The 133,292-nt window shown below is 41.6% G+C and overlaps 13 protein-coding genes across 17 annotated transcripts; 6 read left to right on the top strand and 7 right to left on the bottom strand.

Moving 5' to 3' along the window:
• Nucleotides 1-2,922: 2,922 nt before the first annotated feature.
• phox2a (paired like homeobox 2A) lies at nucleotides 2,923-5,365 on the top strand. Its single transcript, XM_062386258.1, is given in 3 exon segments — nucleotides 2,923-3,145; nucleotides 4,516-4,757; nucleotides 4,760-5,365. Coding segments are annotated over 3 exon segments (1,014 nt in total). The 3' UTR covers nucleotides 5,309-5,365.
• Nucleotides 5,366-7,328: 1,963 nt separating this feature from the next.
• Nucleotides 7,329-33,599, bottom strand: inppl1a (inositol polyphosphate phosphatase-like 1a). The gene is made up of 27 exons (XM_062386393.1): nucleotides 33,140-33,599; nucleotides 26,191-26,254; nucleotides 25,196-25,343; nucleotides 25,032-25,113; nucleotides 22,910-23,056; nucleotides 22,318-22,408; nucleotides 21,420-21,509; nucleotides 20,720-20,818; nucleotides 19,013-19,163; nucleotides 18,556-18,662; nucleotides 17,945-18,047; nucleotides 17,582-17,778; nucleotides 17,311-17,428; nucleotides 16,759-16,855; nucleotides 15,919-16,057; nucleotides 15,721-15,820; nucleotides 15,169-15,257; nucleotides 14,979-15,060; nucleotides 14,731-14,820; nucleotides 13,468-13,581; nucleotides 12,881-13,057; nucleotides 12,621-12,776; nucleotides 12,362-12,446; nucleotides 11,503-11,589; nucleotides 10,617-11,400; nucleotides 10,146-10,279; nucleotides 7,329-9,738 (listed from the first exon to the last, which is right to left on the bottom strand). Exons 1-27 carry the CDS (start codon nucleotides 33,322-33,324, stop codon nucleotides 9,642-9,644), a joined length of 3,813 nt encoding a protein of 1,270 aa, XP_062242377.1. The 5' UTR covers nucleotides 33,325-33,599; the 3' UTR covers nucleotides 7,329-9,641.
• Nucleotides 33,600-37,304: 3,705 nt separating this feature from the next.
• folr (folate receptor) lies at nucleotides 37,305-40,563 on the bottom strand. The gene is made up of 5 exons (XM_062386394.1): nucleotides 40,412-40,563; nucleotides 38,944-39,076; nucleotides 38,673-38,861; nucleotides 38,027-38,162; nucleotides 37,305-37,862 (listed from the first exon to the last, which is right to left on the bottom strand). Exons 2-5 carry the CDS (start codon nucleotides 39,070-39,072, stop codon nucleotides 37,588-37,590), a joined length of 729 nt encoding a protein of 242 aa, XP_062242378.1. The 5' UTR covers nucleotides 39,073-39,076; nucleotides 40,412-40,563; the 3' UTR covers nucleotides 37,305-37,587.
• A 1,145-nt stretch (nucleotides 40,564-41,708) lies between these two features.
• Nucleotides 41,709-46,231, top strand: anapc15 (anaphase promoting complex subunit 15). 2 transcript variants are annotated; one of them, XM_062386396.1, is made up of 5 exons: nucleotides 41,709-41,792; nucleotides 42,116-42,237; nucleotides 43,020-43,079; nucleotides 43,355-43,495; nucleotides 43,659-46,231. In XM_062386396.1, the coding sequence occupies exons 2-5, from the start codon at nucleotides 42,118-42,120 to the stop codon at nucleotides 43,704-43,706; spliced, it is 369 nt and encodes a 122-aa protein (XP_062242380.1). In that variant the 5' UTR covers nucleotides 41,709-41,792; nucleotides 42,116-42,117; the 3' UTR covers nucleotides 43,707-46,231. The 2 variants fall into 2 exon arrangements, with proteins under 2 accessions (XP_062242380.1, XP_062242379.1); XM_062386395.1 differs by lacking the exon at nucleotides 41,709-41,792 and having other exon boundaries at nucleotides 41,824-42,237.
• A 1,907-nt stretch (nucleotides 46,232-48,138) lies between these two features.
• On the bottom strand, nucleotides 48,139-49,757 carry tomt (transmembrane O-methyltransferase). Its single transcript, XM_062386802.1, has 4 exons — nucleotides 49,496-49,757; nucleotides 49,211-49,407; nucleotides 48,899-49,021; nucleotides 48,139-48,603 (listed from the first exon to the last, which is right to left on the bottom strand). The coding sequence occupies exons 1-4, from the start codon at nucleotides 49,755-49,757 to the stop codon at nucleotides 48,406-48,408; spliced, it is 780 nt and encodes a 259-aa protein (XP_062242786.1). The 3' UTR covers nucleotides 48,139-48,405.
• Nucleotides 49,758-51,091: 1,334 nt separating this feature from the next.
• sfrp2l (secreted frizzled-related protein 2 like) lies at nucleotides 51,092-56,753 on the bottom strand. Of its 2 annotated transcripts, XM_062385704.1 has the most exons (4): nucleotides 56,709-56,753; nucleotides 53,809-54,395; nucleotides 52,415-52,495; nucleotides 51,092-52,272 (listed from the first exon to the last, which is right to left on the bottom strand). In XM_062385704.1, the coding sequence occupies exons 2-4, from the start codon at nucleotides 54,323-54,325 to the stop codon at nucleotides 51,857-51,859; spliced, it is 1,014 nt and encodes a 337-aa protein (XP_062241688.1). In that variant the 5' UTR covers nucleotides 54,326-54,395; nucleotides 56,709-56,753; the 3' UTR covers nucleotides 51,092-51,856. The 2 variants fall into 2 exon arrangements, with proteins under 2 accessions (XP_062241688.1, XP_062241687.1); XM_062385703.1 differs by lacking the exon at nucleotides 56,709-56,753 and having other exon boundaries at nucleotides 53,809-54,460.
• Nucleotides 56,754-56,830: 77 nt separating this feature from the next.
• lamtor1 (late endosomal/lysosomal adaptor, MAPK and MTOR activator 1) lies at nucleotides 56,831-61,522 on the top strand. The gene is made up of 5 exons (XM_062385706.1): nucleotides 56,831-57,024; nucleotides 58,142-58,284; nucleotides 58,401-58,478; nucleotides 59,143-59,266; nucleotides 59,603-61,522. Exons 1-5 carry the CDS (start codon nucleotides 56,983-56,985, stop codon nucleotides 59,693-59,695), a joined length of 480 nt encoding a protein of 159 aa, XP_062241690.1. The 5' UTR covers nucleotides 56,831-56,982; the 3' UTR covers nucleotides 59,696-61,522.
• Nucleotides 61,523-61,643: 121 nt separating this feature from the next.
• On the bottom strand, nucleotides 61,644-64,449 carry lrrc51 (leucine rich repeat containing 51). Its single transcript, XM_062385705.1, has 5 exons — nucleotides 64,374-64,449; nucleotides 64,056-64,134; nucleotides 63,147-63,352; nucleotides 62,872-63,020; nucleotides 61,644-61,968 (listed from the first exon to the last, which is right to left on the bottom strand). Exons 2-5 carry the CDS (start codon nucleotides 64,105-64,107, stop codon nucleotides 61,836-61,838), a joined length of 540 nt encoding a protein of 179 aa, XP_062241689.1. The 5' UTR covers nucleotides 64,108-64,134; nucleotides 64,374-64,449; the 3' UTR covers nucleotides 61,644-61,835.
• A 2,338-nt stretch (nucleotides 64,450-66,787) lies between these two features.
• Nucleotides 66,788-80,436, top strand: numa1 (nuclear mitotic apparatus protein 1). 3 transcript variants are annotated; one of them, XM_062385854.1, is made up of 25 exons: nucleotides 66,788-66,896; nucleotides 67,003-67,075; nucleotides 67,186-67,271; nucleotides 67,422-67,495; nucleotides 67,832-67,920; nucleotides 68,007-68,081; nucleotides 68,174-68,267; nucleotides 68,384-68,543; nucleotides 68,972-69,111; nucleotides 69,227-69,338; nucleotides 69,704-69,821; nucleotides 70,267-70,407; nucleotides 70,518-70,631; nucleotides 70,748-74,827; nucleotides 75,018-75,227; nucleotides 75,480-75,664; nucleotides 75,792-75,929; nucleotides 76,284-76,365; nucleotides 76,733-76,931; nucleotides 77,239-77,375; nucleotides 77,610-77,903; nucleotides 78,279-78,380; nucleotides 78,518-78,763; nucleotides 79,956-80,002; nucleotides 80,240-80,436. In XM_062385854.1, the coding sequence occupies exons 2-25, from the start codon at nucleotides 67,037-67,039 to the stop codon at nucleotides 80,241-80,243; spliced, it is 6,966 nt and encodes a 2,321-aa protein (XP_062241838.1). In that variant the 5' UTR covers nucleotides 66,788-66,896; nucleotides 67,003-67,036; the 3' UTR covers nucleotides 80,244-80,436. The 3 variants fall into 3 exon arrangements, with proteins under 3 accessions (XP_062241838.1, XP_062241837.1, XP_062241839.1); XM_062385853.1 differs by having other exon boundaries at nucleotides 76,284-76,389; XM_062385855.1 differs by lacking the exon at nucleotides 79,956-80,002 and having other exon boundaries at nucleotides 76,284-76,389.
• A 1,288-nt stretch (nucleotides 80,437-81,724) lies between these two features.
• On the top strand, nucleotides 81,725-90,261 carry nlrc3l (NLR family, CARD domain containing 3-like). The gene is made up of 12 exons (XM_062385856.1): nucleotides 81,725-82,019; nucleotides 82,608-82,766; nucleotides 83,309-83,398; nucleotides 83,644-83,818; nucleotides 84,125-84,272; nucleotides 84,493-84,585; nucleotides 85,292-85,644; nucleotides 86,565-86,774; nucleotides 87,209-87,384; nucleotides 87,482-87,755; nucleotides 88,373-88,588; nucleotides 88,727-90,261. The coding sequence occupies exons 1-12, from the start codon at nucleotides 81,994-81,996 to the stop codon at nucleotides 89,111-89,113; spliced, it is 2,307 nt and encodes a 768-aa protein (XP_062241840.1). The 5' UTR covers nucleotides 81,725-81,993; the 3' UTR covers nucleotides 89,114-90,261.
• A 747-nt stretch (nucleotides 90,262-91,008) lies between these two features.
• On the bottom strand, nucleotides 91,009-100,459 carry naalad2 (N-acetylated alpha-linked acidic dipeptidase 2). The gene is made up of 20 exons (XM_062385852.1): nucleotides 100,272-100,459; nucleotides 99,663-99,774; nucleotides 98,338-98,524; nucleotides 97,128-97,229; nucleotides 96,842-96,967; nucleotides 96,428-96,508; nucleotides 95,810-95,915; nucleotides 95,617-95,710; nucleotides 95,375-95,470; nucleotides 94,851-94,936; nucleotides 94,383-94,502; nucleotides 94,157-94,239; nucleotides 93,969-94,032; nucleotides 93,811-93,878; nucleotides 93,619-93,710; nucleotides 93,219-93,309; nucleotides 92,191-92,449; nucleotides 92,014-92,095; nucleotides 91,822-91,914; nucleotides 91,009-91,445 (listed from the first exon to the last, which is right to left on the bottom strand). The coding sequence occupies exons 1-20, from the start codon at nucleotides 100,351-100,353 to the stop codon at nucleotides 91,256-91,258; spliced, it is 2,214 nt and encodes a 737-aa protein (XP_062241836.1). The 5' UTR covers nucleotides 100,354-100,459; the 3' UTR covers nucleotides 91,009-91,255.
• Nucleotides 100,460-103,499: 3,040 nt separating this feature from the next.
• LOC133952345 (NADPH oxidase 4) lies at nucleotides 103,500-126,485 on the top strand. The gene is made up of 18 exons (XM_062386756.1): nucleotides 103,500-103,769; nucleotides 104,118-104,213; nucleotides 108,194-108,304; nucleotides 108,653-108,737; nucleotides 110,494-110,591; nucleotides 110,912-110,939; nucleotides 111,153-111,225; nucleotides 113,778-113,858; nucleotides 114,541-114,700; nucleotides 115,941-116,105; nucleotides 116,258-116,320; nucleotides 117,001-117,061; nucleotides 118,190-118,271; nucleotides 119,840-119,959; nucleotides 120,059-120,167; nucleotides 120,630-120,698; nucleotides 123,342-123,442; nucleotides 123,535-126,485. The coding sequence occupies exons 1-18, from the start codon at nucleotides 103,713-103,715 to the stop codon at nucleotides 123,653-123,655; spliced, it is 1,680 nt and encodes a 559-aa protein (XP_062242740.1). The 5' UTR covers nucleotides 103,500-103,712; the 3' UTR covers nucleotides 123,656-126,485.
• A 294-nt stretch (nucleotides 126,486-126,779) lies between these two features.
• Nucleotides 126,780-130,321, bottom strand: tyr (tyrosinase). The gene is made up of 5 exons (XM_062386757.1): nucleotides 129,494-130,321; nucleotides 128,772-128,988; nucleotides 127,846-127,993; nucleotides 127,153-127,334; nucleotides 126,780-127,066 (listed from the first exon to the last, which is right to left on the bottom strand). Exons 1-5 carry the CDS (start codon nucleotides 130,319-130,321, stop codon nucleotides 126,819-126,821), a joined length of 1,623 nt encoding a protein of 540 aa, XP_062242741.1. The 3' UTR covers nucleotides 126,780-126,818.
• Nucleotides 130,322-133,292: the final 2,971 nt, after the last annotated feature.

Genomic DNA, 133,292 nt, shown 5'->3' with positions numbered 1-133,292 from the left:
GGGAGAGCTAGGGTCGCTCCTGGCCGATGCTCTTTTTTTCTCCCCGGACGGAGGCAGAGCCGCGGAGTTTAACTGTGAAACTCATTAAGTTTCTTGGTAAACTCACCTCTGAACCCTCCAGACGGGAGCAGGACGCACAACAGCCGGCACGGCCTGGGAGCCACGACCCACTGCAGGGTTTAAACCAAATGTGTGTGTTTAGTTTTAAAGAACAGGCTGCGGTCATGATCACACAGAACTTAATGGTTTATTCAAATATTGAGTCCGTCGAGAAAAATGTTGCGTTCTCGTCTAACAAACGTTTCACTGCTACAACTGCACAGTGTTTATTCTCTCGTGGGCTGAGCACCATGTACATGACACAATACAAACAGTGAGATAAACCTGATGTGGCACTACAGTGTTTTATGTCATGATGAAGAATCCATAAAGGTAAAATGGTCTCAACTGTGAAATAACCACTGTATAGCCTTCATAATAACGTGTCAGTAAAAGGAGCTGGGACTTGTCGTTGTCTCTTCAGAGACAGGTGCTGCAGAATCACTCAATCTTATGCAGAATAAGGATCTTACTTACTGTTAACTCTGGATATATTTGTGTTTTACCTAAATAATGAGTCACTATTAGCGATACAGGCCTAAATGTGAAACAGGGCTGGAGCCAGAGTCACAATGACGCCCCGTGTAGACATGTTGTGTTCTAACGCATGTTGTGTTCAGCAGCATCTGCACCAGACTGAAAAACTGGAGCACCGCCCCAAACCTCTGACCACACAATAAACACTTCACATGAGCCCTATCAATATTACGCATTTATACTGCACTGTGTGTGTGTGTGTGTGTGTGTGTGTGTGTCGGTGTGTGTATGTGTGTGTGTGTATGTGTGTGTGTGTGTATGTGTGTGTTATAATGTCATTAAGCACCATCATCATGCAGCCTCTGGTCAAAGCAGCGATAAGAGCGCGCACACATTGGTCTCCGTTATTATGCGTTTTACAAGCGCGCACACGAGCCTAAGTCGATTAATTCCTCGCGTGCTTCGCGTCACAACGTAATTTTGTTTGTTTCATTGTGGATGATATTATTTGGTGAAATCTATCCGCTAATAAAAAGCCTGTTAATTTCTGCGAACAGAGGCTGAGACGCATGCCGCGTTCTAAATGGCACCACGGTTTGGATGGAGCGCGCGCCTGCCTGTCGGTGTTAAACCCTCTGTGTGTGCGTGTGTGCGCGCGAGTGTGTGTGCCGTGTGGGATATGACTTATCACATTGTATGACACCGAACAATAAACTTAAACCAATTTATGGAGCGTCAATGCGTTTACGGTTATCCTGTCGCGGTCGTCTCCGCAGCCAATTCCCTCTCTCGTCCTATACATCAAACTGACGCGCGCTCTGGTGACATCTTCCGTAAAAGTGATCGGAATCAAATCAAAGCTTTTAATCTCGACAATCACCGTCACATCTGGACTTTTCTCGACACATAAATACTTCTGCGGCTCTGCTTTACTTGTCTCCGACGCAGCAAGTGTTTGGAACCTAGCACACACCTGCGCGTAAGGCGCATTTTACGCACGAGTTAATAGATGAAGTATACAGTTTAGGCTGTACATGTGGGCCCGTATATCTTAAGGTGAAGTGGTAGAAGATCAATGCAAACCGACGACACTTTAGATTTCTCCAGAAGCACCGAATTGGGGGAAATATCCTGAGTGTTAGTTTTTTTACGCATGCATCCAACTCCGGACAAAGCCGGCACGGTAACTCCATATAGATGTTTGCTCATTTAATCTCAGTGGATTATAGGACTGCTTTAAAATATTTATTCCTCTTACTCCAAACCAATATTCTAATTTAAATACCCCAAAGTCAAATTGCGACCAGGTCCTCCCTGAATAAAAGGGGGATGAAAAGGAGGACGTGGCTCGGGTGGATTTATACCGATGTCAGGTCCTGTTTGTTTCTCAGCTCCTGGGTTTGAATCGCCGTTCTACATTTCTTTAAGACAGTGGAACACAGATAATTTGTATGGTTTATTAGAGAGAGACACATATTCTACATAAACAGAAATCATCTTCTACACCTGAAGAGTTTATGGGCTGATTCCACTCATTCATTCCCACCCATGTCTATTATTTTCTTATTCTTTCCTCGAGTCGCAGGTTCAGGGCAGAGCAAGTCAAACCTTGTTAAGGCAAATTGTGATTTGTGAATATTGACTAGTGCCAGAAAATGTGATTGATTGATTAATAATAAACGCACTTTGATGGATTTATGTAAATACAATCTGATCATTTAAACCGCGACTTTTGTTTTCAGTCACATTTGAGCAGAGCGACCTCAGCAGAATAACACAAATACAGATATAAGAGAATAGTTTTTAGATCATTTTACTCTGCTGACACCTGCGAGCGCGTGGGCGGTGCAGTGGGTGAGTGGGGGGGAGGAGAGAAGAGAGGGGTGGGGCTGGGGGGGGGGGCTGTCCGTGTGCACGCTCGCTCACTGGTGCCATTGTCATGGAAACGACAGACCACCGCCTCGCTATTGTCTCGCGCTCAGCCAAGTTTATTATAAACAGTGCGCGAGCCGCAGCAGAGCTGTCACACGGAGCGCGAGCGCAGAGCGAATAACTGGAGAGACGAGGAGAAGAAGAAGAACAAGAAGAAGAGACAACCAGGAGAAAGTGAGGGAGGAAAAGAAAAGAACACGTCTGGATTATTTACAGTGAAACTAAAAAAGAGAGCATCTTTGTGACACAGCTGACAGACGACCTGCAGAGAGCCAGCTTCAGTCCGGGGACACGCCGGAGACACACACCGACTCTGAGCTCCGTCTCCTGGGGTAAAAAGTCCCCTGCAGCCGCTCGGACTCCCACCTCCTCCCGTCGTGTCTGCAGACCCGGTGCACGCACCGGCTGACCTCCATGTATAAGATGGATTACTCCTACCTGAACTCCTATGACTCCTGCATGGCGGCCATGGAAGCGTCGGCCTACGCGGACTTCAGTTCCTGCAGCCAGGCGAGCTCCTTCCAGTACAACCCGATCCGGAGCGGACCCTTCTCCAACCCGGGCTGCACCCCGCTCAGCACGGCCAGCTGCACACTGGGAGCCCTGCGGGAGCACCAGCCCACCCCCTACTCCTCAGGTAGAGAACACATGATCTATAATGCCATATAAAGGTCTATATTAATAAACGGGACATTATATGTTCATTCGGTGAATCATTCTTTTAAAAAGCTAAAGGAAAAAAGATGCTCCAACACTTCCTCTCTCTTCAGCTGCGGAAAACACCATTTCAATTCATATTAAAGTTAAACATTTAATTGTCAATTAAATGTTCCGTTAATGATTGACCTGTACAGTATAAGGACTAAATGGTTCTTACACGGATTTTATTTGAATTAATCTTAAAAGTTTAAGAATCAAATCAATGCAAAAAAACATTTATAAGATGCTTCATTTTTTTTAATGTTATTAGAATTTTTAAATGATGCGATGTTTTAAGGTGAAACCTGAACTGTCTTTGGATATGTGCATTCATCTGCAAATAAATTAGCATGCTCTCTAATTAGATCTCTAATAGTATAACTAATATAACTAATTATAAAATAAGATATTGCTAAAAAAAATTGCATAATGGAGAGCTCACAGAAATCAATCTTGACGAACACACACACACCTGTTGGCCACAGGCCCTCCTCTCAGGCTGTAGAAAGTATTCTAAATGTTTATTTAACATTTTAAATAAAATCTCTAAAGAAAATTATAGTTATATATTATAATAACATTTTAGCAGTGAAATACAGTTTCTTGCTAATCGAGTCTGGTTTGTGTCGTATGACTCTACTGCTCCTCTAAATTCATTTTAATACATTCAAATACATTTTAATTACAAAACTATTTAAATTCTGTTGATCAAAGCACACTTGAATCCTTTATTACAAAACATGTATAGCCTACATTAATACATTTTCTAAGGTTCTATTTATATTTTAAGACTCAAATTAATTTGGGTAAATGTGCTAAATTGTTTTTCATCTTAAAGGCCATAAATCCTGCCAACACAGAAAACTAAAATAATCTCTTTAGGTCATGAATCAATAAATATATAGTATTAATCAGATAATTTTCCTGATTACAGAGGTCCGGTGTTACCGTTAAATCATCCCGTCATAAACGTGGCCTGCAGGCCTCCAGTTCGGGTTGGACACTTTCTTTTTATCGATCGTCCTTTCTATTAAAGGATCCGAACACGATGTCATTGTTTTATCAATAAATAAATCCATCTCATATCAACTGGAAATAACTGAGCAAGATCAGCCGCTTGCTGGTTGAAGAAAACAGCTGATGATCGTTTGAGAATCAGACCGTGTGGCGGGTCCTGCGCCATTTACGCACGGCCTCTGCGCGCCATTGTGATCCACGGCCTCGTCAGTGAAAAAACGTCAGTCCGTGTTTCGCTGAATAAATGTTTCTGCTTTCCAACGACTTAACAGATTTCAATTTCTCTCTCAGTTCCGTACAAGTTCTTCTCGGACCCCTCCGGCCTGAACGAGAAGCGGAAGCAGCGGCGCATCAGGACCACATTCACCAGCTCCCAGCTGAAGGAGCTGGAGCGGGTCTTTGCGGAGACGCACTACCCGGACATCTACACCCGAGAGGAGCTGGCCCTTAAGATAGACCTGACCGAGGCCCGGGTACAGGTGAGACCTGAATAACTGCATATCTGAATGAGATTGGACCATTTTTCTTCATGTTTCTGTTTTTCCATCTTCACTGGAAAGCTTATTGTCCCTTGGTCTGTGTTCTCCAGGTTTGGTTTCAGAACAGGCGTGCCAAGTTTCGTAAACAGGAGCGTGCAGCCAACTCCAAAGCCAACAACTCTGGTGGCACCACGGGCAGCACAGGCAGCAGCAGCTCTGGAGGGAAGAAGGGCGGGGAGACCAGATCTTCTTCAGATGATGATGAGTCCAAAGAATCCACCTGCAGCCCCACGCCTGACAGCACGGCCTCCCTGACGGGCTCGGCCAACGGAAACCTGGGCAGCCCTGCCAGCCTGAGTCCCAGCCCGGCTCCCATCAACACCGGCTACATCAACACCTCCAGCTCCCCGGTCCTCCAGGGGCTGAAGCCGCCCAGCTGGTCCAGCCTGGGGCCTTCCAACCCGGCCGTGGCCCAGCCGGCTCTCCAGACTCAGGAGATTCTGAAGGCCTGGCAGCCGGCGGACAGTATGACCGGGCCCTTTGCCGGAGTCCTGTCGTCCTTCCACAGAAAACCCAACCCCACCATCAAGACAAACCTGTTCTGAAGCACAGAGGGAGAGAAAAGAGAAACAGACATTGTGTGATCTTCTGGAACAGCGAGGAGCTCCCAGCTCCCAATGAGAGTCAGGACTTACACATTATAACCACGAATTCCCTGGTGGACTCGGCTGTAGCTCAGCGAGGTCTCCATCCTCCTCTGAAAACTGATTCAAAACTCAGATAACAAAATCACAAGTCTGCCACCGTCTCTCTCTCCCCAGAATATGCAACAGTGCACATTAAACCTGCAAATCTCCAACTGGACATGGACCAGACATCACCCGTCCTCAGACTAAAAGACACAGAGATGTCAGCTCTATTTAATGATGTAAAACCCCTCATGTACTTTAACTGTTCCCCGACTAAAACCTTCAGGGTGTCAAAAGGATATTTGTGTGTCCGGCCAAAAAACCACACATCACTTGTTTGACTCATACACACATCTGGTTACTCACAAACACACTCTGTGCTCTCCTCTCACTCACATTCCCACACTCACTGTGTTGCAATGCACTTGGACGACCACAGCCGCTGTTCTGATGAGCATGGAGGTCAGGTATACAGACTTAGAGCAGAAATCAAAACATCGCCCTCAGAGACAAAGCTAACTTTTACCCACACAAGCACAACTTCCTCGACACACAGACGCCCACCAGTAAGAGCGGGGTCCCCCATTTAAATCTGTTTGTCCAGCAAAAACAGAGGCCACCGAATAAATCCAATTAGAGGAGCCGGGTCCAGACCCGAAACCTCCCCAGTGCAATTCAACCCCTCCTCTTTCTTTACTGTATCAAATCCTGACACCCCCCCCTTCCCTTTCCTACACTCTCATTCTCAATGTGACCCCCTCCTCCCCCTGGTTTTATGATCCCATCAGGCCTTTTTGTGTCAAACAGTGGGAACCTTGTTCGACTTCAGCACAGGAAGGAGACAGAACCCGAGGCGTTTTCAGCTCACGGTTAAATCCCTGTTGCTCGGGTGGAGGAAGGTTCCGAGCAGAGTGTAGCCTTAAAAAAAATCTGTCTAATTATATCTGAATTATATCGTTGGTATCATCGTACAACTGGTTTCTCACTTCTCATCTGACTGAAGGGGTGTTTTGATTCACCTGCTGGATCGATGGGAGTGAATGAGTGTGCTCTGCAGGCTGCAGTGCTTCAGTGTCTGTGGTTATGAACTCTTACTGGACTCACTAAATCCTCGTTATCAGCCCAGTGTCATTACGTCTCCTGCAACTGACAAATATGTAACGATCAACAGAATTTTTTCTACTGTGTCCATTAACACTCCGAGTTTGTTCCCCTCCACCCTCGTCTTATTTTGTTAAAAGGCAAAAAGAGGCGGCGGCCATTTCTACTTTCTTTCACCTTGTAAAGTTGCTCTCGAAACATCTGGATTTCAGAGATGATTCTTTTCTGGGTACGGTTTTACTCGAGAAATCTATTCCAAACAAAAATAAGGGAAACAAATGTATTTATTAATATTTTTTATTATATCTGTGAGAAGATGTTTCTTTGAACTGCTCCATACATTTCTGTAAGTGTAAATCCTGTAATTAGTAATATAAATATTAGGTAGCTTTTTCTTTGATTTCTCTCACATTGCTTTGCAGAGTTATTTCACTGCGGAGCATCTGTCTCGCAGACCAACACGTCTATGAACACTAAGATTCGACAGATGCTCTGGTGAGGTTATAGCACTACTCTGAATATTCTAATAAAGCTACATTATGGAATCACAGCCTCCCGTGTCCAATGATCTTGTTTCTTGTGTGACACAAAATGATGAGAATGTTGTGTATCATGCAAAGTCAATATTTAAGGAACTCAAAAAAGCAGATTTTCCTGGACACATGTACGACTTTCATTATATATTAATTTCACCGTACTCTCTCTCTCTCTGTCTCTGTCTTTCCCTGACTGAGGCTGCTCTACTTCTCTCAGACCACAACTGTTTCTCCCTCACAGCTTTCCCTGCAGATGACAACAAAAGAAAAAAGGAAATGAGTATATTTATAAAATAAGGAAAGATATTAGATTTTAATTGAAAAAAAAAAAAAATTACATGGGTGAAGAACTTGCATTTAAGTTAACACAACCAACAGAGGAGACTACATATAAACTAATGAACAATGTGTGACATAGAAAACAAGAGCATTATTTTTTTCCACTCATGCACACAAATACAAACACACTCTCTCTCTCACTCACACACCACTGAGAACACTGAAAGGCCCAAGAGGCTTAAAAAAAACAAAACACATTAGATTGAAGACGTCTGAACAGAAGATCCACGTTTTCCGTATTATGGCTGTTAAACAATTAGACGACACATAAGTAGCTGAGTCTAACAACGCAAGTTAGAAACATAATTCATGGGCGTGTGAGTAAAGCTGCAGTTTCATCCTATTCTAGTCCCAATGACGAAACAGCAATTTCACTTACAGTTTAGAGTTCTGCTTTTCCCAAGTCTTCTCGTGGCAAATGTGTTTACATTGTTCTAAAGGTTCGAAAGCAAGTGGTGTGCTAAACTGCAGGAGAACATTTTCATGTGATCCACCTCGATGAAGGAGAAGGGACAGGCATCAGCAGAAAGTCTGTTTAAATGGCAATAAACTGGCTTTTGGGTTTGACGTCTGGTCTGACAGGCAGAAGAGGAGGCAGGATTTAAATTGCGGGCAAATAAAGGCAGTGGTAATATTAACAGGCTAATATTTTAACTGTGTAAAAAAAAACTTATATTAATTTAAAAAAAAGAAAGAGTAGAAACTTCTTGGTTGAGTCTTTTGTCCCCTCCAAGGTTTCCAGTTAGTATCTACTGAGGAGGTTTAGTAGCACCACCTGCTGGGCGATCAGTGAACAAGCTATCTGTGTCCTGCAGAAATCAGACAGTTCTGTCCTGTTTATAATGATTTATGAGAGGTGACGTCTTTTTCCAAGTGTACAAATATCCAATGATCCAATAACTAATTCAATATTTAGTAATTTATGAACCAAATCAAATCTGCAAAGTAGGAAAAATCTTGACACTATTATAAGACGGTTTGTGTCAATGATAACGTGATAGTTTAGGAAAACTTCAGAAACATAACCATGCATTGATCTGCTTGGTCATGTCAATCAATTCTTCTCACACTGCTCCATTCACTCTATCTCAAATGAAATGAGTAAGAAATGGGACAAATGCCAAACCTGTTCACACAAGATTTGTTTGCTTCTGTAAATTGAGATTAAAAATCGTCACAATTAAACCGCGAACATTAATCATTTTGTAATGATTATTAATTTTGGTGCAGCGTTTCTTATCTCTACAACAAGTCCGATGCTATTGCTTTTACTACTTGAATGTTTTGGACCAGACCAAGAAACATCATGCTCCGTGTGCCATTTTCCATTTAAGTTAAAGTATCTGCAAACAAATGAAAATCTTTGAGCGCTGGAAAACAAAACTGGAACGTTAGTGTTGAATGGGCAACTCACACAGCAGGGGGCGGGCGGTGTCGAAACCTGACGGCTAACACTGTCACTTAAACTGTGTGCCCGAGTGCACTTTGTGCTCTAACATGGCAGGTTTGGTAGATTTGCTCTATTTTCCCTTTATCGTAAAATAAACAACATAAAAACCTTAAATACACGCAGAGACACTTAGACAATAGATGCCACTGTTTCACTAACAGTGGCCCAGATGTCATCACAAGAGTAGAATATTTGAAAATTCTCGTCTCCTGTCACAGCTTCCTGTCCGCCGCCATCACAGAAGTGAGGGGGTTCCTCGGCCATGGGTCTAAAGGACTCCTGAGAGTTTCCAAAATGTGAGTGTGGCCGGGGACAAACCTGAGACTTGGAGAAAAACAGTGTCGCTATAAAGAGTCTGAACTGAGGGGACAAAACATTTTTTAAACATAAAAGTTAGAAATTTACCATTGGTGAGAAAACGTTTGCTCCTCTCGGGAGAAAGAAAGAAAGACAAGCTTTAAATGTAGCTCGAAAAGGCAGGATAGAGGTGATGAGGCAACTCGGACACATCAGCGGCTCCACATGTGAGTCGTGTCTCATCTCATCCTACATGTTCTCGCTAAGCTTCAAAGCCAAGGGTTAGGAAGCGAAATGATCATTAAATAAGGCCACGAGCTCGGCGACAACACACATACAGTACATGATGTGAAAAGGGACGTTGGTTTTTGAAAGAACAAACAGAGTGCAAGTTCTCTCAGAAGGCACAGTCTGGCATCAATTGGCACATTCCAGCACAGTTCAGTTCAGCGGCGATTCTTGGCCTCTCTGGGCCTGGTGCAGTGCTGGGCCGGTTTGGACCAGTCACAGACCAGTGGGCTGCGGTTTATGGCTGTTGCTGCTCTCTGAGGCTCTCCAGCAGGATCCGTTTGTGAGCGAGGTCCTGCACCCCCGCCTCCTCCAGGTCCTCCTCTGTGATGTCACTGGAGTCGTAATAGACAAAACATAGGTTTGACACATGACACTGAGTAGAATAACTGCTACAAGAAATTCAATAACATGTATTAAGTGTTTCCTTCAAGCTGCTTTCAGACATGCACTGGATATTTTCCTGACATTTTCCAGAGGGGCTGGAACACAAATGTCCGAGAACACAAATATCCGTTGCTCGGGACAATTTCATCAACTTTTGTTGCCCTCTAGTAAAATATCCAGAAAGTCTGTGTGAGAGTACAGCAGGAAAATGTCAGGAAAAATAAGGTTTCTAACATGTGACGGACGCAACGTTGGAAGAGTACAACTATCCCAGGATGAAAAAGAGGAGTCATACATGTAGAAGACTTGGGGAGACAAGGTTCGGGGAGTTTTACGAGTGTGTGAGTGTATGTACCTGAGGAATTCCAGGTCGTCCCAGCCGTTGTGTAGAAGGCCCTGCTCATACCTTTCCAGTCCCAGTCTTTGCAGCCACTCTCCTACTGAAGAGTCCACGACAGACAAAGATGAACTACTGCTGGCCCAAAGTCCCTGGACGGAAGAGACGGAACGTTAGTTGCAGAAACTGCTGTAGTTTCCTAACAATCACTGGTTAGATGTGGGCCTGGGTTGGGCTGTCTTACTTCATCCCCAAGAAGGAAACACTAAAACTGTGATTAAAATATAACAGGAAATTAACAAGTAAGTCTGGTAATATAAAAACAAAAAAAGCACGACCAGTTGACACAATATCCGAGTCATGTCCAAGTAGAAGAGAGGTGCTATGTTTGTGAGAAAATAAAATATTAACCAATCAACAATCCAAAAGTGTACAGTTTTAACCTCCTCTCTGACTGACCAATGAGAACGAGCTAAACGAGCCGCCCACCTCCTCAGGCATGTCCTCTGCGATGCTCTCTGGGATGGGATGTCTGGGCGGGAAGGTGCGACAGGCCTCCAGACCCATACCAATCGGTTGCCCTCGGAGAGGCGGCGCTGACGGAGCCCGTGGAGGAGGTCCAGGAAACTCACTTTCACTCAGAGTCTTTGCCATCTGGAGCACAGAACAGGATTGGTCATCCAACGCCCCTGCTCCCCCTCCGCCGCCCCCGCCACCTCCTCCTCCGCTTCCTCCTCCGCCTCCTCCTCCTCTCCTGAAACCCTCCCCCAGACCCAGCGGTGCACCGGAACTTGCTGCCGGGATCCTGACCTCAGCCAGGTCCGGGTAAATAAGCCGCGGTTTCGGGAAGGCCGCCTCTGCAACCATCTCCAGGGCTCCCTTAGGGAGAGGTGGAGGGGGGAAGTCAGGCGGGGGTCGATTCAGCGTGGTTCCAACTGTTCCCCCGATGCCTCCAGCCTGCGCCCCAGCCACACAAGCGCCTCCATCGTCCTCTGAGGAGCCTTCCTCGCTAATAGCACGGACCGGGTGTCCCGACAGCTGTCTGCGCGGTTGAGGGGGACCTGAAGACGGACACGGGGGTTTGGTACGAGCTCCGGCTGAGGGAAGAGGGCCTTTAGCTGCCAGGGGGTTTGCAGACGTAGGAGAGGGGAGAATTTCGGGTGAGAGAGCAGCTGCAGACTGGTTGGGAACACCTTCCAGGCAGTAGTAGGCAGGATTGTTGTAGCTGTTCTTGCTGACGGATGAATCACCCTCTGATGCATCTTGTTTAGGTCTTAAAAAAGCAGCAGAACAGAGAGTTGATTTCATTCCTTTTCATTTGTAGTCCTTTGGAAGACTCAGTGTGTGAGTGTGAAATACATGAATGTGTCTGTACCTTGCAGCAGTTTCTTCCTTGCTGGTCCTCTCTCCCTCCTCACTGACCTTGCTCAGCTCTCCTAACGGTTTACGAACCATAGACGGCCTGCGCAGTGGACACAACAGATTAAGTCAAAGGAAATACACAATACCAAGGAAACTAAGGTTTACTATAAAAGGATGAATTTGGTATATTAAGTATAAAGTGATGGTCCAGAATTATTCATCAGATAATTCAGCACACAGCAATACTGGCGAAATTACCTGGGAGTGTGTTTGCTGTTAATTAACTTATTTTTTGTCTTTTATTATGATACCATATCATGATTTTGTTAGTATAAAAAAGGACAGAACTGAAAAGAAATTTAAGAGGAAAGAGAAGAAGTAACATATACAAAATATTTTAACACAGACTGTGTTGTCTGTATGTTCTGCTGTCCTTGTCTCTCCTCTAGCTCCACCTTGATTCAGTCATCAATGAGGTGCACCAGGGCAGCAAACTGAGGTTCTTTAAGACCTTGTGTGTCAGGACCAGAAGAGGCTTACAGTGTGGGGACAAACTGGTTTTGCTGGGATTCAGCCTGGGATTTTAACATTGTGTTAAATGTTAATAAATCCCATGGTTTGAAAGGGTTTCTGTTGTTGATCTGTGTCAATGGTGGTTAGTGATTTTATGAGTTGTCCACCCCATAGAGCCACTAAATCATGGGGCATAACATAAACACTAACCTCCTTCCTTTGATTATGGTTATTGCAAATTAGATGTACAAACTGAAGTTAATGCAGAATAATCTCCTCTGATAATAACAAGACCAGGTTTTTTGCATTTTACTATAAATCTACACATAGTTGAAATTAAAAGAGCATCATGTACTGACTTGACATATTCGTGTCCCACTCTGGATACCAGTGAGCCTTTCCCTTTAGGTCCGCCTGTCTCATCCTTGTCCACACTGATCCACTCTGAAATAGAACAAGAATAGTTATTAAATGAGTTCACCAAACTGTTAATAATTGATCTTTAAAAGTCCATTGTTATTTCAACTGCTCCCTGCTTCAAAATACTGTCTACCATTTAACTCTTCTCCTCAGGTCTACACAGTGCACTAGCAGACATCTAGATATAAAGTAAATCACCGTAAAGTCTCTCCCTGGTTCCCATTCTTTCAGCAGGGACCCTGACTCTCATGGACCCCCTGATATTTCCCGTTTCCTCGCCACGGTGGGACAGGTAGGTGTGGAACTGCTGAGATGTGCTGCCAATCATTGACTTCAGAGCCAACACACACTCTCCTAGCAGGGGGGGGGGGGGGGGGGGGCACACACAAACTGTTGTAAAAGAAACCAGATATAATTTCAAAGAATTGCGTAGCCACACGACAAACACCAATTTCTACCGTAGGACTCGTATCCATCGAGCGACTTCACCGTCAGCAGCAGATGTTGGTCCTGAAGGTACTCGATCTCTGAGAGGAGAGGCTTGAGCGTCGTCAGCTGCTTGTTGGACCAGCCCACCCGCAGGAAGTTGACATTGTCGCTGCTCTGACTGTCGTTCTCGTAGCTCTTCTTAAACTCTACAGAGGAGAAAGAGAGAGAGAGAGAGAGAGAGAGAGAGAAGCAGGACGGGAGCAGGGGGCATATGGGACGAGGTGGGTAGGAGAGAAGGAAGAAGAGGAGGGTGATGTTTCTGTTGCATTTAATTCAAAAGTACATGCTGGACAGGAAGGTGGGGAAACAGCACAGGTCAAAATGGATTTCTAGTTTAAAAGGTATACTGACTGCCTGAGATGAGTGAGGGAGGGTGGGAGATATGGAAAGAAGAAACACACAGTTTTATTACACCCACTTACACCCACAGGGTTTCTGTAACATCCATATGGTGTCCCAGAAACCCCATCTGTGCTGTCAGTCCTGCTGGATACACACTGTCACACTGTGGAAGAAGATGTGTTCACTGCAGAAGGTGCAGACACGTTCATCTCACCTTCCAGACAAGTGGAGTAGAACTCGATGAAGAACTTGGTTCGACTCGCTGTCTTCACTATGGCCTCGATGCTCTCGAACTCGATGTAAGCCTGCTCTGAAGACTTTGGCAGACCTACACAGGAAACAGGTAGAGAGTGAGAGTGTGGAGGAAACTTAAAACACAGTAATGAAAAAATAAAGCACTTAATGTGTGACACTTTTTGCTCTTCAAAACAAGTAAAAACAGGCATTCACTTTTAAAAATCTTGGGGAATAGGTAAGCTCTGATGCTACTGAAGCACAGAACCAAACAGAGTAACAGGCTGCAGTTTATTATTCCCTCTGTTCATCTTCACTCATAGTTTACTTCTGGTCTGTGTGTAATCACCAGATTACAGCAGCACATTAAGAACTGTACAGATTTCAGCTGGAACAGAAACATCATCACCTGCTTAGAAAATCTGACATTGTAGCCAAATTATCTGTTTGCCTGAGAAAGAGCGATTGTCAGGAGGAGATATACAAAGACATCCAAGAAAATGAGAAAGGCACTCAGTCCCTCCTAATTCAATCAATGTGCAACAAATTTCACACACTAATAGATATAAGTTCCCTACATATCTTTTTATCAAGAACCACGAATATTTCCCTGGGGAAATCTGAGGAGAGTTCGAATTAAGATATGTTTATTTATACCAAACACATGCACAGATTAAGATATGTTTATTTATACCAAACACATGCACAGACATGCACAACACACTCATGCAATGGTAGGTAAATTTAACCTATGCATTTAACCCATCTGGTGCAGGACACACAGAGCAGTGAGCGACCATGTACGGCACTCGGGGAGCAGATGTTGGGGGAGTAAGGTGCCTTGCTCAGGGGCACTAGACAGGGTAGGGAGACTCTTGGATTTTTGGACAGATCAATCCAGGTTTGTCTTTTGTTGTCTCTCCGTGGAGTCGAACCTGGAACTAACCAGAGACCTTCTCTGCCCATAGTCCAAGTTTCTGCCACTAGACCACTGCCTCTCCCGGTATATATAACAATGTTTAGGAAAGAATTAAAAAAAAATCCCAGCTCTACACCAAAATTGAATGGATTCTTCCCTGACCCATCCCACATCCCTCTGCCAAGTTTCTACAGAGTCTGTCCAGTAGTTTTTGCATCATCTTAATTAAAACCAAACAAACCAACCAATAAAGAAACAGAGAGAGGTGAAAAGATAATGACACAAAAAGTATATTCCAGAGAATTTCATTTGAACCACTTGTACCTTTCTTGGAGACAAACTGGGAGGTCACGCCCACTTCAAACGTGGCAAAGACAGGGGAATGATCACTGGTCACGATATCATCTGTACAGCCTGACAAACAAAAGAGTGTGTACTTTAATCTTGCTCATAATACTATTAAATGCAGCATGCATCTTATACAGGGGTTACAGTGCTAGCCACTATACCATTTGACCTCTGTGAGAGGGAACTTTAAGTATTGAGTATTTTTCTTCTGCTAATGGTCTCACCATAGGAGTTACAGACAATGTGTGTTTCTGGGTACGACTTCCACAGGGTCCTGTCACACCAGGATGGAACATTAGTCCTCATCTATGACAGGCAGAAAAGTAGAGGAGGACACAGCAGGACAATCAGGACCACTCCCAGAAAGAGGAAACAAAGCGTGTGTGTGTTGTTGTTTGAGTAACAAACACATACCCCTGTGGCCTTCTGCTTCTGCCAAACATACGTGTCCCGTGAGCCTCGTTCATAACGGTAGGTGGGCGGGAAAGATATCTCTTCCTCCGCTGCCAGCAAGAAGACACACATGTTAGAACTTTATGTGTATGAGATATTGGTATAATTACTATGGTTACTTTGAGAAATGATGACCATAAGTATAGGTAATAGGTGTACAAACGACTGTACAAAAAGTGTTGTATTGAACGGGTTGTATTGGGGAAAGCAATGGCTGACAGGCATCTTTCCTAAAATTTTCCTAGGGTCTTTTTTGGCCCCTTACAGAGAAATAAGAAAACAAAACAAATGGTCCTGGTGAATTATCACAGGGACACAACAACATGGAGAGCAGGTGCTTTCGGGAAGTTTGAGTCATTAATTCTGTAGTTGCATTTATGGGATCACTAAAGCTCTGCAGAAACCATCTGTTAATCGTTTTTTTCTGAATTATTAATCCTGGTCTGACAGAAATATTGTCCTGTTCACAATGAAAGGCGGTACCCTTATTGGCCTATTAAAAAGGTCACTTACCAAAGCGCAGAAACACTTTGTTTTTCTCCCTCTCCAGGTTGAGCTGGTCCACCTTCAGCAGGGGGTCAAACTCCTTCCTGTTGATGTAGTTTAGGATCTCCTGCGCGCACAGACACAAAAGAGACAGATTCATCAATTATTACATAAGGTTTCATTTAAAATCTGCTGCAATTCATTTGTGTGTGCGTTGTCCTCCACCTGTATATCCATATCCAGCCTGTAGTTGAGGTCTCCCAGCCAGAAGAGGTGTGTGAAGCGCAGTGAGATGTCGAAGGAGCTCAGTTGTTTGTCTCCTAATGACAGCAGCCTCAGGATATCAAGGTAGTTCTGGTTCCTCCTGCAGGGGTCAAAGGTCACATATGTCACAAGTTTTCTGGCACACTGTAAAATGATTTCATCACAAACAGAATAAAATAACATTTTAAGCCCAATTCATGCTTCTGCATCAAATCTACGTATACCCTACGCAGAACCCTGAGCCGTACCCTGACCTGCACCTCCCCGACAATTTAACTACGTGTTGAGGCGACGCAGACAGCTACTGTCATTGGTCCACTTCGTAGCATTGCATTTTATGATGACAGTATTTCCGGAAACTCCTAAGTCGCCTCAATTGGTTTAATGATCGCACAGATTATCTCCTCAAGCGTCTTTCGTTTCATCGTTGCAGTACTTTAAGAAAACGTGAATTGCTCCTCAACATCTATCAGCTCCAACTCCAACACGATAACACTCGCTATTTTAATGAAGCAAGCAGAGATGCCAGAGAATTTCTCAGTGAACCAGAAACCAGCAGCAGAGAAACTTGTTGGGCCACTAGCATTGCGGCAGTGTAATTGCAGAGCTACGCGCACACAACTACGCACAACTTTGAATGCTCACAACAATGTGGCCCGAGCAGAGGCTACAACTTGGAGTGATGGGGTTTAAAAGCATAAGACTCTGAAATAAAATAAGCATAAGATGTGAAAATTAACTAAAAAACACTGGATGTCCTCATAGGTATATATATAATGTGTGTAGGACTTTAGTAGTTACCTGGCAATCTTCTCATTCCCTGATGTCAAGTGACAGTTCACAAAACCAAAAGACGTCCCATTGAACATGAAGGAAACACCTACAGCTCCTTTGTTTCCTGTAAAACAATCAAAACAAACAAACCCATAACTTAACAATATATTCAAATATACTATCAACAATTTTACAGTTATACTTAAAAACTAAAATATATTTCAGTGACTGGCTGGCATTATGGGTCTGAAAACACGGAACATAGAAAAATATGGTTTGTGTTGTAAAGATAAAGCATATTGAAATGATAAATTAAAGCAAAATCTAAGTTAAATATCTCGAAAGGAGAAGTTATAATAATATAATTAAGAGTGTCATGGCATATTGATTAACAAAAGGTTTTGACAAAGATCCAACTGTGGATTGAGACATTGTTTTATTAACTTTTCTGTGGCTCGGAGCATAAGTGTGCAGGCTCTTCTTTGTTTATGTTCTCAATTCAAGTCAAATTTTAACATTTCCCACTGTTTTTTCAACAAAGAAAAATAATAAAGCCTGTACAATGAGCAGTGTAACTACCCAGTGTGTTGGCGATGCCCGTCTTGACACTTGACATTCCCACGTGGCTGATTCGATTTTCATGTTCAGGTTTCACCAACACGGCGATCTTAATGTTCCACAGAGTCTGCACTGCGATCTGCAAACAAGAACCACAGACAGTGAGGAACCATCATCTTCAGTTTGACCATCTCAAGCATATTACATTCACTTTTTCTTCATTTCTCACTGCATGACATGGATTTTGTAAGTGTTCTATTCAAACATTTATCTTTACACCTGCTTTCCTCACCGGTTTATAATCCAGCTCGGTCTGTTCTTTCAACATGGCCCGCAGTGACTCCACCCACTCCCGATCACACACTGAGTTTTCTTGAGTTCCAAACACGTAGAGGTCGTGAGGGATGGTGACCGTCATCTCATCCAGGGTCTTCCCGAGGCCGCGGCACAACACCCAGGAGGCCACAGACTTAGGTGAAGGCACTGAGCCTGAACAAAAAAGACCAAAGTGCTACATTCTCACCTAAAGTATTGATGTGCCTTTCTGGATGATCTTATTCTCTTTTCAATTCAACACATCTGAATGTTTAAGATAAGTCTATATGCAGTGCTATTGACATAGGTACATTAATTAATGTTAGCGTGTGTGTCTAACCCATATTCCAGGTGCCTATGAAGACAGAAATCATGTCTGGTTCGTCCTGGTTGGAATGTTTGTTCTTCATCAGCTGCAGCAGCTGGCAAAATGCCTCCCGCTTCTGAAACAAATACACACACGCACACACACAAACAAATCAGTGAGTGGAAGCTGCCACAAAGAAGTACCTTGTTGTTGAGCAGAAGCACAAACAATCAGTGTGTGTATAGGTGCTTTTTTAACCTTTAATAACTCTTGTGCATAAACAACACTCTTGGTAATTTCAATCATGTTTTCTTGATTTAAATCAAAAAATCTAAAGCGAAATGGCAACATAGAGAGAAGTCTGTGATATAAGTAGGAACAAACTCATAGGAAACGGTTTTCATAAAGGCTTGTATGTGGGTCTGTGATATTAAGCTCAGACCTACAAACATAGAGTAGGTGAGAGGTTTTTTTCCTTGTCCATTTGAACATAAATGTATTTGCAATTGCATTGTTGGCTGTTTGTTATTTGTATGTTTGAAAGACTGAGTAACTTTGAAAGATTTGTGTTATTTTGAGTCTCCCAATAGTGTGTGTCTGTGTGTCTGTGCGTGCGTGCGTATGTGTGTAATCTGTGTGCAGACCTTGGCACTAGCAAAGATGAAGTCTTTCCTCTGGCTCTTGTCCTTCTCCTTCTCAAAAACAATGCCCAGCTTATTCTGCACTCGCTGAGACTTGATCAGCTGACGGACTGAGAGAAACAGAGACAGACAAACAGAAGACAGACGGGAGACAGTGTGTTAGAGATGGGAAGTTACAGATAAGGACAATGAAGAAAAGCTAATGGCAGTCCACGGAATATAAATAAATTGTGACTGAAAAACTATTTCAAACAGAAAATGCCATTGATCTGATGAATGTGGCCATTGTTTCAGCTGTCATCTACTAAATTAAGTGATCATAAGATGAGATGCGTCACCATCTGGTTTGTAAAGCACTTTTTTCATACAAAACCTCAGCTCAACAAGTTCCTGGGGGAGAGATTTCAGCAAATACTGGGCGTATTGTGTTAGGACACGTGCGTGAGTGTGCGTTTCTCACTCTTGTCATGTGTGAAGGTTGTCCAGTCCTCTTGGCTGTCCTTCACCTTCTTCATCACCACCAGTCGTCCTCCCTCCACGTCCACGGACAGAGTGTACTTCTGACTCTTTCCAATCTTTGTCAGTTCTGCCAGATAAACGTCCAGCTTCACCTGCAGTGAACCACACAAAACAGGGAGTGCTTAGTGCAATTATGAAAGTTTATGAGGCTACATATCACATTACTTTCAGATTACATCTTTACACCACCAGGGGTCTCTACAGTGAACATCATGGACTTCTCAGCCCACTATCCCTCTATTATTATCACATACACAATAAGGTTGTTGCTTCTGTTGCATTAACAAAGTTAAATCTAACTATGCAGTCAGCAAAACAAGGAATTTTGATTATCGCATACACACACACACTGCAGCAGTTTAATATGGTAGTACACAATTTTATATTCAGGGCTATTTTTCTATAATCACAAAATTATTCTGACTGCAACAAAGTGGAGGTTGTTTCTTAAGACTCATAATTTCCCCAGAAACAGTGTTTAACCCGAGTACCAAAGTTTTCTCTCACTTTGACTCATCTTGATGGGGTCTGTATGTGTGTCAGCGTGTGATTCAGATACCACATTTAAAACCCAACTCTGCACCGTGACACGATCCTGTTCCTGTGCAACAGGAAGCTGTTGTGAGGTTATTACCACAGAGTGCAGACATGGCTGATAACTTATATTTCAAATCATTCACCTTTTCTTCTTGCTCCATCTCACCCGGTACCCACTGTGCTCCCCCGACACTTATCCTTTTACTGTTTATTTATTTTTCCTCTCCATTTCAATTCACATCATTCTAGAGTTTTCTCATTTTCTCTTTCAAAGCCTCCTTATGTGCATGAGCCATGCGTTTTATACAATTTAAATAAAACCACAAACTATAATAACTATAGTTAAATCTAAGATATAATCACGTAAAATTGTATTTGGAATGTGATGACACCAAAATTGTTTAATAGCATTCAGAAGTGTCAACGCCACTGGAAGTATATGACAAACGTTCCTGTGATCTCACATCAGCTCTGCTGAGAAACTTCACAGCCTGTTTTCTAGAGTAACTCAGGTTCAGTCTTTCCTGTTTCTGTTCATGTGAAACAAAACTAGTTTTCCTTGATAGTAACATTAGGGAACATATAATCCAAAAATGTGTTTCAGTATTTTACATTCGATTCTAGGTCTGAGCTCAGACTATAAAGAACCTCATACAAAAATATCCCTTACAGAAATGAATTGCTCTGTGAGAAAAAAAGGAAAGATAACTGATGATTGAAGAATAGCCGATAAAAGAATTATCCTCGAAACACCATGTTCATAACAAACTACTGACAGCAAGATTGTACCGAGATAAACATTTTTTTAAAGCGTGTTCTTTATTTATCAGCAGAAGTAGAATATGGATATAATGAATACCTCCCTAAACATATTTAAGACTCTGGTACAACATATTTTAGCATCTTTAAAGACTTTTTAAGGCCTAAAGGTCTTTATTACTGAATTGTAGACTTTTCATGACCCCACAGTAACCCTGTAACTGCTGATGAACAAAAGCGTTAAGAATTCTTGCAGTATCATCACAACTGTCCTGATACTGACCTCCACCACCCCCCAGAGAAACTAACACTAGTGGGTTGTGTACTTTTATGTTCATGTGTGCAACCATACCTCGAAGGCCTGCACAGGGATTGCTTTGCTGTGACGCATGGACAGAGGAGCGGGGGAGGTTGGAGAAGACAAACTCATGTCCTGGAGAGCTTTCAGAGCCTGAAGGGGAGATATAATGGAACAAATGGAAGAAGGAAGAGAGACATGACCAAAAGAATAGACACAGAGATAAACTGCATTGTTTCCAACTGCAGAGTTGGTGTCAACAAGGAAACAGTTTCCCATTTCCTGTGTGTGATCTAACAGGAGCAGAGAAAACCAGTGACGTTGCAGCAGTCAAGACATACACAGCAGCTTGATTGCACCGAGGCCATTTCCTGTCCAGGCAGCTGAAGACCTCTCTCAATGTCCAACAAGAAACAGTTCCATCTATTAACATGTCAGAGGTGGTCAAGCTGTACAAAAATCTAATTGGTGAAGTTTTCTGTTTTCGAAATAAAATAGTTTAAAATCTGTTCCACCCCACGTGTCAACTTGAGGTTTTTGAGGATAAAACTAACACTTTCACACACACACTTTCAACCTCACACTCTCACACTTTCACACTTCTTTGACCACCTCCAACAAACAGCTCAGTGTCTATCTACGTCTGTGTGAGACAGACAAAGTAGAAAAAGAGATAAACCAAACAAAATGCATATAAAGAGAAAGAGAGATTGTGTGTGAGGGTGCAGGCGTACACATGACTGGATGTGTGTACCTTCTTCTCTATAGAGGACAGCAGGTCTTTGAGAATGGCCAGCTTGGTCACAAGGTTCTCCAACTCCTGGTCTCCACCCTGATTCACTGACTGATTGGGAAACAACTAAGCATTAGAACCCATGTCGGCTGTATAGTTTGAAATTAACAAAATGATTTAAGTAAACTGATTTTAGAGAAAATGTAGTTATTATGGTAGAGAATCACCACAGACACAGACAGCTCACAATTACACAGCGTCTTACAGGCTGTGTTTAAAACTCTCTATCCGTGTGTAAATAAATCCTTTTCTAATCAAACATATAATTTCCAAAGTATCCGTGTGGTGTGACTATTAAATAACAGATGATCCTAGAAGACCCTGGACAAAAATGACATTTAGTTTGAAACTCTATTTAATATAGCTCCCTGTTCTGTAAACGAGGAGTGTTACTATTAACCAAGACATATACAAAAGTGTTTACTTCTTACCTAAGGACATAATTTCGCATATCCAACTATAATCTGAAAAATGGACTTAGTGACAAACATAACATCAAAAGAGAGCAATACTGGCTGTGATAAGAGGTCAAATTGTACAACTTAAACGGCATATAGTTTAGATGTTGATCATATTTTTTATTCGTCAGTATGGGCAATGCTCTCAGATTGGTGGTGGGAGGTCTGTGTACAGCAGGAATGCAGAAAAGGGCTTAAAGACTAGCACAGACATGTTCAGTGACTGTAACAACAGGCAGGTTCTACATCTTTGGCAACTACTTAAACTCAAATTATACGACACAATAGATTTGTATGTTTAATGGATCATATTAAAGACACTGTTCAGACATAGTTAAACTAGTGGTGTTAGCAGAATGATGGAAACACAAGGGTGCATCCAAAGAGGCAAAGAGTTGTACCTGCTGGATCATCTTGGAGACCATGAAGGCGCTCTGCTGATCGAAGACTTTAGACAGAATCTCCAGACCAGACAAAACCTTGTCCACCTCCCTAGTGAAGAAACAGAAAGAGATTCACAGTTTAGTCATCTCAAAATGCCTCTCAAAGTCAAGTCTTCCTCTTCCTTTAGATCTATGTGCAGGGAAACTGATATTTATTATATCTAGTTACATTTATACATTCATATATTATTACATCCCGTGAGGAGGTTATGTTTTCATCTTTGTTTATTTTCTAGTTATCAAGATTTCGTGAAAACTTCTCGACTGATTTCCATGAAATTTTGTTAAACGGTTGAGCCTGACCCCAGGAAGGACCCATTACATTCTTGGTTTGGATCCAGCAACTTTATATCACTATCTTTAACAATGGAATATAGGTCGTTTTTCAACATTTTCATTGATTTCTCAAAGAATAATTTGTCGTTTGTGAATGTATACATGTTCGAATCCTATACGTGAATGTATACGAAGGTGTGCACTCTACTGAGAGCCACTGTAGTTGTCAACGTTATGATGAGCAAAGGACATGTGTGCTGTTGTGTCTGTTTACCCATTAAGGCGTTTGCAGGAGGCCACTAGTGTCTTGTTGAGGTGAGGCAGGGAGGAGGCTCCCTGTTTGACAGCTTCAAGGTCCAGAGCATAGCTGCCCTTCAGGTACTCATGGGAGATGGTGCTCAGGCCATTAGCAGCTGGAGGGCTATAACAAAATGAGCGAAAGAGCACTTTTGACCATTGTAAAACGCACATGATTACACAACGCACAGAGTGAACAGAATACTGTGCAAGCAAAGGAAAACCGCATTGTTCATACAGCCATGTCCAGTGGTGTCAGTGACCTAGGAACTGTAATAATCTTTATTTTCTGTGCCATCTAAAGCTTTCTATGGCTCATTCGGTGTGTTATGAGGGTTTCTTTTCTTGTTTGGTGGTTTCTTGTCAGTTCTTTCTTACAGTTGTGATATCACTGCTAAGTCACACATTGGCCTTCAACGTTTCAGTTAGTATATAAAAAGTACACCCTCCATAATAGAAAATTGTTGAGAGACAGAGATAGGGTCTGTGTGTCTGTGAGCATTAAATCTGTGCAGTCAGGATTTGTACAAACACACACTTTCTCTAAACCAGTGAGTCTGACTTGTCTGCCCTGCCACATACAGACACGGACACACAGTAACATTTCGACTGGTTTCCTGTGGACAGGTGTTGTAAACTAGCATTTATGCTAATACACTGTAAACAATGCATCTGGTTCGTCCAATGACATTGTCATGTCCATGTCCAAATAAAATCAAATCAAATCAACACCTACACACACACACACACTATATAAATCATGAGAGCCAGTAAAGGAGAATAAGGTAACCTCTTCAAACTAAATCTTCAGCTGTTGCATCTACAAATCTTTGAATCTATGATCCTTAAATATGGACAACACATTGGCTTCATGCAATTAAAAAGTGTAAAAGAAAAGTCAATATCTTTTTCCCTCACTGACTCTGGTAGATTTTGTAGCAAATAAATCTTATATCGTAAGAATAAGATAAGATGATAAGAAAAATTTCAGATTTTACGCCTCTCTCCATGACACCTTATCGAAATTATTAATGCAATGAACTTCTTATCTTCAAATACAGCTCACAGAGCAGTGTGACACTGATTGATCTTATCTACAAAAAAACACATGTACATGCACACAAACAACAGTAACCACTTCAATAAGCCTAGCATCATCTGTGAGCAATTTCAACAGGATGTGGCTTTCCTTCTACATTATATGTAGACAAAAGGGGGCACACAGAGACTACACAGGATATTAAGGTGTGTGGGTGTGTGTGTGTGTGTGTGCTGCTAATAAATGTCAGTGTATATTTGGTTTGATATTTATCTGTAACAATGTATGCATGTTATGACAAATACAGAGAAAGCGTCTGACACTCAAAGTGTGTGTTAAGTGTTTATGTCATCAATGAAACCTCTGGTTCTTTGGGGATATGATCATATTCTTTTTGTTTGTGAGTGGGTGTGTGTGTCTGTGTGTGTTTCAAATATGGTAAACATGATGGTTAAGAAGCTCAGTGGGTGATTTGACTTCAAGCACTTGTATATGATTGGTGTCAATTAATTCAAATTCCTTAAAATGTCTGGGAAAATGGGTCTGGAGTTTGCCTGTCCAATATTAAGAATGCACACTGCACAGTGTTACACATGCTCAAAACAACAGGAAAAGAATTAAGAGTGGGAATGGTGCTTAGGTAGAGCATGCTGAAGGCAGGATATGACGTTTGAATTCCGCAGTGGAAATCACATGTCTTTGTTTACAGGACATCAACACAGTCTGTATTAGTATCTTGAATATCACTTCTACTTCCAAGTTGACATCTTCGTCGCCACCTCTTTGTTCATCCTGAGATATTTGTATACTTTTAGGTTTTTCTTACAGTTTAATGTCCATTGTTTGCAGTGAATGTTCTGAACATTTTACAGCTGTAATCTCACATTGGTTTACTCAGACGTATTCCGAACATTGTACTAGGGGTGTGGCAGGAAAAGTTCCAGAAAATGTGTGGGGCAATGGATTTCAGAGATTTGTGTTCTCACATAAAGGCCCTTAAAAAAATGTTGGGGACAATTTCAGGAGTTCAGTGCCTCTCTGAAAGCTGGAAACTTTGTACCTGTCTGTAGGCGTGTCTGGTCCAGGAGGAGTGGAGGTGGAGGCAGAGCGAGGGGGAAGGGGTGGCTTCTCATCCTCCCCATCTGCCAATGACAGAAAACCGAGCGTTAACATGGGAGGAAAAGGAGGCCACTGAGACCATGTGAGAGGGGGCTTTAAAGATACCTGAATAGTCTCTCTCGTCACTGACAGCTGTTTCCTCTCTGTCCACAGTGTAAAGCAGGGTGGTGACCAGACCCTGACTTGGCTGCAGGTACAACAACACCAACTCTGGTAATGTCTTAAATCGCTTAGGCTGCACGCCCTGAGACGTCTGAGAGAGAGAGAGAGAGAGAGAGAGAGAGAGATAAACAGGGAGATAAACAGGGAGGGTTACAACAAGTGATAGAGGAAGAGAATAGTTGCAAGTTATTTTTTCTACATAACAATTACATCCAAGCTGCTCGACTACGAGTAGTCACTTATTAAAATCTCTGGTGGCCCAGATTGTTCTACATTGTTGTGTTGTGTAAGCAAACACGACCCAACTGTCGAACCATTATTCCAACCAGGAAGCACAGTGTCAGTGAACAGGGCCTGCAAACAAATTCGCACCAGGAAGCAAAATTAGATATTTAAACTGTCACAGGATTCTGTAATGGCCACACAGACAGTCTGGAGCAGCATGATGTTGTGTCGTATGTTGAGTGAGTCTTTGTGTGTACATGTGAGTCTGTGTGTTTGTGTGTGTGTGTGTGCATGTGTGTGTGTGTGTGTGTGTGTGTGTGTGTGTGTGTGTGTGTGTGTGTGTGTGTGTGTGTGTGTGTGTGTGTGAGAGAGTGTGGCTGGAGGTGGTGAGGACTTCACAGCTGTTGAGCACAAGGCACAAAGAGGCTGCTGTTGGTGTGTGTGTGTGTTAGTGAGTGAGTGAGTGTGTGCGTGTGTGCGTTAGCGACCGAGTGAGTTAGAGAGCTCAGCGCCAACGAAAGCATCTCTGCCTGCCAGCTGCTACTGAAGCAAATACAGGTTCTGCTGCACACATGTACACACACTTTACCTCAGTCGTCTGTGTGTGTATAACTGAGTTTGTTTGTGTGTGTGTCTTTGTGTGTGTGTGTGTGTGTGTGTGTGTGTGTGTGTGTATTTTACTGAGTTTGTGAGTGTTTATGTCTTCTTTGTACCTGTACAGCCAGAAACCCCTCTTCGTCTGGGAGGATTCTGTACGTGTGGACGTGCTTCTGAAATCTGCAGAGGAAGAAACAAGGCAAGGGTGGAAATCAGGGATGATGGATGGATGAAAAGTAGGAGGAAGTGTAGTGAAAAAGAGGGAGGGAGAAGTGAGAGAGGAAGAAAACACAACATTCAGATTATTGCTCAATTTAAAAAAGCACACACACACTGTTGTGCTTGACCTCAGTGGATTTGCGTGGGAGTGTGTGTATGAGCATGAGGGGGTTTAGACGCTGCAGGCAGCTTCAACCTGTTGCTGTCCGTCACAGTTGTGAGCGGGCTTTATACAGAGCTGAAACTAGTGTTAAACATTGTTAAGTTACCTTGATTTATCTTATTTACCCATCAAACCCTTTCTTGAATCTCTTCCAGAATTTGTAATGTTTCTTTCAGTCAAGAGCTGCCCTTCAAACTTCAGTGTGAATTGACTGCTGGTTGATCCACAAGCTTTTTTTTAATAGCCAATCACAGATCAATGCTCTGACATTGTGATTTGAGATCGCACAGCCATGACTACATGCCTGCAGCCAACAGCTGGAGAGTAATGATTTCTGTGTCTGCACTTCGTGCCTGCTCAGTGGACCAGACACAAAATATCCAATTTGCCAAGCAAACGTTGTGGTTGATGTCTGTTGGTGAATGTGTGTGTGTGTGTGTGTGTGTGTGTGTGTGTGTGTGTGTGTGTGTGTGTGTGTGTGTGTGTGTGTGTGTGTGTGTGTGTGTGTGTGTGTGTGTGTGTGTGTGTGTGTGTGTGTGTGTGTGTGTGTGTCGGCTGTGCGTCTATTTAGATGTGTTGGAGTTAGGATGGCAGACTATGCAAAACTCCTCGGTAATGCTTACATCTCTGCTTATTTACACGTATGTGTGTGTATGTGTGTGTACACAATATAAATAGGTGGAAGGGTAAATCCATATCAGCCCTTCATCCTGCCTCGTCCACTCAGCTGTTTTTCCAGGTCAGTATCCTAAAGGAACTAAACCATGAACTGGAATAAAATATGAAAGTTATATTCCTCAAGAACAAATACTGGTACTGTTGCATTACAGTCACCTTTGACAATTGGACTGAATCAACTTCACGAGAATCTACATTAGTTTGTCTTGAGCACATTTAAATGAGTTGTTGGAGAAGTCACTCACTCCTCTGGGACTGGCACAGTGAATAAACTTAAAACATTTCTGTTTAAAAAACTCTTTTATTGTTTAAGTGTTTATGAATGTTTGACATATTATATTGTGTTCTATTCATGGGTGTAACTTCACTCTGTAACTTTAAGAAAGGTGCCAAACAGCTAAAGTGTTCATTAGCATTAATATTATTATAAACCAGCACCACATCCAATATAATGGGTGGATCAACATTAAATAATGCATCAACAACAACAAAATGTAACAATGTAAAATTGTTTCCAGGAAAGTGTAAAAATTGTATCGCACTGCATTTAACCTTTGTTCCACTTTCTCACTGAGGGCAATTATGTTGTTATGCTTCTTAATAATTCCAGCTGTAGCGGAGCCGGTGCCAAAACCTGTTGGATGTCCAGTTTTCAGGTGTTTTCTTAATTTGGCTTCACCGCTTTGACCTGATCGCACACAGACGACGGAGTTAAGCGGTACTTGGCTAAACCACCAGGACACACTGAATATAGATTTCCAGCATGATTTCCATACATAATGTATATTGCAGTTGGCCACACTGACAGTATAAACCTGATACATATTTGTGCCTGGCGTTCATGTCCGTCTATAAACAGCTTCAGTGAGATGAACTGTTCCTTTGTCTATCTGGCCTGTGAAACTATATCCATATTTAATCCTGTCACATTTTAAAAACAGTGCACTGTGGGTGCAGTGGCACAGGATCCATACAAAGTGGAGAGCAGTGTGTTTGTGTATATGTTTATGTGTATTGGTGTGTGTGTGTGTGTGTGGGGGGGGGGGGGGGTGGTCTTCCTGTTGGCAGTTGATGAGATTCTCTGTGGATCTGGGAAATAAATACTATTGTTTCAGTATCAGCAAAGTTATAACAGAGGAGGCAGCTGGAGAGAGAAAGAGGGGTTTATTATGGGATAGACAGAGACCCAAGGCATACAGAGTGTGCGTGTGTCTGTAATGTCAACAATGGCCTGTGTTGAGGGTAATGACTGCCCCACTGCCTGCCTCTGTCCAGTTAAAATGCTACCTTCTCGCATTCGGTCTCATCCAATAATACACACATACTCAATACTAATTTTCCAATCACCAGGTATATTTCCTGCCTCATAGGCCACCCTGTTGTCAACTTTGTGTAGCAGGTCTGTTCAGTCCTACCACTGACAGGAGACAGCCAACATAAATGGTTTAGGTAACAATAATATCTCATTGATCCTTTTTACAAAAGAAGATGCTGTGGTTCAAGAGAAGCTGTTGTCATTTTCAGAGGGATTTCTCTCTTCATGATAATTAGCACAAGCGTAGTGTAAATGCTGTACATCTGAATCCCAACAACGTCTCACAACTCGCACAAAAGCTAAATAAATAAATGTATCGCTCTACGGTGACATTTGCGGCGTCACACATTCCTAAAGTGCTTCTATAAGTAACAATTTGTTTTGCTATAGCAGTGATTTTCAGTGGTTTCAAATGCAAATAATTATTGAGGATGTAATATCTGCAACTATTTGAGTTTTATAAATATTAAGCACCCCTCACACACAACTAAACAAGCTGATGAGCTACAATTATCGCACTTTTCATTGCAAAGCAGTCCCAGTCACTTACTAAAAAAGGTCAGAGAATTACCATAGAATTCTGAACTCCAAACTTCCATTGACTAACATTTACAGCTAGAGGAAGTGAAAGGCAAAGGCCTACAAACAAAGTGCCCGGGAGTCTGTCCCACTGCTGTCACAGCGTCTTCTATTCTCAGACAGCAGCAAAGTGGAAACACTTCCTAAACACACTGGTCCCTCCAAAGCCTTCAAAACAGAAGCACATATGTCTGTATGTGAGTCTCGAGGACACGCTCAACAAGAAAGAAGCCATGTCTAGTGGCCGTGTTTAGGATAAACCTGATCATACTGGTGAGTAGTGGGCAAGGTCCTAAAACAAGTCACCTGGTAGAGCAGTATAACTTGACTCTAGAGTCCATGCTAAATCGTCACGTTGACAAGTGTGTGATGAGCTTCCATAGTGCATTCTTATAAACAGCATTTCAAGGGAGTTGGGGGTCCCAGGAAAAACTGACGTCGGACGTCCCTACATCTAACCAAACTGACTTCATTGTGCTTCGGTGACGAGCTATTTTTCAAAGAGGTAATGCCCACGGCAAGCAATGAGATGTCTGATGCTTCAGTATCACACTTCAATTCAACCAAACAGCTAACAGTGCACATGTTAAAAAAACCAAGGGGGCATTAAAACTTCTTGGTCATATCCAACTGCAGCTGTTACTAAGCGACAGTAATAACAGCAGGACAAGCTAGTGACACGATCACGTAAATGCTCTGTGGACCAGATCGTCACATTCATTTCGGTCTTCGTGGTCTACACGGACCACAGAGTCTGCCTCTATTGTAACCATGTAGACAGCGTCCTCCGAGAGAAGCAGCCCCTGAATTGGCACACAGTGAGTGTAGTCTTCAACCAAACCACTAAAATTTAGGGCATGAGGCCTCGATGGAGTCATAGCTGTCTCCTGAGCACAGTGAATCACAGAAAATTGTCGTTGCTTTAAATCTGATGTTCTTGGGGTTCTTGAGGTTCCTCGAGGCAACAGGAAATTGCCCGCTTTGCCTACTCTGTTGCAACGCACCTGCTTGCAAAGATCATCTGACTGCACTCAACAGAATACATCGTGAAGTTAAATCTGAATTTGTTACATAGTTTGACAATTTGTCTACAACAGGTACAGTGAGATTTCAGATTGAATTATTTACTTTGTTTTGTTAGACAGTGGAGTGAGGTAGCTAAATGGCTCAGGAGATAAAGGAGATGTCATTCAACAGGGCTGATGTTTCACACATCAGCCCTTAGCACCAAGGATGCAGGACAGAGGCTCTGACTAAAGACAGTCTGCCATCCAGCCGTCTGGACCCTTTTCAAGCCTCTGGTGATTCACATTTGACTTCATGGAAATTTTTTCGGTTTTGTTTTTAGCCACGCAATATTAGAAAAGCTAACAATGGTGACTAATGAATGTGTTGTCTGACCATATCATCTTGTCCTCTATAGCTCCAGGGGTTGTTAGGAGATATAGGGCTCTGGTTCTCCAATACATACAACAGACAGACAGCATGTTTCTCTTCAAACTGATCAGACGACAGTGGTCCACATGACTAGAGGCAAAGCAGGTTAACACTGTGAACTGTGATAATTTGACAATGTATGAAGTGAAAACATTACTTTGTGGAGTGACAACTGAAGACATCAGTTAAGGTTTGACTATTTTACAACCTGACGCGACCTCAAGTCCATCTCATTCTGTGAGAACGTAACTGCAAAGGGTTTTATCAAGCCTTGCAATTTCCCATACGAGGCATCAGGATCATCAGTAGTGTTGAATGACATGAGGACATAATTAATATCCAAATAGACTTCTGCATAGACTTTAACTGTGTCATGAGCAGGTCAGTCTTTAACAACAGCCTCATAAATTTCTGTAAGTTCACTCAAACAGACTCATTTATAATCTGCATGTATACAACTTTATATATATTTATACACACTTCTATTTAGGATATTATCTCAATCAAAATTTTCCATTTTAATATTAAAATCCAAAACATTTATTTGTTTCTTTCTTTGAGTATCTCTTTACATCTGCGATATCTTTTTAAATACCACCGATAACAACTCTTAATTCTACCATAATGAGAACTACAGGGGATTCAATGACAGGGATTACAGGAAATGATGAGTGTTACAGAGGAATAATAAATGTTCAGTTTCCCTATTAGAACCATGATCCTGCTCCATGACTTCCACAAACTATCCAGGAATCCAGACATTAAGATTAATAAGAGCACAGTATTCAAGCAGTATTAGTTATTTTTGGAATGAGAGTAAACAGTAAAGATGCCAATTCTGTTTTATTTGTGACATGCTATGTCACAGTGAGGATAAACTTACAAAAAACACCAACTATGATCATGAAGCACCATTTCCCAAACATCTGTCCAAGAAAAGTTTCATTCATTGTGAAGAAAAAACCTTCTGAGATCAAGTCAATGTCAGTGAGGTGAAAGGTGAGAGGGGTGAGAGGGTAAAAGGAAGGGAGAGGTGGAGGCGGGAGCAAATCCGGAAAAGGGATGATGCATGGGCGTGTGGAATGTTTGCTGGTCAGAGAGCACGGTACTGAGTTAGCAAAGCATCCAGCTGTGACTGAAAAGTAATATTTTGTCACTGGTGTTAATCTCTTTGACTGTGTAACTTTAATAGACCAGTAGATTAATGTATTGCAGACCTATTGTACTTCGGGGTAAACAATAATGTTACACGACAATCATTTTAAGTGCAAAATGTCAAAAGAGGTGAGCGTGTGAGCTGAGAATATCTCCCTTTGTCGAACCTATAAAGTAAACCTAATGAAGCGCAACATATCAACACAATGGAAGAGTATATATTAACCATTTTATGCTTACTGAACTTATAATTACTAATTTTGGCCTTTTCTTATATATTTTGCATATTCACACACGGTAAATAAAGCATGTAACGCTGACCTGCACAGATACACTGGGCTCAGCATGGGGTGAGCTGTCAGATAGGGGGATGTAGGTCGAGTCAATGTCAGAGCCCTGTGTCACATGGCCGCATCGGCCTTTTTATTTGGTGCATCTGTTTAACTGTGTGTGGGAGTCGAATCATCGCAAGCATTTGCTTGAGTTTGTACATTCAATATGTGACACTTGGCCCGATACTCTCTTTCTATTCTATTCTATCCATCTCTATATACCAGCACTACACCGTACATTGAAGAGCATATGACAGAGACTTTAAAACAGTATGGGTTGTCTTCTCACAGACTGTGAGTCTAAATGGTCACATAATGTTACAAACTTGTCTTGCAACATTCGATGGCAGTAAGCTGGAATAACTCTATTGATGACTGCATTACCTTTGAATATCTCTTCGTTGTTTTCTTTTAACAAGTGGGTTAGTTTTGGTTTATGCATGCCTTTTGTATTGTGTTTTATGTGTTTGTTGCTAAACTGTCCTGGAGATGATTGGCGGCAAAGCGTTTCCTCTCTTCTGTTTAGCAGAGAGGATGCACCCTGTTAACTTCACTGGCCTCACATTCACATTGTTATTTCGAGATGCATGTTGTGTCTGGGAGGAGAATACTAAGTCAGCTGCCTCACCCTGTGCACTTTGTTGAAGGAGCCCTTAAATTAAAACCATCAGATGCTTTCTATTTACCTCCACCACCAGTCACTGTAATGCCACTGCTCGCTACCCGCAGGCTGACTGTAGCAGAGAGCCCTGTAAATAAATAAAAATACAGCCCTGCAGGCGACCACATCAGACTGAGCAGACAGACAGGGACCGGCCCTGGAGCTCCGAGCCCGGGCAGGAGCTTCTGATCTGGGGCAGACACACCACCCCCCACCCCCACCCTCTATCTGACTTCCAGGGGAAGGTAAACAAATGAGTTGGGCTTGTTTACTCCGGGTTCAACTGGTACATGTTGATCTGATCCTGTGAGGAACGCTTGGACAGAATCATGCCCATGCGAGTGGGTGGTGACTTTGGATTCTAGGAACGCGTGTGTGCTCACTGTTAAAACCTAGAAATGCCGTTTTAAGCAACATGTTGGCAGGGGTAGAACTTCTCCTGGTACACAAAGCAAAATGGGGCCACACACACTCCCTCACGTCGGAGACCATACAAGTGTGTGTTTTCTGCGTTGGAGTTACTTACAGTACGCACAAAGCGTAAGCCCCGTTGACGCTCTCGCTGTCCCGCACCAGGAAGCTGCCGTCCCTCCCGGCCCGGGCGAGCAGCTCCTCGGCCGCGGCTCGACTCAGGTCCCGGTGATACCACATCGGCGGTGCGGGCCCCAACGGAGACACAACCCCACCTCCGCCACCGCCTCCCCCGGCCATGGCCACAGCCCTTCAACCCGGGCTCAACTCAAGCTGTTTCCCGACTTATCCGGGGGGGGAAACAGGGCTCCCACTCCCAGCTCCAGAGTCGGCGGACAGAGGCGAAAAACAGCCCAAGAAAAGTCGCCCGTCCGACGGCGGTCAGCTGGTAGCGTAGGCCGGTTGTTAAGTTATAAAGTTGCGCTGTTGGCGCCTGGTTCCTCGGCTCCTGAATTGTTCCGCCACCCTCCTCTCCAAACTTCCCACTCCCACGGAAATCAGAGCATGTAAATCCACAGTGGAGACCGGGGAGCTGCAGCGGGGGGCGTCCCGCGTCAGCACCCAAACACTGTCTGCACCAACATTTCCTGGTAGCAGCTTCAAAATAAAACGGGCTAACGCGGAACTCATATTCAGGCACCTTATTTTGGTGAAACCGTCAGCCGATGTTGGTTTCTTGTTGTGTTCTTCCACAGCTAGCTTGTAATAGGGAGGGAGAGCTGAAGCTACTCAGAGGTTGAAGGAGGGATGGAGCGAAAGATAAGGAAAGGAAAGAAGAGAAGAGGAGCAATGGAAAGAAACTACATTTATTCATCTTCTCTACAGTCATGAGGTACTTAACACTTAAAAAAAATCCCTGGTTTATTATTATTATTCTATTTTTAACTACACTTTTTAGGGCCCAAGCACCAACCTTCTTGTTTGGGAACGACCGCTCTAACCCCTAGGCCACACCAACCTTATATTAACATGAAGGATTGGATTACCTGCTCATTCCCATGAGAAACTAACCACAGGAAGAAGATGGATAAATTATTGTGTGTGTGTGTCTGTGTCATTCGATGCTGCTTTTGACACACTTCAGAGAAGACCATTGTATTTTCTACTTTACTACATATATTTGACAGCCTTACTTAAAAGTTACTTTCCTATTTTTGGATTTTAGATACCGGATGATTTAACATGCTTTAAAAACCTATTGTTAGAGAATAACCCAGTAGTTTCCAGCATTGGCTTCTGCACCTTGCAAGAAGCACTATGTTGGAGACATTTAATTTAATATAATTCTGAAAATTCATGCAAAACCCTCTAGTTTATATTCGGTGATCAAATAAATGACATATTGTTCCCATCAACTAGCACAAGGAGTAACTCATTACTCATTAATCAAATCATACCTCCGGCCTCCTGAGCTTTTACTTTGAGGGTGAGCTGTTTCTCTGTCCCCTCTGGATGTCCTCGTTCAAGTTTAGCTTCTCAGGTTCACTTCCACTTCATGCACAGACCAGGTGGGGACTCACTTCTACAACAATTCCCTGGTTTATTATTATTATTCTATTTTTACTTTTATTTTAGATTTTTTAGATTTTTAATCGATTACTTCCACTCTTAACTACACTTATTAGGGCCCAAGCACGTTCCCTATTGAAATTGAAAGGATTATTCTTGTTCTTATTCTTATTATTACGACCCCAATTAATTGGCCTTTTGAGAGCTTCAACATGCTCAGTATATCTTTTAATTTTTACTTATTTTTTTTATCCCTGAGCATTCTTGGAGTACCTCATATTTCCTTCCAATTTCTATATATATGTGGGTATTGGCCCTTGAGAGATTTTCAAGAAAATGTTCAACTATAAAAAGCTAAACTACTCAATAACATTGTAGCTCCTGGTATACTTTATATACTTGATGGAATTGATTAGCTATAGTTTGCCTGTTTTATTTCCTCCCAACCCTCATACTATCATGGCGCTAGTGGCAGCCGCTGACAAGGCCACGCAAATTTCTCAACAGCTTCACAATCCAATCCAATTATGCAATTCTTTTCTTTTCGACACACACACACTCCCCCCCCCTCACCCACCAACACACACACACACAAACACACACACAAACACACACAAACACACACATACACACAGACAAACACACACACACACACACACACACACACACAAAGAGTAACTGTTCACCTAGAGGCAGGAAAGGGAAACCACAGGAAACAACCATCCCAATTTGGAGATAATTGCCCTGTATTAGGACTTCAGCCATTTTGGTGTTTATTTTTGTACACCTCTGGTTTCCCACAAAAAGTCTGAATCGTAAAATTTGGTATGACCCCCACACTCACGTACACAAAGCAAAAAAGAGGTAGAGTTAAAGTGAGAATGAGAGAGAGTTGGGCAGGGTGGTGTGTGTGCAGCCAATGACCTCAGAAAAGCTAAGTATTAATAGCCACAGGACAGCAGCCATCCCAAAGCTATTTCTGGCTATTGCATCACACTGTTTGTCTCTGTGTGTGTCAATTCACTGCAAAAGCTGTAAAAAAGTTCCTACTTAACAATATATCTACATGCAGAGATTGTAACAGTATTTGTTTGCAGGATGTCATATAATATTGGAACTATTTTGTCTGCAAAAAATGTCTTACAAATAACTTTTAAAAACACTTTCTTCACATATATCTCACCACAGTTGTCTGTGAATACTGTTACATTATTAGTTTACTAAATTTACTTAAATTATTACATGTTGCAAGACAATACACGTTGCAATCACTTATTCAAACAACACAATGTGGGCTTCAGTGTCTCAAGAACTTCATTCAGACCGGAGGAGCCAAGCATCGAACCACAGAGCTTCTGTCTAGAGGACAACCCGCTCTATTTCTTAAGCCACCACTTCACTTTTTTTAGCCATACCAAAGCGAGCACCACGAGGCTGTAAAGCCCGTAACCCATCCCAAAACTTTAGGCTTTGGTAGTTTGAGCCTGAGGCTGAGACCAGATGCCTCAGCCTCAGGCTAGAACAAGGCTAGCCTTTTTAGGATCAGCTTGACATCAAGTCAAGGACAAGTGCTTTGTTCAAGTTGATGTGGCTATGACAAACTGATGGTGATGGCTGAAACAAACTCTAACCCACATTAAGCCCTCTTTTAATGGTTCTGGTTACAGAAAGTATTGGTGCATTGCTATTTTGACACTTGACCCAAATCTTTTGGTCAGTATTAAACTTCTGCAGTAGTTCTATACCAGGCCATAGAAAAGGGAAAGGGATGAACATGCAACGCTGAATTATACAAAGTTGAATCAGGAAGGTTGTTGATTATCAGCCTCAGAAATGGAGCAGCACTTTGACACGTCTAATGTGTCAGAGGATAAAACATTTTCAGAAATATAAAGACTCTGTCGACTGCATCTTTTACTGCTTTTTGAACGATCAATCATCCAAGGGCCTTGATTATGAAACTAAACAGTGCAAACATATTGATAATATATTGTATATCTGACACTTATCTTGGATCCGCCAAGGTCCTGTCATGAAGTCTTGTAGATACACACCCCAGCTGACCAATCACAAGGCTTAGTCAAAGGCCTGTGAGAACACAATGACACGTGGCAGTGGCACAAACACCATCCCTGACACACACACACTCACACACAAACACACACAGACCCACACGCACACACACACAACCTAACCACAAATCATATCTGACCGCTTATCATGACCAGGAGCTCAGAGTTGATGGTTTATTTCATTACCAGCGTTTGGTCCCTGTGAGCTCTACTTGTCCAGTGTTTCTGCTGAAAGGGTTCTAAAGAGGTACCAAAATAACTACACACACACACACACACACATACACGGTACTGACTGGAACCCCATAATTACCAGGCAGTGGAGCCCAGTGCTCAGTCACAGTATAGAGACATTTTCCCTCATAGCAGATCCTAGGTCAGTTTGACAGTTTCCTCACTGGCGGTTGAGGTTATAAAGGGGTTATTAAGCTGATTCATAGTCTGCACTTATATGAGTGAGGCCCTCCCAGAGCTGTAATAAAATATGTGGCCTTGTCCAGATGTATGAGTTTATTTTTGTTTTATTTTCTTTATCCACAGATTTTCAAAGGTATTTTAAACTGCTGTGCTGACTTGTGTTTTGGCTATGTTCACATTTTGGTGGTGAATGTCAGTGCATGTGAACACATGTACAACATATGAGTACAACAGCTTTTACTTGTTGTGTACAAGCAAGAAGGAAATTATCAGAGCGACATGGACTCTGGCAATTGTTGGCTGGGCACAAAATAAGGAATTGAAAAGCAGGACAAGGGAACTAAACATCACAAAGAAAATAAAGCAGATGCAGATTACGGATTAGGGAAAGTTTAACTGTGAACTAGACAGAACAGGGCAAGAAAGCTACAGCGACATGATATTATTCTAACAGTTTTATTGGAACCGCTATGGGGACCCATGACAGCATGATGTGGATATCATGTCAGTGCATCACTAGAGAGAAAGATGCAACAGCCAGGAAAAGCAGCATTGACAAGGTGAAGCTCTGGTGTTGCCGTGCGTTGTTAATGTAGTACTCTGCCACTTTCTTGTTGGGGTTCGGCCCAGTGAACCACAGCTGCATGCAGCGGCCTGACGTTTTGGTGTAGTCGGTATAAAGGTAGGACTTGGACCAGATTTGTTCACACATGGACTTGGGATCGGGGTAAACTTGAGTCCAGGGTCTGCACTTGCTGCTTTTAGGGCATCTGTTAAAACCTGTATGAGATAGAGAGATGATTTCATATATGTATTAATAAACTTGCAACGAGTTTACAAGTGAGTCTTGTGTGTGTGTGTGTGTGTGTGTGTGTGTGTGTGTGTGTGTGTGTGTGTGTGATGGTGTGTGTATGTGTGTGTGTGTGTACATGTTTTGTCCTTGCCTGTGCTCCAGTCCCATCCCGTGTGCCAATCACTCTTGCAAGTGAAATCATTCTTGCAGTCTTCCCACCAATCGTTGCAGTCCTCCTTACACAGGGGCACATCCAAGACACGTTCCTTACGCCAGGTCTGATTCACCTATAAATACACACACACACAAACACACACACAAAATTGAAGTATAATCCACATTTTCAGAAAACAGCTGCAATGCCACAAGTAGTACAAGTTAAAGTTTTAAAAGTTAATGTAAATGTACCATGTTAACTTTTGTACTTGACTTGAAGTGAGTTTTTAAATATGATTAAAGTATTAAAAGTAAAAATACTTTTCTAAGCGTAGCCTATTGTCTGATGCAAAAGTCAACTCCATCATCATCCTTAAAAATATAAAAAATGTGAACATGTAACGTCATGCTTTGTGAAAATGATGTCGGTTAAAAGTGAAAAATGTGAATCTGAAAATGTATCTACTCACTGAAAATACAACTACATGACAAATGAACTTGAATACATCCTGCCCCTGAGGCAACAAACTGTATACATGGATTCTTTTTAGCTATCCTGACAAGCCCCCTTTGGCCCTCTCCGTTTCTTATGCTGCCATCTAGTGTTCGACGTGCAGACACACAAGGCGCACGGTACACACTTCTTGTATCCAGGGTCCCAAGTGTGGCGAGCACTCGTGGAAGCAAGTGTCCTGGATGAAATGTTTCTTGCACTGTTTGCTCATAGTACCGCAGTGATCCCAATTGAAGTTGTACAGGTAGGAGTCATCGTTGTGGGCTGCTGAGCTGATATTGGCCGTGCAGCACGCATTGTCACGCCAGGGAGAGCACTGGAGAGGAAGAGCAAAGAGGCTGTCAGCCCAAAGCATCACATCCCAATTCTTTCTCTGCTCTTTGATTCCAATTTGTCACCTGTTGGTAAAGGTCTCCCTCGCGGCCCGGCTCTACTTTGTGGTGTTTGCCATCCATGCACATGTTGAGTTTGTCCAGAGACAGAGCACCACTGCAGAGGGCCATCAGCAAGGAAACGACAAGCCACATGGTTCTGCCGGAGGGAGGGAGGCATCAACATACATTAGTAATCAGGTAATCAGGAAAAATAATGGGATAATGGTTAATTTATAGCATCAGTCAAAAGTTTGATTTCCAAACTGTCACCCAGACAGCTGATTCAAAATGTTTGGGGCCTTTCATTCTCGTCAGCAGAGCTCTTTTAGAAACATTACACATGTGTAGTACTTTGATCTCTATATTTGCTCATTTTGTTGTTTTCTCATATCTAATTCTCTCCTGAGAGAGTAATTTGAACTTCTGGGGAGGATGCACCATCTGTGGCATAGTTGAGCTTTGGAAGGACATACTTTTCTCAGATATGTTATATGTTAACAAAGTCTCCTCATAGTAACCTTATGCTCATCTACTGAATCAGAGATTAATCCCCAATACAAATTCGTTAATTTGCCATTTTTTTATTTTCTATATTGCAGATGTTTGGTCCAAACAGAATCAGTAAAAACGTATCATGTTTTCATGTGCTTTCAGGGTTTTGTTTATTTCTGTAACTCCAACTCCCTGCTGCTATAACATGGCATGGCATCTGAGTTCACAAATGCCATGAAATGTTAAAGTGCTCTACCTCCTGGACTGTTGAACAGGCCAGTCCTTAGTTCTCTAGCTAAACTACAACCTGAAGTAATACTGGAAAAAACTCTAACGTAAATGCACAACTACATGTGTCTTTCTCATTTAAAAGCAATTTGTGTGTATGTCACCAATTCTACAAATGCATAACACATATTCTCATTTTCTAGTATGTTACTTATATGAACTTTAACCTTTCAAGTCTTAGAATAACATGATATAATTTCTGATGGTCTTTCATATGTTTGTTTTTTGGGCATAATAATACAGATTTATACAACCTAGTGTTTTCACTTGGGAGATGGTCGCTTATTTTCTTTTTCCTTTCTATGTGACGAAGGATCGATATGAGAAAAAGATAAAACTACTAAAAAGACGGCAAAACAAAGAGACTATCAGTACACATACCAAATTATGAATGTAGCTGAAATCAGTTTGAGAGTTAAAACCCTATCTATAATCTTTTGTATCCAGTTTAGAAACAGAATAACATAAAACAAAAATATACAAATAAAACAAACTGCTTAACACGTAAAAATATTCCTATGTTGTAAACAGAACCTCTACATGAACCTTGTAAATCTTGTAAAAGAAATCTGTAAACTTAAACTACAAACCAAGTAATTCAAAAAGTAATGCATTTACTTATAGAGTAATAACAGTGGCTACTTCTATGTTGTAAATACATGTAACACAGACCATTGAGAAAGTGAAGTTATTAGGAACAGAGTCACTTTACCTTGTTCAAGTGTGTAATGATTCCTTCCTGAATGGATTATCTGACAAATTGGTGTCTGCACCTTTTACACACTTTCCAAGACTAAACAAGATCAAGGCCGAAGACACACATCCGTGTGAGTCTGGGTGATCAGAGCATGACTGAATGTGGGGTCGCCTCTTTAAATGAAAAAATATTTCCAAAGTCCAAAGTCTGTCTCACAAACGTGCGTGTGTGTGTGTGTGTGGTATTCTGTGTTTTATTGTATCTTCCAATCAGGAGGGTTTGTCTTATCTCATCTCAAGGTCTACTCAAAAATGCATGCGCACTTGCACACGCACACACACATACACACACGCACCCGAAAACACACACACACACTCTCTCTCTCTCTAAGTCGCGCAGAAAGTGTCAGTGTATCCTGGGATGGTAAAAATGAAAGAAAGTAGGCATTTATGAGTTTTAAGAGAATTACGTTCCTGCTACAAGTTGGTCTCATGATTTCACTGAATCATTTAACAAGAGTGTATATACCTCTTGTAAAATGAGGGTGTGTATAGTGTGTGGTAATATATAGAGTACAATTCAATGATTAATCAAAATATAGGGGTTGTGTAGTTTTATCATTCGTCCATCTCTTGTAATGGGCCCTAGGTGGGGTAATAGCTGTAGACCTTACATTCCCTACACCGTGATTCTTTTAGATAGAATGGATGAAAAGAATGGGATTTGATTATTTGTTTGTTAGTTGTTTTTTTATTGGTCCTTTCAAAAGAAGACATTTTGACGAAAGCTCAAATGGAATTTATGATAAAAATGAATGATTGCTGAATTATTTTTGTTTAGAATTTTAGTATAAATCTACTTCCACATCTATTTAAAAACAAATTAATTGGGAAGCACTTGTATTGTACTTGAGCTTAAAGAGTCCTCTACAAATAAAATGCCATTACTAATATGTAGCTGCTTCTGTGCCAGGGTCCATGTGAAGTGCATGCTGGCTCACTACTCTTCTTACTGGGACACCTGAGCTGGACAGAGACATTATTAATGCTAACCTGAGCTCATCCTATTATGGGATGTCAAAAAGAATGCTGTCATAAAGGCCTATGTAGTTAGCACAGGACAAAATAAACATTATTATTTGAGGATCTCAAAATCTCTTAAATGTGATAAGTTACTGTGTTTATGTGGCTTAATAAATAAGGATGTACAGAATAATTATTGTATTGACATATTTTAAGGTCAAATTACATTTTCCCGTTTCCCTTCGTTGCTACTGCCATACAAGCGGAACCTTTGCGAGGTGACACTGTAACAGAGGACTTATTAAAGGGGAACACAGAGGGCTTCCGGTCGATTTAGTTTGAATTTCTGAGAAGCTGTGGCGACAGATTGTCAGGTATTAACTTTAACTTAAAATAATATTTTAGGTGACGTTTGAACCAGGAATATTGGCGGTTATGTTTTCATTATACTTTATAGTTTTTTTGTTTCTCGACAGGAAGAGCTTAAATTGTCGGGGTCACATTAAGTCACCGTCGCTCTCCAGCAGCGTTGTTTTGCATTAATCTGATTATTACCACAAATACCGTGTGGCTTCATTTCTGCCGTGCACCCACCGAGGTTCCATGCCTTGTGTCTCGGCTAGAAAGCGACTCATCCCCGCTGTACACGCTACGAGCACATTGACAGTGTTGTTGTTGTCGTCCCTGTGTGTGGCAGACATGTCCACGCTGTTCCCCTCTCTCTTCCCCCGGATCACCGAGACCCTGTGGTTCAACCTGGACCGACCCTGCGTGGATGAGGCCGAGCTGCACCAGCAGGAACAGCAGCACCAGACCTGGGTAAACGACCACACCTCTGCTGAGACACACAACACACACAGAGAGACACTATGACAGATAAGTATTGCAAGTTACTGGTGCCTACCTTTGACTCTTGCTGCTGTATCATTACACATTTTTCCATTGCGGGATCTAATAAAGGATGATCTTATGTTACCTTAGAAACTGTTAACTGTGTTTTAACAGTATCCTGCTTAGAATCAAGGAGCCGTAAATCCTATTTTTTTCCCTCACTACCAGTTCTGTATCTCAGAGTTAAAACTGTTAGAACAACAAAGACAATGAGTTTCAGTCAGAGCGGAAAACCATATCACTTTGAGTGGAAAGTTATATATTAAAATTCAAATTAATTAATTTAAATGGACGATTTAATTATAAACTATTGTCACTGTGAGCGAAGTCAGGCTCAGACAATAAATCAGGCAGGGCCTGAACAAAACAAACAAATGGGCAGGGGAGAAAACACAACTTCCCATGTGACGATAATTCAGCCGGTATAAACTCTTCAGGTGAACATTTTCAAGAAGCACTCCTCAAGTTTCGTTGTGAAGTAAATTTGAGAAGTATGTTTACAAATCTTGTCATTATAAAGTTGTAGAATAAATATGTGTTCTATGGTGTCCAAACCTTTCAACTGAGACACTGTCTGTAAAATTCCTCATGTCCTTGTCAACTTTGTACAGCTACTTTGTTGCCTACCCTCTATGTACCAATGGGTACTGTATATGACAGTTGTCGGTCAGGTTCTAATGTGTGTGTGTTTGTCCTTTTTATTGTGTCAGTTGCAGAGCATTGCGGAGAAGGACAACAACTTGATGCCGATTGGGAAACCTATTTTTGAGGTACAGCATATTTGTTATATGTCATAGAACAACGGCCACATTAAAGATCACCACATCTCAACAGAAGAATTGAAGTATAGCTCAGACAACCGCTTTGCTGCTGTATGAAACAGATACTGGTTAAATTATTCCGTGTGCCTTACAACAAGTTGGAGCTCTCAGTTGAACACCTGAAACCCATTCCTTCTATTTGCCTGTTGTTTTGCCTTTTGCCCTTTTTTGTTCTTTCTCTTCATCTTTTTATATCATATGTCATCTGCATGTACTGGGCTCAGGCAGGATATGAAGAGGAGGACGAGGAGGACGACGAGGATGAGGAAGACAGCGAGGAAGACTCTGAAGATGAAGAAGACATGCAGGACATGGATGAGATGAATGATTACAATGAGTCACCTGATGATGGCGAGATCAACGAGGTGCTTTAATATATCATTTATGGGACTTCTTTTCAAATTAAAAGCGCTAAATTCACTGAAATGACTTTTAGACATACAAGTGTTGTTTTCTTTTTAACCGTACTTTCGGCTCATCAAACAGAGAAACACCAGTGTGTAATCTGGCTCTGCTTCTGTCTGTCAGGTGGACATGGAGGGAGCAGACCAAGACCAAGACCAATGGATGATATGAGACATTAGATGGTTTTACTTTCCATCAGACTGATGTCTGTCTGGCTCTGGATTTCTGCTCCCCTCTTAAAGCCATGGCTGTTGCCTCTTGCACCATGATATCCTTCAGATGAGGGTCGGGTAAATCCAGCACAAGGGTTTCATGGTGAGCTGCTGCCAGCCTCCGAGCCTCGGGATGTCATTGGACATTGCTCTGAGTGTTGCTCACACATTTAAAGTTGTTTAGAACGAAAGCATGGATGTAAGTTTAAACACAAGTCAGCCTTTTCTGTGAACCTGTCAAAGCCGTTTCACACATCGTTGATGCTGTAAAACACTTGAGGTCCTACTGATCAGTAACCAGCCTGGCACTTAGCCAAATAGTGGCATCATGTCATTGCTGTTCAGTGAATCTAGCAACGAAACTACGACCTCATCATATCTTCAGTCATGTGCCTCCTCTCAGAGTCACTGCAAAGCTGACACAGTACAAACGACAGCTGACTCAGCAAAATAATATTTCACCTATGAAGGACTTCACCACAGAGTCCAATTCTCTTACCCGTTGTGTTTATATCATTCATTCAGTCTTTTCAGAAGAGCTTTTAAAATGTTTATTTAATTTTTTAACCTTTCAAAATATACCCATTTTCTTTTATGAATACACATGCATAACCAGCCCAGTTGTCTCATGTTTCTCTATAAGGATTGTTTACCAAGGCTTTTATTATTGAAACTGAAATGAAGGCCTTGACAGTTTGTAATAAATTAACTTATTTTGATGAAATCATGATTTGTGAAACGTTGGTGTGTGTATGTGATGGATTAGGTTGAGTTAATGGCCAGCGAGGTTCAATCAGGACTAGCACTGATAAAGTATAATAATCTGGATTTGATGTTGATAAAATGTAAAGTGTAAATGGTGCTGTTATACTCAGTTTATATTTAACATGTAATTGTGATTGACAGCCACTTTTTCCACTTGAACCAGGCCGGCCCTGGCGATGTTGGCGCCCTAGGCGAGATTTCATATTGGCGCCCCCCCAACATACACACGCAAACTGTCGTGCATCCCCAATCACTTTTGGACTGTATACAGATGCACACACAGGCAGACAAAATTGTAAGCTATAAAAAAACTGGACTATTAGCACATCAACTCCATCCATCTCTCATGCTATGCCTTGATGTGTTGTTTCTCCGCTTCCTTTGGACTATCCCTCCATTTGATGTCCCTTCAGAGTGTCTGGTCGTACCTCAAAACCTTCTGGAGCTGTTTACTTATTTGGCACAGAAGCACATTGTGTGAATAGTTTGATTTTATTATTTTTTTCAACTTTATTTGAAATGGCTTTTTGATGCGACCCACATACAAACTGTAACTGGCTATACAGCTGACAATGATGCACCTATTAATGCTAAAACACACAATGCAGCGGCTGTGCATAGAAAAGCACAAATTTGTAGAAGTTCTTTTTTTCAAATGGATAATGTAAACCTCCCGGTACACATTGATGACGGTTCCAAACATAATATGAAAATACAATACACTGTTACATGTCATTTGACTGTTACACAAGTTATTTTTTTTAAATCCATTCTCCATTTCGTAATTCGTACTTGGCCTCTAGAAAGTTAGTAAATTTGCACACAAGTGATAGGAATCCGGAGCTGTTTTGCAATACATAGAAAACCTACACTTTGACAAGTTCATGTTTTATAAAAACTATTTCAGATAATTGAATGTTTACTGATGCATTTTGAAATTATTTAATTCTTTGCTTTGGGGTTTTAAGCTATATTAGGATTAAGGTGTAAACAGAGACAGTTTCTCTGTTTGAGAAGAACATTTTCTTCTAATATTAATGTTTTATTTACATTATTCTAATAGACCTGTAGTTTATCTAATTGACGGTTACATATGTAAGAGGTAGGTCTTTTAACAGCTCATTTGTTTTGAATACACAAGTATCCACCATCGCTACAACTGTGTACCCATCATCCATATGGTGTTTTGTATGACTTAGTACAAAACTTTTGTGTTGCTTGTATTGTATGCAGTGTAATTCAATTTAATTGTCACCATGACACAGAATGCTTGTTGCACACAGAGTACCAAAGGAGATGTGTTGATAGTAACATTTAAACCAGGATGCTGTGCTCTCAACGCATACTGCATGTGACTATGCAGTATTCTTTCATCAGCAAAGCTCATTCAGGACAACAGCTGGAGTGCAGCTGTTTGGTCATAGCCATAGAAAGCTATGGCTGTGTAAGTAATGATACTCATGTGTTATGTATTCTCGTTTTCACTGGTTCGTGCTGCAGAAAGATGGCAATATAGTATGTTGGGCATGGACTGCCTGGACACTCCCTGTGGTGTCCATGTTTAATTAATTTTCATAACAGTGAAATGCTAAAAGTGTTTTTGGAAATACAGAAGGGACACATTTGAATTTCAGGGACGCAGGTTGAGTAAAACATAGTGTTACGTGGGGGGAGGACTAATTTGTGTTGGTTTTGAATAAACTTTTTTCATTAACCCCAGTTCTTATATCCCTTTGTGTGTCTAACTGAACAGAGCTTTATTAGTAACTGAAGAGATAGAGTGACCTTCATGGTATGAGAGTGAAATTCCAGTAGTTTGTTGTGCTGCTAATGGTGAAATGAAACTCTCTTCTTTTTTTCTGTTCATGCTGAACAGAAAAAATTTACTTCACACTACAAACCCTGTGGGGGGGGGGACATTTTTTTGGAGAGAAGATTCCAGATTCATTCACTAGACTGGCACTCAGTAGAGCTCAACAGAGCTGGCTGTAAATCTTGTAAGGCAAGGTTGTAAACTACTGGGTTATTCTCTAACAATAGGTTATTTAAAGCATGTTAAATCACCCAGTATCTAAAATCCAAAAATATAAAAGTAACTTTTAAGTAAGGTCAAATAAATTTAGTAAAGTAGAAAATATTTTCTCTTAAGTGTGTATCAAAACCAACATAAAATGACACGGACACACACACGCTAATTTGTGCATCTTCTTGACGGACTTAGTTCCTTGTCCGAATCAGCAGGCTGTGTGGCCTAGTCGGCAGAAAGGATTTTCTTCAACAACAAGGATGTGGGTTTGATCCCCACTCCTATCCATTTCCATGCCGGTGATATACTGAACTCGTAAAATGGGCAGGATTTCAATCACCTATAAATTGCAAAATATCTTACACTATGTAAATTTAAATTAAATCAAATGATTAAAAAAAAAAAACTGCAAGCGCAGGATGTGCGCAATGGGCTTCTGCGCAGAATGTGCGCAATGGGCTTCTGAGTGAAGTGCTCCGTTGGTTTTTGCAGGATGTGCGCAATGGGCTTCTGCGCAGGTTGTGTGCCTGCCAAACTTTAAAATTGAAAATTCCTCCAGGATACATAAATTTTCACCACTTTTCTACTTTACCCAAATAAATCAAATAGTGTGACATTTTTATCCCTCTCTCAGTCCATCACTTTGATTCAGATTAAAAGATTTCTGGTGAAGGATATCTCATGAATGCTGCAGACCATTAGAGTGAAGTGAAGTGTAATCTCCCTATTTTAAAGTGGAAAGAGTTTGAATTGTAGGAAACTAACAGAGTGAGAGAGTGTATATCCCAAAAAACAAAGCTGAGGTTAAAGACTTGTCACCTGTGTATTTGCATGTAACACCCGTTTTGAACTCAATCTATAGGTCAATCAAACAATCATATAGGCTTTAGAGGACGTATGCTCATATTCCCTTTTTAAGGACAGGTGGAATTATGCTCAATTTAATAACTGCAAACTGAACTACTTTATACGACCGCTATCATTTGAAAATATGCACGTTATCCCCAGGAAGACGAGACATAGTGTTGCATTCAGTTGTGCTTTTGAAAAGTGCCTGCACATTGTTGGGTGAAAAACGAATAAAAATAAAAAAAATCTAAAAAACAAACTAAAAAGACTGCGTGAAATGGTTTCGAAGATCGAATTGTGAAAGTTAAGTTACAAAGCTGGTTTTACCGCAATGAGTCAAACAGAACGGTTGCATTTGAGAAGATTCAGGGAGCGTAGTGGCGTGGGTGGCGCTCCCTGTGGCCCAGGGAGCGCATTTCTCCGCGCTGGTTCAGGGGTAAATGATGCTGGTCTTCACAGGTGACTGACCGTCGCAAGCCTGTAGCCGACGACCCCCCCCCTCACAGGAGATTTGTGCCGCCCTCTTGGCATTTTGGGCCCTAGGCAACCGCCTATGTCGCCTGTACCAGGAGCCGCCCCTGACTTGAACACTTACATTTTAAACTTTTACATAACGGAAATATACAAATGTATATATCTTTGCTGTGATAGTTGTTGTTTTTTCCCCTAAATTTGGCAGGTACTATATGTTTAGATAGAAATAAGCTTTTTCTTCTGACATTAGTCTTTAATGGAAAGCTGACAGGCAGTATTATCAAGTGACAAAGATCATCTCTTTTGTTTTTACATTTGTTGCCCAGGGGAGGGCGCTGTCTGAGTGGAGTTGAGATCTATAAAAGTTGATTCTCCAGTTTTCAGGTGAATGCGACTTTTCTTTTGCAAAAAAATGTACAGTTATCTTTACAATCACATTCTTCATCAAAGACAGTTTTAACATCAGGTTCACCATCATCATTTCATCCCTTCCCTCTCCAAAATATGTATCTGTGTAATAGTGTGATTTGCCAGTCTGCATCGTTTACTTGATTCCCTGGTAGACCAGCTCAGCCATGCCATCCCTGATGCCCTTGCTGTACTCCAGCATGGCCCGGTGGATCTTCCACTCATAAAGGCCGCTCTTACGAATGTGTCTGAGGAACTTTGGCGCCCCGGGAAACAGCACGTTGTCCGCCACGATCATAGACCCTTTCCCCAGCAGACCAGAGCCCTCCAGCATCTGTAACACACACGGAGGCAGTATCATGTAAATGTGGGGGTTGACTATGTCGCTAAACTTTACTCTTCATCTTCTGTATTATAATAATCAATATGTATATACACAACTTTTTGGCTGGTTTCCTTCCAACCAGCTCTCGTTTAAGAAAAAGAGAACCAGGCAGAGAGGAAGGCCATTTTTTAAAAATGTTAAGTCAGTTAAATTCAGATGTATGGAGAGTTTTAGATTTTGTAACACTGGAAGATATTCAAAGGCAAGGGATTGTATGTCCTTTCAAATGATTTTTGATCGTGACCTGCAGATCAGGACAGTAGGATTTCTTCCAATGGTCCATGAAGACGAAATCCAGACGCTCCAAACCGTAGTCAGACCGCAGCCGAGGGATGACTTCATCTGATGGATTCACAATGAGCTCCACCTTGAGAGCACAGCATGAAGGTGTCAATGATGTAGTACATTCCATATTAAATATGAAACTACACAAAAAAAGGACAGGTGATGGCGTGTATAGGTCTTATTAGGCTTCTGTGAAAAGGCCTACAGTACACAGAGTGCATTAATAAACAGTGAGGTGCTGTAAATAGGTCAAATATATCTGCTGCCTCACTGTGTCGTCATCAAATCCTGCCAGCCGGACGATTTTCTCTGCGATAGCGGCATTCCTCTGGTCCATCTCGATGCTGTAGAGCCTGGCGCCCAGGGGCAGAGCTCGGGCGATCCGCACCGTGCTGTACCCGCAGTGGGCCCCCAGCTCCAGCACAGTCAAAGGACTCTGGTTCATCAGCAGCCGGTCCAGGACCTTCCCTGGAACCCCAAAAAAAACACCCACATCAGCAAAATGTAGACCTCTAAAGCACGTTTTAATAAACAAATATTCGAGTGTATCATCCACCTTTCTTAGGCCCAATGTTGCTGATGAACTCCACCTTGCTGCACCAGGCGTCGAAGGCGTCCAGGATGCTTTCAGGGTCTCCGGGGATGGCATGAGTAAGAACGTACTGGTAGACCCGTTCCTCTCGACTCAGACCAGTCGTACAGTCCTTCCATATCCTGTACAGGACGGCCCGATAGAACAGCACAAAGTAGTAACGGTACCTGATGAGCAGTGTCAGCAGGAGGGGGATGAAGGCCAGAGCGATGGCAGGAGACACCATTCTAACTTACACAGAGAAAAACACACACACATAGAAGAGGATTCATAAAACAGTAATATGGGTTAGGGTTAGGGTTAGAAGGCAGAGAGTTGTTTTTGGAAAATGTTATACCACTAATTCACTGAAGGCTTGTGTTTTATAGAGTATCTATATTTTAACTTTGCTATACACTGTTGTATTTAAAAGCAACTGAAGTTTCATTCTCTGTAGAAACTTGACATTATATAAATAGATAATATTGTTTGGAAATATCAGTCGTTCTACTGATCATACACATGCTTAGCCGTGTCTTCCTGTTGAAAAAGGAGCTGTCGAATTAAACGGAACATGGTTCTACGTATTTTGCTGGAAGTAAAAGTATTTTGTCATATGAATAAAACAAAACTAGTCACCAGTCTTGACCTGCTTCTGGGAGACTTTGGTTAGATAAAAAAAAACTAGAACCACTTAAAGATCTTCCCTTAATGCAGGATAAATAAATATAATTTGTGTAACACAAGTACTTTGGGCTATTGTAAGACCATTGTTTGAGTGAGAGTCTTATTCATAGTGTAAGGTTTACCTGAAATGACACACAATTAATAAGATAAGCATTTTGAGAGGAATGTTCTCTCACTCTAAATTACATGACAAGATCTGCGCATATAGAAGCGACCAGGCTTCAGACCTGCAGTGACCGTGCTGCCTCTCTCTGCCTCAGGTAACTGGAGACTCCACACACAACAGATGCTGTATCAATATATTTGCATCAACATGAACTGTCTCTCCCATAAAAACGGACAAACTCACCTGGTTTCTAACAAGCTTGTGGAAGCGGAGCAGCTGCAGTGAGGTTAGCAAAGAGGAGCGTGGCACTGAGGTGAGAAAGACAGAGAAGTGTGTGTGTGTGTGTCTGTGGAAGAGAAGGTAAGAGACCTGAGCGTATAAATAATTTATGTATCATGCATGACAGTGTATGTCCTGTAGTTAGTTACATATAACAGCTATTAGAGCCGGTGTCAGTGTTGCTCTTAAACATCAGTTTTCATTATTTTGGATAAAACACACATTTGGGGTTCCTCAGCTGAATAAAGCCGACACAGTGAAACAGAGGGAGGCATCGTGAAACAGACACTTGATATATCAAGAAAACTTCAATAGGTGTGTGTCTGTGTGGAGTCGCATGGAGTCCAATTTCTTTTGCTGAGTCATGTCGGAAAGAGCAGGAAAAAACACTCGAACACAAAGATAAAAATAATTTATGGACTCGTAGCTAATGTCACACATATTTTTTAATTAAAGCTTATTTCGATTAAGAAAAATGTATCAACTTTTTAAGTAAAAGCAGTGCCAGATTCGTCTTAGGTCAAAATAAATACAATAAAATGCAAAAATAGACGCCAAACCCAAATTTAAATGATTTATTGTACAAAACACACTTCCTGTCCTGTCTGTATATTCAGCCCTCTCGTCTTTCTGCTGCTGTGAAACAATATTATACAATAACAGTCAATGATAAACACACTGGCGTATAACAGAATTATAGTTTTGTGATAGTATAGGTAGTACAGTATAAGAAAAACAATTATCATTACAGGAGTAACAATTACACTGCTCCACCTTGTGTATGATGAATAGAAAACATGTTGAGATTTGACTTGTTTCAAAACCATTAAGTCTCTTCTATATACACAAATTTACACAAAAATACAAGAAAAAATAGACACAATTTCGAATTGAATTGGTCTGATAGGCCTTGGCGGTGGTTTGCGGCGTACCGAGTGCCATTCTAGTTGATTATGTGGCTTTTTAAGTTAATCAGGAACAATTCATCAAGGAAGTAGCCTGTATGCACATTTACAAATGTTTATGAACTTTCAACAGTGTTTTGTTTACATGTTTTCTAAAAACCTGTTCTTATGTGATTCATTTTAAAGACTATTGTCTCCGCCAAGGAGGTTATGTTTGTTCTGGATCTAGTGTTTTCATCGGGTGTTGGGTTTTTCTGGTAACAAATAGGAAAGAAACCTTTCACTTTCCCCAGTGTGTAGTTGAGATAATGTGGATTCAGTCAGGTAGGCCACAGATAATGTGGACTGGCCGGACGGCAGTCGTTGACCCTACACCTCAGGACAGGGATGCTTGAGTAGAGCTCTGATGAACTTCTTCAACTCCTTGTCCCCTCTGGTCCACCTCACCAGTCGAGTCAGCACCAGCCTTCCCTCCTCAGCCTGAGACAGGGCAAGGAACAGTCCATTCGGGGGCCCATTCCCCTCCTTCCCTACTTTAGCTTGTCCTTTATCCATTTGCTCCTCTTCCACCTGCTGGTCTTGGTTGGTGCCTGCAGAGTCTAGACCAGGACACGTACAGGTGCCTCCTTCTTGCAACCACAAAGCATTGTGAGCCATGGCGCCTCCGATCCCTTCTGCCCTCTCCGCTCCTCCCCCTGCCCACCTCAGGATGCGGCTGCGGGCCGTCGGCACCAGCTGACGGTCCCCCCCCACCGTCGACACACTGCCCAGACGCATCTTAAATGCTGCGACAGAGACAGAGAGGGTTCAATCGAACAGGTGTGATTTCAGACACATTGTAAAACAAACTCTGTGATTAGATCATCTGTTTCGTGAGAAGTTTATGCTACGGGATTTATTTCGTAATCCACATTTGTTTGTTCTCACCATATGGACTGTGGCAGAAGTTCTCCTGGATGTCTGCCTCTCCTTCAGCAGCCAGACTACAGGCCTCACAGATAACACTCCCTGGGGAAGTGATAAGAGAGATTAGATGAGTGATGCGAGCGTCTGCAGTAGGGATGTAAAAGAAAATCTCAAAGGTGGGAGGGAACAGATGGAGCAGAAACTCCAGGCTAAATTCACGCAAAACTAGTAGAAATAATTTAGAATAAAACTGTGATCTCCAGAATAGAAATTTTGACCCCATATCTCTGCCTTTTCAACTAAAACCTGATTGATTTACGCAGATGATGAAGGTAGAAGAATTGTGACTAGGGCATGCAGTCTGTTGAGCCAGACATGTCATACTATAAAACCTGTCAGTGCTCTGTAAGGGAGAAATGCTCCATATTATAAAGCTTTATCTTGATCTTACTGGTGTTTCTGGCTTCTTAGCAGCAGAAATAAGCTCTGACATGTTTCGGATGAGGTAATACCAGTTAATGATGTGATGGCTAATATACTGTAATTTGTGCATTGTGCAAAAATATGCAGTGCCTTCAGGGGTAATGATATAATTGTGTGGTGCTCTTGGAGAGTGGAAAAGTACACATTTCCCCCCTCCCAAGTCTAGCTCACATTTTTGTTAGGAAATGTTGTATAATTAATCAAAGTTTGAAGCTCGTAGAAACAGGAGTCCCAACAAAACAACACTGCAAATTTGTGAGGCGCCACAAGCCAATCAGCCTGGTTTAATCCTTCACAATGCATCTTTTTATAATCTTATATGTCTTTAAGTATAATCTTAATCTCAGAAACAAAGTGGCCTACAATCTAAATACTCAAGTACATTAAAGTATCTGAAGAGTTATGTTAAGTCAGCACCACTGCATTATCACTGTTAAAACATAGCTTGATGTTGACAGTGTTGTTGATGGAAAGGCGTTGTTGGGTTAGGGTTAGGGTTGGCCATGAAGCAGCACAGAAAGCAGCTCAGAAAGTGTCATGAGTGAAACATGTAATTAGAGCTGCAATGATTAGTTGACTAATTGATTAGTTGAGTTGATTCGGCAACTCTTTAGAATGACTGATTAAACATTTCAAACGTTTTTTTATGAGAGTGCAAAATACTTTCAGCTTCTTTTGTGTAATTTTTTGCTATATAAGACATCGTGTTTGATTTGAAGTAACTGTGATGAGAACTTTTCACACTCATGTATTTAACATCTGAACAGTTTATAGACCAAATGATTAATCGATTATAGTCAATAATCAGTTGATTAGAGATGATCTCTGGTTGCCAACCTACTTTTAGTCTGTAGAAACGATTAATCGATTATAGACAGTAATCCCTGACGATCTACTCTGGTCGGTAGAAACCACCACCGACCATCACTGACCTTTCAGCGTCTGCTCGTGCTTCACCTCCTCCTCGGTCCGCCCCTCGCGATCTCCGGTTGCCGGGATACACAGCTCGGTCGCGCGCGGGAACCGGCTGCAGTTGAACATCTCGGGCCACGGGAACCCGAACGCGCTCATCACGGGCACGCAGCCGTCGCGCACGGCCTCGCACAGGGCCCTGCAGGGGCTGACGGGCCCGGCGAGCTCCGGCAGACACACCGGGGCGAACAGCGAGCACAGGAACTTCTTGGTGTCCCGGTGGCACAGCTTGGAGACGAGCGGCAGCCAGGCCGCCGACTGCTGCTGGGCCTCCCGCAGCGAGTCGTGGCCCAGCAGGTTGGGGACCCGCATGTGCCTGTAGCCGATCCCGTGGCACAGAGACAGGGTGCTGGGGATGGGTTTGCACACCGAGCGCACCGACGAACTGAAGCCGAGAGACTGCGGCCCCATCTGGACTGGAACCACCGTGTCAGAGGCTCCGCAGAGCACAACGAGGCCGAGCAGCAACACACTCATGTTAGTTGATCCGCAGGGAGAAGAGGGGGGTCTGCGGAGCTGCTCCTCCGTCTGCCGGGGCTCGATCGGCCTGTAGGTGTAAACAAAGAGGTGTGGAGGAAACGGGGGGTAAATGAGAGGGCAGGCGCCTCCCAGTCATCATCATAACTCCGGCCCATCTGACTGGCGTCTGCCTCCACACCTCGCTGCAGAGTCAGGGGGGCGCACTGTGTTTCTGCACTCATGTTGGGTAAACTGGGAACTGTGCTCCAGGGTGCAGTGTAGGGCAGAGTGCAGACATAACACATGTCTGTATGAACAAATGTTCCAGACTCCTCATGTTGAAAACAAGCCACTCTGTCTCCATCCGGTCATATACTGACTTCGATCAGTAGACTGATTGTTCCTATTTCTGGATAAGATAAGTTAAAATGAGATGAGATGAGGTCAAAAAAAAAATACTATAAAAAAGGGATAAAATGAGATTAGATAACTAAGACAAGTGTCAATTAGGTGTTGTATTCTGTATTCATTACAAAATATGAATACCATGATAAGTACTTGGAGCAAAAACGTAAATACTCTGTTGATTCATTATCACGTTAATCAGTATTATCTTCAAGTTTTAAGGTTGGATTAGGGGAGAAATATTTCTATAGAGTTTGTTTGGGTTTGAAGGAAATGAGTCCAAAGTAATTCATGGGATTTTCTATGCACCCCCGCACAATAAAGGGTGTTTCTGAGTTTTGAAAAACATTACATGTGAGTACTGTGACATCATGGAATGGAAATTTAGTGCAACTTCAGCACTATGTGTGCTGATCTGTCATCATCCTCAGCCGGAGGGTGTCACAGACCCTTTCTTCTTTTTCAATGGAGACTGCCACATGTGCAGCAACAAGCCTCATCCTGTTGCCCTCACCCCTCTGCTGCTGCTGTCGAATTCATTTTGCTCAGTTGCGTAGCCTATCATTAATTTAGACAGCTCGCATTTGATTAAGTATTTGCAATTTTTTTGGTAGATTCTATTTTCCTGAAGTTGACGGTGGCTCCTATTGCTTACAATGTAATTTCCTAGAACCCAGGATCTAGTTTCAATAGTTTGCAGTCGTCTGACTGACACAACTTTGTTTGAGATCTTGCACATTAAGAACAAAAACACTTATAGTCTTTGAAGGTTGAGTCTCTAGGATTTAGTCCAGAAGTTGAAACCAGACGAATACCCCCTGCCCCACCTTCCCCTTCCAGAGTCAAGTAGGAATCTGCAATGGCTTCGGGTAACGTAAAAAGAGCCAGTGTTTGGTTTGTTTCCTTTGGGCTATACTGTAGAAACATATAAGGGACATAGTTAAAGGTCATGACCATGCAGAATTTCTTTAATTTCGGTGTTTACGCACTAATGGAAACAATATAATAAATTCTTCACATTGGACCTTTAAGATGTTATGCAGCCTGTATTCAAACACTTGTGTTATAAAGATGGCTGAGGGTCTGATGACAATGTTTCCATGATGTGAAATATATGAATGTGAAATTTACTTAGCACTTCTTGGACTCTTCCGTCCCTATTTTTCCTTAACTATGATCTGTATATGTATCTACTATTTATTTTATATTTCACTTACTTGCTTGTACATAATGTTAATATCATATATTTATCATTGCTTTGTAATCTTTACTGTCGTTGTATGCAGGATAAAGACACACATATACCTGGCAGATAATTCTGTATGAATGGGGAAATGAAACTGGTTGTGTGAGAGAGTTCTGCAGTCTCCAGGAAATCAGCACCCGTCACTTGGAGCTGGGAAGTTTCAGTGTTTTCTGGTTGTCAAGAATTGGTTGTTCAAGAGTTGAGGGTACAATAATAAGATCAGTATGGAGTGGAATTAATAGAATATGCTTCATGATCATCCCCACATTATTAAGCAGCTACATCAAACTTTTGAAATTATGATTGGTTTCACTGAACTTAATGTGATTATAAGTTTGATGCTACTCAAGGTTTTTTTTTTTAGATTAACCAAATTCAACCGGCTCCTGTACGTTTCATTACAATTATCGGAGGAAATATGTTTTTGATACTAATGGACACTAAAAGTTGGAGAAATCCCAAGTAATACACATGCGAACAGGTTAAGCAGGCCAAAAGGTGAGTTCACTGTCTGAGTCCGGACGACCCAGAAGCTCCTGAAGAAGGCTACTTCCTGGAGTCAGTATAAACTCTACTGGTATCAAACTCAGAAATACCAGTAGAAAGTAATCATTCTTTCATTTGGGGCCTGAACAAGTTCCCCCCCAAAATAAACAGAGTTTACTCGAGCAGTTTTCTTAGATGCCCCTGAATCTTAATCACATTTGATTTTTCATTTACTTCCTCTTCTTCACTAATCTATATACTTACAAACGCTCACGTTCGAATTTCCATCCCCCTCACGTGACGATGGCCAGAACCGCTTCTGAAGAACCGGAAGTGGCGGCATGTGTTGTTGCACCACCTCCGCTGTCATGTGATAGCTCGTCCGCTGTTGACAGTGGGTTTCCTACCTCTGGATGAAGCTGGAACAGAGTCGCGCCGTGGAGAAGTTGCATGTTTCCTGAGGAGGAGAACACACGGCTGGTTTCTGACGGAGAACAGCGGAGCTGGGCTTGTGTCGCTTCGGCCCTCGGACGCTGCCATGGGTTGCTGTTACAGCAGCGAGAACGAGACCACAGAGCAGGTAGCTGTTAGCTGCTAGCCGCTAGCTGGCTAACACTGTCCTGTTACATACAGTAATGCTGATCAAGAAGCTGTTAGCTGCTAACTGGCTAACACTGTCCCGTTAAAATAGTACAGCTGATCCAGAAACACTCGGTGTGCAGTGGTTTTAGTCATCGAAAATGCTTCGTGCATAAAGGTCACTATTAGAGAAGGGGCCGAGGTTTGTAATAGACTTTTCTTTGGAAGGATAAGTGACAGTAAAATCAGTTTGAGCTAACTGGCCCAAGCCTTCGGGTTTGGCCCTGTGCTAAGCAGCTTCAGAAGTTGCCAACTAAAATAAAGAATATGCATAGATGAAGAAGAGCTAAGGACCTGCGTGTGTAGAATTAGAACTAAACATATGACAACTTGTTTTCTGCACGATCTTAAGATCATGGCAGTTTATTACTTTTTGTGAAAGCGATCTGCAAAGGGAAGTGCTGATCCACTGCTAAGTTACTTAACACCCAGTTGTGACATTAAGATGCACACTGACAACAGAAGCAACTAATGTTCAGGGTGCCATGTTGTTCTATGTTTCATCCCTCTCTATTTTTAATTTAAGGAAACAATTCAAGGTTTTCCCTAATGCTGAATAGTTTCCTCATTTTCAGTTCATCCTAACAACAGCAGGAGCACAGTGGAAACAAACACTCAAACTAGTCTGTAATTCCCAATTAACATGATCTGTAAATGCAGTTTACCTCAGCAAGACTTGTTTGTTCAAATCTCTGTGAACTTGATTCGTTCTAGTGATTCAGTTAGAAGTCCCAGTACCATTTAGTGTATGATTACTTTAAGCTGTTTTTCTGGCCTAGTTCTACATAGAGATGGTGAATAGTTGTCTACGTTGTATTATACTATTCATTTGATACTGTCAATGTTCTCTGAGTGGAAGAACCTGACCGAAAACAAGTTCTATAAGCCTTGTAATGTTACAAATATTAAATTGGGTAATTTGATAGTCTCAACTATCATGATATCATGATACTAAATTCTACACACTGAACCTTTTAATGTAATGCTGAATTAGTCTGTTGTTACTGTATTGTGTTTTTTAACTTTAACATGTTCAAATGCCATGTAAAATGCTCTAGGACCCTGAACGCAAGCCACTGATCCCCCACCCCAACCCAATCAGCAAACCCCCAAATGGGACCGACTGGATCACCACCACTGTCCCGTCAGCGCGGACAGATGAACAGGCCCTCCTTACATCCATCCTCCACAAGACGGCCCAGTAAGATGCTCACCTGTGCAACCATGGATGAGGCAGATTCAGTGTGTCTTCTCTGATAATAAAGCGGTAAATCAACTGGTCTCTAAATAAACCTGCCATTGTTTCCTCTCTGTCAGGAACATCATCGATGTCTCAGCAGCTGACTCTGTCATGATGGAGCAGCATGAATACATGGACAAAGCTCGACAATACAGGTACGAGACTGGGCAGCTGGGTAATAGTTGTTATGGAAGGTTGTTGCTCTTCTGAAGTGTTTTTTCCCCCCCCCTCCTGTATATGGCATGGGTGTGGATGACTTCAAGTAAATATGAGCCATATCATCATAAGGTTCTAAGTTGATAAAATATCAAGCTTCTATATGAACTTGTTGAGATGCTTTAAGGAGATTTGAATTGTGTTGTATCCCATCAATTGAAAGACTAGAACAAAAGTAATTTCAACTTTGGACTTTTAGATAATTTAGATACCAGTAGACAACTCTACAGTATATCCAGAAGCATATCAATGTTAGTGGGTGCACTTGTGGTGGTTGGAAAGAACAAAATGTTGCAAATTGTGATTTACTTAAACCCAACTTCTCAAGAAGTCAATGAGGGAAGTGATTGAACAAAAAAACAAAAATGGATTTCCCCTCAAGTATCACATTTTAGCTCAGATCCGGTGACACCTAGTGGCAGTTGGATGATTTCTACCAAACAGCTACGTTTAGGCCATAATATGAGTTCAGATTAAACAGGGCCTCAGGACAACAATCAGGTTTAAGAGACAAGGTGATGTGTTTGATTGTCTTATAAACATAAACTCTGAACTGCATCTCAACAGCCCAGCTAAACTTCTACTTATCTTTTCTTTTTCCAGTACGAAGCTGGCTGTGTTGAGCAGCAGTCTGTCCCAGAAGAAAGCGCTCACTCTGCCCTCCCTCACCAGCCAGCCCCACCAAGTGCTTGCTAGTGACCTGGTGCCATACTCAGATGTTCAGCAGGTAATCATACTCTGCAGCCCCCACAGAAGTTATGTTGGCATATACTTCTAGGGCTCGCATTGCTCCTTGACATGTGCTACATTCCTGGAGGCTAAATCAATCACCAGAGAAATGCCCCTTTGCAAACAGTGTGCTACAAGTGCAGCTGTGCGGCATTTTAGTGTGAAGGCGTGTGTCTTAATGTTTGGATCTAAAATAGATCTTAATAATATCTGATGCCCTTCTGGGGCTGCTATTTTTGTACTGCCTGTTATCGTGTCGATCAGATGTGATGGGAATTTGAGTTTTTATTGTTGACACACTCCACATGAACTCAGTCTCCCTCTTTCTTTGCAGGTATCCAAGATCGCAGCCTATGCTTACAGTGCAATCTCTCAAATCAAAGTGGATGCTAAAGAAGAACTGGTGGTCCAATTTGCCATTCCCTGATTCTGCGACTCTGGCCTGCATTTTTGTTCCTCCCATCCCGCTCTCTCTGCGTCACTTCTGCATCCTCATCCTTTTATTAAAGCCTCTTGGTCCTTGTGCTCTTTTAGCTAGGCCTCTAACAAAGACAGAGTTGATGTAGGATTGGCACACTGTGGCTGTCCATTAGTGTACTTAATTATGGGTCAAATACAAATTGTCATCACAGGCCACTGGGGTGTGATCTCCTATCTACTACAGCAAGACCGCATCTGTGTGTAAGTGTGGATCAAAGGCTTTGTCAGAACCAGTTGTGGAAAAAAAAAATCATTCATCCTGCTCTATCGTTTTAAATAGTTGTTTCATTGTCTTTATTTTGTTAGTTTCCCCTTGCCTGCACTTAGGCAAGCAATGCTAGCTCTATACCCCAGACTGTTATCCAGAGGCATGGAAGAATGTGCTGTATATTCATCCTGGATAGAGCTGAAGGATTTTTGGCACAATGCATTGGCTTTTGCTGTATATACTTGTATACAATCTCCAATGAAACAAGAGAAACGATTCATCTCTGTGGCATGGAATAATGGGAATCATCTAAGTCAGATAGGTGTAAGTGCAGTGGTCGAGTAATTAAACTCTTTACCAGGATAAAGAAAATGAAACAGATGCACACTGCTCATTCCTCAGTGTTTTTCCTCGCACAGCAGGACGTGTGTTTAAAGTATCAGAACGAAAAAGTGAGAATATTAGTTTTACTATTGAGTTTCAGATGTCATTATAATTTTAAAGGTCGTACTACGGCAGTCCTGATGTTCACTTGTAAGATCAAACCTCCCACAGTAATCTGGTGTCACTGCATCAACAGGAAACCGCGAACAAACCTGACCTGAGTAACTTTATTGACATTTCTCTGTTATCATTTGTAAAGATGCCAGTGAAACAGGTTGAATTGGAAATAAATCCACTCTGTAATCGGTAGTGTAGTGACCGGTCCATGGCTGGTGTCCTGTGGCGGGTGAGGATCCAAACACAAGCAGGGTGGCTGCTGGGTAGGCCTGCTTACATCACAGGAGTTGGGGCACAAGTTCTCAAGTTTACAGACTGTAATTTGTCCTCGGCAGTTGCCTGGCGTTAAACTTTAAGCTGTTAAATGAAATCTTTCACATATTTACTAGCAGCAGTCATACAGAGATGAAGCCGGGGGCTGTGTGGAGGAGGCAGGGACAGATATCATGAATTCATGCCTTTGTACAGAATTTTTCTGATGGATTGTCTGAAGTTCCTCTTTTTGTAGAGTGTTCATCAGTCAGGAATGGCTCGAGGTCTTGTGACGATAACAAAAACGTTTTTATTAAAACAAAACACTTTTATGGCCTCCAAAGCTTCTTTTTTTTTTGCTGCAGATTGTAATATTAGTGATGAGTTGGTCACAATATTAAGAAACTAACCATTGTAGCAGTGTGTGGGGAGTGTTAACAATCTAAGTACTGCAGCAGATGATCCGAACCCTTTTTTTGTGATTAATTTATTTGTGTTTTAAATGTATAATTGCTCTTTGGAGGAGAGCATGTGACTGTATGCGTGGGCAGGGAGCATGGTGAGCCGCTCTTGACTCTCTAAAGGGATGATCTGCAAGGCTGTGACTATTTCAACCATGCAATTAATTTGAGCTTTTTTTTGTTGTTGCAAGGGGTTTCTTTTTTTTCTGTTTTGTTTGTTACTCAATTGTGTAATACTACCTGAAATATGTTTGTAATATCTTAGGCTAGTTCCAAAAAGTTTTAAAATTTTGTTTTTTTTGTTTGTTTTTTGGGGGGTTTAATTGAATTCATTAAAGACTTTCAACATAAACACTTCTTATTCTTATTCAGTAGAAATTGACATCCATATGCTTATCATTCCTGTTCAGTAGATAGAAGTCAATTACTGTAATATATTTTATTCTTTGTTATAGTAAGATAGTGTTCAAATATTCTACTTACCACCCATGTCTGCAACAATATCATTTAAATGCATGTGAGAGTCAACATTTAAGGATATACTGAATCAACTGGTCATTTCAACAGAAAAGCACGAAGTTACATGTACACAATAAATTATTATTATAATGTTTTTCAAGAGTGGATGTGGAGCACAGGTTACAGCAGGGGAGCTGAGCCAGCAGTCACTCCGGAGGGGGCTTGCTATGTCTGCGGCTGAGGCCATGATGCCAGACAGTTGCCATGACTCGTTCGTGCCGCGTCACGGCACTGAAGTCCATCGTCTTTAACTGAGGCAGAGCAGCAATCACCCGATTCCTTAAAACAGAAAGACACACATTTGTACACTTGTACTTCAGAGTTATTGTACTTGTTATGTGTCTTAACAGAAAAATTCAAAGTGATTGTTGACGATGTTTCTACGTGTGAACTCTTTACAAAACTAGAATGGAAGTCAGTAGATTGTATATACGTTCGCCAGGGCCCAACAGTCCCCTTATGAAACCACAAATAAGTTAGCTAGATTCAGATTTTACACAATCCATGAAATTAATATAATGAATATATACAAACTAAAATGCTGAAAACACCCGTCTTGCAATGTTGAAGAAAGGGGGACGGGGTGAAGACTTATCCACCTCCTTGGTTCAAGGTAATTATTACTGTTGTAGTGGTGCACATGTATACTAGAAAATGAGAAACATCTTATTCAAAAGCTGCATTGATTCATGAGATATCAGCTCACTGCAAAGTTTCCAAAATTTATTGTCATATACACAACAATCACATTCAGCCGTTGCTTGCAATGAAATGCTTGGATCAGAGGCTCTCTTATGGCAATGCTCAGCAGTATCTCTTACTGTTTGCGTGTGTGTGTGTGTGTGAGAGCAGTGTTGCTATGCAGACTAGGACGTGTAATATGAGCTTGATCTGCATCTAAACACCTGTTACAATGTTATGCACCTACAATGTGATCTCACTCTCTTTGCACAAGAGCAGTCTCTCACTCTACAGCTCTGTTATGTTTGACACCAGGAGGTGCTGATATGAGTCTGTTTTTGGTTCTCAGCAAACTGCCGGCTGCTGAGGTCACTATGCTCAATAATATTCATATGAAAAAAGTTTCTCAAAACAATGGTTGTAAAAGTGTCTGACATCAAAACCGAGGCAGGATTTTTGTGTTGTGCGTATTCAAGGTCATTGTTGAAATTCAGACTCCACCTGTAAACTGGGTTGTCTTCTATGGTATTTCCATGTAGAGTGATGGTGAGCAGATGCGGCAGCGATCCCAGTCTGTCGACCTCCGACAGGATAAAAAGGCTGTTGCCGTGAAGATACAGCACACGCAGCTCACGCAGCTCACACAAAACCTGGAACACAAGCGCACATATTGGTCCATAGTGCAGATGCACACACACGTGTTTGTTTACATACACAGCACACTGCATTTCTTTATTGCTGCCAGCTTAGCAACAGGAAGGAAACAGAGAACTCACCTGGTCTATGTGTGTGATTCTGTTGAATGAAAGGTCCAGCCAGGCCAGCTGTAATGGCTCAGCCAGGAAGTGGCTCACAGACACCTGGAGGTCACTGAGGTCAGAGATGTTGTTATTATTAAGACGCAGGGAGCGGCTTTTGTACTTCTTCTCTGAATTTCTCTTTAAAGGTCGCAGACCACTTCTGGGTTCTTCTATCCAGGTATCTGAGACCACAAGAAAAAAATAAATACAGTCAATATTGAGATCACGCATTATATTAATGACTCTGCTTCATGGGCAACTAACTTTTTCTCTCTGATTTTTTAAAGACCTTTCCTCCGACATCGTGTCCAATAACTTCACATACAGAAATATGAGGAATTAGTTGTTTGGCTGTAATGTACACTGATTCAGGGCAAATGCTTTAAGTTTTATGAAAACAAAAAAATCGGTCTGACTTATGATTGGGTATGACGCATCACAATCTAATGTGCCAATACAAGAAAGAATGCTTTACTAACCTTATAGTGATAAAACAGGAAATACAAAATTAAAGAGAGTATGGCTGGGTGATATGCCCAAAAATATATCAAGATAAAGCATTTCATAAGAGTGTTATGTTAAATATTGATAATTCTCTCAATAAATGTCACATTCATATTTCTTTTAAGTTTAAATGCAAATGTTTGCTCCTGGGTGAAGGTTGAAGTTTTTAAACTCTTCTTAATGGACAGAGAATGACACACACTTGTTAAACAGCATAACATTTGACTAATCTGGGGTTGATCATATTATGATATACCTCCTCACTGTTATTACACAATGTATAAGAACTCTTTTTTTAATATACATTTGACTTTATATATTGGACTTAATTACTTATATGGTTTTATTGCCTGGTCCTGAATAAGAGACTGAGTCTATTACCTCCCAGACAGCAGATCCGTTTGTGAGATAAATCCACTGGAGCTCCGTACATGGTCGCACCTAAGAAACATTCACTCACCTGTGGGAGGACAGTGAGAGAGAATTACAGGCAGGTTTCTTAACGGTAACTTAACAAAATAAACCTTTTTAATGGTTTTAACATGCTTCACCATAAAATTCTGTGTATGCTGCACACATGTTTATAAACCATAACACAGGTATTGATCCAACCAAGCCTGAAGAAATCAATCATATCGACTATACTTATAATTATTGGCTTGTCTTAATAAATTCACATGACACATATCGAACACTTACCTACAGTGTGAGGAAGCTGCTGAGCTGGATTTGTTTGCCGCAGTTACCTGTCGGAGAAACAAAGGGTTTCCAAGGAGACACACTGTTTGAAGGCAGCTGCCCTTGTTGACACACTGTTTGGATGCATCTGCCTTTGATTCAACACTGTTTAAAAGCATCTGCCTCTGTTGCCCCACATCACTAATATTGATTAATTTGTGCAAATGCAGATCATAATAGCTAATTTAAAGCATTCAATTATAGCATTGTTCTATTGTAATACCATATTGTGCCAGTGATGGTAAATGTTAACAGTGCAACCTTAAAAAGGGCTACAGAGCTGCAGCAACAGACACAAACAGCAGGTTTTACATGTGTCACTGATAGCAAAGGTATTGTAGTAAGGGTTAAAGTGACTGTTATATTAAAAAATCTTTGAAGTCTACAAGTCACAAATATGAATTGGCTGATGATGCATTAATTTCTCACCATTATCATTTCAGACAGGAGTAAAGTCACAGCAAAATGTTGTCTCATTGAAAAGATAGCAGTGTTCCAGTTTCAGTCAATAAGCATCTGTTCCATTGACATCACTGCCATGTCCCACCACATTCGTGTGTACCAGATTGTTCTACATCATTTTAACATCGGCTCAACTCTCAATCAACATTTTAAAATGATGCCTGGTTAAAGGGTCATTAGACAGAAAAACCCACCATTCCTGTTGGCATCAGAAACTGGTTACATCCCCTTGACATCGTCTTGACATGACTTGACCCGAGACTGTTCTGTTGATGGGAAATAACAACTGACCTAGTATTTGTAATATAAAACCCTTTAGGCTAACACACACTGGAATAGTCTCTACCACGATACCTAGAGCTGTGAGGGAAAAACTTTTTCGACTTATATTGCAGATAAATGGAAACTAACAATACATTCCAAAAATGATGTGATTTGCATATGTCGGAAAAATACCAGATATTGAATCAGATAACGATATGCACAATAAGCTGTATATATAGGAAAATAGCAGAGTGTACAGATGGTTAAGCAGTGAAGTGACCAATTGTCACTTGTTGTACATTGCTACAGGCAGAGGTGTCAAAAGTATTCCCATTCATTACTCAAGTAGAAGTATATTTACTGGGGTTTAAAAATACTTCTGTTGAAGTTGAAGTATCAACTCAAGCTTTTTACTTAAGTAAAAGTGTAAAAGTACTGGTTTCAAAACTACTTAAAGTATAAAAGTAAAAGTAATGTAAGGAAAAAAAAAATTATGAACAACACTGTTGTTGGATTGTTTTTTTTTGTGTGTGTTTTTGAACGAAGACAAACCGGAAAGAAAACAAGCCAAAATGAAATAGGAGTAACAAGGCTATTTTTTAAATGTAAGGAGTAGAAAGTACAGATATTTGCGTGAAAATGTAAGGAGTAGAAGTAAAAAGTCGTCTGAAAAATAAATACTCCAGTAAAGTATAGATACCCAAAATTTCTACTTAAGTAAGGTAACGAAGTATTTGTACTTCGTTACTTGACACCTCTGGCTACAGGGCAAAGTTAAAATGACAGCAGAACATGTAATATTGCCTCCACATGTCCAGCAGTAATTTCACTTAATTTTACAAACACAATTACTCAGAAATATGAGGACAGAATACTTCTTTATTGCTCTCCTTGACCTGTAGGGGAACCTAGTATGAGTTGCCCGAGTGCTCATCTACATTATGTGCTGACTAGACACCTTCCTTTTCCATGGAGGCTGGATTTCTTTGGCTTTCGGCATTATATTATGATGTTATTTGTTCTGTGTCACTGTGAAGAGTCTGTAGTGTGTTAATTAAAGTTTAAACATACCCCTAAAAACAGGAAATATTGATTTTGGAATTCGGCTGTGATAAAAACAGTTCATATGAGCACAAACATCGGTACTCACCCACAAACAGCTGTGGCAACTGACAGCTGCCTCAATTCGCCGGAACTGCCATTACAAATCAGTGGCAGTTTCTGTCGCCACCGGAAGTGCCTCTACGAGCTGCCGCTGCCACGATTTGAGTTTGCTGTCTCTCCAGCCCTGAGGAGAGGCTCGGTGGCCTCCTGGATTTTGCGACCGGCGCACACCAAATCAGATCCAGGATGGCAGAGTCAGCACTCATCAGCAATAACAATGTAGTCATATGAAGGGAAACTTGAGATGAAACAGATAAAACAGTTTCAATATGAAATGGCTGCAGAGACTATGTAAATGTTAAAAGTGTATTTTAGCCTCTCCTCCCCGCTATCCTAACCGGCACTCTCCGGTAACAATAACGAGCGCACTTAGTCGGTTGCCTTCCCAGAATATAAACCAATCGAGTTATCCCATTTTCCTGACGCGTCGACAACTGACAGCGGATTGGCTGGTTTAATCTCCGCAGCTCTTTTGAATACGGTGGACTGTTTACAGCTGGAGAGCCTTCGTGCGGCCAGAGGAACCAGTTCGTTACGCTCTTAAGCGGACAAATACAAACACGAAAACGTGGCTCACGTTTTTATTCTTCCGAGGTGAGTCACTGCGAAATTAAATACTAGAACGTGACTAATTTAGTTTTTATTAATGATTTAGCTTAGCAACGCTAGCTCGTTCAGACTCTTCCCTTTCCTCTCCCAGGTTGAATCCCCTGTGAGATAAAGGGTCGACCAAGATGACGATAAACCTCGGTGTTAAAGCTCTGCTCAGCTGGGTAAGTCCATTACAATATTGCTTAGATAATGAAACGTGTCGACTGGAGCTCAGCTGTTGGATGTTAAGTTGTTGCGGTTGTGTTCAACACGATTTTTCGAACTTTCACAGGTCAACAGCATCAAACTGTCCGACCGAGAAATCGCTGTAGACGATCTAAAAGATGGCACATTGATTCTGAAAGTAATTTACATGCTGTAAGTACGAGCAGTGAGCACTGTGTGGAAATGCTTGGTCCATTTAAACAAGAAGGGTCCATTGAGTGTTACATGGCAGTCAACAGTGTTGTTCTTAAACTGGACTTCTTTTGTCAAGTCTTCAGGAACACTCCTTTTGTGTCATTTCAGGAAAAAGCAATCCAACCCCTGCTTCAGTCATTCCACTGAGGACCGGTTCAATCTCATTGCAGACTTTGTGGAAAGTGAGTCTCTCTCTACCTTGTTTGACATCTTCACCTATAACCGTTGATCAGGACTTGAGTCTAGATCAAGTTTATTTCATAACATCTCTGGTTTCTCGTCCGAGGCTGGTTAATGAGGTATCACCTGATTTTAGCTTTCCAGACTGCTAACTTCTGGTGGAAAATTTCAAATATACCTTCAACCACACCCAACAGTGATGTAGGGTGTGGTCTAACTTGTGCTCTGTTCAAGCTGTAATTGTACCACATTGACAAACACAGTTTTTTTAATTCTAAGTCGACAGTGAATGCTCTTGACCTCTCAGCCTGAACCCATGTCTCTCTTCTGCTTTTCAGGCGATTGCAAATTTAGTGCAACCAAAGGCTCGTCGCTCTCTCTGGGCAACATAAGAGATGGCATCAACCTAACTGTAGAAATTGCAAAGGTACAAGACGACAAAGCACAAATAAGTATGGAAACAATCTTAGGACGAAGACGCATTTTGAGTTAATGTTTGTATTGTACCACCAGGTTCTGTTGCTGCTCGTATATTATGACATGATGAATGATCGCTGCACTCTGAACATGCTGGAGTGTGATGTGGAGGTGAGCAGAGAGCATGCATGTGCTTTATTCATCATGTGTTGTGCTGTAATTATAGGTCTGTGTCAATTCATATTCTCACTCCTATCTGCTAGCGCGAGATAGCAAACCTGACCGGTTCTTTTGTGATGGAGAGCGAAGACTGTGTTTATCTGAGCAGTAGGATTGACGCCTATTTAGCAAAGAGATGTAAGAAACTTTGAAAACTCTTCCTTTACTTCATGCAATAACACAAGCCTTCTGGTTTATATTTAACATGCAAGCTGTAAAGTGTTGACATCTCTCTCTCTCTCTCTGAATTTAAGATTTGCCTGTCTCCCGTGACATATTTGAGCAATCAGCAACCACCTCAACCTCCAATGTGTCGACAATCTCCTCGCTGTCAGATGAGGATTCTCCTGTATTCCATCGCACGAAAAGAATCGCATTCATGGACATGCACACTGTGGCTTCTTCCTCAGCAAGGTATCGACTTTTGAATTTAGCCAACACAGAGCTTATTAAATGTGGCAACATTATTCAAAACTGTTGTTTCTTGAAATTATATTTCATTTCCAATGGGATAACAACACATTATATTTGTGTGTTGTGGTTAGGAAAACATAGATTTGTTTTCATCTTAATAAGCTGCATGTCTTTGGAATGCCTGCAATGAAAACCTCTTGTTTGAACTGCTTTATATGAGCATGAAAGCAGTTTAAAATACCATCTTTCCTAAACTTCCAGTAAAAAATACTTTTGTTGTTAGTCTAGCTAGCTTTGTGAGGTTGCACATCATTAAAACAAACCACACTACCTCATAACCACGCCATATGTTAGTCACTTATTCTACATGGGATGTCAGCATTTGAATTCTGATTAATAATTTGGCTGACCTGCTTTTATTCTCACAGCAAGTCTCCGCTCCAGGACATTATGAACACACCTAAATTTCAGATGAGGGTGATGCAGCGTCAGATGATAAAGGAGAGAGATTACAGAGATGGATTGGAAAGGGAGCTGTCTGGCAAGCTCTCACTCATTTCACAGAAAGGTACCACATTTAACATCTTCACAGCCTTGGACTCCTTTAACTCAGTGTTTGGTAGCACAATAATATAGTTTTTAATTTAATTTAAATGAAACTTAACACTTATTATTTTCTTCAGAGTCTTATGTTAATCAGCTACAGTATCGTCTGGATAAGTTGAAAGAAGAGCAAGGCTATCAGGAGGATGCTATCAGGGAACAGATCAATGATCTCGAGACCAAGAACAACACGTAAGTACCAACGACTCAGTCATATCAATTTACTGTAAGGCCTTTATAATCCCTGTTAATGCATGGTGATAATGAATTATTCAGATTCATTATCACCTTAAATTTATGGAAAGTATTAACTTCTCCGAGACTGTAAAGCTTTCCTAAATGAACAAACTTCACTTTGTGAAAAGTATATGCCTATATTGCAACTCCATGTGAGAATATAGTATGACTCATGCATTTGTTACACAGTCATATAATGTATAACAAGTCAAACAATTTGAATGCAAAATAAAAATATTTTTCATGTACCATAACACGTTCATAACATTGAGAGTTTGTGTAAAATTGATAAAGAAACTGATCTCCCTTTTTTTCCCTAGGTTACAAATGCGTCTTAATGAGATATTGATGAAGAACAAAGACCTGAAGAGTACCTCCTCTCTTATGGAGCGTAAAGTGGACAGCCTGACAGACGAAAATGGTGTCCTATCTTCCCAGGTAATGACCCCAGTCAAGTTTTTCAGTTAAATGCAATCTTGTTGTAAATCTTTCACTTATCAGTTGGGAGTGCACATCACATTACCCAGCATCAGCTGTCCCGGGTGCCATGGGCTCTTTTTATGTGAATAACAATTTACTGTTCATATAGTCAAGCCCCTCTATTTCAAAGTTGTCTTTGAGCTTCTGTAAATACTGTTCTCATTATAAAAATTCCTTGCATATATTTTTTAACAGTAACTAATTGAAACTTAATTGTATCAGAAATTTGATCTTTGTCTCAGACTGTCGTACTTGGTGTGAGAATCAGAAATGTCCTTAAATGTGATGGTTAACAATGAGTGTGTATGAATCGTGATATATATATTTTTTTATATATATGTATAAATAATAAGATCAAAACCGTTGCTGTGTACTGGAAAAGCTTTATTTTCGTCTTTTCCAGATGAGAGCAGTGTGTTCACAGCTGTCCATCTTCGAGGCTGAAGTGGGCCGACTGACAGAGAGCCAAGCATCATCTCAGAAGGAGTGGCAGAACCAAACGAGCCACCTACAGACTGAGCTCAACCAAGCTACTGCTCAAAAGGTAGAAAATAATCTTCCATTGGAGGTGGTGAAGAAGCTATAAATGACTAAAATCATGTAAATCTACCAAGAGGGGTTTTAATTGCCTGTTTTATACTCTTTGTTGCGCAGGAGCTTCTGACTGAACAAATTCAGATCCTTCAGGGAAAGATTTCCTGTTTGGAGGACGAAATAAGCAAAGCCACTGAAGAAGAAGTAGGAGAGAATATGGGGCCTGTGATGGAGGTAAAGTTTATGTTAAAGAAAATATTAGTATTGTTAAACCCTAATTTATTTATCATACATTTTTCTGTTTTGAATCGGGTATCATTGTCTTCTTATTTATTTTTTTATTCTGCCAGAGAGAAATGGTGGAGACTGAGATCAACGACTTGAAGACTGAGCTGGACAGCACATATAGCTCCCTGAAGCAGGCTGAGATGGAGATTCAGACCAAATCGCATCAGCTAGCAGACTGCCAGCAGGAAATCACTCAACAGAAAGAGCTCCTGCAGCAACAGAAATCCCAAACGGAGGAAATCATTCAAGCCAAGGATGAACTTTTGGACCAATTGCAAAAGAAGATCACTGAGGAGAGAGCAGCCCTTCACGAAGAGATTCAGCATCTCAAGCTTCAACTTGACCAGGTGGAGCAGCAGAAAACCGAGCAGACGACCAGACTGCAACAGCATGTCGCTGCATGTGAACGAGAAATTGAAAGACTGAAAGAAATGAAGAGCGAGAGAGAAGACCTTCTCCACCTGACTGAAGAAAAGGTGAAAGATCTGGAGGCAAAGTTATCCGCTGCCAGTTGTCTCTTGGCTGATAAAGACCAACAAATTATCAGCCTCAATGACAAAGTCGATGTTCTCACAGATGAAGCCAAAATAATCAAAGAAGAAATTCAAGCCAAAGAGGAAATGCTCGCCAAAATAATTCTGGAGAAGTCTAATGAGCAAGAAATTCTTAATGATAAAATCCAGACCTTAACGACTCACGTAGAAGACCTGAACTCATCTCTCAAACAGGCTGAGCAAGAAATCCAACTTAAGCAAGACCTCCTGGCTAAAACCCATCAAGAGAATATTCAACAAAGGGAGATGCTCCAACAGCAGGTAGCTACCTTAGAAGAGGAGGTTCAAAAAGTCAATGCAGAAATACAGGTCAGAACTGAGCAACTTGTAACACTGAAGAACGACAGCTCTTGTCAGTCTAGATTGCTGGAGGAAGAGATTAAAGGTCTTAAAAGCCAAGTAGAAAATCTGAAGGACTCTCTCACTGAGTCTGCACAGCAGGTTCAAGAACAGCTAGTTCTGCTCGACAAGCAGGAGCAGGAGAGTTCACATCAGAAGAAGATTCTGCAGCAACAACTGTCTGCTTCTGAAGATCAGGTGAGGATCATGAGGGAGGAGATCCAAGCTAAAGAGGAACAGATGAACATGTTGAAAAATCTAAGTTCAGAGCAGTCGGAACAACTGCAAGAAGAGACTGGAGAATTAAAGAAACAGGTGGAGAGTCTAAGATGTTCGCTGACATCTGCTGAGGAGAATTTGCAATCCAAGGAGAATCTGTTTGCCGAACAGCAACTGCAGAATGCTCATGACATGGAGGCGCTGCAGAAACAGATTGTAGCTTCTCAAGATGACGTGAAGAGGCTGAATGTTGAGATTCATGCCAAGGAGGACCAGTTAGTTCAGCTGAAGTCTGAGACCTCAACACACTCTGACTTGCTACAGCAGGAGATTGAAGGTCTGAATAAGGAAATGAAAAGCATGAGCTATTCTATTGACATCGCCAAAGACCAGGTTCAAGCCAAAGATGATTTGATTGCCAAGCAGGAGCAGGAGAGCACTCTGCAGATTGAGTCTCTTAAAAAGCACAGTGCTGCCCTAGAGGAGGAAGTAAATCGGCTGACGGAGGAAATCCAAACAAAACGTGTTGAGGTAGATGCGATCAAGTTTGAGAGCTGTAAGGAGTCAGAAGTGCTACAAACTGAGATCCAACATCTGAGGGATCAGGTGGAACATTTGAGTGGATCACTGAAGACCGCAACAGAACAGGTTCAGGATAAAGAGAACCTGCTGGCTCAGAAGGATACAGAGATTTCACAGGGAAAAGATAAATATCAAAATCTGATGGAAACATCTGAAGAGCAGGTCAGAGGACTTAGAGAAGAGATCCAGGCTAAAGAGGAAAAACTGCTCATATTGAGAAAAGATGGCACCACACATTCTGACATGCTAGAGCAAGAGATGACCTTTCTGAAAAACCAACTTGACAGAACGGTTGACTCGCTCACAAAGGCTGAAGAAAAGATGCAGATACAAGTGGTTCTGCTCGACAAGCAGGAGCATGAGAGTTCACATCAGAAGGAGCTTCTGCAGCAACAACTGTCTGCTTCTGAAGATCGGGTGAGGAGCATGAGGGAGGAGATCCAAGCTAAAGAGGAACAGATGAACATGCTGAGGACTGACGGCGCCGAGCAGTCAGATTCGCTTAATCAAGAGATCCAGAGTTTGAAAGAACAGGTGGAGAGTCTAAGTTTTTCACTGACATCTGTTGAGGAGAATTTGCAATCCAAAGAGAAGCTGTTTGCCGAACAGCAACTGCAGAAAGCTCAGCACATGGAGGCACTTCAGGCCCAGATGGTAGCTTCTACGGATGATGTGAAGAGGCTGAATGTGGAGATTCAATCCAGGGAGGAGAAGCTGAACCAGCTGAAGGCTGAGACTTCAACACACTCTGACTTGCTACAGCAGGAGATTGAAGGTCTGAATAAGCAAATAAAAATGATGAGCGATTCTCTTGAAGTTGCCAAAGACCAGGTTCAGGCCAAAGAAGATTTGAATGCCAAGCAGGAGCAGGAGAGCACTCTGCAGATTGAGTCTCTTAAAAAGCACAGTGCTGCCCTAGAGGAGGAAGTAAATCGGCTGAAGGAGAAAATCCAAACTAAACAGGGTGAGGTCAATGCTTTAAATATTGAGAGCTGCAAAGAGTCAGAAGTGCTACAAACTGAGATCCAAACTCTGAGGGATCAGGTGGAACATTTTAGTGGATCACTGAAGACTGCAAAAGAACAGGTTCAGGATAAAGAAAACCTGCTGGCTGAGAAGGATACAGAGATTTCACAGGGAAAAGATAAATATAAACATCTGATGGAAACATCTGAAGAGCAGGTCAGAGGACTTAGAGAAGAGATCCAGGCTAAAGAGGAAAAACTGCTCATATTGAGAAAAGATGGCACCACACATTCTGACATGCTAGAGCAAGAGATGACATGTCTGAAAAACCAACTCAACAGTACGGTTGACTCGCTCACAAAGGCTGACGAAAAGATCCAGATACAAGTGGTTCTGCTCGGCGAGCAGGAGCATGAGAGTTCACATCAGAAGGAGCTTCTGCAGCAACAACTGTCTGCTTCTGAAGACCAGGTGAGGAGCATGAGGGAGGAGATCCAAGCTAAAGAGGAACAGATGAACATGTTGAGAACTGACGGCGCCGAGCAGTCAGAATCTCTAAATCAAGAGATCCAGAGTTTGAAGGAACAGATGGAGAGTCTAAGTTCCTCACTTAGCAAAGTTGAGGAAGATGTGCAGTCCAAGGAAGACCTATTAGCCCAACGTGAAGATGAGATACAGAAGCTAAAAGAATGTCGGAGTGAGATGGAGAATCTCCTCCTCAGGACTGAGCAAAGGATCGAGATCCTCCAGACAGAGTTTTCTGCTTACAAAGCACTTGTGGCTGATAAAGACCAACTTCTCACCAGCCTCAGAGAGGAGGTCGCTGTCCAAGCTAACCAGTTGCAAAAAGCAAGAGAGGAAGCTAAAGCCAATGAGAGAATTCTGGCTGAGATTAGGATGGAGAGCTCCAAAAAAACAGATGTTCTTCAATGTGAGATCCAGGGTCTGAAAGGAGAAGTGAAAAACATTTCTGTAGAACTTTCCACCAAGGAGCAAATGCTACTCAAAATTCAAGAGGAATCCTCTCAGCAGATCGACCTCCTCCAGCAGCAGCTCATCTCTGTTAACACAGAGCTGAACCAACACAAAGACACACATGCTGCAAACCTCAGGCTGAGGGAGGGTGTGGAAGAGTTGCAAGTTGCAACCCTCAGGGAAAAGGAGGCTCTAGTTCAAGAAAGACAGGAGCTCTTGGCCAGGATACATCAGGCAGAAATTGATCAGAAAGCTCTGGAGGAACAGTTCAAAGCCATGGGCTGCGAGAAGGAGAGACTTGCTCAAGCCAAGCAGGCTACAGAGAAAGAGAACACAACCTCCCGTAAACTTGAATCTGTGCTGCAGCACGAGCTGGAAATGCTGAAAGTGGAGAAAGAGAAACTCCTGAAAGAGTCTGAAAAAGCTGAAGACATTGAGGTGCTAAAGAGAGGGCTGCAGGAACAGCTCTCAGCTAAATCAGAGGCTGTAGAACACTACAAGGCACAGGTTGGTGTGGCCACAAACAGTCCTGCACTACACAACTCAAAGTGATAATAGTCATATGAATGATCATTTACATTCTTCCCGATTTTATTGATCAGGTGTTTTTGCACCCCATTGCCCTCTTCTTTGCTGGTTTGGTATATTTGCTTTGCTTTGAGACTAATTAACCTGATTTATTATCACTATGACACAGATGGAGAAAGCAGTGAATCACTACAATGTAAAGAAGCAGCTTCTCCAGGAGTGCCAACAGGAGGTGACTGAACTCAAGCACTCCTTAGGCATCAAAGATTGTGAAGTAAAGACAATCACTATGGAGAACAAGCTGCTTCAGCGGGATTTGGGGAAAGCCCAAACCAACGAGAAAAACCTCCTCGACATGGTGGCCAGTTTGAAAGCACAGGTTGGTGTTTTATTTTGAAGCATGAGGAGCGAGAACACACAGTCTCACTAAGATGAGACAGAAAATCTATTTCAAGGGTCACATATGAATCTAGGAAAAAATTATATGTATGAAATACGGAAACTGCACTGGTTGGCGGAGGCACCCAACCTCTGTGTGGGAATTCTATAAAAGAGTGTGGACTATAGGGTCATCAGTTGTTTCCTGTTTTTTTAACCCTGATTTCATTCACTTATGTTTGTTTACCTTTAGTTGACCTTTGCAGACCACAACCTGCAGCTGCACAATAAGGTTCAGGGTAAGAAAGGAAGTGCAACAGAGCTGAGTTACTTGGATATTCATGACACGCACTCAAGCATCCAGACCAGGGTGAAGAGAACCGTGAGCTCTGATAGCCTGGACCAGAGCTCTCTGGAGGACTCTCTGAACAACACAAGGTAAAGTTCCTCCCAGGTGAAGGGACTCCGGCACTAACAATCCAACATGGTGGAAATAAAACTTGAGAAAAGCAGAAAAATTAAAGTAGTCTATTGTGATTGTAATCTTGCACAAAACTCTTTGCAGGAAACTTTCCGGACCTGATGAATCAAGCACACCATTTGTTCGAAGCTCTGAGCGGTTGGCAGCCAAACGACGGGGTCTTCAGGCCGAGTCACTGGAAACACTCTACTTCACACCTATAGCCACCAGACAGATGAACAGGTACTTCACAGAATAATGTGGTTGATGTCCCACATTACATTTTTCAATATGTTCTTCCATAGATTTTGTTGGTGTTCCTGTGAGACGTTAGGTGTTATGGTCCCTTTGGAAGGTCTCTGAATCTGTTGTCAGTCACCAGTGACTCACTTAATACTTCATTTGTTTCAGCTAGCATTTCTTAGGTTTTTGTTTTTAATCATAGATCTGATATGGAATGCAAAAAGCAACAGGCTTCCTAATTCCTCATGTTTAATCTATGCAACAACCAATTCAAAGTTACTAAGGATCCTCCAGAGCCAGTACAGACAGTTTTTCCTGTACTCTACTATACTTGTTTTCTTTTTCATTTTGCAGGACCAGTACAGAGAACAGAATGGAACTGGATTCAACTCGCAAAAATCCAAGTTCTTCAGTCAGAAGGCGCAGGACCACGCAGGTTATTAACCTAACCTTGACCAAGGTGGAGGAAACTCACCGGCACAATGCATGTTTTGAATGTTCACAATAATGCACACACTGTTATTGACTTGGAATAATCATCGAGCTGGTTGGTGTCTCACTCTGTTGCAACTGGGAGGATATGGTGATGAAGTTGGGATTATTTATGCATTCTCGGAGCTAAGCTCTAAACCCTGTTTTTAACCATCTCACATACAATTTTACTCTGTGGAGCTCTCTGTGAATCTCCGGCTGTCAGTACACTCTATGGGTGTAAAGTCTTTTAGCTTGTCCATTAGAAACCTCCCCATATTCTCACTGCACTGTATTGCAGCCATAAGTGACCGTTGAACTCTGCTCTGTAGAAAACCCCAGGAGGCGGTGAAGGGGATGAGACTTTCTACAGTCTAGCCTCAGCTCGTTCCCACCCAAATCTCTCGAGGGCCCACCCTGCAAAACCCGTCTCTATGGAGCTGTTTGGGACACCTGCCAGAATGGCCGCTGCCACCAGTGACCAACTCATCGGCCTTCCAGGGTACAGACGGAGTACAATCCATTCCCAGAGTGAGTATATCCCAGGCTGAGACACAGGAGGTTGAAGTGAAATGAATCTGAGAGATGAGGTTGGAAAAAAATCTACATGCGTGGCTGTATGGACTTAGTACCTAGTTTTGACATTTCCTTAATAAACCTCACCTATACTAGCTACTGCCACTGCAGATAGACAGACATGTAGCTTCTCAATTATTAATTATTTATCATCAATGTTCAAGGGACAGTCCGACAAATCAACACGACTGAATGAAGGAATATATGTATAAAAAAAACAATGGCTATCTAACTGTTTTTTTCTATTTCTCTTTGTCTTTAGCCTCTAGTACGTTTTGTGTGGGATCAGAGAACGAGCCAGAGGGGGCTCCTGATGACTGGCTTAGGATTGCTGAGCTGCAGTCCAGGAACAGGGCCTGTCTTCCTCATCTGAAGAGCAGCTACCCTGTGGAGTCGGAGGTGAGGAGAGAAGGGACACAGTGAAAACACCAGGCATACAGTTGACACTTAAAAAGATGTAGCTAACTAGTCATTCAAATAGTAACATTTATTTATACATTAATATCTGTAAATCTGGTGAAGCAGGCTAACATGATATTATCCAGAATATGACCCACAGTCCAACTAGTGGATTTAGCAGCTGACGTCTTGACTTCTCCCAATAGATTGATCAAATCCTTAATTTTTTTCTAGGCCCACCAAGGCAGCGTATTCATTTTCACAGACGAAGAGGTCCGTACAGGCGACCCATCTGACACAATCCGCCGGGCGTCCATGATGCCGGGCCAGCTGCAGGACTCTCTCGTCTCCCATCGTCACTCCCTCATGACGGGTCAGTCAGGTGCTGCAGCCAATACTCGTTCTCACCGTCTGTCCTTGATGCCTGGCCAGCTGCCGTCCGCATCCATCAGCTCCACTCAGATGAGGAGCCCAAAAGGAACAAAGCGATCATCATCTACGTTGTCGGTTCATCAAATGTCACCTGAGGTTGGTTCTCATTAATAAACAGAAAAATATTTAGTTTTAATTTCAAACAATCTTTTATTCAACTTTAATGTTTTTCTAATATACTTTTTCTTATTCAATGTTTTCTGTTACTGACAATTCAGCTTATTATTTGACTGTTCATTATTCTGTCTTTTATAAATGTGTGTCAATATATTAAGGATGTAATTTGCAAATTCCTTGTAAGAAATGATTGTCCAAACTCAATTTGTGGTCAGGCATTATTTACCTATATCAGTGATATCAAAGCTTTGTGTTTAGTCATAGTTACTGAATCGTCCCAAATGGAATAAAAACTGAGCAGATTTCATATATTTTACCTCCTGAAACCCAATTTTCTTTATCTCATTTTTACAGAAAAGGGTGAAGGGCAGCTGCTTCCCCCGTCCCCTCACTCCCAAAAACAAGAACGTGATCAGTGGATCCTCCAGCTCTCAGCTGCGAGCCGCCCTCAGTCCAGTGAGTGACACACACACACCCACACACACACCCACACCCGCACACGCACACGCACACACAGGTTGATTCAAAGTAGAGATGCTGCCAAAAAAGTTATCCATGCTTTTCTAACCGTTTCACTTGTATTATTCTCTCAGGCTGAGCGAAGGCAGTCCATGATGTTTACTGTTGACAACACCCCTAAGAGCAACAACTTACTGAAGAGAGGGTTGAACAAACTGCGCACCTCCAACCCTTCAGGCGATTCTAACTCTGGAGTAGGACGAGCCAGCCGAGCCGGCAACTTTAAGTCACCACAGGTGACAATTAAAGGACGGAAGAAGTCTCCGCAAGCCACCAGCAAGATAGGAAAGTCTCCTGGGCTGACTACTAGTGCTCGCAAGGTAAACACACAATGACAAATGCATTCAGGGTTTTTTCAGTGCACACTTTAATAATAATAATTTATATCTTTCCCTATGGAGTTTTCTGTCTGAACTGAACTTGGTTTGCCAGTGCCAGCAAACTACTAATTATGGAGTTGCAAAGATGTTCAGTCAAACTGCACCAGGGAGTGGAGAGTTTCATTCTTTTACTGCTTTTAATTTGAAGGTTTTCAATGCTGCACTATCACGTGCTTCCGCGTTTTCACGGGCCCGCAAGTGCAAGAGCCCTTCCGGGCCCCTTACGTGCTTAAGTGCGTCGCCCAATTTTTCTAAAGGCCGAATTATACTGCAACTGCGCAACATGCGCAAGCCTTGGTTTATGGCTCCCCAAGGCTTGCGCATGTTGCAAAGCAATTCCCAGCAAGAACGCTAGGCGGAATAATGTGTTTTGTCGAAGACGACCTTAGAGACGCGTTCTTTCTTTTCGTCGATTGTTTATTTACATCGCCACTGCGGCTCCTTATAGCCTTTTTCTGGCGGACAAATCGGCCAGTCAGTCAGTTACGGGTTATACAAGTGGTCATACTTTCGGATCTCTTCTGCCAAACGCTCTTGTATTTGGTTAATATTCGTTCTCCAAAATCTTCCGTGGTTTCTGTCGGTATTATGGGGCATGAAACCGGAAATGCGCCTCCGGAAAGGATGTAGTTAGCAGACCAATCACAGCCTTGCAGGCTGCGTGAGTTGACGACGACTGCCACACACAAAGAAGGCGTCTCTAAGGCCGTCTTCAACAAAAAACTTCACTCCGCCTGGTGTTCTGGCGGTGAATTGCTTTGTAACTACTTTGAGAACTATGAATGACAACGAGTCCTTCGACACAGCTGCGTGAAAAGCCGCAGTTGCAGAAGCATGCACCGGCCTTAACTATGAACCAGAAGAGGGGCTAAAACAAGCACATTACTGCCCCCTGTTGTCATCAGTCGAGTACTGATGCAGGTATGGTGAAGGGGTGTCTACTGTAATACTGGTTTATCATTTTTACTCCCTATTTATACAAGATCATTCAGTCTACTGCTGTTCTGTATGTCTACTACTAGTGCAGCACTATAGTGCATTGTATTGCACAGGTGTACCCAAGGGAAAAATAGCTTTGAATATGTTCATGCATTGCACCTCAGCAACTGATGAATCTAAACACTGTTTTCAGAAACCTGTGTCTGTAAACGAAGAAAACTTTTCTGGAGGTTGGAGAAGGTCAATAAAACAACATTTAAATTGACCTGATGGGGATTTTGGTGCCTAGTACACTAATACTGGTTTAAAAGCGGTGGTTGGTTCTCGTATTACAGCTTAAAAACTCACGGTGTGGTTTAAAAAAATCAGTTTTATTATAATTTCAGCTTTCACTTAGCATCATATTCATATTGTATGGAAATGTTTCGCTGTCAGTCCTGGTTTCATCATTTTGTTTAATTTTTTTTTATCCCACAGATGATGAGGAGAATGAAGGTGTGAGGACTGGTTCCCAATTTGGATTTATGATCTTCTTCATTTTTACTTGATTATACTTTCTTCTTTTTTGTTGTTGTCCTTTAGGACTTTTTTTTTTTAATTCTTCTCTTAAGAATCTACCTTTTATTTCATCTGTATTATATTTACATGTTTCTGAATAAAAACTTTTATTGACAGTTGAGACTCTGACTGCAGTTCATCAACGATACAGGACATCTTGGGGGAGAGATTAACTTAATTTTTATAAAATATCTTTCAGGACATCAAAATATTCAGTTATCATCATTCAAAGTGACAAAATGCCTTTTACAACCTATCAAGTGCTGCATACTATCCTACAACTAGCTCAACCATTTCCTAATGGGCCTCTGTGTTCCTCAAATAACTAATCTGATTACATTTACTGCTTTAGCTGCAAAGGAGTAGCTACCAGAGGAGGAATAGTCTCGACTCAAAATGCTTGTCCAAGTTATGAGTTTACTTTTTCATTTAAGAATATATTATGTAGTAAGTCCAGTGTGATAGATATTATATACTTCCTTCATGATAGATACACCAAGACACTAGTTTAATCAAATGTTAATATCTGACTGATAACATCAGGTTTCACTTAGCATGAAAATGCAGGACAATTTTTAGGCACTTATATGAAAATCACAGGCAATGCACAGCAGCGGTCTGACATTATGTTCTAAAAATTGCAGGCGTAACTGAAGGTTTGAGCTCAAAGAGCTGTTGATTTAACTTTATGGAAAACATCTCTTTGTGGTGCTGTTAGTGTTAACTCTTACTGCTTTCTGACAAAATGGTCAACTTCAGTTTGTCCATGTGATCTGAATCAGAGAGGGATGCATTAATTACAGAAACCTCTCCACATATAAAGCAACAACTACAGCAGCACAAACAACAGCATTCAGAGCGACAGTTGAGCCAAACCGGTTCAACCAAAAAACTGAAAATTATAAATTTGTGAAGGTTTTTGCATCATAATCTACATTACAATGGCCTTGGATACGTCAAAGGAGGGGATAAACCTCAGGATTAAGGTGAACATGTGAAAACAGTTGACATTTGATTTGAGCATTAAAGTTAAAGGGGATGTTTCAGCTTGTTGCCACTATAAAATGTGAAAATGACGTTTAGGGACTGAAACGTATTGCAAATTTAATATTAAGAAATTCGTTAGTAGTTTGTTGAACTATTATTAAGGATATTACAGATTACAATTTGGGTTCAATTTGTTCCAGCTCTCCCATGTCGCTAATGATTGCAGTGTTGTTATAAACAGGTATAGGTTAACGAATAGTGTGAACTCCATGTTAGCATCATGTGTCAGGATTAGCACTTATTGCGATCTGTTTATGTACGTCTGGGTAAACCTGTGTAGGCTGTAGTTTTATTTTTGAAAGGTCAGATCCGGAAGCTGACTGTTGAAATGTCCGGTACGAAACTGAAAGTAGAAAACGAGTGACGGTTAAACATGGCGTCAGGCGATCGGCGACACAGTTTATAGATTACTATATTTGGACTCATTTTTTGCAGGGAAACATTGATTAAAAACTTGTCTATGTTTTCATAAAGCCGCCGCCATGTTGTCTTCAGAACAGTGACGACGGAGAGTGACGCGTTAAAGTCATGTCGGCGCCTAGAACCCAGCTGTTGAGATTAAAACCTAATAAAGTAGGCCAAAGTTAACATTTACTGATTTTGCGGAGTCTATATCTACAGGAGACATGGACTCGGACACGGAAGTGGACAGGTGAGTTGTTTTTCTTCTTCAAGTTGTTCTCCACAAATTCAAATTGATTGATCTATGTGATGTCACACTTTTATATACTTCCGGGTATCTATCCAGATTGAGGTAATCTGCTGTTTCAGGTGGGATTCATTTGGATTTGTATAATTGTTTGCTGATAAATCCAGAATGATTTGACTTAGATAATGTACAGGTGTCGAATGACCTAAGGAAAAAAGATCAATATTCTGTCCAGACACATGTAATAACACATTATGTTATTAAACAACAAGACATCAGAAGATGTGATTTGCAAATCTCCTGAATCCAATGGAAAATAATCTTAATACTCATCACACAGAATTGTTTAAGTCACAATATAACTAAAATGTATCCACGGAATAAAAAACAGTGAATTTAATATTTAACAGCCGGTGTGAATTAAAAAGCAGCTCTTTGTATTATTTATATATTAAGTTACAGTTGTAGCTGTGAATTTTTTCTACATGTATGTCTGTACAATATTATTGGTCAATAGTTGGAAGTTTGTAGAACTTATATAAAAACAGTGTCTCCTCTGTCAACCAACGTTTTCTGCATCCTTCCCCTCAGCATCTACAGGCAGGGGAAAATGGAGGAGGAGAGGAAAAGGTGGAAGAGGCCTCCCTCCAGTTATGGTTCAATGAAGAGCGAAGAGTCGGAGGAAGAGGAAGAGAGAAATGTAGAAGAAGTTGCAAAGTTACCTGATTCATCTGCTCCGGAGGCGACCAGGTGTTGTGTCTTTGTTTGATGTTTGACAATGATCCCAACGCTTCTGTTGGTTCTGGCCATTTGAGCACAAATAGCATTAAACTGACATTACTTCCTCGGCTGCTCTTTGTTTTAGGTAATATAAATATAATTTGCATGTCAGTTTGCAAAAAGTGGAGCAACTGGGTATTAAGGAGGGTTTCTTTCATGAGTCTTCTATTAAAGCTCAAGGCCATGTTTAAGATTCACTGTTCACTGTCTAAGATTATCCACTGCTTTTACAGAACAGTCAAATTTGACCACTCACACTTAAACCAATGATAAAATAACTAAAACACTATTTCCTACTGTAGCTGCTACTGTACATGTGTGTGTGTGTGTGTGAAACAACCCCCTCAGACTGCTGATGATATTATGAAATTTGAAATTAGCTTGGTTGGAATGTTTGTCTGTGGAGATTTGCTCCCTATTGCATCAAATGTTGAAAATAGGATTTTAAAATCCAGTCAAATATGAGGTAAAAATACTCTTAACAGTTTGTACTTTGCGTCGTTTAATGCCAGGTTGCAGCTGATTCGCTCCGATTCTCCAGAGACCCTCTACACTATGATCACTCAGCAACTGCCACCAGGAGCTGATGTCATTGACACCAGGTGGAGGACACACGCATAAATAACACACATGTGTTTTTCAGGCTTTTTAAGGATTTCTCCCACATCACAACATTTAAACATATGTAGTCTACTGGTCTGTCTTTTGTTTGTTTACATTCATGTCATAATCATCAGTCTATTAGTATATTGTACTATTAATGTCTTATGTTGGTGATCTCCGTTTGATAGTAGAAAGTGCACTGCAGTGTCTGACCTGTGGCCCGGGGCTCCTCATTTTCTCTCAGGTTGTCTGCTCCGGGAAGCCCTACAGAAGAAGACGAGGATCCTATGGATAATGTTTTGACTAACTCCCCAGAACCACCCGAACCCATTGAATTCGCTGGCTATCCACTGGAGACTGAGGAAGACCGAAGACTAGGCAGACTACATCCTGAGCAAGACCTGACACATATATTCAAGGTTGGTCTACAACAGTCTTTAAAGTTGCATCAAAAGTTTCTGTGAATTAGTTTGATACTAATGAAGCATTGTTTAAATAACATTGTGATCAAGGTACATCCCAATGAAAAAACATCTATCAATTGATGTCTATTCTTCAAAATTATTCATTTATGTCTTTAAACGTGAAGAAACAAAGCCAAATTTGTTAATAATGAATAATAATACATATTTTAATCTTGTTAATATCTGGGTATTGGGAAGGAAGGCAACATGTTTTAACTTTTGTTAACTTTGTGTTTTCATGTTTTGTTCCCTTGTGTGTAGAGTATCCAGACGTGCCTGACAGGCCTCACCTGGCAAGAGCTGTTGAATTTTAAGTTGCGGTTTTTACAATGTGAACAAGGTTTAACTGAGCAACAGGTGATGGAGGGAGACTTACTGGATTTTGTCGACAAGATCGTGGAGATCCTGGGTAAGATAACGCAGCTGCAATAGGTCCACAACACAAATAGAGCTCAAGATTTAGAGAAGCGGATTTTGAGAGTTGTGAAGTGAACCATGTGAAGTAATTATTTAAAAGTATATAGAATTCAGTTGGAAGATGGTTGTAAATTGGTAATCTAGTGGATTTGAGTTTTGTGATACTTTCACCGATTGCTTACTATTTTTATTTTGTAACATGTGCTCTGCAGGCCAGGATCAAGCCCTGATGCACACAATAAGTAATCTAGAATCTATCGGCAAGAAAACAGAAGCAGAAGATCTACGGAATATGTGCAAGAGAGGCAAGTGAACATTTGACTTCTAGTACTGCTGAGATAATATATTATCTTTATTTTTACAAAAGAGTTCCCATGGTTGTTTGAGCATGTTTCATGTTTCAGGAAAGGTCATAGTACGGTTTCTGTTCTGTGAGCTTCACAACAGGACTGATGTTTTTCACATGGGTTGTTTTGTAACAAAAAGCTTTTTAATCAAGCATGGACTACTTTGTGTGCTGACTTGTTTGTTCTTAAGAAAGAAATGACATATGAAATCTAGATCGCTGTTTGATTTAACTATTAAACTGTCAACCATGTGATTTCAAACCTTACTTAACTACACTTAAAAAAGAAGTGTGAATATGATCCTGAGAAAAGGTTGTGAACCTTTTAGCAATTTCAGGTTCACTTAATGTTCTGAAATCACCGAGAACCTGGTGTCATGGGAAACGAGTGTGGGATGGATTTTTGACCCCTACTGAATGATATGTTATTCTGAATAAGTTACACTGCACTTTGTGACTTTTGTTCTTAAAAGGAATTATATAAAACAACCTTATTCTTCTTCATCTTATTAATATGATTTTTATACATAAAAACAATATTACAAATGAACAAACATACATGTATGGGACAGATTTAGGGTTGATTAGTGTCCTCCTTGAGCAAAATGCTGAAATATACTTATTCTAATAATGTGTGTTTTAAAATTATAATTCTCCACCACCAGCATTCATCCGTTTTCATCTGAGGCAGCAGTTGATCAGAAAACACCAGATCATCCGCGAGGGGGTCGTTCGAGCCGGACGCTGGAATCCTCTGGACACAATCTACGTTGAGCCCCAGATTTCCACCCGTCGCCACGGAGGAGTCGATCCCTCTCATGAGTTCCGATCACCTCCTGCCTCGACCCTACAGGTCCCCAGACCCGACACCTTCGTTCGTACGAACGAGTTGTTCCGACTACAGATTGACGACAACCAACCAGCGAGGACGGTGCTGACCAGCGGGATTCCAGGAATTGGAATGTCTGTATCTGTGGGGAAGTTCTCTCTGGATTGGGCAGAACAACGAGCCAATAAGGTGAGAGCTGAGGCGAGCAAGCTCCTCTTAACCCACTGTCTCCTGCCTGATGGGCATCAAGTAGCAGACAGATAAACTTAGCAACCAGCTGCTGAACACAAACTGCCTGACACAGTGTGTTTTTCATGAGTATGTCCAAATCAGAGATAAATATTTAACATTTCATATCAGCAGAAACATCCGTCCAGATGAGTGATGATGTGGCTCAGTGTGTGCTGGATGTGTAAATACACAGTATGGGTCACAGAAGCCATATTAACGTTACCAGGCTGTAATGTGATACGTATGTGTGTTGTACATCTTGTGGAATTCTTCTTCCAAATGGTTAAAAACTCGTTGCTGCTGTTTGGCCGATTCATTATTGGCTTTAAAGCGATGTCGTTACATCCCTTCACTTTGGATCCGTTTGTTATCAGTGACCCTCAGAAAAGCCTCTCATCAGTCTCATGTTTTAAGATTAGTACATAAACTTGCATAATACCATGCTTAATATTGAATAACTGAATATGAATGTTTAGTTAACATGTCAACTTGTTCTCAAATTGATAATGTAATATTTTAAAAGGACGCGTGGGAGTGGTTCTCTCACATATATTATTAGGAGCCCAGGCAGTGAATTATTAAAAACCACAGGATTGACCAGCTCAGACATTATCGTTTCTGCTTCAGTAAATTAAGAAAAATCGATTTTCATTCATCTATTTGCAGGTCAGTCAGCAGGAGGCGCTTTGGGCTGCAGGCAAATGTCTATTCCTCTTTAAAAAAAAAAGAACGGAAAGCTACAGTAATAATACTTGTGTGGATAAAAACATATGGAGAATCATCATCACTAAACCAGCAGTGCCCTTCAAATCTGCAATGCTCACAACTGAATTGTTTTTTGTCAGAATTTTCAATGTGTGGTTTTCTTCTCCCTTCAGGATCTGCAGTTCGTCATCAATCTTTCCTTCCACACTTTCTGGCTTCTGCGAAACAACCTCACCCATTCCTCTCAGAAGATGTCCATCATGGAAGTGATAGAACATTGTCACCCTGAGTGCAAAGACATGACGTTCCTGGAGGACGAGGACTGTCGATTTCTCGTCATAATGGACTCCTTCGACTGTTACCAAGCTCGTCTGGACTGGAAGGTAGAACCATCAGTGCACATATACACCTGAGAACACAAAATATCATAAATATGATCAGATAGACTGTAGGGAACATCTTAACACATTTCGTAATTTTGAAACTGCTGTATGAATGTATAAATATAACGTGCTTCCATTGAATTATTATTTAAATGTTTTTGTTGGGGCTGTATCCTGCGGTTTTAATACTGTAAAGGGACACCTTTATATACCTCCCTCCCAATAAGATTGTCCTTATACATATAAGGATTAGTGGAAACCAGTACCCTCACAGAAGCTCTTTAATGTACAAAATATAAACTGCCAGTTGAATTCAACATGGTCAATGACAGAAGAATCTGATCATTTTTAATGAGCTACTTGCTGCTTTGTGGTTGAACATTTAATAACCAGAAACATCATGCTTGTCTATGAACTTTGTTTTCTCTCTCCAGAATGCTCCGGTAATTAATGACAATCTAACCCAAGCACATCCTGACGTCCTGATTGTAAATATCATCCGAGGGACGCTGCTTCGTCGTGCCTGCATCTGGATCCTGGGTAGACGTGGGGCTGTCTCACAAATCCCATCTGAGCTGATAGACGTTGACACGGAAATACAAGGCTTCAGGTGTGTGTGTGTGTGTGGATGATGCACATTAACTTTGTCATAAATTCATTTTAAGCCGTTCATTCGAGCCTTGTTATCTTTGTTCTTCCCTCTCCAGTGATGAGATGAAAGATGACTATCTGACCAAACGCTTTAGCGACGCACAGCTAGCTGCGAATATTGTGTCCCATCACAAGCGCCTGCCGACACTCAGCATCCTCGCCCGCCAGCCATTTGTCTGCTGGATGGTGGCCACAGTGTTTGAGCGCTGCTACCGCTACCAGGGCTACGGCGTGCACCCCCCCAGGCTGACGCCGTTCTACGTCAACATTTTGATCGTCCAGACCAATCGCAGGCTGCAGTTCTACTATGGAAAGCGGGAAAACGAACTGGTAACTTCATTTAAATGTATAAAACCGACTTGACCGATGTTACATATTCTGCTGACTTTTCTGCTTTCATTTTCAAAATGCTTCCAACAATTTTCAAACCCACAGAAATCACCAGTTTTTCCTCAAGGTTACAGGAAATTTCATTTAGATTCCCCTTTAAATAGCATCATACCTGCTGCAGCTGGAGCTTTGCCAGCTGTTTGTATTGATCACTCCTAATGGATCATGGTAATTCCTTACCGATGCTGCATAACATGAGTTAGACTTTAATACCTTACCTCACCCCGAACATGATTTGTTGCGTCAGATAGAATTTCATCGGCAATGGTGGTGAAGACTCCCAGACTGGGATCCCACGCTGCTTCGCATCTTTTGTCATTTTTTGGATTGAGCGACCCCTAGTGGATGAAGTTATATATACTATGTTATATTACAATATCATGAGACAACTGATAACATGAAACAATTACACCAATTTCTGTCTGATATTGTCAACAATACCAGAAATAATAATTGTTTCTTTACACTACAGTTGCATCTAAAGCAGGCACCTGTCAAGGCTAATGAATATCTTCAGGATGGTCAGGATTTGACATTTTGTTCCTGTTTCCTCCAAGAAATGGTCCAGTGAAGACAAGAACCTGCTGACAAAGATGGGGCGCATGGCCTTTAAGATGATGGAGAGGAGGACCAGTGTGTTCTTTGAAGAGGACGTGAAGCAGTGCGGTCTGGAGCTGACGGAGGTGACGGTGTGGTCCGGCCTGTGCACCGAGCTCCCCTCTGCAGAGTCAGACGGGAGGAGGACGTTCTGCTTCATACACGTCACCTTTCAGGTAAAACTCACAATGCTTACACCTCCATGGAGCCTCTGTCACCCTGCAGTTTCCTGTATTTATAATATGTGATTAGAAATGATGATGATACCACTTGACAGGATATCCCATACAAATCGCTATACTTCTTTCTTTAAGGAGTTCATGGCCGCCTTGTACGTCTTCACGATGTTCTATGTGGAGTCAAAGAATGTTCTGGACCCGGGGGGTTCCCACATCTCCAAGATCATCAGGTCCAGGTCGCAGGCCAAATCAGCAGCAAACCTGGTCCAGTGCGCGTTGGGGCGAACGTTCAACTCCACTCTTGGCGACTATGACATGTTCCTGCGCTTCCTGTGTGGCCTACTCTCTCAGCATTGTCACAAAAGTCTGCTGAGCGGCTTCCTGTTCCCTCACAACACTCCGACGGTGGGCGGACTGGATGAGGTGCAGCGGCTGCTGGAGCAGACGATTGACAAGAACCCAGTAGACAGGGGGGAGAACTTAAAGGAGTGCCTTCGAGAGATGATCCAGGAAGATGAGTGATCAGAAAATCTGTCTGACTTTCTATCGATATGATGGGTCGAGGATAGGTCTCTCTCTCATCACAGGGATGATGTGAAAGGTTTGAATCTCAAATCGCTGAAAACATTCAACTGAACACGATTCTGTGTCTGAGTCTATTCTGAAGAAAGTGCCACGTTGACTTGAAAATGAACGACTTTGTTTCTCACTAAATTATGACTTTAGTCTCATTATATGAGATGATACATGGTCGTTAAACTCCGTTGTACTAATGCCAGTTCTGCACAACTCAAAACCGAGTGTAAAATTAAACATGCATGTACAGCGCTTTTTATGCTATTCTAATTTCTGCATGTCTTACAATGAGCACTAATGAAAATGATTTCTGGCACAGGTTTTTGAGTCATCCAGCTGTGTTCTTCTATTTTCATTTACGGCCTTTTCCCCTCGACTAAATACACAGAGGTGACAAAAGAGCTGTCCTTTTAAGAGAAATGCTAACTTTTAACAGCTTGAGCTACAATATGTGATTAAACCGTACAGGAAAGTGAACATGTGCAGGTGAGGCCATGTAAGGTGTTGCTTGGGATGGCATAACACTACTAGGTGACTGTCAGAGGAAAACCCGCTGCTTGGCCACAAGGGGGCGAGCTTGTACTTAAAGTTGTTGTATGGTCAGTGGCTTTTATTCATGGTCTTCGAATTTAGAAATGGCATCTGGATTAAGAGTAGTGGTTTAGGAAAATATGAACTTGATTTAAACGGATACAATTGATACTGGCCAATCCCAAACCAATATCACAATATACAAATGTTCAGCAGGTCACTTCCTGTTTCTCCGAGCTGGCTGGTTGTTAGGAGCTGGACAAAAAGCTTCCCTCTACCATCTGAAAATCTCAAAATGGCTGCAATCAGTCGCCAGGTTGTTTTGTCATTTCAGACAACTTGGATCAACAAAGACCGTCCGAAGGAACAAACTGTTTTGATGACGAGCTTAACAAATGGAAAGAACTGAACTGAACTGAAGCACCCGTCCACACAGTGGCTGGATGAAATGAGCTCTCCTTAAATATTCTCTGTCGGAATAAAGGTGAAAATTCTTTTGAATCTGAAGAGCAATTTTTATGTGTGTTCATTTGTTTATTGTTAAAACCCATTTTTAAAACTAACCTGTGTGTGTGTTGTGGTGTTTGTACAGTTTGTTCACCTTACATATTTATCTGTCTCTGTGCACATGTGATTCTAAATTCATACCTCAGTCTGTCTTTTTCTGCCTCTAATCTTAGCCTTTTACAACCTGTGACTATGATACTCATGATTTAAGTTAAGTAAATAATTTGTGCATGTCGGTTGTTGTTTCTCTCTAGTGTAGAAACAACCTCGTAGAATGACAAACGCACGTTTTTCATTTCCTTAGTAAGTCAGTGCTGTTTAACGTGGTTCTCAAAACTACTTTGTTTTTCAGCTTGAATCCAGTTGAACCTCCAAGTTAGAAAACATTTATTTCAGTCAATGAGGTCCTAAAACAATACAAAAACCTGAACCACAAGGGTTCACGTCTACATGAAGACTCCTGACTCCTGTCTGTTCTGTCACTAGATTTACTGTCCGACTTTTCAATTATTATGAATGCCTGTCTTAGAATATTCCCACTTTCTTTGACTTCAAACTATTTATTTATGACAAAATATTCTGGCTTCATTGTGACAAGACGTCAATTACGACATCATATTTACTTCAGATTTTAAATTTAGATTTAAAATCTAAGTTATTTCTTGCACAAACACACACGCAGGCAACATTCTATCCCAGACTGAAACATGGACCAGACATCATTTGTTTTCTGGCTACAGAGGGATGGTTTGAGTTTGTTTGGCTTGTGTAGCCAGAGACATTTACAACAAAATGGCAACAACTTCAAAAGCATAAATTATAACTTTATTGTGGACGAATAACAAATCAGAAACCAGATTTGTCAGTTGAGTTGTGGTCATGATGCTCAGAGCTTCACTGTTCTGCTGAGATCTGGACATTCCTGGAAAATGAGGGGGATTGTCCATCGCTGTGTGTTTGTGTGTATGTGTGTATGTTGCAGGTGATTTATACCCTCACGTCACATGTTCTCAAATAGACAGTTCCATCACGTGTCTTCATGTGCCTGTTTCAAGCAGCTGGTGTGAGGGTCATAGCAGCAGCATGAATGGTGAACGCAGCGATGCTGATTTGACGCTTGACTTCCTCCCAGGCCTTCTGTGGGTCAGCTGAGTTCTTGATGTCAAACAGTGTATCATAGATCCCAGGGAATGAGTCCCCTGAGTATTTATTATGGCTGCTGGGAGCAAATATCACGTGTCTGCAACAGAGAGGAGGGCGTTACGTTAAAGAGGTATTATAGAAACTTTAGCAATCTATAATCAATGACAACTTTCCTTATAATTACACAGATTTACAGAATAAACAGAGAAACAGGGAATTTAGTAATATCACTTTTATGTTATGAAATGTGATTTGATAGGTTTATGACTAGTACTGCACTCAGCCACCAGGTGGCGAGCGAAACACTTTGGCCTCGCTTTTGGGGAGCTGTCACGTCTTCCATCTTTATCCACAGTGTATGGTTTAATCTAATTGACCAGAGCAAGGTAACTACAGTCACCATGGCCAAGTAGAGGCTGCTGTAGAAAGACTGTGTGTGCGTGTGTGTGTGCGTGTGTGCTTGAGAGACTTACCTGTAGAAGGGTCTACCAGGTAAACCCAGGGGGTCTATAAAGGCTCTTTCCAGATACATAAGCTGATCGTTCATGATGCGTACCTGCAGAGGACTGATGCACACACACATGCAGATATCAATCAGAACATGCATTCCAACACATTGACTCTTTCCTTTGGACACTGAAAATCAAAGACAATGTTTTACTCACTCTGCTCTGTTGAGGGTCAGCAGACGCTCATGGAAATCCCTCGCTGCAACAGTGAAGTTTTCCACTGCAGAAAACAAGGCGTCTGGAGATGGGGAGGTACATTTTTTATTTTTTTTATTCTGAGATGTTAGATCCAAAAGATGGTTCACCTCTTTAAATATTTGAAAACCAACTCACCTAACGACACCTCGAACATCTCCGCTTGGTTCTTGTGTGCCAACTGGGCGACTCTCTGTGCGTATTTCCCCAGTGAGTCGGCGTACTGGTCAGCGCTGAGAGGCAGCAGCTGGGAATCGGCCAATAGGAAGACGAGGCCGCCTCTCACCTGGGCCACTGCCCGCAGCCTTCTGAAAGAGGGGTCGTAAAACCTCTCCACGATCTCAAAGGTTTCATACACACTGTGGTAGACGGGATAAGAGCTGTAGGTCTCTGTTTTCTGAAAACACACACACACACAAACACACACACACACACATTGAGGACATTTCAGAGTTTTCTTCCATGAACACACACTGTAATAGTGGCCTCAGTCTAACCCATCCTCTCTTCTGAGGTTAAAGGTTCAATTTGTAGAATTCAGTGACGTCTATCAAGTCCATGTTGCGGCTGAACACCCCTCACCTCACCCTCCCCTTCCAAACATGAAGGAGAACCTGTGGTCACCGTCAGTTGGCATAAAAACTCAAAAGGTGTTTAGTTTGTCCAGTCCGGGCTACTGTAAAAACATGGCGGCCTCCGTAGAGAGGACCCACTCCCGATGTAAATATAAAGTAGTTAAATATAAAGGGCCCCCAATTTAGATGATTAAACACACGAGTGAAAACATTGCTAGGATTATTTTATATTCAATTACTGTGGATAGATCATTTTGACCTTAATCTTACACACTGAACCTTAAACATAACGTTTAATGATTATAGAGACATGGCAATAAACTCAAAGTCACACATAAGCTGTAAACACATGCAACTACACAAACACTGGAAACAATAATCTTTCTTTCACGCACACTAGTGTGGATAAAGTGTTTTATATGATTCATAGATAGCAGGTTTACAGTTTTATGTCCAGATATGTTCAAATCAAAACTGTCTTCCAGGTAAAAAAAAAAAAGAGCTGATATTCACTCCATAGATACACATTACACATATACATAAACATACAATCACCCAACCAGGTTAAGGGAAACACAACATTATACATACCCTGTTCTTTGTGTATCTGGCTCTGCCTGCAGCGATTCCCAGACGGATGAAATAGGCCTCGAAATCACTGCCTGAGCCCAGTTTACTGATTCTACAGAACAACAGAGTAAAGATCACACAGATTCAATGATAGATTTGATTTATTTCTTTCTTTTTTTTAATGGATTAGCCCAGACATGTAAGAAAAATGTTACTTTCCAAACTTGGTTTAAACCCAACACTCCTCAGATGTGACCTGGTCGTCTGAATCGCTCATTTCAGCTTCTCCCTTTTCTTATTCTTAATAATCTCTGCGTTACCAATTTCATGCTTGAACCTGGTGTGTTCTAATGTTTTGCTATAAGTTTATGGACAGTCTCAGGTCTGACCCGAACGAGCCGCTGGCGGGGATGTCTCGTACCTGGGTGCGTCACGGTCCATGGTCCAGTTGTCCCGCTTGTGCCAGCTCTCGTACAGAGAGACGCCCTCCTCTCCTTCCTCTGGACTGGCTATCTACATGCAAACATAGAAAGAAAGACAGAATATGCACATAAGAGAACGCACAAAATACTTGTCTCCCCCATTATTTATAAATATATATATATTTGCTCACTTGCTTGGTGAGGTCATACACCAGAGTGTTTAGAGACGGAGTGCAGTCAACCCTCAGTGTGTACGTACCTGCAAATCACGGACACGCAAATCAGATCAAAACTATTTTGGCCTGTGCACTTTTTACAATTTATATATAACACAGATATACACACTCACCCTCTATGGCAGAGTCTGCGTTGATGTAGGCCACAGCTCTCTCCTGCAGCAGCTTAGCGTTGTCCTTTTGAGAGGGATGAAGTCAAGATGTGTTTGTGTGTGTGTGTGTTTGTATATGTGAGTGTGTCTGTATATGCGACTGTGAGTTTGTATATGTGAGTGTGAGTTTGAGAGTGTGTGTGTCATACCTCTGCCCATTCTGTGGAGCCCAGCAGTCCAAACTCCTCAGCATCCCAGCTGGCAAATATTATCGTCCTCCTCGGCCTCCAGCCTACACACACACACACACACACACACACACACACACACACACACACACACACACACACAAACACACTCACTCACTCAGTACTGACTATTGACAACGTTTTTCACTTTTTTTGAGTCACATTATTCAGTTATAAAAACACATACCTTTATGGAGGAGCCTGCCGGCGCTCCTGACGGTTTCATGGACGACCGCAGCCCCGGTCATGGGATCTATTCCTCCAAACACCCAGGCATCTCGGTGTCCTCCCAGAATCACATACCTGTCTGCACACACACACGCACGCACACACACGTTGAAAGAAGGGATACACCAATGCCAGACACTTCCTCAGGAGACTGAGCTGTAGTTTTTCTCTACAGTTTTGCATTTAAAACACAGTCAAGTATGTTCAATGTTGTTTTCCTGAATGTCTCTTCCAAAAAACGTATTCCCATTTTTCATTTTTATTACATATTGTTTGTAAACAATAGTTTTTACTATAGTCAGAAACTGAATATCTTGTGTGTTGTTATGTGCAAACTGTAAATAAATTACATGTGCATGTGTTAGTTATGTGCAAACTGTTTCAGAAACCCTGAGCGAATGGTTCTGACAGGTTGTGTTTCTCGTACCTGGTTCCAGAGCTCCTCTAATCCGGCCAATGACGTTGTAGATCCTGGTCACCTGGTTGTTTGTGTGGATGTGCATACGCACCTTCCTGAGACAGACAGACTATTAATGAAAGAGAGATGCTCACAGGGGTGAAGGCAAGAGATATGAAGACACATGTAGGGCATGACAAAATAAAAACACAGTAATGAGTTGTTGTTATAGGGGATTGATACTCATAAAGATGCCCTTTGCCATTTGTGCTGCGTTTGTAAATGTGTATGTCTATCCCTCTTGCACAGAAGCAACAAGGGCTTCCATTGTGCTTCAGTTGGCCACAAGCCACTGGGTCATTAACGCTGAACAAGAGAGCAGGAGGCAACAACAAGGGAGGGAAAAATCCAAACTCTAAAACAGGGAATAGACAGCAGTGGATCTGTGGAGAGACCGTCGACTGGAAGTGCACAAGGTTTATTAAGTGAAAGATGGAGGATGGAATCATGATCTCATGGTCACACTGCGCAGGGAGAAGTCTAGAAGCACTCACTGACTCTTGAAATCTTCGATAAAGCCCGGACCAATCCTGTAGGAGACGTTCAGGGCTCCTTTCCAGTAGTTTGGTGGGATCTGTCCTCCCATATTCCTGTTGATAGTTGATTATAAATCAACTCATTGTGTCGAATCATTTACTTTCTTGCCTTGAATTGCAAATTCAAGTTAAGTTTAAACAGCTCTGCTCTGCAGAAGACAAACCAAATCATCATTAGCAGAAATGAGAAGAATTTGAACCTCAGCAGGTGAGCTGCATCGTGGAAGCCGATGGGATGAACAGGAATCTTGGGAAGTCCCACTCCGTCCTCGGGACTGAGTCTGTATGTGTAGTCTGTGAGAGAGGAGACAGGACGAAGTTAAATAAACACACACACACACACACACACACACACGTTTTTACACTCTGGCTCTAACACATAAAGAAACACACCTTTAGCGGGGTACCCGGGTGTGAGTGGGTCTCCTGCTCCGTTCAAGTTCAGGACATTTCCTCTCTGAGCTCCTCCACCCGGCAGGTTCCAGCCCTCAGGGTACGGCTGTTCACACACAAACAGTTGCATGACAATTTTTTAAATGTATGATCTGGACTGTGAATTTATACTGGTCCTGAGTTTACTCTTATCCCAGTCTTGTTTAAAGGCCAGTGTAAATACTGTCACACATATATTTACCTCATCTACATTCACAATGGCAGGTATTGAAAATAGAGCCCAACACCGATATTCAAAAGATCTGATACCAATATATATCAAAGAAACATACATTTGGCAATGATGTCATAATAAATGTTATTGAGACCTGATAATTTACATTTGATCCACAAACTTTGAATAAATAACTATAAAAAAGAAAAAGCTCACAGAAGCAAATATATAGAACTCGGATGAATTCATTATATATGTTATACATCTTTCCTTCAATGTTTACTCTGTAAAATAATAGCTTTTGTATTGTGCATATCAGCAAACATATATGGCTGATTTAGAGCCTGTGTTTTTCTTTTAAAACCCAACAGATAACACACACACACAGATGCAGAATGAACTACCTGGACTCCAGAGGCCCAGTAATCAGCAGGGTCTGAGAACATGATGATGGCCTTCGCTCCAGCCAACATGGCGTTCTTCACCTGGTGGACAGAGGAACACACACAGAGAGCAGAGGCTCATGTTGATGGTGTTTATTCTGTGTCCTGACCGATTTTCTAACAGTAGTGATGACTGATTTGAGTTTCATGAAGTGCATTGTTTAAAGACGCGGGCCACTGTGAAAATGATTATAAATTCTACAGTGATGAATTAACACAGATGATATGGATAACTTCAACAAAGCTTTGAATCGAAGATAAAATCCCTGAATGATCCTGAAAGGTTCAGGGTTCTGCAGCAGTTTAAACATCTGAGCATGTTCCTCTGGATTTCACTGACATTTCCTCTGGAGGTTTGACCCACATGATCCCTACCTTATTGCCTCTGAATATCCTCCCATATCTGACGATGACAATCATTCCAGTCACATTGATGTTCATCTCCCTCTGCAACTTGAAGAAGTCCTCTGTGCGACCATAGTTCACATAAACCAAATCTCCCTGGAGAGAGAGAGAGAGAGAGAAAGAGAGAGAGTTTTATCTGATGTTCGAGGATGGGGAATGCCTAAAATCCATGTTAACTTTTTTTGTGCTGCAGTGAAAACTATTAAAACCTCACTGATAAGGTTGTGTGTGTGTGTGTGAGAGAGAGTGTGTGTACCTCAGGTTGTCCCTTGGGAGAGAAAGCACTGTATGGAGGCACAATGTTAGTAACATCTTCATAACCCTCTGGAACCGGCTCTGACAAGGACGTGTTAAAAACCTGTGAAGGAAATGACGTGAGGTAAAATGAGACATTGATCGTGAGCAGCTTTTATCTTCTAAAGTTAATCTCATGAAAATGAAGTCTCTTAACTCCTCTACAATTAAGCAGGTTAACATATCATTTAAAAAAATACGATTTTTTCTGCAAAACAGAAATATGATGCTTTATCATAGAATCTTTTTGTAGAACATAGAGTACATACAAGCAAAGCTGAAACTATTACGATTTATTTTCTTTGGGTCCATGCAAAAGTATTTAACATTTCATGCTTTCTGCACAATAATTTTATTATTTTATATTAATAAAGCATGATACATTTTTTATGTAAGATTTTTAAAGTGTGTTTTCAATACTTTTTCTTGAGTACGAATTCTTCCTCCTGTAATGATAATGAGGTAACAAACTGTAAAATGTTGAACCTGGTCTGCAGACAGTAGATACAGGATTTCCAGTGTCTGTACTTTGTGTGTTGTGTGACCTGGTGACCGAGTGTGTGTGTCTGTGTACTGTTCACTGAAATGTAAACTAAACCGATTATGTTTGAATACCTGACTACATCCCTGCAGCCTGCTGTTATGTGACTGTGCAGTAAACCCTGATCTGTTTTCTCTTGTTAACCCCTGTGCTGTGTCACTATCTTCACTTATAGGACACACACACACACACACACACACACACACACACACACACACACACACACACACACACACACACACACACACAAACACACACACACACACACACGTTTATCTCATAAGGCTATAAAAGGATCTTGGACTTGAATAATCTGTCTTGTGAGTGTGTCTTGTGAGTTTTAATGGATCCGGGTGATCTCTGCAACTTTGTTATCTCCCCAAATAGACTGAAGCTTGTCAGGGGTTTGCTATGTGTGGGAGAAAAACATCATCCCTCGTTAGATTTGAGTGCGTCTTTGAAGAGACTGGAGCATTTCCTCAGAGTCCCTTTATAGGTAATAATGACAATGATAAGGTTCAAATAAAAATAACAATTTTGTTAATCAGTAAACCAAAGCTTGATGTGCTGTCGGAGTCATAATGTGCCTCTACCCATCCTCCTGTGGCTCATCTATGGGCCTCTCCTGTACCTCATTGCCATGCTGATCAACTATGGAGATGTAATTCGGTTGGGATTGGTTGGGATAGGACAACAGGACGTCATAGGGCACAATCTCCACCGAGTCCAGGCCGAACTCCTGCCACTCGGCCTTGATCTGCTCGGCATACTTCAGGTTCTGCTCCGTACCAGCCAGGTGGGGGAGACGGGTAAATTTCCTGTGAAGAGGAAGCCAATGAACAGACATTGATGGAGACCAGCAGAGTGAAGATGTTGTGGCTGGGGAGCATTCAGTTAGTGTGAGTCCGGAATCAGTCACCCGGTATTTTCTACTGCGAGTTTAATACAGATTGAGATAATAAATATCTGTTTACCTGCACTCAGTCTTACCCCTCCCCATTTCATATGTTACCATCCTAACTGCAGGTCATATACATGAAAGCATTACAACCCTATGTAGTTTGAAATACTATACTCGAGTAGGCTATGAATATTCCTGCTGCAGTTTTTCCTTACTCTTGATGAGGGTTAAGGGCAGAGATGGTCACACCGTGTTACAGCCCTACGAGACAAATTGTGATTTTTGAATATGGGCTATACAAATAAAATTTGACTGATTGATTGATAAAGTAAAGTAAAGTAAAGTAAAGTAAAGTAAAGTAAAGTAAAGTAAAGTAAAGCTAAGCTAAGCTAAGCTAAGTTACATGACTATACATTATGTGATATTAACATTTAGAATGTTCTGCTTGTGGATAATTCTTGTTTAGCATGTTAGCTTACCATGTTAAAATACAAATTTACAATACAAATTACAATCTTTCTTATATTCTTATTTTATCACTTTTCCATACGCAGCTTTAGGGTTGTTGATTTTTAAATCCTCTCTGTTGGACAGCAGCCCTTAAGACTTTCTCAATAAAGTACTGTGGGATTGAACAATATTTGGATGTGCAGTGTAGTTTTGTAATAACTCACACAGTGCGGTTTAAGGTCAGTCCGGCTTAGTGTCGATATTTGAGACACATTTTGCCAAGGACCAAGCTGTGATGGGAATACAAACTTTTGACTTTTGGGGGAGTTTTCATATGAAAATTGAGTTTTCAACATAAATATCTGTTGTTGGGTTGCTATGAATTTTTGGACCAAGTCTCATGGCAACCATGGATAGTTACAATATTTTAGTCTAGAAATAAAGGTGAACGGTACTGAGAAAGAACTTCCTTACTTCATGTGGATATGATAAACTCCCCAAATTAAATTTGAAGTAGTTTTTCATCCCTGCTGAAATCTCTTTCTGCTTTGGATTATGTGTTCTAATACACAGCACATGTGCACTGTGTGTGAAGTGATCTGTACCTGAGGTGCTCTCTGATCTGGTTTGGCTGCATTTCATCCAGAAACTCCTTCAGGTATTTGCTGGAAACATTGTCGTCCGCAGTGTGTGGATGTGTGGGCTTTGCAAACCAGCCTATGACACACCAAACACCCCACAGGTCAGTTGTCAACATTATATGTATTTATGATGAGATAACGGTATATAACTGTTAAAGAAAACAGAGGGGGGGGGGGGGGGGGGGGTCATGCAGAATATCACAGAAGCTTCCAATTGAGTCAGATATTATATTTTGATATGAGCTGTCGTTATGGACAGCAAGTGTTAACCTGCTGTGAGCACGAAGATGTGAAAAGTTGCGTAGTGGTGACAAACTTAAGCTTATACGCAAAGAAACACACGTGCAAGATGCAATTTAAACAGCACTGAATAGATTTCATACGTTATGAGAACTTTTATTATTAATTATTATGTATTTTATACCAAATATTGTGTATCTGTTTATTTTGTTCCAACAGCTGCCATCCACACACTTATCCTGTTGATTTGTCCCAGTGTTTTTCATTTTGACAAACAGTAGACAGGGCCTGTGGCTTCCAAACCAAAGTTTATCTTATTTTTTCATGTCTTACCTATGATGAAGCCCAGGAAGAACAAAGCCGTCACTGCAACGATCCACCAGATCCAACGAATCAACCTGCTCTCCTTTCTCATGGTGAAGCAGCACAGAGGCTTCCACACACACACACACACACACACACACACACTGCCGAGATAGTGATAGAGAGCAATTTGTTTAAGTAGTGCAGAGGGTTGGAAGAGCGAGGTAGGGAAAGCGAGACAGTTAGAGAGAGAGAGAGTGAGAGAGAGAGAGAGAGAGAGAGAGAGAGAGAGAGAGAGAGAGAGAGAGAGAGGGAGAGAGAGAGAGGGAGGGAGGGAGCAAGAAGTGTGGTTGACAGTTTGTATCTGCAGAGGAGGAGGCAGAGAAATACACAAAGAGGGAGCCTGTCCTCACCTCAGTGATCGGCCACGGGACTAATGACTGTGTTGTGCACCTTGGCTGCTCCACTGCTGACTCAGTACAACTGAAGCTGAGACGTCATGGGCAACAATACACTCTGATAACAGTCCTTCTTCCTAATAGCATGTTGACGCAGGGGTTAGAGTGCAGAGCAGAGACATCTGCTCAGCGCCTGTGGAGAAGATGAGTGTGTCTTGAGTTACAATAATAACACAAAGTTTCTTTTGATATAGCATCTTTAAAACAGGGTTTACAAAGTGCTTTGACTGACAAAGAAGAGACGGTATACAATTACACAAACTCATACACATTAATAAAAATAAATTAAAGTAATAAGAAAAGAGCACCCTGTTAAACTAGTTAATACAAACAATAGGAGCAATAAGAAGAAAAAGACAACATTACATAAAAGCAAATGATGATAAATAGGTCAACAAGCTGTGTATGCAGTGATACAATTATAAAGTGACCAAAATTATTTAAAAACCTAAATACATAAGCACATATGTCATCTAGGATGAAACTGGTGCAAGTTAATTCATACGTCTGTGCTATTCAGAAGATCTCGATTTAACCAGATGTGTGAAAGACTGTGGAGCAACATGTTAAACTGTACTTCCAATCTCAAAACCCCAAATGAGAGGATATTGTTTGGAACAATAATGAACAAGAGGGTTTGGCTTCACTTTTGGGGAGCTGCGATGTCCTCCATTATAATATACAATCTATGTTGTATCCTTTAATGTGCAACCTATTTTTGTTATCTGCTCAAAAGTCTATGGAAGTTAGCCTGTCACTAAAATATAGCATTTAAATATCGCATATGATATTTAGTAAGTCAGAATTTAGACATCACTTTTTATCTTCCTATTTACTGCAGCTTCAGTCCTCAAAAAGTCAATCAGTTACTTTACCCTCTAATGAAAACTGACACCAAAGAGTGTAGAGTGAGTAGCGACTATCACAGTGGACGGCCTGTTTGTATCCATGAGTCGGTTCATCAAGGCTTTGTTCACTTGCATGAATCGACACGGACACATTTTCCCACACTAAAAGACATGGCGGCCTCGGTCAAGCCCAACCCCTCCTTGCTCTTTGTCACCAGCTGTGTGTGGTGGACGCTGCGGCTCTTTCACGCGGTGGGCTGGAGCGTGAAGCCGGGAGGAGACTCTGTGCTCTCAGGAATGTGGGGAGGACACAGGCCGCAGCTCTGCCCCGTCCTCCACACGCTTTATCTGGGAGGCTTTCAGTAAAGACGCGGTCTGTAGCTGGTTGGAGGAGATCAGGTTGGATTTAATTAGAATGGTGTTGTTTTGGTAACCAGGTAACCTCCTAAAGTTAATGCTGAGACCACCCTGAGCCACAAACAATCATCTGGTGCCTGGTGAACCGGTCTCAACGGCAAGTTTTACCGGTGAAGGAACACATGCTGCTCCCTAATGTAAAAACCCAATGCACTTTGCTTCTGCAGAGATTTAAAGTCTCATGTCACAGCAATGTTTCCACCAAATGACAGAGTGTGTGTCAATACGCTTTTCAGAGAAGATTTTCCACAACATTAAGAAGCCTCGCTGAGGGGATTGGCTTTTATTAAGCCTCAAGAGTATTCAACACAGATGTGAGGTGATGGGACCCCTCTCTGTGTTTTTCTTGGACATGGGGTCTCTTCTGGGTCCCATTGCAACTGTTGACACAAAGTTCAAACACACTTGAAATAACTGAAACAACAATCATGCCTTAAAGTTCTATTTAGTGAAAGCTCCAGCTTGAATCCTTTGCTGATAAAGACACAATTTGAAAAAAAAACAAGAACAACAAAAGTGATTAACTGGACCCTAAAGTTAAATTCTATCGGGACTAACTTGACATTTCACTATGTGACATATAACTCATTACTGACATTAAGCTTTTCCCCAAACCAAGACAAACTAGTAGAGCACAAGGCCCAACAGTCCTCTTACATTCATCAAGCCACACCAAGTTGCACAGATTCATATACCGTCCTCTTAAAAAAATAAAAGAAAGTACTTTAATGGGTCACACACAAATTAATAAAGTTTTTTTTATTAAAAACTGCTCTGTATTCAAATTGCCTACTTACTACCAATTCATAATCCATTTGTAATGGTAGCTGTTTTGTCAACCTTTCCCTCACCTCTCACGGGACTTTACACACTGTATGAAAATAAAATTGTTTACCAAATAAAAAAAATACAAATCATAATTAAGGGTTATCAAATGTGTTAATATAAGTTCCTACCATGACACTTTGAGGAAAGATGCTGGGTGGATCAGGAAAGAAGACGTTCAAGATTGGTGATATCTGGAATCATCACTTTCTGTAACATTGTAAGATTTCAGCATTTAGTTCCTTTTCATTTAATTTGTGTTTTGTGTGTGTTTGTGGGAACAAATGGGGAATTTAAATGTGTCGTCAGTTGACTGGTGGCCCACTTGTAAAATGACAGATGTCTCCCAAATAGCAAACAAAACAAATTGGGGCCACTTGGGGTTGAAACTTTGCCAAAAGAGTTTTACCATGTTTGATTCTAGGTCACTTATGTGGTAGGCCATCAAATTTGGTAACAAGTACAGTTGGCACAAACTTTCGTCTTTCAGGTCGCTTCAGTGGTACGGGTTAGTCTGTGGCTCCCTCTAGCGGCAGACAGGAGCGTTCCTCCGTGTGTCTCTTATCTTTGACGGCTGCAGGGAAGTTTCCGGCCTGGATGTGAGGGGCGGTGCTGGACACTTCCACCCGCAGGCCTGAGGATGTGGAGCGGACTGAGGTGAGAGGAGGAGGCGGAGACGGACAGAGATGATGCCGCCCAGACGTGTTTGATTTTTGGGAGATGAGAAGTCAAAATGCGCTCAGCTCGGACCGCAGCGGAGGATCAGTAGGAGCGGCCAGGAGGAGGACGCACACACCGGCCGGCGTGAGGACAGACACAGGGACACAGACGGAGCTGAGGGAGGACGGCTCCTCGTCTCTCTGACACACCGAGGCTCGGCTGAGAAGTCGGGGCAGCTGCCTGACCCGGAGCCGGGGGGCACCATGGTTGTGTCGCTGCGGGGCTGGGTCGCCAACGAGGGAGGGAAGCATCTGATCCTGGTGAGGACAAAGTTTGGCCATAGTTTTCAAATCTTTTCAAAGTTTTCAATTTACCTGATCAAAGGTTTTTAATACTTTTTCTGAAGAAAACTGAAAAAAATCACTGAATAATTGAATTGATGATCTGAGTTTTTGATCAATAGAAAGTTTAATGATTTCAATATTGTGTATCCGTACATTGCAAACAGTATATTATAGAATTGACAATTATGATCATTTTTAGTGATAGTGAACGCATGGCTGCTGTTTAGACTGTACATGCTGTGCTGCTAATGGATCTCTCTCTCTCTCTCTCTCTCTCTCTCTCTCTCTTTCTCTCTCTCTGTGTGTGTTTGTGTCTGTGTGTAGATGCTGTGGTTGGCAGCAAACACCTGGCTGTTCCTCAGGACCTTCCTGCTCTATTCCACTGGACATCAGTATCACTACCTGTACGAGATGCTCGGGGTGAGAACTGACACACAAACACACAGCCCTAAAAACGTCTGTTATTCACCTCATATGTCCTAATACTTCCAATCACTGTCGCATCCTGACAAAAGTGAAACACAACACAATGCTTTCCTAATAACACATGGCACTTTTTTATCTGCTTGACACAAAAGAGATAACCCAGTTTTAAAATCGAGCTACAACCTTTGTGAGAGCAGAAACACAGAGTTGTGAGGTGCGGTCCAATCTGACTCAGGCCTGTTGTAACATCTGTTGTTTGTTACCTGAACTCACGCACCACACCATGTGAAACTTTATCAAAACCATGACACTGAAGTCTCAATGTCTTCAAGACTAAACAAAGCAGTAGAGAAATAAGGAAAAAAAAAACAGCAGTGACTCCAAATGTTTGTTAGTGGCTTTGCAGACAAACTAAAAAGCAACTGAAGGTTTCCGTTAGCACAGTTTGAAACATTTTGAAAAACCTTTATGTTTTCACCAACTTCAAAGATTACCATGAATATCTCTGAAACAAGATGTGAGGTGCATGGTCATTCATCAAACACAACTTTAATGAGTCTGAGTTATGACTGTAAACTCTGTGACAGCAATTAGGTGTGTGTGTATGTGTGTGGTTGTGTGTGTGTGTGTGTGTGTGCTGACTCTTGGATCGGCTAATAGTGACATGAGCCTGGGTGCTCACACACACACACTCACACATGAGGTCAGGAATTTGATGCTTGGTAACCCACATAAGCGTTGGTGTAATTGTTGTCACAAGTTCGTGTTGTGTGTGTGTTTGTGGCAGAGAAAGTCTTCCTTGTCTTAGGATACACAGCACACAGGAAATACACTGACAACACCGTCCAATCAGACAGTTTGCTTTCTGTAAACAGGATTACAAAAAAAACTACAGAGCCAGTTTACATGAAATGTTTTGGAGTGGGATCATAAGATCCATTCACTTTTTCAGTGGATCAAGATAAACAGGTGGATCCAGGATTCTTTTCAATATCATTAACATGGCGTTAACATTATAGGAGGTGTGAAGTCTCTGAGCACCCTTCTATACCGCTGCCAGGAGGCTACTGTATTCATCTGTGTTTGTCTGTTAGTTAGCAGGATTATGCCAAAAGTACTGATCAGATCACCAGAAAAACTCGGTGGAAGGTTGTGGTATAGGCCAGAGAAGAAGCCATTAAATTTGGGTGTGGATCCAGATCCAGGAGGCAGATCCAGGAATTGCTGTTCACTTTCACTAGCATTGTGAGAGAGTTGGTTTTGCAACACTTTTGTTTCTATCTCTGGGAATTCATTGATCCTGAAAAAATAACATACATGTTTAAAGGAGTGATATCAGTGAGTGTGTTAAATTGGGTGCAGCTTGATTGACAGTATGCGCTCGACTGAATGGCCTTAGTTTATCTAATGTGTTAGCAATTTAAATTCTTCCCTGTAACCCGATATCACTGTGATCGGGCCGGGGCTTCATTATTAGATACTTGCCTTGGGCCTTAATCTAGCACAATGATGTCCTCAGTCTTCTTAACATTGCTTCGGGAATGTGGGGATCTTTTTAAAAGTATCTTCTAAAAAAAATACCACTCAGCAGGTGTAGGAGACAATATGGAGAATGTTGCAGTACTTTGAGTTTATGTATTGTTAAACGGCTTTAAACCACGAGGAGGACAGTATGAGAGTCAAACAGAGGGAACAAGTTGTGCAGCAATGAATTAGAGGCAAAATCAGATGAGGCTGCAAACGCCATGTGTGAGCTATTCATGCACTGCCTGTACAGTGGGAGGCACCGGGGAGAGAGGGGCAAGTGTGGGCACGCCACTGGCTTTAACTGAATGCCTTGCCAGAGGGCTTAAGTTTATGTGTGTGTGTGTGTGTGTGTGTGTTAGAGAGAGCGAGAGAGTGTGAATGTGCACACATGTTAGACAGAGATATATATCAAAGCTTTAATTCTACCGAAGGGAGATTTAACTTCAAATAGCATCTTGTTTTGTTCACCTGTATGTTTCAGTTTGTGTGTGTGTGTGTGTCTGCGTTGTGTTGGGAATGTAAAGAAAGCAGGATATCAGCTCTCCTGCCTTTTGGCTTTTGCCATCAGCTGCTTTTCTTTGTGAAGCCGTGCAGAGTGAATGTGTCTGTGTTTTTAAAGTGTAAATGTATCAGATGCTTTAAAACTGGTGTTAACCTTGACTCACTATATGTAGATTATAACTTTGACCTGCATGCTCTGTACTTTTCAGTGCATCACACCATACATTTCAGAGACCCTGCAGCAGGTCTTTGTCTTTCTTCTTATTCATTTGTCCTAGTTGTCATCTTGTCAGTTGTGGTCACTCATGTCCGTTTGGTTACTGGAGTGTTCCGTCTTCAGGCTTTGTTGGTTCTCTCTCTCAAAGTGAAAGTACATACAGCTGTATGAAGGGGATCACATCCTCAGCTCTCCGGGTTTAACTGCACGGCAGGGATTAATTGGATCTGCTTGAAGAGTTGAGATTAGTTATTTGAACATTAGTTAGCCTGAGTTTGGGTCGACTCCAGTTAAGTCCCTTTCTTTTGGTTTTGTTGGTGCGCGTTGGGATTCAGACCTTCCAATTTGTAGTGTGTTTTTGTTTTGATGGTTGGAGTGGTGGCCTCCCAGGGATTTATAAACATAATAGCCACTGCAATCTCGACTCCTTAAGTCATTAATATGCTTAATATGCACCATGGTTGCTGACATCTGGACAAGCTAGAGTAACCTGTGGCTTTGTAGGTTTGTACCAGGGAAGGATGAGCTGAAGAGCATTTCAAAGTTTTGGCTCATTTTGGGACAAAGACAAAATGACTTGTTCCATGTAGAATGACAGTTTTAAATGTGAATTAAAGTGTATTAAATTCTAGGGTTTGTAATGAAACCACTTTGAGGCGTCTGATTAGAGGAGTTTGGTCGTCAGGTAGATTCACCTCACTTGGGCTATAGCTGCACTGTATAAGCTGGTGTCATTCATCCAGTTGCCCTCTCCCTCATAGGTTCCACAGCGATTGGTTTGAGTTGTAAATTGATTGCTAAATTTAAATTCAAATTAACTTCTTTAAATAAACTGTTTTGTGGTCTCCCCTCCTTTGTCCAGGCTTCAGCTAGATTGTGGCAATTGTCATTTTGCTGTGTTATTACTTCAAACTGCTGCTTATCCGGTTGTGAGGTAGCAGTGCGTGTAATTAATATTTTTCTGCTAACTTCTTGGATTGTGTTGCGTCGCTTAGAGCTCACCACCACTTAAACTTGCTGCTTTTGGGTGGAATATCCCTTAAAAGGTCAGACTACAGCTTCACACATGAGCTGTCTGTCTCGCCCTGTTCCTCTGAGCTACACACCTTCATCTTCCACTATTTGTTTCACTTCCTGAGGCGTAATCACAAGCGACAGCACCGGCGGTGCACACAAAGGCTGCCAAGAAAGTGTATAAATGTACTGAGTGAAGCAGATGCCAAAGAACATCCTGCGTAACAAAAAAAGAAGACGCTTTAGTTTTAGCTGTCGCTTTAGATTTCTGAATACAGTTCACAGGGCCGACTTCACGTCCATGTGACTTCAAATACATTTTCCACCTTTTATCCATCCATCAAGTGCATCTGCAAAGGCCTGCCACCTCCTGATCTTAACCTTTAATAAACAGAAAACACACAAAAATCTCTTTCGTTCATTAATCTATTTATTTGTATTGAAAGGCAAGGCCCAAGCGCAGAGCAGCCTAAAGGGGACTGGTTCTTTGCTCTCCACACTGAGAAGAACCAAGATTTAGTTTTTAAAGTCTCTGGAGCAGGAAGTCATGCCTCGAGGCCTCGGTGCTCACACTGAATAGTCTTAATCTGAATGGGAGACAGCTCAAAAGTGTCTTAATCTGCCAGAACCTTCTCACTTTACATCTGCTGAATCAGGTCCCATTGCAGCACCCGGCCTAACAATGTGTGTGTTTATATCTGTGTGTGTCCTCCAGCTCGGTCTGTGCATCAGCAGGGCGTCTGCATCCGTGCTGAACCTGAACTGCAGCCTGGTGCTGTTGCCCATGTGTCGCTCACTGCTCACCTTTGTCAGAGGAACACACACGGTAAGAAAATAATGGAATGGAATGAAATGAAAGAGGAATAATTTAATGTAATTTTGTGTCAAGTAAAAAATCACTTCATAATAATTTATGAATAGTTCATATAGTTAACAATAATTAACTGTTTTTTATATAAAGAGTTTTCTTGTTTTGCATCTTTTTAGGTCAAATATTCCTTTGGTAAAATATATTCATATATTAAGTGTAATTAGATGTGACTTTAATGTTGGTTTAGATGAATTTTGAATGGGGGGGGTTGATAAGTTAGTTGATTAAATTAGTTGTGTGTTCTGGTTTTCCATGAATGCATGGCTTAACTATTGTCAATGTTACACACACACGCTCGTGCAGGTATCGAGCAGAAAGACGCGCAGACTACTGGACAAGAGCAAAACCTTTCATGTGGCCTGTGGAGTCACCATCTGCATCTTCTCTGGTAAAACTGTCACTGCAGCTGAGCAGCTTACATAGTTATGTATCAGTGTTTATAGTGTGTGTGTGTGTGTGTGTGTGTGTGTGTGTGTGTGTGTTTTACCGAGGTTAAATGAACCCAGGCTGGCTCAGCATTCCTGGGGTACCAGCTGTGATGTCCCTCCAGTTGCTCTTGTGTGTTTTTGCTGTCAAGCTGTGTGTGTGTGTGGTTCCTGAGATGATCCTCTCATGACATCATGGGAGCTCCTCGCAGCTGCGTGTCTGCTGTGTCTCGGTTTACACGCTTATTCTTTTTATTCATCAAGTCTGTCAGCCGTGTTATTTCTTCTCCGGAGTAGCCTGGCTCATATCTTCTTATCATATTTTTACAGTTACACGACTCTCAGGAAAAAAGATAAACTGCAAGGGAAGTCAGCTCTAAAGATAACTACGTACAACAACATGCTGTGTGCTTTTCCTCTGCAGTGATCTGCTCCAAGTATTGTATAGGGGTCGGGCTCTGGTCCTCCAACTGTTAATCAGTACCACTGTTATGGTGGCTGATGGGATCTGGGATGTAAGAAAATATGTAACTTTTTTTTTAAATAGTTTTCCTCCCTTCATAATAAAATTCGTGCATGCTCAAAAGTCTTTATTTTGGACAGAGACATCTGAATTAGAATAAGTCAGTGTCACAGCGCTCACAGATGAGTCACATTTGATTGATTTCACTGGTGCACCACAGTGATTTGTTGTTGCATTTCCATAAACATTATAAAAAAATGTTTTCAATTTCATGGCAGCTCATCTAATAGTTACAGAAACATTTTACTTAAAACCAATGTCACGCTTACGGTGGTGCAGGTTAAACATCTGGGGACCATGACTAGTCTGTAAAAAGAATTCCTGGACATCCACTCGATAGTTGTTGAGATATTTTGGTCTGGCTGGAATGACTGCCACTGCCACACAGCTGAGAGAACGATAGAAATATAAGACCTGCAAGAGCTGACATCTGTTCTTCACTATTATATCATATGTCAAGCTTAATCCAGCTTTCATTAGTAGCATCTCACATACACACACAGTCTAACCTTAATCATAGCAGCTACTTGCGTAAATATGTTAAAACATGTCTTCACCTTAAAATGTAAAGATTTATGTCATAACACTTGCTGTCCCCATATGAAGACAGGTCCCTGTAATGACACTGCAGATGTAGGTCCCCACAATGTTCATACTTATCGCACACACACAGTCTTTACATATATACATGAATCTTTGTCATGTTCTGATTGCAGAGCACTGAAGTTCTGAGACAACGAACGACAATGAGGATAGGGAGTTAGCGGAGAAGGGAGTGAGGCCCGGAGTGAGAGAAGACAGAGAACGAGAAGGAGGGGAAGAGAGGGGTGGGAAGCAGTGGGAGTGAGAAAGGATGTGAGGGAGAGAAAAGGACCCTTGTGTCTCATGATTACAGCCCGTAATTCCATCAGCTGTCGAACGGCTGCGTGGTTAGCCTGTGATGTCAGGGAAGTGTGTGTGTGTGTGTGTGTACATGTGCGTGCATGAGTCAGTGAGTGAGGAGGGTGTTTTGCTGACTATTTGCTGAATGGACAAAGAAATGTCTGTACGAGTTTCTGCGTGCGGTTCATTTTGACCTCAACAATCGAGTGCGTGTCTGTTTGAAGCCGAGATGTGTTACCTGCTGGCGTCTCTGCACTCAAGTGTGTGTTTCAGATCACTTTTTTTTGTGTGCAACCCTTTCCTCCCTCCTGCAGTTGTGCACGTGTCCGCCCACTTGGTGAACGTCATGAACTTCAGTGTGAGGTACTCGGACGACTTTCCTGCTCTCAATTTGGCTCGCCACAGAGGAGAGGTGAGGCGCATGGCCACGTGTTTGTACGCTACAAGATTGAACTCTAGTTGTAACACCCTTTGAACACAAGAGGAAAACATACACAAACTACAAAAATTGTCTCTTGAGCGAGGGTAGTCTCCCATGAGATTTCTCAGACTATAGTCAATCTGGTCAATCACTGATTAATACCCTCTTTAGTAGCGGGGGGGGGGGATTCAAAATGAATTCACCTGCCGAAGTCATGTGTTGGATTGAGGCCTGCAGACCCATTCCTCTCCCACACAACAGTTGCCACGGTTGCGCTAATAACTCTCCCTTTTGTTCCTTTCTCTCTCCAGGATCCCAAGCTGATCCTCTTGACCACAAGTAAGAAAGACGACTCACTCTTATACAGCATTGATAAATTAACACAGTATACCCCTCTCTTTGTCTGTCTTTATATATCTCCTCTTTATTTGCTGTTTTCATGGTTAGAATAGATTGGGTGACCTGCATGGATAAATCTCCCGTTGCAGATGAATACATGTATGTGTCCTGGTCCGGTAATTTACTCCTCTCCAATTTGCTTATTGTGTTTAGTCCCAGGAGTCACGGGCGTCCTGTTGGTTCTCATCCTCTTCCTGATGTTCATGTCCTCTTCCTCCTGCGTACGGTAGGTCATCAAACTTAACAACCATCCTCCATCTTGATGATCATAGGGGAATTTTTGTTTGTTTATTTTGTGTTGTGTCACAGACGTGTTAGCAGAGGTGAATTGAGTTTGCATGCAGCAGTGTTTTACACATGACCGTTATAAAGTAGCTTTCAGACATGCACTAGGGTCTGCACATTTTCAGTGTCAGTTGCTCTGGACATTTTCTGGAACTTTTCCTAAGAAAGCCATCGTCAGAATATTCCAGAAGTGTTTGTGTTGTTGCGAGCACGCCTGACCTACATGTGTGAAGCAAACTCTGGAACATGTCCGGATCCAATTTTCATTGTCTGCAAACAGCTTAACAAACAGGCGTGTAATGCTGCAGGTCTCGAAATACAGAGAAAGTTAAGAGTTGTCTCAATACAGCTCTTGAGCTTGAATACATGTTTCTCTGCCTTTGTCTCTGTCCCTCTGTGACCCTGTCTACCCTCTGTGATTGTGAGATGAATACAGTGTAAGAATGAGAGATGGACACCATAAGGAGAATGTTAACTGCGTTCTGTTACAGAGCAAATCCACTCTAAGTGTTTCACTCTCAGCTCTGTCATTACTCAGGTCATGGTGGGTCAACCAGTGTCTCTCTGTATGTGTGTGTGTGTGTGTGTGTGTGTGTGTGTGTGTGTGCTCTCTCCTTGCGACCCTCAGTAATTGAACAGAGGATAAGAGGCTTTTCCAGACCACTTAAGGCTTTAGATAAGAGTTTGGGTGAGTGGCTGGGGAGGTGGGATGATGGCTGCAGCAGAGCGGAGGAATACCCTCCTAATAAGTCCCAGTGATCCCCTGATATTAACACACATTAATGTGCACAGGGTTATTAACATATGCAGTTTTACACTTTAAAATCATACAGGGTTCCTACGGTCATGAAAAACTTGTTAAAAATGAATGTTTAAATGTTTATTTCCAGGCCTGGAAAAGTGTTTGAAAAAATGTAATCCCAAAAGTTTTGGGGAAGTCCTGGAAATTGTATTATATTCATATTTTCATGTCGTTCATTTACGCTGAGTTTCAATTAATTCATATGCTTTTAAAAGAAATACACTAAAAATATAAGCAGGCCAACGCTCTCATACTAATTGAAAAGTTCGGTGGGGAAGCAGGCGGGATAAAGCACTATGCCAGGGAAGTGTAGATTTTGCCATGCTTGGCTACAAATGGAAAAGACAACCACAGACAAGGACCTCAATCAAACTCTCATCCATTTGTAGAATTTAAGGTATACTGTATGCTTTGAAATTCTCATTGATAGCTTAAATAATAAATGTTGTCACTTTTTCATGTATACACCAAGATTTCACAAAATGGTTGGTCATGGAAATTTGGTTTAAAGTTGTTGAAAAGTCATGGAAATCCATTGTTCAAAATTTGTATGAACCCTGATCATTACTAATTACATTCTGATGTGAGCTGTGCCTCAGGAGGTAGAGAGGGCCGTCCACTAACCAGAAGGTCGGTGGTTTGATCCTTGCTTCCTCCTGTTTGCATTTTGAAGTGTCCTTTGTCCACACACAAGTCTTTCTAATACTAACAACTCCTCCACTGTAGTGACTTACAGTATCTCTGAAGGTTCATAATTATTTTCTTCAAGCATATGGTTGTTAACAAAAGACAAAAATAATTTAACATACAGTAAGTTAAAATGTATATATAGTCTTAAATTTGATCAGCCTTTCTATTCTCACAGTGGCCTTTTCATTTAGTTTAGCCACTTGCATTCCCCACTTTCCTTAAAAGGCAAATAGTGTGGCACAATGGTCAGGAATGTAGGTAATAAACATTTATTCCACAGCTGAGCGCATTCATCCTAAATCGCTGAAAGCAAAGTTCACCTCCTGAGTTTGTGCCGTAATGAGGATTTATTAGATTTGATCGTTTTTCATCCAGTATGTGTAATGCAACCCATAGACTATATATTAATAATCTTTGATAAGATCATAATTATTTTTTTTATATTGGTGCGGTTTAGAAGCAAGGCAGTTTATTTTCTCTGAAATTTTTTTTATAGGTTGGTATAAACCAAATTTGAGTGCAGTTCCAGTTCAATTTGAAATCTCTCAATTTTTTGGCTTAACATCAATGGTGTTTAAGAAAACTACCAAACAGGATGTTCACATTCATCTTTTAGATGGTTTAACATGAATGAGGCTGCTCAGCCCTGCAGAGAACAGGATCTACTCAAAGAAAACGAACATGAAAGAAACTGCGGCCAAAGAGGTCCTGATGATGTCCAGTGTTTGTAGTGTTTATGGGGGGGGGGTCATTGTGTGTAATGACCCCTTGAATATTGACCTCTGGTGTCCTGCTTACTCAGGCTCCGAGCTTCTGAACAGACTCTGACCTTTCTTCTTTTGTCCTGTCTGTGTTTCTCTCGTATGTCTGTCTCCATCTTGTCTATTGGACAAGTATTTTATTCCTCATTGACTCATTGTATTAATTCATTATCTCTGTTTAAACATGCCTGGTCTCACTTGGGAGTAATATTTTCTTATCTTGTGATTTTATTTTCTCAGGGTGTCCAACTATGAGATCTTCTGGTACACACACAACCTCTTCATTGTCTTCTACATCATCCTCATGGTGCACATGGTCGGGTAGGTCTCGGGCCTCAGTCTGCTGATGGCGGCACTAAATCTATCTCTGTGTGTGTGTGTGTGTGTGTGGTGGTGGTTGGGGGGGGTGTATCTCTGGAGGAGTCGCCCGGTTTTTCTGCATTGTCGGTCCAGTTTGTCCCCGTCTCACCCGCCATCTTCAGAGGATGAGATAAGAATTTATTTTCACCTGTAAGTCAGCAGATATCCGACTCCCACTGACAGCTGGAGACAGCTCTAACTCTCATGCTGCAACTCATGTTTTTCTCAGCAGCCATACATGGATCCTTTTTGTTTTTCTCACACTTTTCATTTCATAAAATCTTTCAATGATTCGCTTCATGTCACTTGTTCAACAAAGAAATGTTCTTCGCCTTTTTTTGTGTGAAATCATTATGATTTTTTTCTCTTTAACTCGCATTTGCTGAGAGTCCATCAACCATAGGACCAGAGTTTGCTTGTACAAGGCTGTCTGGTTGCTTCAGTGCTGTAGTGAGAAAGATTCAATGTGGATAAGTTGTACTAGCTAACAGGAAGCTGCACGTTTAAATCTATTGGCGCATAGCCTTGTTCTAAACCCCCCTGTTTGGAATGGGCTGATTACTTGGCGGTAATGCTGGTTACAAGCAACTGTAAAATAACAAAATTAACACCAACTGAAGTCCAACTTCAATTTTTCCGGCAGTGGAGCTCTCAAGTATCAGACCAACATCGAGGCCCACCCCCCTGGCTGCCTCCGAGCCAATCAGAGCATCACAGAGCAGCACGACAAGGAGCTGCAGCAGGGTGAAGATGAGGAGAGGAGATGCCGAGAGGAGGCTCACTTCCAACCTCACTACCCCCAGGTGTGTGTCTGTGTATGTGGCCGTCTATTAGGTATACCCTAGCATTAACATTTATATTTGTGAGTGTTTGGACTGAAAGAAGTGTTGTCTGCGCTGCAGTGGGGGTGTAAGTGTGGTACACGTGTGCTGCATGTTTGAGAAGTGTCAGGAGGGCTTTATTAGAGGTGCAGAGCTGTTAGGGAGGAGCAGATATCCTCTCCACATCAAGGCCTGTGTTTGTGTGCGTTTCTTCCTGCATGTGTGATTATGTGTTTGCACGTGGTTGTTAAGCAACGACCTGGTTCCATAAAATCCCCCTTATACCCGGTTGTGCTTCCCAGGCTTTACTGGAGCTGTGAGCAATTAGTCTGCAGTCGGCAGGTAACTGCAGAAACAAACACCACACACAGAGATGGAGCGCGAGATAGTTAGCATTGAGTCTCAGGTAGAGCCTGACTGGTATGTCGGTCTGCTGGTCAGAATACGGCCGATATGAGCCTTTCACACACATACCGGTATCATAGTTTATGTCCCTCAGTAGAGCACATATCTCCACCAAGGCTCAACAGTCCCCTTATGAAGCCTCATTTAGGTTCACTTCACAAAGATTTTTATTTGGAGCTGCTCCAAAACATTAAAAAAATTGTTTCCTAAACATGTCAAGTTATTTGAAATCAATACCCATAAATTATTCTCTGAGAAATCCAGGATAATGTTGAAAAATGCAATTTTTATAAAAATGGGGAAAAAAATCCTGGATCCGCTTTCAGTTCCATATCCGCACCAACATTTAATGGGTACTTAGTCATTTTCGTGAAATCCTGCTAAATAAAAAACAAATGCTGATTAAAACCAAACCGGCTTGGCAGATGTCCCAATGCAGAATATATGTTCATTTATTTTTATATTTTATTCCCCTAATTAAAGTTCTATGTATGTTGTGTAGTAGTAGTAGTAGTAGTAGTAGTAGTAGTAGTAGTAGTAGTAGTAGTAGTAGTATTAGTAATAGTATTAGTAGTAGTAGTGTGTTCTTTTTAAAATCATTTATAGTTTTTGGTCATTTTCAGGATGTCTCTCTGCCCATGTTTGATTCAAAGCGCCCTTGTTATTTAGATAGAAACAGTTCACTAGAGCTCACTTGATTCACAATTCACAGTAATTTCTGGATGCAACAAACAATGTAGAAGATGTGGACAGTCTCAGGTTGTGAGTGCAGTTTGCGTGTTAATCAGGGCTGCCTTGTGTCACCATGTGTGTTCAGACATGGCTGTGGGTGTCCGGTCCTCTCTGTCTCTACTGTGCCGAGCGTTTCTACCGCTACATCAGGGCCAGTGACCCCGTTACCGTGGTGACAGTCATCAGGCATCCCTGTGATGTCATTGAGTTGCGGATGCTCAAGAAAAACTTCATAGCTCGTCCTGGACAGGTGAGAGGACATGAAGAGGATTTATCTCCAAGCAGATTTTTGTCAACTAAGTTGTACTTGAATCTTTCATCCTATTTTATTTATCTCCCCCTCCCGTTTTGTCCGTAATCCTCTCCTCTCTTTCTCTCCCTCCATCTCTCTCTTTTATTCAGTATATTCTTCTCAACTGTCCAGGCGTCTCTTCATTTGAGAACCATCCCTTCACCCTAACGACGGTAAGACTTAATGGAACTCACCGACTTGCTGCAACACATTCCTCACTCATGATACAATGTACGTACACACACACAAGCACACACACGCATACACTTTCACATGTTTTTACAGTTTCTTAAACGCCCCCCCCCCACCCCCCTGACAAAGAACATGCAGTTCTTTGTCTCAACATACTGCCCCCTCCACTGTCAACAGACACTTGATTGACAGCTGGCTCATCCAGTAATATTCAGTTTCACATTGTTTATTGATGTTTGCAGATTTTAGTCCAGATTGTATGAGACTGAAGCCGAAGATAAAGAAACAACTTTCTGCCTCGACAGCACACAGGGATTCTCACACACACTCGCTCACAAAAAGTCACACACACACACACCGACACACACAAAAATACTTTGTGCTTGCCTGCGCCTGGTGTGTTATGGAGCTTTGAGGAGGAGGGTAGAGAATCACACTGACAGAGAGCAGACAGACCCCCGAGGCTAATAATGCCGTCTGCCAACAGGAAGGCTCTGTCTGTCTGTCTGTGTGCGTGTGTGACCGGTGTGTGTGTGTGTGTGCACGTCATTAAAAGAAATGAAAAGACTTGTATATGCGTGTGTGCCTCTTTTACTGGTTGGAATTGTGCACGTGTTTGTGTTTCGCTGTGACTCATTGTCCGCTCTCTAACTCCTCGCAGTGTCCCACAGAGAACAAGAAAACCTTTGGCGTCCATCTCCGAGTCTTGGGAGACTGGACTGGTGGGTTCACACAAACACGTGCTCCCCCCTCCTCACACACACACACACACACACACACACACACACACACACACACACACACACACATACACACACACTCACTCACACTCACACTCAATACACACACACACCCATACATAGGTTTACATGGGCAGAAATGCACATATAAAAGCAGACTCTCACTGTTCCATAAGAGTCGAAAGGAAGGCAGTCATTTAGTTTTGTCCTCCTCTTCTTCCCTCTTCTCTCTGTAGAGAATGCATTTCGGAAAACCACATTTTGTGTGTGTTTGTGTGTGTCTTTATCTCTAGGTGAGCGTGGTTCCCACAGTTTTATTGTCATGTTGGAACATGCACTCAGTCGATCAATAATAAAGACAAAAAACAGCACTTACATGCACGTACAGTATGTCAGAGAAAAGGAGAAGTCAATGATGTAACAAATAAGTAACCATTGTTTCACTCTTTTTGATCTGACGGCCTCAGTTGCCTTGATGTGCAGAGGACTGAGAAAGACTCCGCTGTGGAAGGAAGTTGTGGCCCCTTGGGGAGATTTAGACTAATGCAAGAACGTTTCCACTTGCTTCTGTGCACACACACACACACACACACACACACACACACACACACACACACACACACACGCACACACACACACACACTCACTTTCAAAGCACAGGAAGGGAATTCAATTTGTTTTTGTTGGCCCCTTATTATGTCATGACAACATGGAGCGAGGAAATGTTGGAAAACACTGAACTGGGCTGTACAGAAAATACCCCCGAGTATACTGTATATGGTTGTGGTGTTATACATAATACTTCCAATATTTATAAAACTTGCTCTATGGAATAAGACCATGACTTTATAAAAGACGGACGAAACGTCTTCCTCCAACAATCCAGAAATCAGTGTCAGCTGTCAGTCAAGACAATTCCACCCATTTTTATAGCATCAAATGACTGTTTAAATACATTTATACCAGAAAAAAATAGGAGAGAACTGCCTTAAATTACCATAGTAGTTTGTACTACTACTTGGGGAGTTGTCATGTTGTCCATCTGTGTATCTATCGTCTATAGATAAGACCAGTGAATTTATTCCTTCTCCTCTTCTCTCCTCTCCTCAGAGCGGTTCACACAGCTGCTGCTCCCTCAACCGAGAGTAGACTTGGAGATCCTTCCCATGGTGCAACAGAGGCGATATCCCAAGTACATTTCTGTCTGTCTGTGTCTGTGTCTGTGTGAGTGATGTGGCTGACGTGATTTCTCATGAAAGCTCAGAATCACAGATGGGTCAGAGGTACTGACCTCCTGACCTCTGGCCCTGTGCTCTTCCTGCTGTGTGTTTGAGAGGGCGAGAGATAGACGGAGATAAGGAGAGGGAGATGCAGGGTCAGTGAGGATGAGATTTGGTTTTGTGAAAGTAAACCAGAGCCCTGCTCCCTCTGTTAGGTGGGCCGAGGTGTACAATTGGGCTCAAATACAGTTCGAAGAGTATGGGTTGATTTCCTTTTACTGATATCCTGCAACTTCTGTACATGTATATTTTGTTTATAACTATAATAATCACCACTATTATTTTTATTTATTTATTTTTTCTTTCAAAATATAGTTTTATCATCCAGGATAATCAGTAATACCTTAATCCCCCAGTGGCATAAATTATTTTTATAGCACTATATTATTTTCAGGATTGATGGTTGAGATGCATTGTGGTTTAGTTGCAAGCAATATAACTCCTCCTGTGGACATTTATTAAAATTCAGACTCACAGACCTGTAAAACACATTTGTTATAACATTAAGTATATAAATTACAATACTTTATACATTAAGAAACACTTAAAGGGGAATTCTTGTATTTTCAACCAGGGCCCCTTGTTTGTGAATGTTATGGCAGAGAAGGGTACATAACTTTTGGAATCAGTCCACAAGATCGCCTCGACTGGCAGCTGCCAAATGGCAACAGTGGTTACAATGTAATCTTATGGGGCAACCACGACGGTCCATAAAATCTCTACTTAAAGTCACTTTTCTGCTTACAAAAGGCTTAAATTGTTGTTTGCTAAGAGCCTAGCTAACATTATAAATGTCTCATTCAACTAGAAGATCTCACTCTCAAGTCTTGTGTGACCTCTTCTCTCTCCTCAATTTGAAGGACCTTTTTTCATCCGTATACTCCGGCTCAAAACAAGAGGGGACGGCCATCGCTGTAAAAAAGTTTCAGTGACTTTGTCCAGTAAAAGATTCAGCCATAATAGTTTCTCTTTGTAAAATCCAAACTCCTCTCTCCAACTCTCTCAGTCGCACTGACGTTTTCCACGTCTGTCTTCCTGCAACACCCCAAGTGTCATGAGATTATAGCAGGTATTTTATGGACTGTTGTAGTTGCCCCATAAGATTACACTGATGCAACTGCTGCAGACACCAAACACTTTCGGGGCTCACTTTGGATTTTCATCATATTGTCAGATTTATTTGACATCTGTGGGTTTTGTGTATTTGTGTGTTTTTATGAGAAGTGTTTGAGCAGCTGTTGTAAATTCGATTGCTGTTCGTGTGTGTTGGGGGATTGCATCGTCTATACACACACACACATCGACACAGACACAACCACACATACAGACACAGACTGTGGGATCTCAAATGCAGGATGTTTATCTGTGTATGTATGACCCTGGGGGGGGGTGGGGGGGCAACTATAAATATGTGTTTGCATATTTGTCCAGTTTGTGGACTAAGCTGCTTCTGTGGTTTTTGTGCGCATTGTGTGTTCAGGCTCTACGTGGACGGTCCATTTGGGAGTCCATCAGAGGAAGTGTTCAACTACGACGTCAGTGTTTGTGTTGCTGGCGGAATCGGAGTCACGCCGTTTGCCTGCGTGCTGCACGCTCTGCTGTGAGTTACGAACAAAAATACCATATACTGAAAAATCTCGAATACTTGCAGCAGGTATTTGACGTCTCAACCTTTTTTCTCCGTGCTGTGTACACTCAGTGACGGCTGGGAGGGTTTCAGGTTGCAGAGGTTGTACTTTGTTTGGGTCTGCAGAGAGCTTCAGTCCTTCTACTGGTTTGCTGAGCTGCTGTGTGCCCTTCATCACAAGGTCAGAATCAACCCAGCAGTCAATAGCCCACATGTTGCACTAGGTAAAAGTGTTTGGACAGTGTTTGTAAAGCACGTATTGCTTTGAAATCAGCACTTGGCCAGAACACTCACTGTCTGAATAATTTTTGATTTGAGCCTCTGCGCTTCAAATGTCGGTGCCTTCCCTTCTTACTGTTTATTCAGAAATTATAAGGTTAAGCTAGTTTATCAGTAAATATAGTCAACGTGCCATCAGCTGATAGGGCTACTATCATACCTATCATGCTAGTATTTATGTATGTAGGTGTAAAAATCAAACAATACAAATTGAATGATATTAGCAAAATGAGGAATATTGACAGTGTTTTTTGGTTTCATCCCCATCTTGCGGCTGTTAGTAATTTTACATCTTATCTTTAAGAAAACTGTTCTATCGGCACCAATAAACACTGAACTTTCCTTGTGTGTGTTTGTCGTTAAGCTTTGGCGGGAAAACAGACCAGACTACTTTAATCTGAAACTGTACGTCAGTCAGACAGACAGTCTACAGGTAGGTGTGGATAACACCCCCCAAACACAAACACACACACAGATACACAAACACACACACAGTGACAGTAGCATCAGAACCAGAAGGTTGCAGGAGTCTTTCTGTGTGGAGCTGGGATGTTCTCCCCATGTCTGCAGGGTTTTTCTCCAGCTACTCCAACTTCCCCTCACAGTCTAAAGACATGAGAGTTGGGGTCAGATTAAATTGGAGATTCTAAATTGACAGTAGGTTTGACTGGTTGTTTTTCTCTGTAAATTTGTCCTCTGATACGCTGGCGACCTTTCCAGGTTGTACCACACCTCTCGAACAATGTCAGCTTTTGATAAGCTCCAGCTCCGCCTGCGCGACCTTCAAAGATATGTGGTATAGATGATGAATGTATGGATGAATGAATATATTTCATTGTCTGTTCATCTCTTCACCTGGCTTTTGTTTTCCACTCTGTGAGAACTTCTCCCACAAGAGGGCAGTATATGACCGAGAGAGTCACTCTGTTCTGGAGTTTAGTCTTTAAATCAGGACTGTAGATTCAGGGGTGACATGATCACATATATTTGACGACATATTAGGACCATTAAAACTCAATCAAATTTTGTTGTAATCCCAAAAACTTTTGTTGGTGCTGAATTGTACTTTTAATGTCACTGAATTAGTTTCTAATTACAGGCAGGATAAACTCAATCTTTTTTCTCTGAAATATATATAAATCATTCTTATGTATAGAAAAGCGTATAGAGGAAGTATAGTATGGAATATGAGTATAATAAAGTATGTAATAATGCCCTGAGAGCATATTTATAATCAAAACTGTCACACTGTTGCATTCAAGAGTGAATTATAACCATAATAATTTGACCTATTATTCAGATGAAGATATAAATCAAGTGAAACAAGGTCCTTTCCTTAAAAGCAACATATAACATACAGGACTTAACAGAATATGCTCCATTGTTAGCCTCTATTCTAGGATGGATGTTACATTAAAGACATGGTTTTGGGGAACATGAAAAACAATGAATATCTATCTATCTAGTTAATATTTCCAGAAATCTCTGTCTGTCTGTGGAACACATGTGTTGATAACTTCTACATCTTTTCCTGGCTTGATGATATGATAGACCCCAGAGATTGAAGCTCCGTCCTTATCCAGACTTATTCTGCGTTTAAGAGAAGAGTTATGAAAACATCTTACTGTGTGGTGGCTCAGGTGTACGAGAGGCTGGTCTGAGAAAGACAACAGAAGGACCTTCTGAGAGAATAAGCACTGTACTTAAGATAAGAGTTATGAAACATGTGACTGTGTGGTGGTGTCTCAGGGGTACGAGAGGCAGAGGAGGTCTCAGAATGTGGGTTCCTGAAAAGATGAATGGTTCCTTTAGAAGCAGTATAATGTTTACTTTGTCTATAGTCACTTACTGAAACCTACAGTATAACACACATATGGGCACAGTGTAAACATTGTTGGGGAGAAAATAAAACTATGTGATACACACCTGGTCACTTTGCTGGGTCTTGGGGAGGGGGAAGAGGCCAAAAGACAAAAATACACTTTATCTGTACACATTCATTTGGATTTATAAAATAATCCTCTTCTTCTTTATTAGTTTATGCCAAAAAATAAATAATAAGTTTTAAAAAAACTAAAATTTAAAACATGCAAGTAATAAAAGATACATATATTATAAGAAATAATATTACTGGCAAGTGTCCTCCTTTTATTTATAAATTTACGTTCACTTTACTGTTACGGTTCTTTGTGGTGTTAAGAGAAGCTGACACTACTTTATATGAGCAGCAGAAACAGAGAAGCACAGAGATCGATGTCATTCAATATAAAAAGCAAAGAAACACTGTGACGTACATTTCTGCCCTTGAGTCCTCTGGTTTTTGGTCAAACAGTCTCTGACCTTTGTTGGAGAAAACTAATCACATGTGTAAAATAGGTACTTTGTTCTTGTTCTTTTTTTGTTCTCCCGACGGGGAGGAATGTTCCCTTTTTCCTTTTTTTTTTCTTTACTTACTTTATGAGAGTGTAAAACCACATGCCGGTCATGAGTGTGCAGCTTATCACAGCAAACTGAACCACCAGAGAATCCCATTAAACACTGTGTGGCTTCCTCCTACACCATGTTTATGTTTCATGTAACAAATCAGGGGGAGGGCTCCAACTCTTCACGCTCTGGTAAATCAGAAAACACTATAGGATGGAAGCTGAAGTAATAATTAAGGAAATAAGAATGGTTAAGTATTCAGAACAAAATGACTTACTGCGTGTTAAGGTAAATTCTTCACATTTGTAAGTTCAGTCTACCAGTAGCTCACTTGGCTGAAACACAAATGACACACACAGTCATTTTATTTATGGATTGACTTTGGTTCGATAGCAGCTGTTTGCACCACAGATATTGTTCAATGGCTAATAAAGTGCTGAGCACAGGCTGCTGCAGCACGGAGGAGAGCAAGAGAAGATGTCAGCAGTGCTTCTCTGGGCGGGGGGGGGGGGGGGGGGGCACTGATGTTAAATCTGCTGAAAGCATTAATGTTTTTCATCCCACAATGTTATGTACTGTTAATTTAGAACTGATTTCATTCAATAGTTTTAGGGATTTTTTATTTGTTCATGTCCCCCCTCTTTTTTCCCAGAGTATGTCTGAGGAGAAGTACCGCCCCCTCGCCTCCAGGATGCTGGTTGGACGACCCAGGTGGAAGTTGCTGTTTGATGAGATTGGGAGGTCCAATAAGAAGTGAGTAGCGTGAGAACGTGGAATATCTGTTTGTATCAAAGTGAGAAGTTGTGAACATCTCATACCATTTCCGTCTTCTTCCATGGTTTCAGTAAGCGAGTGGGGGTTTTCTGCTGTGGACCGAGGGGCATCTCCAGGACTCTGCACAAATTATGTAACTCAAGCCGATCCTCTGGAACAATCTTTGAATTCAACAAGGAGTCATTCAGCTGAATGAACTTCAGAACATTAAAAAAAAAAACTTTGGGATGGATTTTATACATTTATAAATATACACGATTTCTGAAGAACTTTTGGACAATCATGGTTACGTCAAAATGTTGCACAAGTCCAAGAAAAGAAAAAAAGACTGTATTTATATTTCATTCGTCTCCTTGCCCGTGGTTACTTAAGGCCCGGGAGCAGAAGACCTTACCATCTGCAGGCCAGCTAACCCCTGACCGACAATCCACAGGCTTCTACTCAAGCCCCTGATCCGATCAAACCACTGAGACGAGCTGAAGAGAACGGCTCCTGATGATCTGTTTTTCTTCGTCTGCTGCTGGATTTCATCTTTTCCCCATTGCACCCACTGTGGAGTAAATCTGTTCACTCAGGTTGGAGTCTAATCTGAAAAACACACTTGCAATTCTTTGTCAACAAACACACCCAGACTACATGGAGTTCATCAGGGACCAGACAAAACTTTTTTTTATCCAAAGAAATAATTAAAAAACCAAAGGAGTGGAACCACTAGGACAAATCAATTATGCAGAAAACTAGTTCTGGATTTAGTTTTACGATCAACCTCATTCAACCTGCACTTAAAAATACCAACTCGCTCCCAAGCAGCTCTACTTACCAAATACCTCAGGCTATAGAGAAACATTTTTATACACATACAAGCTGGGCATTACTAACTGAGACCATAAGGATACATATTTAGAGGTATGTTTGATGACAGATTCTTGAATTAGGATAGAAAACCCTGTCATGTTATTCATGTGATAACAAAAGCTCTGAGAATATATTGGAGTTCTGTGTGTGTCCCTCTCATGGAGTAGGTTTTGTAGTTTTAGTCAGAGACAAGTATACGACTGGTGAATCAGGGTCTGAGATTAAAAAAGTGGAAACTAAGCACAAACAGCTGACACATGATAAAGTCTTTGTTTTATCCTTTTTGTTTTGCTGTTGTACAAAAGCAACTACAACAACTATCAGAATCAGAATCAGAAGTATTTTATAGCCAAGTAGGTTTACACCTACAAGGAATTTGCTCTGGTTGTTTGTGCATACAATGAACATGAACATAGAAACATAAAAACGCAATAAATACAACATACATAGGAAAAGCAATAAAAAATATAAAACCAGTATATATTTACTACACCTCAACTACACCTCAACTACACCTCAAGCCAGTGAGTTATTTTGTTTGAATTTATTTATATTTCTTAAAACTTGTTTTACATTTTGTGAAAAATCCTCTAAAGGACTTTTTTTCCACAAAAGAGTATCACACATCGAAAGGGAGTATGGATAAAAATGTAAAAAGTTTTACAAATAGGTTTTAGTAGCTTGTTATGTTAAAGGAGTCAATACTAACTAGCTACCATACACCACATTTTAAATAAAAATGTTTTTGGATGTTAAAGTGTGTCTCTATTTTCAGGATTTTCAGTTTTTTTGAAGAACAATCTCAAATCCTGAATAAAAGATTTTCTATTTATTACATTTGATTATTTGTACATAGTTAATTAATTACTACTGCTAATCCTGTTTATGCTATTATTACGAATATTAAATTAAGAGTCACAAGCATATTATTAAGAAACAATGATCTTCTGACAATACAAAAAGTTTACTGTTAAGTATCTAGCTAACCTAGCTATCACTAAATGAAAGGAAAAAACTAGTTTTTATTTAAAAACATGATGTTTGACAAAACAACAGAGTGAACATTTCTGCAAAGCCAAAAAATTCACGAGGAAACTTGGATCAAGTCAGATTTTAATGCACCACGTACAAATCATGATTCATCTTCATTATCATGATACAGCATCTGCTGCACTTCTTTAGCACCAGTACTAACATACAAGAGTGGGATGTTGTTGGTTTGGTCAGTTTTTTTTAATTATTTTGCACCGAAAGACATAAACTGAATAAAAGTTTGGAAATCTGTACGGATGGATGTACTTGGAATATCTAACCAACACATTTCTAACCAGAGAGATTAACAGAAGTGCTTTAATTGTTTGATTCACAATTCCTCTATTCACTCTCTAAATAATATATTTATCTTTAGTGTCAGAAACAGGAGGCCTCATTTGTGACATTGTTTTGGCGGACTCAGATTTTTGGCTTGGTCAAAGATACATGAATGTAAATATCATGGGGCAAACATTTATGCAGCCCCTAAATGAACAGGAGATGAAGGTTCATTACTGAAACCCTCTTGTACATGTGACCGAGACTTTATCTGTATGAAGCAACAAATAATGTGCCTTCAACAACTGCTTTCAGCAGACATTACCTGGTTTCAAGGGACATATGTATCAGTTCAGCTGTACTGTCAACTGAATCTCAATGATTTACAGTAACATACAATAAATCACAAGAAATGTGTCCCTGCTCAGGTCAATGAGGGAAGTCAAGTTGCCAAGGACAGAATAAGATCACTTTTTTTTTTTTTTTTTACTTCAGCTGCTGTCATTGGCTGCAGAGTGGCCTCTGTAGACAGGCAATAAATATTCCCTCAAGGTATTTCACCCACACAGTGCAGTGTGCTGAGGTGTTGCATTATGGTAATGATCACCCGAGGGCTCGGAAAGTCTGTCACTTTGTAAGTTTGTGTCGCACAGAGATGTTTCTTCAGTGATATGTACTGAATGTATAAAATATCAGGGACCTCTGAAAGATTTAGCTCCCTGTCTCAAACGGGTCAGTTCACCCAAATTTAAAAAAATTCATTTGTTGAGATCTCTTCTGTTCTCTTCTTTCTCTTTTGCATACAGAAAATAAAAGAAACCTTGGAAAATAAATTGTTTTCCTAACATGTGCTATGACCACCACAAATTACATTCAATTCACCCCCATTGTGCAAAGGCAGATGAGCAGATATATTAGTGGATATCTCAAGAACAGACACACACACACACACACACACACACACACACACAGCTGTCTGCCAAATACTATGAGGGAGATATATTTTCTTTTTGGAGGTTTTGGTGAACTGCCTTTAAAGAGTCTTCTGAACCTATATTGGAAAATCTAAATTGATTTATTCTCAGGAATAAAAAACAAAGATTCATCTTATTCATTTGATTTGATTCATGTAATCATGTGTCCCTAATAGTTTTTTCATTCACGTAACAGTTTGTTAATGGTGTGTGTGTTACAGAGTAGTCTGATATGAGGCCGAGCCTTCCTCTGAGCTGCTCTGCAGTAGCGGCTGTCTCTCTCCGTAGCTTGACAACCTCTTCCTCCTCTGGTTACGCTTCCACTTCCTCCTTGAGACAGCAATCACTGCAGCGAGGACCGCGGTGATGAGGGCCCCGAGGATCCCGGCCCCCAGGAGCCACTGCCAGATCTGCTGGGCCTGCTCGAGGTAGGGCGTCAAGAACTCCTGCACAAACCTCTGTCCTGTGGTGTGACAGACAAGACAACGTTTTACTATAAATATCTTAGAAACACAAATTCACTGCACATGTTTGTTGCTTTGTACTGACCAGGGTCCAGCAAATAGGCGTACTCGAATCCCAGAGCCTTGTTGGACAAGAAGTACTCTCCGTTTCTAAAGAGAGGCATGAAAGGCACCATGTAGTAGCCATCATTGTGTCCAATGGCGGCGTTGGCGAAGGGGTAACTGGCCCGGAGAGGCATGTGGGTCCTGAGCCAGCGTTCAAAGATACTGTATGGAAGGAGGAACAGAGAGATAAAGAGGATCGGAGATATTAAAGGAAAAAGAGGGAGGAGCGTATAAGGATAAACCTAGCGGAGTAATTATATAAGGGTTGTAGATAATATAAGAACAGTAGGGTTTGATATCTGAATTTTAACAAGTGATTTAAAATCATTTTATAGTGGTAAGAGTGCATTTTTTATAATAAAACCATTAAAATGAATGACTTATAACCATCAATGTCTTATTTATGATATTCCTTAAAACTTACAAATATTATTACTAGTATTCCTCCTGTCACACCATTCCTACACTTCCCATATACATGTTTTGTTGTGCCTACTTTTTTCTCCTACTTCCTGTTTCCTCCCTCTTTCATTTATTGGACAAATGTATTTTTTGTTCAGCATTAACCACAAATAGTCTCTTTATCTTTAAATAGAAATAACCATACTTTCAGAACCCTAATGAGTCCACTGTGCCTGTGTGTCCTCAGAGGAAAGTGTGTGTAGTCCCATACCTATCAATGAAAGCGTGGTGCAGCAAGAATATTGGGTCGTTGGCTGAACCCTGCACCGAGGACATGGTGCCGTTCATGAAGACGTGCAGGGCGTTGTGCATGGTGCTCTGGCCCCGTAACGCCATGCCTGTCTCTGGACTGGCAAAGCCTGCAGGGAGAGAAAGGGAGAGAGAAAAAACAGGGAGTAAGAAAGAGGAGAAAGAGTAACAATGGAAGAGGTGTAGAAAGGTGGATGGGACGGGGACACACAGGAAATTGAAAGTGAAAAACAGAGTGGAGGTGTTATTATAGAGATAAGAACCCGGATATTTGGAGAGATTTTTGTGAATGAGTTCGGGAGGGAATGGAAACGTCTGAGTGGCTTTTCATTAGTTGAATGGGTGCTGTCTACCACACCAAAATGGAAATTTTGAACGTGTTGAGCTTTTGACTGGTTTGAAGGCCCTGGCTGTGCAAGCAATAATTGTTGGGATTGTTGCCTAATATTCAACATAGTGTTTCCTAATAGAAGAAGTTTCAAGATCTCCTAAGGCATTCACCATGCACTTTAAGATTTCCACTACTCATTATATTCAGACTTAATTTAACTTTTCAAAAGGTCACAAATAAATAACTTAAATAATTGACGTTTTTCTACTTTTCTATTATCAGTTTTTCGAATTGAGTGTGGGTGACAACACATGAGACTACTTGTCTGCTGAATAACATCAAGAACTTATTTTCTAGTTTGTAATAGAATCCCTGTGTGATTGTAATGGAAAGTTGAATCACGCTTGAGCACCAATATATATGTTTTTTAATGAACGAAGATTATTGAATGACTAATTTTCAGGGGAAATATTCAAATTGGACAGAGGACAAAGGACAGAAAGACAAATTTAGTGTGTGTGTGTGTGTGTGTGTGTGTGTGTGTCTGCCACTCCTACCCTCCAGGACGTTTCTGAAGCTCAAGTTGGAGAACCGGTCCATGGTCCCCGTCTCGTACTCAGTGAGGCCCACGGTGAAATCAACGTCAGCTCTCGTGGGGAGTCGAGGGATGCGGCTCCTATCATGGTTGCCGGGGTTGCGCAACAGTGGGCCCTCCCCGGTGCCGTTACACAATGCTTCTCGACTGTTGTACTCCTCTGGCTGGGTGCAGATCACCTACACACAGACAAACACACACACAGGGAGAGAAAGACAGATGGTTCCGTTAAAGTGCCTGTACACTTGACGTTGAGTCAATTGGCTCTCATACAGGAATATTTACTTTTATTCATGAGGAACTGAAATCCTCAGACAGATACTAGAGTGTTACACACCGTAGATGCACTGTTTTATTCAAAATAACTCAGAATAAATATGACAAAGCCTTTGAGTAGGATTTCCACTCTCACATTTGACTCTGTTTGGATCACTTGAGGATAAATTCTCACAATAATTCTCAATTTGTCTTAATAAATCTGTCTCTGTGTAATTTCCTTGGTTTAAGAGACAAAATGAGATTTAAGACAACAAACCTGCAGGATGACATAGAGACAAAACAATAGTTTATATCAGGAGGAAAGTAATTCTTATTGTCACAACAAATAAGGACATTTTGCTCCCACCAAAACAGGTACAGTATGTTTTCTCTCAGCGTCAGAAAGAGACAATTAAATGATCTCACCTTCCATGAGGAGAAGACAGAGCCGGGGCTGATGATGTTGGGAGTGAGGGAGCTGCGTCCACCCATCAGAGCATCGGTGCAAACCTCACAGGACTGGGCGTCCCTCCAGTCCCAGTACGGGAGGGTGAAGTTAAAATCTCCTGTCAGCTTCCTGATCTCATTCTCCCAGTGAAGCAGGAAAACTCTGTGCCACGGCAGGAAGGCCGCAGATTCATGGGCAAAGTCGATGTCTGTCCATACGTTCCCCGGCCCTCCCAGGAAAGCGTCCCGGGACACGTAGTAGTGCATCCACACAAACAGGTCGTAGGTGTTGATTTCAGAGAACATGGGATTCTCCCCGTTCTCGCCCATCTCTGCTCGTGTTGCTGTGGATATGACATAGTCTCGGCTGACGGTGTTTTTAGCCAGGTTCAGGTAAGAGACAAACTTCTGTTGCTCAGCAGTCGACATGGTCATTATGTTCCTGCGCACCGATTCCCTGTACTCTGCACAGTTCGAACCCCAGTAACCAAACCTGCATTCTCCACAGTTGAAGCCACCATAGTTTCCAGCACAGTGACAGGTCCGGTTAAAGAAGGCTAAAGGCCAACGTTCTCTGTCGTCAATCCCACGGTGCGGGTACTGGGGCCCATGGGGCTCATCTGAGACCAGCACATCGTTGCAGAAACCACGGCCTGACATGGCGCCGCAGGCTGAGCCATCACCGTCCCACACCGGGCAGCACTCTTTGGTCCGCAGTCCCTCTGAGTTGGCACACGGGCGAGGAAACTGACAGAAAGACGTCCCGAGGAGCTGCAGCAGGAGTGCAGATACAAACACAGTCCTCATGATGAAAAATCACAGCAACTCCAGTCTTAACCGCAGCAAGAAAAATAATCTCCTGTTGAGAGGACACACGAGAATATGATTCTCTAACAGAGACAGACAGCACAGAGGAGTCGATTCAGTGCTGGAGGGTTACTTCTTGTTTTTAGGCTGTAAGCAGGATTCACTTTCCACCAATTTAGTTTTAGTTTTTTTTACCATGTACTAGTTTTTGACTAACTAAATACTTCAATAAATTATAACTATTTTTTTGTTAAACTTGTTACCCCTCCACTCAGCCCTCTATCCCTCTGCAATAACTCCTCTCCTTCCACCCTCGCTCTCTTAAACCCAGCAAACAGCCTCTCGTTTTCTCCCTATTCATTGAACCGTTTTAGGGGCCGTCCTGTGACAGAGTCTGTGATCTCACCGTGATCTCATGCACTCTGTAAGACACACACACACACACACACACACACACTCACACTCACACACCCCACACAGTTTTGCCTGAGGTATAGTGGAGCTGGGGTCAGCTGGTCTTAAGATAAAATGAATGGGGAATAGGGAATATTATCCTGAGCATGTGATGGAGGGTGAGTGCACATGCTTGTGTATGACTATGTGTGTGTGAAGCACCCCCTCCTCTTTGCAAAGCCTTGCCAGGAATTTATGCATTACCAACTGTGTACGTGCTGTTGAATCAGAATAAGTGAGAGATGATAAAGAAAGTTAAGGGGATGGTAAATCAGTATATTTATCTAAATCAAGTCTTGCCGGTTTCCAGTACGGTCAGACTCTTCAGTTGGTCAGTTTCTCCTTCGGTTGAAGAAGTCCTGACCAGTAGGTCCACACCATTAGGTGTTGCCCTTATGGTCCACAATCTATGTTGCTTTTATACGTATTTACTTAATTTATTAACTCAGACAAGGAGGTGAGGTTTTCACCCATGTCTGTTTGGTTGTTAAGTTGTCGGTTTGCAGTTGCATTACACAGTTCAACAACTGAACGGATTTCCTTGTTGGATGTGTGTGGGTCAGGGAAGCTGATCAGGGCTTGCATACATGACTTTCTTTAAACTTTTCTTAAATATTGCAGGGTTTTTCAACATATTCACAGTTTTCCCGATGAATAATTCATGGATATTGATGAATAACAACATTTAGGGAACTAATATCAATGACTGTCTGACATTTGGTGTAGCTTGACTGAATTTAAAGGGATTCTGGAGGCCTTGGTGGAGGTATACACTTATTTAGGTGCAGCAGAAAACTCTGAAATAAGAATTACATTTCAAATGTGTAATATAAGTCTGAACAGAGCCATGAAATGAACATAATAGATGACATAAGGGACATCTGATTGATTTCAATATTTAAATTGTTAAGGAAATATGTCTATTTGTCCCTTATTGTCTTTCTCTGGTGAAGTTATGGTTTAATTAGTTTATAGAATGAATTGGAGATGGGTTTAATGCTACACCAGCATTAACAGTGACCGAATAAGAAGAACTACGGTCTTAATGTCATGGAAAACATTGGATCCATCTATCCACAGATAAAACGTCACACGGGTTTACAGCTCGTCATCTCTGATCGAAAAGGTCACGTGCAGTAATTGCTTCATACTTGAACCAAGGGCTCCACTTCCTGTCCTCACACTAGATCTCTCTTGTTCAGAGCACGTCCACATTTAACACTTGATTTGTGACCTTCGATGTTGTGCATGCTGATGTGAGTTTCACTCTCATTTTATGCCACATAAATAAAAACAGCCAGAGAATGAAATGATGAGAGACAAAAGAGTTGTTTATCCAGACGGATCTGTCAAACAAGACATTGAATGTCCCTGGTGTTTCAATAAAACAATTACATTTTACTCTGTAAAAGAAAAAGAAGACTTGGTAACAATACGTTTTGAGAGATGGTATAAAACGACCATACAGGTAAAGACAACAATTATTGATAATATTTATTATTATTATTATTATTGCATTTAATAGTTGGATTTAGTTATCAATTAGTGGACTATAACAAAAGTAGAAATATGACAGTATAAAAAATACTATTCATCATTTCTATTTAATTAATTGGCTATGAGCTACACTGAACTTACTTTCTATAAAGTATTTTCATTCTGGTGGAAGCGTAAACGTTAAGCTTTACACTATAACATTAAACAATTGTTGATAAAACTTAATGAAATATAGATAAATGAAGTGTGCTCACGTAGACTATTGTGTTGACAGTTATGGTTACATTACACCACTAGGTAAAAGTAAGAATAAGAAAGTATACAAGTACAATAAGAAGAAATAATGTTGTTTTATACAATAAAACTGACTATAAGGTGTATATTGTACAATCATGTTGTTATTAATACACTAGACCTTTGTCAGAGCTTTTAGCATCTGTTCCACAGCGTGACGATCATCCACACGGACCAAGAATGTTCAATCAGTGGAGGTTTCTTGAAAACGAGAGAGAGCGACTCTCTCTCCTCCGCTCTTTGCCTCCTCGGGCATCACAAGCCGGTCACATGCTGCGGAGCCAGGCACGGGATGCAGCTTATCCCGCTGCAGGAACGCGCTGGAGCGCACAGGAATGATCGTCACAGGATAAACCTGTCTCCAGGGCTCCTGTGTGTGTGTGTGTGTGTGTGTGTGTGTGTGTGTGTGGGGGTGGGTGTGTGTGTGTGTGTGTGTGTTTGTTTGTGTACGTGCGTACCGATAGATTTGTGAGGACCACTTTGAGCCAACAACCTACAGATTGAGGACTTTTTGGTAAAGTGAAGACATTTTGGCCGGTCCCCTATGTGTAAGTGTGAGTGGTTGTGTGTGTTTGTGTGTGTAGCGTGTTCTTTATCCCCACCATTTTAGGAACTTTTGCTCTTACCAAGAATTCCACCTCCGGTAAAAAAGTTCAACAACACTACAACCACGTGACATCGGGGTCAGACATGAGGTGTGTGTGATTGAGACGTAATCATAACTCCT

Source organism: Platichthys flesus, chromosome 4 (assembly GCF_949316205.1).
Source record: "Platichthys flesus chromosome 4, fPlaFle2.1, whole genome shotgun sequence".
Taxonomy (NCBI): Eukaryota; Metazoa; Chordata; class Actinopteri; order Pleuronectiformes; family Pleuronectidae; genus Platichthys; species Platichthys flesus.
Note: the sequence above shows the minus strand (reverse complement) of the source record. Positions and strands in the feature narration are given on the sequence as shown.

What these genes read in the sequence shown, in the direction of transcription:
- numa1 (XM_062385853.1), top strand. Translation starts at nt 67,037, where the DNA reads ATGACGATAAACCTCGGTGTTAAAGCTCTGCTCAGCTGG. An exon ending in CATTGCAGACTTTGTGGAAA is followed by an intron (nt 67,496 to 67,831) that starts GTGAGTCTCTCT and finishes TCTGCTTTTCAG; the next exon opens with GCGATTGCAAATTTAGTGCA. An exon ending in TAGAACACTACAAGGCACAG is followed by an intron (nt 74,828 to 75,017) that starts GTTGGTGTGGCC and finishes ACTATGACACAG; the next exon opens with ATGGAGAAAGCAGTGAATCA.
- tomt (XM_062386802.1), bottom strand. Translation starts at nt 49,757, where the DNA reads ATGGTGTCTCCTGCCATCGCTCTGGCCTTCATCCCCCTCCTGCTGACA. An exon ending in CAACATTGGGCCTAAGAAAG is followed by an intron (nt 49,408 to 49,495) that starts GTGGATGATACA and finishes TTGGGGTTCCAG; the next exon opens with GGAAGGTCCTGGACCGGCTG. An exon ending in CCTACTGTCCTGATCTGCAG is followed by an intron (nt 48,604 to 48,898) that starts GTCACGATCAAA and finishes TGTGTGTTACAG; the next exon opens with ATGCTGGAGGGCTCTGGTCT.
- lamtor1 (XM_062385706.1), top strand. Translation starts at nt 56,983, where the DNA reads ATGGGTTGCTGTTACAGCAGCGAGAACGAGACCACAGAGCAG. An exon ending in AGAACGAGACCACAGAGCAG is followed by an intron (nt 57,025 to 58,141) that starts GTAGCTGTTAGC and finishes AAAATGCTCTAG; the next exon opens with GACCCTGAACGCAAGCCACT. An exon ending in GACAAAGCTCGACAATACAG is followed by an intron (nt 58,479 to 59,142) that starts GTACGAGACTGG and finishes TTCTTTTTCCAG; the next exon opens with TACGAAGCTGGCTGTGTTGA.
- sfrp2l (XM_062385704.1), bottom strand. Translation starts at nt 54,325, where the DNA reads ATGAGTGTGTTGCTGCTCGGCCTCGTTGTGCTCTGCGGAGCCTCTGAC. An exon ending in GCACGAGCAGACGCTGAAAG is followed by an intron (nt 52,496 to 53,808) that starts GTCAGTGATGGT and finishes TCACTTCCCCAG; the next exon opens with GGAGTGTTATCTGTGAGGCC. An exon ending in CTTCTGCCACAGTCCATATG is followed by an intron (nt 52,273 to 52,414) that starts GTGAGAACAAAC and finishes TCTCTGTCGCAG; the next exon opens with CATTTAAGATGCGTCTGGGC.
- naalad2 (XM_062385852.1), bottom strand. Translation starts at nt 100,353, where the DNA reads ATGAGAAAGGAGAGCAGGTTGATTCGTTGGATCTGGTGGATCGTTGCA. An exon ending in CTCCCAAGGGACAACCTGAG is followed by an intron (nt 96,968 to 97,127) that starts GTACACACACTC and finishes CTCTCTCTCCAG; the next exon opens with GGAGATTTGGTTTATGTGAA. An exon ending in CGCAGACTCTGCCATAGAGG is followed by an intron (nt 93,879 to 93,968) that starts GTGAGTGTGTAT and finishes CGTGATTTGCAG; the next exon opens with GTACGTACACACTGAGGGTT.
- inppl1a (XM_062386393.1), bottom strand. Translation starts at nt 33,324, where the DNA reads ATGGCCGGGGGAGGCGGTGGCGGAGGTGGGGTTGTGTCTCCGTTGGGG. An exon ending in CAGAGGACATGCCTGAGGAG is followed by an intron (nt 10,280 to 10,616) that starts GTGGGCGGCTCG and finishes TCTTCCGTCCAG; the next exon opens with GGACTTTGGGCCAGCAGTAG. An exon ending in GACGACCTGGAATTCCTCAG is followed by an intron (nt 9,739 to 10,145) that starts GTACATACACTC and finishes TTACGACTCCAG; the next exon opens with TGACATCACAGAGGAGGACC.
- tyr (XM_062386757.1), bottom strand. Translation starts at nt 130,321, where the DNA reads ATGAGGACTGTGTTTGTATCTGCACTCCTGCTGCAGCTCCTCGGGACG. An exon ending in CTTCAGAAACGTCCTGGAGG is followed by an intron (nt 127,994 to 128,771) that starts GTAGGAGTGGCA and finishes CTCTCCCTGCAG; the next exon opens with GCTTTGCCAGTCCAGAGACA. An exon ending in CACCACGCTTTCATTGATAG is followed by an intron (nt 127,335 to 127,845) that starts GTATGGGACTAC and finishes CCTTCCATACAG; the next exon opens with TATCTTTGAACGCTGGCTCA.
- lrrc51 (XM_062385705.1), bottom strand. Translation starts at nt 64,107, where the DNA reads ATGTACGGAGCTCCAGTGGATTTATCTCACAAACGGATCTGCTGTCTG. An exon ending in ACGGATCTGCTGTCTGGGAG is followed by an intron (nt 63,353 to 64,055) that starts GTAATAGACTCA and finishes TTGTGGTCTCAG; the next exon opens with ATACCTGGATAGAAGAACCC. An exon ending in GAAGACAACCCAGTTTACAG is followed by an intron (nt 61,969 to 62,871) that starts GTGGAGTCTGAA and finishes TTCTGTTTTAAG; the next exon opens with GAATCGGGTGATTGCTGCTC.
- LOC133952345 (XM_062386756.1), top strand. Translation starts at nt 103,713, where the DNA reads ATGGTTGTGTCGCTGCGGGGCTGGGTCGCCAACGAGGGAGGGAAGCAT. An exon ending in CTCATGGTGCACATGGTCGG is followed by an intron (nt 113,859 to 114,540) that starts GTAGGTCTCGGG and finishes TTTTTCCGGCAG; the next exon opens with TGGAGCTCTCAAGTATCAGA. An exon ending in ATTGGGAGGTCCAATAAGAA is followed by an intron (nt 123,443 to 123,534) that starts GTGAGTAGCGTG and finishes CCATGGTTTCAG; the next exon opens with TAAGCGAGTGGGGGTTTTCT.
- folr (XM_062386394.1), bottom strand. Translation starts at nt 39,072, where the DNA reads ATGTGGCTTGTCGTTTCCTTGCTGATGGCCCTCTGCAGTGGTGCTCTG. An exon ending in AGGGAGACCTTTACCAACAG is followed by an intron (nt 38,862 to 38,943) that starts GTGACAAATTGG and finishes CTTCCTCTCCAG; the next exon opens with TGCTCTCCCTGGCGTGACAA. An exon ending in GGGATGGGACTGGAGCACAG is followed by an intron (nt 37,863 to 38,026) that starts GCAAGGACAAAA and finishes TATCTCATACAG; the next exon opens with GTTTTAACAGATGCCCTAAA.
- anapc15 (XM_062386395.1), top strand. Translation starts at nt 42,022, where the DNA reads ATGCCTTGTGTCTCGGCTAGAAAGCGACTCATCCCCGCTGTACACGCT. An exon ending in TTGGGAAACCTATTTTTGAG is followed by an intron (nt 43,080 to 43,354) that starts GTACAGCATATT and finishes TACTGGGCTCAG; the next exon opens with GCAGGATATGAAGAGGAGGA. An exon ending in ATGATGGCGAGATCAACGAG is followed by an intron (nt 43,496 to 43,658) that starts GTGCTTTAATAT and finishes TCTGTCTGTCAG; the next exon opens with GTGGACATGGAGGGAGCAGA.
- nlrc3l (XM_062385856.1), top strand. Translation starts at nt 81,994, where the DNA reads ATGGACTCGGACACGGAAGTGGACAG. An exon ending in TCTGCTCCGGAGGCGACCAG is followed by an intron (nt 82,767 to 83,308) that starts GTGTTGTGTCTT and finishes GTTTAATGCCAG; the next exon opens with GTTGCAGCTGATTCGCTCCG. An exon ending in ACGGAATATGTGCAAGAGAG is followed by an intron (nt 84,586 to 85,291) that starts GCAAGTGAACAT and finishes CTCCACCACCAG; the next exon opens with CATTCATCCGTTTTCATCTG.